This window comes from Embiotoca jacksoni, unplaced genomic scaffold (genome assembly GCF_022577435.1).
Source record: "Embiotoca jacksoni isolate LCO1_2020_lvr unplaced genomic scaffold, fEmbJac1.0.p SCAF_25, whole genome shotgun sequence".
NCBI lineage: Eukaryota > Metazoa > Chordata > Actinopteri > Embiotocidae > Embiotoca > Embiotoca jacksoni.
Window position 1 is genome coordinate 6,908,817 of NW_027185376.1, and position 123,917 is coordinate 7,032,733.

The window sequence follows — 123,917 nt, forward strand, 5'->3', positions numbered from 1 at the left end:
TCCTGGGGAGAGGAGATACATCAGACACCCAACTGTAATGGGCTGTAATTAGAGGAGCTGATTAGCAGAACTAATGACCCAAGAAAATGATCCCTCTCTCAATATCTCGGCGTTGTCTGGAACGACGCTGGAGCCGGACAATGACGACGGTGGGGGGGAGGGGGGGTGGGGTGGGGCGCCCCGCCCCGCTCTCGTTAACCTAATTAACACGTATACAGGTGGATTCGTGAAGACGGATGGATGACGAGGGAGTCCAAACAGGAGATTATTTTTTGGGGAGGTGGGGGGGGGGGGGGGGTTGACAGCTGTTGTTTTTTTTTCCTTATTATGGTATTTTGTGCAGAAGGACCGTCTTTCTTCTCTGAGCTGAGCGAGGATGAGGAGGAGAGCTGCCTCTCTCTCTCTCTCTGTATTCAGCGGAGAGTGCTGCAGGCCACGGGGTAATAGGTGGCTTGGGGCACATCAAGATGGGGAATAACAGTGGTGATTATCTTCTCTACCTCCTTGAAGTAATAGATGAAAGCCTCGCCATCATGTAATAGGCTACTTAAGTCTGTCAAGGCGGGAGAAATTTGTACCCTGTCCTTATTTGCCTGGCTCCTCTCTCCAGTCTTTTTTTTTTTTGGTGGTTAAATACGCTTTGTCTGAATGCCCCTGATGAATAGCGCCGGGGCTGCTGCTTCTTCTCCTCCATCCTCCCTCTTTCCCTCTGACATGATAATAAAAAACCACAGAGGCGATGTGCTTTTAGTTCCCTTCAGGCTAAATCCCCGCAATCAAGAGTCATTTAAGATGTGGCACATCCAGGCGCTAAAGAGCAGTCTGGCCGGGGCGGGAATAATCACACTGTTATCCATACTTTGACATCATTAATGAGGCGGAAGAGAGGGCCAGACCCCGAGGTGAGCAGAGGAGCAGGAACCAGGCGGATAAATGGGCTTGTTTTGCAGGGAAATCATATAGCTGATGTTTCCGTGCGATCGTATCCTTTAGTGCGGCGCGGCCCGCCTTGGGGGGAGCCCTTGTTTTGGCTGTTTTGGGGGACGCGGGGGGGCATCTCAGGCAGCAACGAGCTGAGAGAGCCGGCTATCTTGTTAAAAAGCTGCCGGGTGGCGACGAGTCGGGTGTTAATTCGACGCAACTCACGTGGTAATCCCACAGCGCCCGATACACCTTTGCATAAAGCTGCATAACATTTTTTTTTTTTTTTAAATCTTTATCTGACTCTTTCCCGAGATGTGGAAATGTCCTTTAACACTCTTAATGGGAGGGGGGGGGGGGGTCAGAATCAACTTCACAGAGCAGATAAAACCATCTAAATGCAAATAAACTGCATAATCGCATCGCAATCGATTCCAAAGGCTCGTGTTTTTATAAAGCATACATCTGTCTTCGCTTGTATGATCTCATCCTCTTCCTCCACCGCTGGTATTACCAAATACCAAAAAACCAAAGGCCGCTCAGCCACACACTACTTGTTATCGCTTTATTTACTCAGGCAGCGCTGCGGGCGGCGGACATTTTAAAGTGAGGTAAAATGTCAACAGCAGCGGTTTGACTGTCAGTTACACTGCTTCCGTACAACCGCGGTCAAATATGAGCTAAAAGCAACGGTAAAATGGGATTAAGGACAATAGAGTAAATTCTACTCCATATTTTAAAGCCTACTTCATATACTTTGAAAATCATATAAAAGCAGAAGAGCAATATTATTATATTAGATTTGGTCTGCTTATCAACATAACATAACATAACCCTAATGCTGTTATTTACAGCTACTGACATCTGGAAACTTTTCAAGGAACTAAAATGTTCCTTCACCTCCTTTATTATGTTTTGTTTTTCCACCTAAAGTCCCACGAAGAAACTGCAAATGAATCGGCTAACATGGTTGTATTACATCATTTTAGCAGCGTAACACCACAAAACAGGGACGGACTTCAACTTTTAAAGTAGAACTTCTCATTGCAAATCACCGCCTCGGCGTCTGTGAAGAGAGTCTCCGGAAACACACAAGAAGAACTCAGTACCTCAAAAGGTTCCCGTTCCTTTGTGGAAAGTTCCTGCAGTGGCAACGCAGCAACGTCCAGCAGGTTCGGCATTAAAAACCATGTCACACCTCAGATGTGAACACACGGACGTGTTCCAAATATTTGTGGATTCAGTTTCACTTTTGCGAGGACATCATTATCTCCGCTACGCATTGTGAATGAAATGTCTATAAATCCCAGGAAGAAAATAAAAAAAAGAAATAAAAAAAAGAACTCGGCAGAGAATAAGTTCAGTGATAAGTCGTCTGTGCAACACGAAAACTCCTGGAAACTGTTTCAGAAAAGTGGTAATGGTGCCGCCAATTGTTAACCCCCCCCCCCTCCCCCCCCCCACCCCTCCCACCCCCCCACTCCGGCATAAAGCTGCATTTGATGCAGTCCAACCTCCTGGAAGAGGGCACGATGGAAAACGACTCTCGCAGTCCAAGTTCATTTCTGTAGAAAGAGAGACAGAGACGGCAGCGCTGAAGATCTTCTCACGCATCGCCTGATTCGGTCAGTGTTGCCTATTCGATAAACAATATTCATCCACATATTTATTTATTCAGAGCACATTTTCTGCGCCGCACATTCAGGCAACAGGAAGAGAAAAAGTAAAGGATGTGAAATGGGAAAGAAAACTAATGAAACTGGCAGCTCGTTTTGTTTTTGTGCACGGAGAGCTTTTTTTTTTTTCTTCTCCACAATGGCCTCCCGCTTGTGACCGAGGGAGCTCATCAGCTAAAAGTGAAAGCATTAATTACCTGAATAAAGGCAGCTGGCACAGCACTTAAAAAAAAAAAAAAAAAAAATTCACCCTCTTTCAACCTACGTGAGAGAAGAGAGGAGATTTCAAAGCTCGTCGGGGAGGGAGCAATTTTATGTAGCCTATAAAAAACATTATTTCCTACGTAGCTGACAGAATTGCGAGATGATATGATTGAAGGGAGTTAATGGTGCCTCTTTCAACAATAACGCTTCCCAGTTTATTTCACCTAAATTAGAAACAAAGAAAACGTCCCTCGTTGCGCTGCTAAGCTGCAATTTTCAGTTCATATTTCCGCATTCGGACTTCATCTCTTTGTTCATAAGAGTTTTATGATTGCCGCGTCCTGTTTTCTCCAGCTTATGAAAACTACCTCAATTGGTTTTCTAACGTTGCATGCAATTTGTCTTCCACAATATAAAAGCTTTCAGGGAAAACTACGGCAAATTCCTCAATAAGAAAATCTGTCTGTAGAAGATCTAAGAGTGATCGACAACGGGGAGGAGGAGGGGGGGGGGGGGGTTTTCTCCAAAAATGAGTCCTTCCAGATCAGGAACTAAAAAATGTCATCGTGTTTTCCCAAAAACCAGAGAAAGAAAAGACAAAAAGCCCGACAACCTCCCACCACAAAGTCCCGACGGCGTGCCCCGTCCCTCTGCGTTGTGTAACCGCTCATTACGTGTCTCGGGTTTCAACAGGCACCTGCTGCTGCTGCAGGTACACGGCTTCAGCGGGGAAGAAGTCGTGGGCTTGTGACGGTGGCAGACCTCAAAGTGTGCTTACACATATGTATGAAAATGGTATTTCTGTTTTTAACAAAAGGAAAAGAAAATACACACTATAGTGTCTCTGCCTCGTTTTTTATTTTTTTATTTACACCAGCTTTTTGTGTCGTATGAAATATTAACAGCTGCAGTTTTGAGCTGTTTTCTAACGTTACACGTTTTTACATTCAGAGCCGAGCGTCAGGACTTTTGTACAAAATAAATAGCCAGCGATCCTTGAAGATCCCTTTGCGGTCTTTTACCTCACTTAACATTCCCTGAGTCCTTCAAGTCTCATCAGAATAAGAGCAGTTTGTACACCGCTTCATGATTTAAAAAAAAAATAATAACAAAGTATTTTTAGTTTGTTTTCTAAAAACTTGTGCTTTATTTTTCAACGAATTGGAAACCAAGACGGAAACCAAGAAGTGATACATCTTCGCTCTTTTTGTGCAACATAAAATACAATAATAAAATAATAAATGGTTTATTCAAGGTTATGTTGGTATAAAGTTTTGTTTCTTTGCAGAATGTTTCTTAGAATAATACAGCTGTCTAGACGACGAGGTACAATTGCAACTTCTTTTTTTTTTTTATCTTCTTTTACTATGTGAATGATGCTGCCGTTAAATGCGATCGTCTTCATCGTGTTCACGAGAAACATCAGTCAGAACTTCTTGAGAATGTTTTACATGAAAAGCTAGACATGTATAGTTTAATCTTTGAGAGCTCAATAAGACTGATACTGCTCTCATGTCTGAGGCCAGCAGCTGGTCGGGTTTTTAACACCATGCAAGTGGCAATTAGCATTTTTTACATGCGGTAAGCTACAGGTCTCAGCCAAGAAATTGTCTGTTTTTAGCTCTTTGGTGGCAGCTCTGTATTTAGCAGATAAGATAAGAGATAAGAGTGGTCTGTTGAATGTCAGCCTTTTAGGCAAGTTATTACTGAATTCAAAAGATTATCAGAGGTCTGGGTCTCCAAGAGCAACAACAACGGAGTCTATTTACCACCCCTGTTGAAGCTCATCAGTTATGCAGGCTGGAAAGAGCACAAGAGAACCTGCTATTATAATCTCATTGTTGTTTTGTTTTTTAGATATTCCATAATCAAAGGGCACCAAAATACAGCATAAAAAAAGCAGCACTGAGAGCGTAAATCACTCCAACTTATTGTCACAAGCTGGCATTAAAGCCTTGTTAGCGTGTACTCTGTGCCAGCGCCCATTAAAGCTGCATTATTGTGTGCTTACAATTAGGTGTTAAATCCAGTTAGCGCAGGGGTTGTAATTTTAGACGATGTCTGTTATATCCCACTGCCTCGTCGTGTTCGAGATCACGCCGAGCATTTTAAAGAGCGGACGAAAGTGTTTCGCTCAGAGAGGAACTGGAGGCTGAAAACACAACAGTGTGACGGACCTGTGTCATTGTGTGTCTCTGGGCAGGTATCAGTGTGGGTATTTTCTTTTTGGGGGGAGGTGTGTGTGTGGGGAGGTGTGTGTGTGTGGGGGGGTCTCAACATGGCTGACAGGAGGTAATGAAACAGGCAGAGCAAGCGGAGCGTGGACATGACAACCGGTGGGCAGGCGGTGAGGACGAGTTAAAAACAGATGAATCTGGTGGCCGGCTGAGAATCAAGATACTGAAAAAGATACCCAAGTGGAATTATCTGAGTGTTTAATGTCTGTTTTGCCATGTAGGAGATTTTTTTTCATTTATTTTAAGATTAAGATTAATTATACGTTAGATATTTTTCTCTTAATTTACCTGTTTTTGTATCTTTCTAATCTTTTCAGTGTTCTTTTCAGGACACTCATGCTTTGTGTAAGCTGTAGGTGCTCATCAGCATGTTCTCTCTCTGCGGTCGTCTGATTGGATGATTGTGCCGCGAGGAGCAAAACATTGTAATAAATATTCCAGCAGGACGAGACAGTTAAAAAGGAGTTTGAATGATTAAATTCCCAAATAAAAGGCCAGAGTTTAAAAAAATCTTTCAGTCGCTTGTAACGGTGGTGAGGGAGGCCGACATGTCAGCGCATTGTACTTTACATCCAGTTTGTCTTTTTAAACCTGCAGTGCTGAGAAAAGACACAGAACTACCTTCATAGAGATAAACATGGCGGCCACATTTCAAACTAGTCTGTTGCCCTTTACATCAACAAAGAGAGATAACTGCTGCTCTGATGGAGACCAATTCTCGGCCTGTATTTTTCCCTCAGTCCGCCCGCTGCTTCCAGACAACCCCATAAAACGTGTGCAGCTACAGTGCAACAGCGACACGAATAGAAAGCAGCAGTGTGACTAAATTTAAAGACTAAATTGATGCTAATTAAGTTCCTCCCTCGAAGCCGGAGACTCCCTGATGAGCCAGTCACCTTCGGTTCAGGCTGCCGCTGTGAAGAAAGCAGGAGTCGCATGAGCGTGCACTGCAGGTGAAAAGTCTAACTCGGTCTTGAGTGAGTTTCGGGGCAGAAATCAAGCTTCAGTGGCAGCCTGTGTCCTCCCAATTGCAGTAATCAAAGCTCTGTAAATTACAACGGCTCGGGAGATAAGGTGTTTTGAAACCTCGCCATGGATCAAACGGGCAATCTTGATTCAAGCCAGCAACAAAATTAGCCAACCAGTTTCACTTGTTGTTTTTTCATCTCCTTCAAGAGAGAAGCTCAATTTAACTTCACCCCACGAGTGCAGAGAGGTTGCTCAGACAGTGTGATCAATTGATAATAGGAACATGGGCCAAGCAGGATAGACGTTTCATTATTCTAATTCCTCTGCTGCCCTCCAGCATAAAGTCACATGAATGTATTTGCAGCCAGATGAGAGGATCAGTGTATTGATTACATCCATGATTGAATGTAACAACACTTATAATGAAGGCTTCTGGGATTAAAAAAAAAAAAAAAAAAACTGGAAATATGCTTCATGACATCATCGGAGTCTTAAATGAGATCGATGAAAAACACACAAACATACTGTTTGATAAAAAAACATGTCAGGTAAAGACGATGTCGATGATAACAAAGCAGCAGTAAACCCTTTATCCTCTCATATGAGCTCCGAGGATGAAAGCATAGTTTTAATATTTGCTGTAAACTGCGGCTGCTCTCTGCAGGCTAATCAGTGTAAATTTATTTAAAGTGGTATAATATACTGCCGCGCTGCATTATTCCCTTTTATTTCCTCAAAAATCTCATCAGTGATGTGATGAACGGCAAGTAAAAGAAAAAACAATCCCGCCGACTGAGGCCGTTGTTTGTTTGTTTTTTACACCCATTTATGTCTGAAATGAAAAGTTAACAGTGGCAAAATGATGCATCAAAGAAAATTCTGCTCCACTCAGGTTAGATTGTATTTTCTTGTTTAGTTCGGGGCACTGTCGGGTTTAAAAGTCAACACGGACGCATATCAGTGCTGCGCTGCTCTTTTTCACGTTAAACCGTTTTAACTTTTAGATTTTTTTTTTATGTTGTCCAGCTGAAAAACAAAAACGCAGCTCTTCTTCTGGCTGTTGGAAGGTCGGCATCGTGTTTTCTAGTAAGGATGGGTCACGATTCTCATATTTTCAAATAGTCGTTAGAAAGTTGTTTAAAAATGTTATGTTTCATGCAATTATCCTCCCTGGTTTTGAATGGCGCCTGGTAGTAATGCGTCACTACTGCCAGAAGGTGGCGGTAATGCACCTACAGGTGAAGCTGGCAGATCATCAGTCTACCACAGCTACACACAGTCACACTCACATATAGATACTAAAAACCACGAGGTTGTGTTTCAGAAAAGATCAAAGTTTGGGGTAAATGGGACGCGGACGCCATTTGGATTACATTAAGTAATAAAACTACTTGGTGAGGGTCAATAAAAGATTAAAGTTTGGGATATTTTAAAGAAACCTACGCTGACTTTTGCTTGTTCTTAGGAAGAGTCATGGGTTTGCTCTTTCCAACCATCGCCAACCTCCTCCCTACATGTAATCGACCTCTCTTTGACCTTCTTCCAACAGCCTTGTCACGGCGCATAAGACTTAAAGTACCAATACGTCATCACTTCACGCTCTGGGATGAGAGCGGGCAGCTTGTTCTTCTTCAAATCACGTCTTCTAGTAATAGACTAATAGCTCTCAGCATGTGTGAAACGTATCCCTCCGACTGCAGAGTGTATAAAAGTTAAAACAAGTGTTTAAGTCCACGGAGACCAAGAATCGGCCTCGCCTTCGTCTTTGAGCTGAGCGTTCACGAACACCGGACAGAATCTGCAGCTGCCATTTCAAGGGCATTTAGTGATTTTCATAATCCTACAACGAGGCTGCGGAGCTGTTTTAAGGGTTTTTTGTGAGACGGCCCCAAGTGTCTCTATACTATTACATAACATAAAGCCCTGATGACAAAAATAGAACCACAGCAAATGAATCCTTGAAGCACTCGCAGGATATTCTCATATATTTATATAATAGTTTATAAATCGCCATTCGTTTTTCGTTTTTTTGATAAACACGATACAAGGGACGAAGTAAGACCACGAATAAGTTCTTAAGTCAGCCGACATTACTCTCACTTCGCAAAAATGACTTTGACACCCTATTTCACCCTGTTGGAAAACAGCCGGGGAGCCCAGTGAGGAGGAGTAGATGGCAAACAATCGACGGAAGACAGTTGTCATTTTCTGACAAATGTCACGACGAAAAACACTTCACAAGAGACAAATGAATTCAGCACTCAGACAAGGAGCGACTTTATGTCTACACGTCCAAAAAAATTATGGATGGAAATGAATACCTAGCAGAATATTTTCCTATGAAAGTAAATCCTGCAGCCTTCAAGCGCAAGATTCAAATTATCATGTCAAAAAGCCAGGAACTCTATTTTGTATGAAATTGTCCTAAAATGACAGTCTTTCAGATATCGAGTGCAGTTCATCTTACAGCAAAATAGGACTCAAACTCAGAGCTGGAGGGGGTGACAGCAAGGTACAACACTTTGGGGATGCTCCTTCTACCCAGTTTTGGATTGATTTGGGCTTTACATCAGACTCTCAACGTATAAAAAAAAAGAAAAATGCTTTTAGGATGACATATTTCTATCCAACAACCTCTTAACTGCGTTGGCGGTAGAGCCGCCCTCTACGGGCTTCTGGTGGGAAGTTCAGAGAGGCTGCGTAGCTCCGGGCTGTATGTCAGTATGACATCATACTTCAAACTTTACCTATACAGCACTTTTTAATACAAAGAGCTTTACATTTAGTAGAACCAAAGCATTTCAGGACTGAGGCAAATCAGCCAGTTAAAATAATACAAACAAGATAATAATCAAATTCTACATTAATTAATTATACAGGGTAGATATCAAACTACAGAAATAATACATAATATATCAAATAATTTGGTATGAAAAGCTGCATCCCTGATAAATATCTGGCATTTGTAACAAAGCAAACAGATAGAAACGCACTGAGTTGTGATTATTTTAATTGTGGACAGACCTTCTGTTTTCTTCTACATGCGTTAGGAGGCGTGGCTTCACGTCAGCCAATGAGGTGTCTACGTATTCACAAATATGGTAGTGGAGCATTTAGCAGCTAAAGAGCAAGCGGCAACTCTCGGGTCCCAAAAAAAAATATGAACGCTAAAGAGCTAAAAACAGCAGTTCCTCGAATGGCCACTTGAGGCAGTCTCCTAAAGAAGGTCATAGTTACAGCAGAAATAAACATAGTTACCGCCTGGTACAAAAAAACAGGTTTAGGTCCCAATTCGTGACCACTGTATGTATAAATTTGGCAAAGTTGGCGAGCTGCCTGCAGAATTCAGGCTTCGTAATATGTACAACTCGACAACTCGACAACTGTCGAGTGTGTAAAGTAAACATTTTCAAAGTGCTTTTTTGCAGTTATGTATTTTTCCTCCGCGCACAAATGAAAACTATCAACACCGAGTAAAACCCTGAGAGCTCAGACATCTTTTCACAGGATCGATCTGGAGGGTAGAAATCCTCCAGATGCTGATGAGTACTTTTCCATCGCAGCAGTGACCCTCTTCACTCCAATTACATGCACAGCCCCGTTCTGAGAATCAACACCCCGACTCACCTAAGACGTTTGTACTTAACGATCTTGGGTATGCAAGTGGTCTTTGTCCCCAGAGAGCCTCCACCATCTTTGTTAATTACCCCCCCTTGTCTTAATTTTACATTCATCCCCTCAAGTGAAGATGAAGAGGGGAAAAGTCGGCAGCTTGGAGTGGGCAATTATTCCTCACATTGTTCAAGATTCAGCTGCAGTCAACTCGGAGACAAAGCAGTGAACTTCAAACTGACTGCAGTGGTTTGCTTTAACTCTGGTTGGTCTTAAGACTCTTGAACACTACGGGACGCAGCGAGTGTTTGCTTCAAGGCAGCAGCTTTAAAAACAAATAAAGAGATCCTGTTTTCAGATTAAGTACGTAATCTTGTGTAAACTTAAGTATTTTAGTGCGTCGTTGTAACTACACATTGAACAACACTAGTTTTGTGAAGCAATAGTGTATGAAGTACCTCAAATTGTATAAACATACAGATCTCGTCAGAAAATAACTGTTAAAAGTCAGTCATCTTTTAGAAAATGACTTGAGTAAAGGTCTTCGAGTGTTTACTATACTTAAGTATGAAAACTATCTTTTTATTTCAAATCTACTGAAATATTTACATTAAATTCTGTTATTAAAAAAAAAAACAAGCAGTCTGAATTTTGAGAAGTTTTATTCTTTTAACAGCTGCTGAACTGGAGCCACAAATTAGAATGAATGTTATTCAGTTATCATGATGTAGTCACGGCTCGGTAGCATCTGCCCGGGCTGGAGTGGAAATAGGAATTAAACGGGGGCTTTGAGAGCTCTTGTTTGCACTTATACATTAAGGTGATTTAACAATGACGTAAGCTTGAACCACTGATTCTAATAGAAGGCTTTTATTCTGAAACATTTGCATTCGTTGCAACTGAAATCAGACAGGAACGCTTTAAACGAGTAACCCCGAGCAACCGTCGAAAATAGTAGGACTTTATCAAAGCGGTGGAAATACACATTATTTATTATTGTCTGTAAACTTGTAAAATGTTCACCGTATTAGCCGAACACGTGCTAACGTCAGAATTAGATTTGCGTAACGTTTCCTAATCAGCGCCGAACAAAAAGAACCGCTGAGGTCGATGCGAGCGACCTTCGTCTGGAAGCCATTTTCTTACATGCAGCGTTGAACTAATTAAAACGTTGACCTGCTGATGGTGCTAAATGAAATATCAGAGAAACACTAAAGATATTACAGTAGTAGCGAACATGGATTTTTGTTCAATAAGAGATCCTGCCATAAATGTCGCCGTGACCCTCAAATTAAATAAATTAAACTGTTTCTCAACTTCAGACTGTGTCCAGACATTCTTTATTCATTCATTCAGCCTATTGAAACAAGGAAATATGGTGGATAATTAATTGATAATTGATATAGTTTTTGCATTAGTCCATGTAGGAAATGTGACTTTAAACTCCTCAGGGCTACTATTCTGATTATTCTCTCACATTTGGTCTCCGTCATGTCTTTGTCGACCGCCAACAGCCAACCGTAATTATTGTGTTATTACATTATGTACTTTTCTTTTAAATACATGGTTTTTTTGTTTTATTTCTGCAACAACCATAGTTCATTTATTTAAAATATGACCATTCAGTCATTTTGGTTTAGCGTTTTGACTCGATGTAATTTTTTTTGCTGTTAATTAAAGTAGGAAAGCAGCAAAAGATTAAATACATACAAGAACATTGCTGTAATGTACCAAGAACATCAAAAGTCCAAGAGAATAGTTTTGACATTTCGGTAAATTTGTGACATGAAAACCTACACGACAATATCAGCTTACTTTAAAGATGTTTTTGCACTTTCTTCTGTGTACAGATTCAACAAATGTCATATAAACAAGCCGCCAAGATGCAAGAGAAAGAAAAGTAATAATAATTCCTTGAAAAACAATCGGAGCCTCGCACCACAAATATTTAGTTTGAAAAGTGCCATGAACTGCAATACCCCCGAGGGCCACTAGAGGTTGCAAACTAATTCAAATACTCAGATTAGCCCAAAAAATGCTCTTCTGCTGCAGTCAAGGCAAATGTCAGATAAAAACACAGAGAAGATTGTTATTAATCTGGGGAATTAAATATTTTCTTCAGGAGAAATAAACCTTCCAAAAAACATCAAATATTTTTGAGCCCGTAGGTGTGCTCTAATAATAAACACAAAGACCAGAGAAATTGACCAGCAGATATTTAAAAGACTATTATCAGGTGCCACGTCTACTTTAGTGGTTATTTTATTTTGGCGGGGTGTGGGAGACGTTTAACAGATTGTGTCTTTAAACTTTAACAAAAGTAAAATTGTATTTTGGACCTTGAGCTTCTCTTTTCTGTCTGGTGAATGAACACATTCGGATTTCACAGTGAAAAGCTGAGTTGATTGGGTGGTTTTTTAATTTTTTTTCGCTGCTTCTTTGAGATATTCAACAGATTCTCATGTTCTCAGCCTTTGAACTGAATCGGAGACCGTGCATGTGTGCAAATTTGCAATTCGTGCGCGCGAATGTTTTCACTATCACCGAGCACGTCGTCGGACGGATGGCGCGCCGCTAAACCACGTTCGATGAGCTGCGGTGTTTAAAACATCATGGTTGTATTATGAAAATGTCCTTTCATCTCTGTTAAGAGAAGTAATTTCACTAATGAGCCTCTGCATCATAATTGACAGCCGCCAAAGACCAGGTGTTTTCCTGCATTTGAATTTCAAAAATCACGCTTGGATGCATGTTTGCTTAAAGCGCCTATTCAAATGCTGAGTGTGTCGAGATCAAGAACCAGCTTTGGCACCAGCTGCCTGGCACTGCGGAGCCCTTGATTACAGCACTGGGGGCGACATGTCAGCTTGAAATACTTTTGCCCTGGGTTAGCATGTTTTGAGTCCAACAGCTCCAGTAAAAAAAAAACCCAGCTGGATCACGACTTTTATTTACCCGACGACGGAGAGGAGACGAGAGAGGGCTGCAAAAGAAGCAATCCCAGGCAAGGCCATCTGCAACGCCGACAAATAATGGGTTGTGCAAAGAGCCGGGCCGATGGCTAGCTGTATTTACTCTCTCCTCTTCTTGACAGCTCTGTGAATGTGGTGTTTTTCTTCTTATTTTTAAACTCTCTCGCCTGCAGAGGGACAATTAAAGAAGCCCACGCTCGGTGCTAGACTCTGTGAATGATTATGGAATACTGATGAGAGGTGATGCCCGGCCAATCCTAACACAGTTTCACTGCCGAGGCCTGCATTGATTTGTTTCTGTTCTGCTTCTGGGGTTGTTGTTTTTTTTTTTTTTTCTCTACGACTGGATGAAAAAGGCTCCAGCCAGTTGACAGACGGATAGAAAGAAATAATACATTTGGTTCAGTCTGATGAGGTGGTGGGGTAAGAAATGTGCAGATAAAGTGGTCGGCTGAGGAAATAGAATATGTGAAGAAGACATTGAGGTATTTCTGACTTCGGTTTGTCTGGTGTTTACTAAAGCTGGGAATAGACATTAAAACTAACCCTACAAATAAACCCCAGCAGCATGTAATTATGTAATTCAGTGTTGGTGGACCCATCTTGTCTCATCGTGACGTCGAAGACTCCATCTGGGACTATCGTCTCAAACAACAAAGGATCGCGAGGAAGAGGAGGAGCTTAGAGATGAAGCACTGTAGGCGAACGTCTGGGCGACCGCGCCCGTCCGACCGGTGAAAAAACGATCTGAGATTCACGCCGACTTCACGACGTTGTCGACCAGCTGTGCAGAGGTGAAAAAGAAGGCGGGAAACGTCGTCTTCCCAACGTTGCCAACCGAACATTATCAGTGACGCTCGCCTTCTACAGAAACATTTAAAGGATAATTTGTAGAAATTTAAGCACAAGTTCCCCGTAACTTTCTAAACAAACCTTATTTTTTTTACACTAATCTCTTTAAAAGTTGGTTCTCGACTGACTTGAAAGGCGTTTTGATCCACAGGATTCACAGAAGTCTTTCCTTTTTGAAACAGTCACTTCATACACAATCACCTGCCGGGGTGGATTTCCTTTAAACTTGTATTCGGGTCAGCTTGAAAAGCAAATAGCAATGAAGACCTCACAGCGTCTTGTAGGTTCTGGCACTATGAAAAATTACCAACACGAAACATTAGATCTTGTTTTCTACGACCTCATCAGCAAAATCACACCCCAAAACAGAAAGTTGTCCAAAGTCTGAACAAACATCACCAAACTGGATTGCAATGATTGAAAAGAATAAATGAATAACATAGATTAAGCAAAAACCAGGTGGCTAATTACTGTGTTTACTTTTGGTCACACTCAAAAACCAACATTTAAAACCATTCACCTGATTGGTTTTTTTTTTATTCCTCACATGGAGGTGTTAGCTGTCATGTAAGCCTGACCCATCGCTCCAAAATTAACACATTAATAGGAAATACAGCATGGTTGAACAGCATGTGTTAAAAACAAGTTCTGAGAGATGATAATCTGTCCGTTAGCCCACCAACACCACAACACAGACTTAAAAAAACGGATGGATTATTGGATTAATCCAACTTTGAATTTACTTCATCAATCAGACTCCTTATGAATCCACTGTTGGTTTTAACCAATGCTGGTTTATGATAATATAAAAACAAAATACTGCGACTCAGATAACTAGGTTTTACTACATTTCATTATTTTTAGTTGGAAAAATGAGAGTCTGAATGTTGTTTTCAAGATTTGTCAGTAAAAAATTAAATAAATAAAAAGAACTCAGGAGGTAAGAGATTAGTTTTTTGAAAAACTCTGAGCTTTTTCAAATAGAGGTACTCTACCAACTGGACCAAAGCTGGATCCAAAATGGAACCAACCCAACCATATCAACACGCCACACAAATGATTTTTACCAGCACGGACAGGCATGCAGTGACAAACGGGCACCGACTCAACAAACACGAGGGGAAGCCGACAGGTAACAAACACAGTTCTGGGTGGCAGGCGACACTTCCCATCCTGCAACAACACAAACTCTCACATCCTAAAAATTAAACTTTACATAAGACGATAACTCAGACTGTAAACATGTGGAGGTCGGGGTGGTGGATGGGCATATATTGCACCCCATTCAACTGCATTATAAAATAACACCTTCCTACGCACGGCACACTCCTACCGTATGTATTTTTGTTTGCCCTGAGTTACTTCTAGCGTGCACACCTGTATTGTCAATGGTTGTGATTTCAGGCGTAAAAAAAAAGTTGTTTTCTTCTTTAATTTGAAAGGAAAATAACTGCAGCGAACAGATCTGGCAGAAAACGATCAGAACCGTTAAACACGCCGATTTTTTTTATCTGGACTGTCGACAACAAACTGGACTCGGGACAGCTGGATTCGATCGTTGCAACGCTGAGTTACACCTTCAGGATCAGCTGACATGAAGACTTTCCATTGAAGGCAACAGAAAAAATAAAATCGTTCAGGCTGGTTTCAGGCGAGCCGCCTCGCGCTTCACCCGCAGCAGGAAGAATGCTGAGCTGCAGACTTTACCTGGGATCAAACAATAGGAGATCCTAAATCCTTCCTGCAAAGGGCAGTGCAGGCTGTGAACCAAGCTGTTCGCAGCACACCGTAGGGCAGCGATGCTCGTCACACATACGAAGGATCGCACACCGAACGCCTCCGTCGCACTCACAAGATACGGTCATTTTAGATGAATCAATTAAACTCAATCGTGTTTTTATTTCTCCCACTGAAACGCCTGCAAAAACAGTTTTTATAAATAACAACAGAAACTCCATCAGATTTGATGCAACACAACAATACTACATAAAATGATGGTACCTGAACACAACGTGCTCAATGGCCCTGTATAAACACCATCAGGGTGTAAAAGGGTCAAAGGTTAAGTGGAAATAAAAAAATGTAAAAAAAAGAGCCGAGAGAGGTCAACGTCTTCGTGATACAAAACCAATTCTGGACGCATCAACAAGTTTGCTATTTTCTCCTATTTAAAAGATGAATTAATCATCTTTGGGAGTCGAGTAATGAATTTGAAGTAAGTTAGGAAACAGGTTTATTTTGCTTTCTTGCCTAGCAACCACGGGGAGACTCCCAGGAAAGAAAGAGCCTCTCGTTGTTCGAACACAAAATAAACTGAAGGTTACAGCAAACACTTCTTTTTGTGCAGGTTCAACTAACAGGATCATCTGTGAGCTTCGGTTTTTGCAGGAAGGATGTATGTTGGTTGCCTTCATAAGGATCCGGGCTGACTCTCTTCCAGTCTCGTCCTGAGCTAAGGCAACCGGCTACCGGCTCCCTGCTCGCGCTTCTAACTGCAAGAAATTGATTAAAAATAGCAAACTATTTCCTTTCCTTCAGCCACATCCCAGATACGAGCAGATTTCTTATCTGTGAGGGGATAAACTGTAAAGACGGGCTGAGGTGAGAAACCATCCTGATAGCAGACGTGACTTCTCTTCCAGTTCACTTCCTGCCAACTTGGTGAGCGTTTGGACCGCTTCGCTCTGCATGAGCCCGGACAGACTGGGCTTGTCAAAATCAAACAAAAGTTGTCGACGGATTTCAGTGTTTCTGGATTTATAATAAACCGATCTCCAGCTATGAAGCGGTTAATGCCGCTGGAAGAAAAAACTTGACAGCAGACACGATGGGCTGCAGTGAGCTCAGAAAAACTTTCCCTAAGTTTAATAAAACCAATCCACGGAGAGAGTTGTCCTTATTTGGTGATTCGGCCGACCTCTCTATTGTTGTATTTAATGATATGCTTCTCATTTAATCTACACAATAGCACAAGAGTGTTGCGCTGATTACGATTGACCCTAAAAATAATTGGCAGGCTGCTTGCCAAAGCAGGGAATTAATCTACTGTTTTGGTGCAATGATGAATCAAAAAGCATTCAGAGGCGATAAATCACAAGAGGCCCAACAAACAAATGACAGTGACTGTAATTATCAAGAGGACTTTGTTTTGCAGCTTCACCTAAAGAACTCGGTGTACTGAGAGAAAGACAATAAACCTCTTTGAGAACGAGGACGCAGTCTCAGCGGAGCGCCGAGCTTTTGCGCGAGTCGATGGCCAGCAATTACTTTCACCGCGTCGACCGCAATCGACACGACGCTGCAGGCGAGGCTGCAGATTACAGGCGTCTGTCGAGAGACGCCGAGGTTGCCAGTTCAGCGAGGGACAGTTAATCTGAAACGCTCTCTCTGTCTCTGGAAACCAACAGAAGAATCGGAGGCTTCTTGAGCAAGGCAGCAAACACACGGTGGAGCTGCTCAAAGCTGGAGCTGGAAACCACTGATCGATCCCAAACTTAAAATACATATAAAAATGCAAAATATTCACAGATCTTGGGACCGTCAAGGTTCTTCAAGTAAAAAGATATTTTCAAAAAGTCGAAGCCTTATGGTTTGAACCCCCGATGGTCTTTTTTTAACCGTCAAAATCTGTAGTCCTGACTAGCTATTGTTTGAAAAGAACGTATAACTGAACAATTCGTCCTCATCGACAAGGCCGTCAAACATGAGCGTTGGCCACGCACCCATCTCTCCACGTTTTTTTAGCTTTTAACTATGTTGTTTTCCTCCTTTCTGAATTACACAACCCAGATTACTTCATTGATGTGTTTATTTTTCTGCCAGCCAGAGAAACAACGAACCAATTGACAGCATTGAGCTTTTCTAGCTCCTTCCATGAAAACTACAGAGAAAATAGCCTCAACGGTGAGACTGAGATCGAAGCAGCTTTACTGGTTGTTGGAAGTCAACTACAAACAACAACTTTTAATTCCTAGAATTTATTCTATTATCCTGAAAAATGTAAAATGACCAGCTCCCAGCAGCGGTTACCTAAATATTTAGCTAATTATCTCTTTTAAGAACTTTATTTTTAATCCATAGTGATCGTATGGAGGCAAAAATTTTGGATTTAATAGCTGCTAAAAAAAACAAAAAAACAACACACTGTTGAGTAAAGTAATAATGGCTTATTATCATTTTAAATGAGGTTGTCAGAGACCAGATGTTCCAGTTTCACGCTGGCCTTTTAGCTATACGAGGTCAATGTACGTTGTGGTAAAGTAGCAGAAAAGAAATAACCAAGTTTATCATATTCAGTTCTCGGTGTAAATCATTAAAAATTAATCACATCCGAATTTACAGAGAGGAAAAATGTTTAGGGAATCAGCATCTTCTCCGTCTTCGGTTTCTCTGAAAGGTTAACAAGGACACACGGAGTGATTTTCTTCTTTATAATCAGTGTCTATTCTTTTGGTATTTTATTATCACCGAGTGTCATCAATCGGAGAATGCAAATCAGACTTAAATGTGTGGTCGTAAAAAAAAAAAAAAAAACTGATTCGTTTCCAAATCTAACAAATAAAAATAATTTTGAATCCAATTACCAATCATGACTGATGAATTATGAAAATATGTCAGCAGGCAAAAGCCAAAAATGGGAGTCTGTTAGTCAGCATGCGGTGACGTTTTGTTTGATGTGGAGCAGGATTGTTTTTTTGGGCTTTTGAGACGCTGCGGCCGCCAACAAGACGACTTCTTCCCCCGCAGACTAAAGGTGCTGCTGGTGGATCTTTTGAAACAGCGTGAACACGGTTATTCTGGAGGAGCTGCCAGCCCCCCCACCCCCGCCCTCGCCCCCACCCACCCACACCTCACAGCCCGCATCACGGCCCGAAAACACCTCAAATTAAGGGATGTCGGGCAAACACTGAGTCGGGAAAAGAGGGGAGGAGGTGGCAGATAGAAAAAGGGCGAGAAGGAGGATGTAAGCCAGTGCTTTCATGTCCTTCCAGTCCTCTCCACCCACATAAGGGTTTACTTGGAGAAATCTGCTGCCTGTGGTTCTTCGTAGAGTTCAGAATTGGCCCTATCGGTGGGATTTGTTTGCACAAAAGGGAGACATTTGGACCGGGATTATCACCGGGCCAGACCTCCGTGTCTCAGCTCAGTGCAGCCGCCTGCCAAAGATGCTCCTGCTGCCAAAAAAAAACTCCTGCAATTCTGAACCGAATCGGTGTACATGCCCTTTAGTGATAACGTCTAAAGAGTTTTGCATGAGAGAGTCTTTGTCTGTCGCCGCTCCAAAGCAACAAAATATCATGCACTAAAAAGGATTTTTTTTTTTTAATGCTATGTTAAATACTATTTTACTACTAGATTAGATTAAAAAAAAAAAAAAAAAAAAAAAAAAGAATCCCCATGACTAGTAGGTCACATGACTCAGGACGCAGGGAGTTGAGTTAATGCGATGCACTCCAGTCGCTTGGAGAAATCTGGTCGTTTCCTGCGAGACGAGATGAAGTCCATCTGACTGTCCAGGTGAGCCAAAGCAATTAAAGATTCCTCCTGGCGTCTTTGGTGGTTGATCTCAGGATAGCAACAAGTCCTCCAACCTGTATGATCACGCCAGGCCGTTCGTTCGTCAGCTCAAATACGACCCTGTGAAGCGGTTCCTTCACGGTCGAGCTGAAATTTCTTTGGCCGTACCCGACTAACGTCAGCTGGAAGCCTCGCAGTTCGGCCGTTTCCCCGAACGGTCACGTGCGTCGTCCGGTGTATAAAAAAAAACAACAACAACAAAAACAACCTGCGTCTGGAGGAAGTCCGCCTCGTGTAGTTCCTGTAGTTCCTGTAGATCCTGTGCGACGCTAACGAGGCCTTCGACCCCTCCACGCTCGTTATCTGCTCGGTATTCGCTGCAGCAGGATGTTCCTCCGCTGAAGAATCACTACTTCTCTCATTACGCTTCACTGTGCAAACACCTTTTTCTTTTGTGTTTCTCAACATCTCTTTTACTTCCAGCCTTTGTGCTCTTTTTTTTAATCCTGCATGCCCACTCGACGTGGTCCTTTTTTTCCTTCCCTACATGTCCGTATCTTTACAGACGCTCGGTATCCAGAGTCCCCACGGTGAGGACACGAGGCCTTGAGCGTTTTGGTGTTCGTGCTCTCTTCACTGTTGCATTTAGCTGCTGGGCTTTTTCTCTCTTGATCCCATTTGCATTGTTACACTAATATCAATATTTTTAAAAGACAACTTGCTTCCTGTGTGTGATTTCTTCACTCCCTTTTGTCTGCACACAAGAGCCGGTCTCTCAATGTTTCAGTTGAAGCGTCCTTAAAAACCACAGCAGTCAGCCAACCGGCTGCAACGACCACAGCGACAGAATCTTTCTTCAGATCACGCAGTAGGTTTTAAAGTCTCTGGGTCTATTACGCTCAGAAGAATTGGACCCCATCTTCTCATCTTGTACTCCATTAGCGGCGACTGCATAATCAAAGAGCTCGTTATGAGAGGTCCAGCTCGTCGACGGGGTTTGAGGCTCCTGGTTGAATGCTGCTCACTCTTCTTATCAAATTTCCGTAGCGTGACTCAAAGCATCTTATTAATAATGATTATTGACGGTCGTCCACGGCTTAAGCTCCTCCCCACTTAGCCAGCTACGCCGCCACATCCACCTTCAGCAGACACGGCGTACACGGGTAAAAAGCTGCTTCTCCACCGAACAGTTACCCATAATGCCCTTCTTCTTCACTGTACACGCAAATACATGTCATCATCTGGTGAGGACAAATTACTGTTAGCTTCAGTTTTCAAGCATTAAGATTGTCAGTTTAATATTTGCCGATAAAATCTGTCAGTTAGTTTATTTGCCAGTAAGACTTAAAAACATTTTCAAGCAAGTCACGACGAAAACTTTATCTTAATTAGCTCGCCAACTACGGCTGATAAAATCTGTCAGTTGCAGTTGATTTTCGGTCTGTTTTTCTGTGTCTGTGTGAAATCAATGATTTTTACTTTTGGGTTTTATTCCATGAGTCTTATGAGGAAAAACCTCCTCACACTCACAGCAACAGAAGCAAAAGGGCCGACCTCAGCAAATGGCCAAATGAACCAGTTCCTCGATTCACGAATGTGTAATTATGTTCGGTCTGAGGTCAATAACAACGCTGTAATAATAGTGTTTTTTTAATATGTTTCTAAAGATGAAGCCTGATGTAGCTGCAGCTCAGGGACCAAATATGGAAATTTTTAATCTGCTGCAGATCATTTATTGTTCTCTGTTCCCTGTTGAAGAGAATAAATAAATAAAAGTATAAGGATGGGCCGGGGAGCCCCTTTGAATGTCCATTTCCACTCGTTCATTCCCATCTTTTTTCTCGAGGTTTTTTTCCCGCACTTGAATTAATTCGCAGGTCTAAATCATTTCTTTATTGCTAACTGGAGAGAAGAATGGATATTCAAAAGGGAAGTTAAAAACATCAGTGTTTTCATTAGATAACTGCTCGCAAGATTACAGTGTCAACATCTTTTTGCGGTTGCGTCTCAACCATCTGTGTGTGAATTCGTGAAGCGCGTTGCGTTCAAGGAAACAAGCAAGGAAAGACGCTGATTAAAGGAAATTTGGGAGAAAGAGGCTCTCATTAATTTGAATAAGTAGCAAGAAGCCCTCTATGTTTCTCCATTGAACATGAAGATGGTGCAGCTGCTGATCCGGCTCCAAAAATATATGCATATATATATATATACATATATATATAGTATATATATATGTATGTATGTAAAAAGAAAGATTAGACTCATGAGATCGTTTCAATCAGATTTCCCCTCAAAGAGATAAACTGGCATTGCATCACATCTCTTTGAGGAGCATGAAAATGTTCATGCTCCTCTCCGTTGGTGTGTACTGTGGTCCAAAACGCCGCGGCATCGGGGTAAAAGATCTCCCACACGAGAGCCACGACAACAAACATAAATAACAAAACGGATGAAGAGCTGGGAGGCTGATGGGGAGACGAAGAAAGGGAAGATTATAGCTGTTTTTTTGAGGCACAGCTGCATTTCATCTGCAGACCTTTTTTCACTGCCCCCCCTCCCCTCCCCTTTTCCCTCCTCCCAAACTGCCCCCTTCATCTCCTCTTCCTCTTCATCACCCTCTTACCCGGCGCTGCTCCGCTTCTGAGCAGCGCTATTGTGAGCATAATGGCCTCAGACGCACACAAACAGAGATTTAAAAACACATAAGAGGCGGAGGAGAGGCAGCGCTGGTGATGGTGGCATGTTTTCTGTTAAGCTTCTTTTAGTGCATGCCCCACAGATGTATGAGAGGAGATGCAGCTACCACGGAGCAAAGACCTGGAAGAATATCATGTTTGCCTCATTAAAAAAACGACACTGAGCGAGGTGGGCGCCAACAAACAGACAATGGGGATAATAGGAAGCCCTGCAGCCCCTCACATATTCAAATTAGCAGGATACATGCAGATTTGCACTTCATTATTTTTGAAAAAAAAATGTTCGTCCGTGCTGACTGAATACAACCAGCCATCAGGATAAAACAAGCAATGAGGAAAATATAATAAAAAAAAATAAAAAATCATAGCTGTGAAACCCATTAGTCTTCCGACAATTAGGCCGCATGTATCCGGCATTATGTTCCATTCGGTACGAGGCAGAAAGCCCCGAATACAGCAGCTAAAAAAGGTGAATTAATCAGTTAATTAATCAGAGGCTTTTCATCAAGTTTACACGCACAAGTTTCAACAACTCAGAGAAGAAAAAAAAAAAGATGAGAGAAAGAGTGGAGTCCCTTGATATCATTGAATATGCATGTTCATCTACATAAGAAGTAGTTCATTGTTCAGATGCACCAGAAATACTTTCATTAAAAGTTTACTGGCAGAGACGGAGGATTTTAAAATTCACCCCTTGTTCAAGTGGCGAGTCAAAATGCGTTTATCATCACACAGATGATTTTCACTCAATTAAAATTAAATCAACACTAAAGAAATAACAAGTTCATTAAGCTGAGCTGATATGAAAATAAATTTGAAACTAATTCCAGTGGGCTCATATCAACAAAATTTAAATATCAACTATTCAGAAGAAAAGAACAGTCAAAAATAAGGCTGAATATTATCAATGGACATTTATAATATACAATATTTACAACGTTTTTGAGAAAATACAAAATTGCAGTTTTTTGGCCACTTGTGGGCAGCGTGAACAAGCAGTAAAAAGAAAACACGGACAAATATATAGATGTAACAGTTGCTTATTTACATATTTAGCAGATACAGGATAACATAATTAATATGCGCCTCTCTTTTAGCTCTACTTTGGTCTCCACACACTCCTACCTGCCTCTTTTCGCTGCTAATTGCTCCACTAACTAACAAAAACAATGAGCTGAAAGGTGCTAAAATCCATCACATCTTTATGGACAGGTTACGTTGACTTAAAAATATGGATAATGAAATTAAAAAAATTAAAAAATTCAGGGTGGTGAGGGGCAGTAAAGTTTCTATGAGGCGTTCGTTCCTTTTCCAGAAAGACAGTAATCTCACATATATATGAATCAAATCCTAGACAAATAAATTCAAAATTATACCACAAACATAAATAGAAGGGGAAAAGATTGGATGTCTTTAAATATGCAAATGTGAGAGCGTGTACAGTGGGTGTTAAATCAAAAGCCTCCAGCATCGCAGAGTGACAATATGTGAATGTATATAGCTCATAATGTGGATTATTACTTGAACTCTTCTGCTGTGTGGCTTGAAAAAGGCAGACAGAACTTAATTACAGTCCTCAGGTTCATTTACTTCAGGAGAGAATTATGCTGAGAGGCGGCGCTGGTTTTTATGTCCCGTCGCCGGGACACATGGTATGCAGTAATGGCAGCGTCTGTCTGAGCGCCCATTTTTTTGTAAACACTATAACTTGGTAACGATTCACAGGAGGAAAAATCTCCCTCACGGACTCGTCCTCGACAGAATGAAAATCTACACGCGGCGTCAGTAGAAGCAACTACTGCTATTAAATGTGGCTCAGACATTCATGGTCGTCAGAGGACGGACCCCTGAGGCTTTCTTGACCCTTTAGCGCCACCGTGAGGTGGACATTTGTGGTTTTTGAATGTGACGTGTCTCGAGAGCTACTTACTCCACAGATTGTCATAAACTTTGGTGAAGACGTTCGTGTTCGTCTTTAACAATCCGAGTTAGCATTATGAATGTCAGCAGCTAGCATTTAGCCTCTCAAAGCTGCGAGCTTGTGTACATATAAATTGGGACGTGATTGGTCAAATGTCTAAATCAAACAACAACAAAGATACACAACCGCAAAAAGATTCAACACGATTACTAAGAGAAAGGAAATGGATATAAAAGAAGAAAAGAAAAAAAAGATACCACAAAGAAATGCAAATAGGATTATAAGAGACATAAAAAAACCAGAAGGAGCTGCAAAATTGCCAGTGATTAAGTTCTGAAGGTAGCTGTGACTGATTGATGTTTTTAACTAACATGTCACACAAGCATGACGCAGAACGTGTCCGTAAACCTGATATGAATGTTTTGTCCGCCCTCCATCCGCCCCGACCTCCTCCTCCTCCATAAATACAGGGCTGTATCCTTCACTCAGACACCTGATTTCCACCAGACTAAGAGTCTGACACGATAAGCAGTCGCTACAACTCCTCCTAAATTCAGAACAAACCTGACCTGATTGTTCTCATCTGCAAAGAGACGTTCAGTTTCAAGTTCAAACCGCAGCATGAAGACACTTTTATAGTTTTTGGGGCTTTTCTTGTCAAATTCTGCCATTCAAAAAAAAAAAAAAAGTCACGTATGTTTGAATTACAGATATGAGAGAAGAGCTCCGAGTACAAAAACATAAAACAAAATAAAACATGCTGGATTTTATAATAGAATTCCACTCAATATGCAAATGTTCTGCACGTTTTCAAGCCAATTACAGGTGAGCTTAGCTGACGCTCTTTGCTTTTTTTGGACATGGTCTATTTTTTGTATTGAATGGAAATGTGTTTATTCTGTGAATTATCTTTTTCTGCTCACATGAGTTTGTAGTATCCAGCCCTAGGAGGTTTTCTTTTTTCTTTTTTCTGGCACAGACAAACACGAACGGGGATTTAAGGAAATAAAAGTTGTCACGTCATAAATTGATTATGTCTCTGCTAAATTTCACCCTAACCCAGTTTTCCCTTCCTTCCTGTCTTGCATGTTTTGTCGATTGAGGAGTTGCAGGCCTCACGCACTGACGGCACGACCACAAATCAAAACAGACGGCGAACTTTTACTCGGTAATATCCAAAACACGAGGAGCAACATGAGCGTTTATCAAATCCATGTTTTGATCCGGCAGCTCTCCGGACTCCTCAGTCCTCCGAACACCCCCGGTGGGAACGGAGAAGACTCACCGAAGGGTGCTATTAGGCCGACGAGAGAAATGAACGGTCGGATTCAAAGCTTCCTTTGTGTGTAATTAAGGGAAATTATCCTTCAGCGTTTTGGCAGGGCAGCGGGCTGATGAAAATGTGTCTCGGCTGCGGTCAAAGAGGATGTTAAATAGCCCTGCCGCTGAACGATGTGTCAAAACGACTTCTCAGACCACCTAATGTCTTAAATTGAGGCTTTCCTTTCAGCCGAGGTGACATTACAGTCCTACTCACTCATGTGGCGCAAATGGAGTCTGTCTCCTGCCAACATTTACTCCAAAACCTTCTACAAAGGGCAGCTGTTTACTTTGACAAATACTTTTTACGGCTGAAAACACTGAGGTGATTATTTGATGGAGAAACATATAAAAACAGATTGTTTTTCTTTGGATTAAAAATTTAAAAAAAGGGAAATTAACCAAATATTATTGGAGCCTAATTTAATGAGTTGTTAAGCTCGGTGCTTTCCACAGTGTAGCCATCTGTCCAATGTAAGGCTAACTTAATCAACTCCCAGTAAAAAGCAGGTGGGAGTAGCGTTACTGGGTGTTAAATACCGACATGTTACGTGTTGTCTGACTGGAACGCGTCGCAGTCGTGTCGGTCGGCCGGCCGGCCATCCCGCCCGCCCGGGTGTTTTCATGCCAACGGGAGTGAGATCAGAGGTGCAGTGGTGCGTGGAAACAGGTGTGCAGCATCTGCCGACCTGTAAACACGCAGATTTGCATACGTGTCGGTGTACATCTTGTTCTGCTGCCAATCACGCTCCAATCCGATCAGCGACCGCGGACGCCTACTTTCCTACTTCTAAAGGTTCTGGGTCTGGAGCTGGTTTCTGTACTGCGTCACCATAACAACGGGACCTCCTAACTGATTACCTGCAAGCTTTTCCCCGTCTAATCCAACATCTACTTCAGCTTTTATGAGAAAATTACAGATATGGCGTAAGTAAAACTGTTTTTCTTCTCTTTCAAAATAAGAGAAAATAAAATAATTGATGACACGGCAATTTTTTTTGGTCCCCAAAATGAATCAGCAGTTCAGTTTCAATATCTGCAAATTGCACAACGTCCTCCAGTTTGTATGTTAGATAAAGAAACTACACTGCTGTTCAAACGAGCGTTTCAGAACTTAACCGTGTATTCAGGAGCCGTTTGGAGAAGTCAGAAAGTGTTGATAGACGGCTTGTTTCATGGGATTTCTCGACATGTACACGGTAAACGCAGCCTCTACTGTCGTTCCTACACCTTCTCAGCCTCCTTTAAACTTTTCCTAAACTCAACCAAACAACAGATGTAAAACTCCTAATTATGCTAAGTGTAAAAAAAAAGTTCATAAGAGATGAGCCCGAGCTTTCACCTCGCTTTGAAGTTCCTCATCACGTTCTCTCCGTGGAGGGGAAAAAAAAAAGGGTTTTTTTGCTGTTTTTTAAAAATGTTATTATCAGCTGGCAACACATGAAATAATAGCAGCCGGAACCGTCAGGAGAAGCTTTTCATACTTCACGCTCTCTCGCTGGAAATCAAACTGAAAAGATCCCGCGAAGGAGAAACACAACCGCTATTGTTGTATCACGTTTAATTCGGAGCCTTTTCTCACTCTGAGGCTTTACGAAGGTATTTTTTAATGAACACGGAGGTCTGTCGGATCTCCCACACCTCCTTCACCTCCTCCTCCTCCACCACCTCCTCCACCACCTCCTCCACCACCTCCTTCACCTCCTCCTCCACCGCTTCACTTCCTGATTCCTTTTGTCTCCTGAACAATACAACTTCTGGAATTTTGATCACAGCTTCGAGATGCCTGAGCTGAAGTTAAAAGCAGCGAGAGAAAGGACCCCCCCCCCCCTCATACTTTATTTTCAATCAACCAAACAAAAGAATTGTAGAGTCTTTATATATCTATATATATATAGATATATAGATATATCTATATATATAGATATAGATATATCTATATATATATGCACACATAAAACTAAAAAAAAGGGACAACATCAGGTATGGTAGGTGATCTGACATGACCATGCCCATTTCCTACCACAACAGATCGTTGTTACAGCAGCTCTATGTTGTCATCCCCCTCCCTCCCCCTCTCTCCCCCCCTGCTATTAGTTGTGATTCATAATTTACCAGCCGACTGTTCAGCAGGGGGACGCAGGATTCCCAAACTGAACCAAATTACAGTAAAGCGCTGATTTATTCTGGCTAACGCTTTTAATTGTAGGAATCTGGGCCTGAGAAGACGTTTTCCCCCGAGCTCGGCTCAAACCCAATTTTAATAACAAAAAACACAGTTGTGAGATTGCAGAGTCATTTCAGGGGAAATGCATCGACAGTATATCGTTATATCTGTAAAAAAAAAAAAAGTGTTTAGAAGTGCCTGGAAACGAGCGGCTTCAGCTGTCCTCAGACCTGCATTATTCATGGGATTTTTTTAGACACTGTTTATTATAGAGCGAAAAATCAGATGCATCAAACTTGGATGTTGACAAGAACGGCATTTACAAGTTGGAAACAACTTCTCGGTAGTGAGCGAATAACATTCATATTTTATAATCTACTGGCTAGTTTACATCGGTGAAGTAATCATCGTGTGAATCAGTCCTTCCCGGAGTTTGAGTTTTTTGTGATTGTTGCGATGAAAAATGTTTGAATGGACAGCAGCTTTTCTAAAATATATTGCAAATGATTTGCAAAGTTTTGAGGGATTTTATTGCAATTAAATTGTGGGAATTAGCACCTTTTTTTTTTTTTTTAGCAAATACCTAATAATGAGTCAAATGAAATAACTCCCCGTCATAATGAGCGTGCTGCACAGCTATGATAAACCAGCTGTATGTAAGCTGCCAGACACCGGACGACAATACAAGTTAACAAATAATAATACCGCGTTGCATATTATGGATCCAGCACCTAGTGGCCAATAGAGGAACTGCATCTGAGGGCACTTCAACATTTGGATTCATGTGTTTTTACTGTTTTCTTTTTTATTTATTTCTGCATAACAGGATTGTACTTGATGTTCATTTTCACCTCCTCACGGTAGTAAAGCACCTTCTTCTTCTGCACTTACCGCCGCATTTCACAGCACTTTCTTCTATTTACCGTATAATAAACCTCATCCTCTCCAATTTCTCATCCCTCCGCCTCACAATTGCTCTCAAAGTGTATTTCCCCCCACGACGCTCGGAGACGGCAGAAAGATAGCAGGCTGAAACGTCGGATCCAATCAAAGTTACTCGGCACCTCGCGAGGATGTTCACTACGAGGTAGCTGACAGAGCCAATCAGCACCAGAAGAAGACCACGCGTTGCCGCCAGAAGCCCCCCCCCCCCCCACCCCCCGGACCCCCTACCCCCGCCCATGCAGGAAGCTCGTCACCTTGCATTAACCCCCCCTGCGAGGCGCGGAGATGTGCATGCATCCCACCAACCCGGAGTCATCTGGCTTCATCCGAGGAGAGCTTTCATCAACGAGAGTCGACGGCGCTGCAGCTCTTCACCCCCCCACCTCCCACCTCCCGCCCCCCTCCCCCGAGGCAAAAGCACCGCACCTCCTCTGAATTACTTTGTCAGACACTCACGCTCGCTTCAAGAAGCGGTAACGTCACGCCTGGGATCAGCTAACAAGTCTGTCATGCTCGCGCTTTATTTACAGTTCGGAATAAACAGAATTCATGGACGCAATGAGGATAATTCAGCCTCAAAATAGGAGAGTAGGAAATTCAGAAATGTTTGTTTACATTTGCCTCTAAAAAGTGCAGCAGTCAATATTTTATTCTGCGAAGAGAGCGGGGGAAACGGTTTGGGTGATCTTCACGGGTCGGTCAGTCCCGCGCCTCTCGATGCTCGACGCTGCGTTCCTGACAACTCTGAACTCCAACATTTACAACTTCCTGCTTCGAGAAAACTAAACGTATTCTCAAAGTCCGAATGCAAGAAACGTGATGCCGGCTCAAAAGAAAGAGACTTTCTATCTAGAATTTTTAACAGTTCAGAAGTTGCCTGAGAATCATCTGGTTGTTATTATTTCTTCATTGTCAAAACGATAGTGTCAATACATCCGATGGCATCGTTCCAAAATGTTCTGATACTGGTGCCGATCTCTTGACTTTAAAACCGGTACTTCAAAAAAATAATCATTTTACGAAAATGAGACATTTGCAGTACAAATCTTTAGTTTCCATGCGCTTTAGAGGGGGAGAGTGTAACCCAGGTTGTTTTCTGTAGCTGTGCCATCAACTCCAACAGGTGAGGTCCAAAAATCAGTTCGTAAAGAGCGTGACGAGGTGGTTTAATGTGAAATTTAAGCTACATGAGTTGAAACTGAGGGATTTTTATCTACGTGGACGAGCCGCCCGGCCAGAGAAAAACGGTTTGTTCATTTCTAAGATGAAAAGATGTCAGCGAGGAAACAGCATAACGAAATTTGGTACTAAATGAAATGACGTGAATGGATGCTAGAAACTACCAGAACAGTTTAATAACTCCAAATCCTTTTGAGAACCACTCCTGTAAAAAAAACAACACAAAAAAAAAGATCTCCTGTCTCAAGTTCACGTCATCAACCTTCAACAAATGCAACTGATGCTACGTGTTATTTACAGACACTAAAAAGCCTGAAGTGCCGGCAGTTAAACGGCAGTAAAGAGTTCTCCGGCCCGACTGGTTCACAGGCCAATTAAAGAAAAGCCACACTTCTCACTTGTTGGTTGCCATGGTTCCAGTTTATGAAGTTTTCTTTGTTTGTTAGAAGAAAATCTTTTGCCTGTTTATAATTCGAGGGACATGACCACACCTTTACTTTACTTTATTTCTTCAGTCACAACTCTTCTTTCCTCACAGAACACGAAGCCGTTTTATTCCGGCTCTGTGAAGCAGCTAAAACAAATACAGCGCTTGTTGTTTCTGGGGAGACTTGAAGAACGTGTTAACAAGTACGACGAGCGACGGTTCCTTCTTTTGTTAGTTTTAGAGGAACATTGTTATTATGATGCGTCTCCACTGAATAGTGAACGTAGGCCGCCGACGGGTCGCAGCTTCGCCTCTATGTATTTGCACATAAATTTTTTTAAAAATAAACCTTGCAGTTTCCTTCTCATTATTCTTCTTCTTTTTTCTTTTCTTCCCTTTACAACAGTGAAAAAGGTCCTCGCAGATGTTTCCTTTGGCTTTTATGTCAAAAGTTATCTGACTGATACGAGGAAATGTCAGTGAAAAAAACCAGCTGATTATTCCTTTTGCGTGAAAGGTCACTTGTGACACGGTTATCTCGGGAACGGGAGATAAATGTGTGCAACGTTGAGGTGTAGCCAGGCGTACCCAAGCCGGTCGTATCTATCTCCGCTCCAAGAAAGAAACCAAACCATCGGCTGGAACCACTGAAGCTCCCGAGTTTTTTCATTTTGTTTGTGAAATGATAAACTCGTGTCGGAGCGGCGGCGGCTCGCCTCTGGACTTCTGTTGTGAACACAGCTGACACGATCTGACGTCTCCATCGGGCCGATTGTTTGCATGTGGTCTTTTGTTGTTGTTGTTGATGTTGCTGTTGTTGTTCCACAGTTGAGCAGTTTGCTCACTCATACAAGCAACGGAAGATGACAGAAGATTGCTTTTTATGGATTGCATTCACAGAGGTTCTCCTCCGACGGACACGGTAATTTCCAGTTGCATACACATCCAACGGCGTGTTGTACATGTTTAAAAGGTTTACCGCGATAGAAATCACACAACGTTTTCTACAGCGAGCCTTTCCTCTCGCCTAATGATGCAAATTATAAAAAAAAAAATTTAAAAAACGCCCTCCCCACCCCTCCCCATCACCCCTCCACCGAGGTGTTTCATGTATTTCCTTCCAGAAAATAATTGAGGAATCTTTTTATGTTTTCAATTAGCCGCTCTTCCCCCTCCTCCCCCGGTTGACATTCATTCTAATTGCAAAAGATTTCAGGCTTTGCTCAGGAAATATTGCGGGGCATCGCAATAACAGCGGCTTTATTTTTCTTCCCCGTCAATCTTCTACGACGGGAAGGAGAAGTGAGAGGGAGTATACAAATAATTACTGGAAGAAAAAAGTTAATTCCCCCCCCCTCTCTGCCGTATTCCTCTCGGGGAGTAATTACAGGGAATCTTGACACAGTGCCGTTGTAGACTTTATTTTTTGGGTTGTTTTCAGGAAATTTGCTGCGCTCGTACCTGATGCATCTCTAATCACACCAGGACTGTCATCTGCTAAAATAATCCGTACTTAACGTAGAAGTTCGACAGCTAAAATTAAAAAAGTACCCTTCATAGAAAACAGCAGATGGAGTTTGAATTCTTGTCGGGTTGCAGTGGAAAAGAAATGTCTCTAAAATGTCTTTTATCTAACTAATTCTTAAAGTATTTAAAGATATCAAATATTGCCGAGGTATCAAAGAGCGACGAGCACAAAGTCGTATTATAGAAGCTGAAACTGAATGTTTGACTGAAAGGATAAATCTGGTGTATTTCAACCTGCCGTATGGGACATTATTTTGTGGCTTTGTGGTTGACGTCAGCTTTGCAGGAGTCGAACTACAACAAAGTACAATGAAGCTAAGAGTCAGAACAACCTGCAGCCTGTAAGAGAAAAAAAACACCCAGAAATTTGACCCAATAGCGCTGCATATTCATCCGCCGGTTTGTTTACATGTTACCTTGTTCTGTTTTGTTTTTATCAGATTTGATTTCTTCATAATGTTTTAATAACAAAAATAAAGCAGTCAAATTACCTAAATTTGTTTCCGTGAAGTCCTTCTACCGATGAATACAGTTTGAATCCTGTGCATAGAAGACCGGTTTTCACGGTAATAAAGAAAACTCAAATCCAAAATTCAGTAAATAGTAAAAGAACAAAGCTGTTGATCTGAAAAAGGTTTTATATAAAAAAGGTTTTTGAAAAGCATTATGTAGTCAGAAAGTCCTTCGCTTTCTGTGAAGACAAATTGAAACTAGTTCAGTCTTCTTCTGCTGTTGCAGACTTGGATAATTGAACGTTCTCCCTGATGCCAATAACAGAATTATCCACTCTAGATGAACAGCGGACGCACGTCACCTAGAAATTCATTTTAAAAAGGCTGTCTTTATGGCCTTCAATTATTTTTGTGACTATAACATCTTTTGTATTTTTTTCTGTCTGCAGAAAAATGAGGCAATCCCGGTGACAGCTGATGTTTTTTTTATGCGATTTCTCGCTATAATATCTGATTATTTAAAAAAAAAAAAACATTATAACCTTGTACATCAGATTTTCAAGGCTGCAACTGTTTGGAAAGCTGAACCCAATGTTGACATATTATCAACTTTAAAATGTTATACAGATACACACCGATATTATCACAGATCACTTGTTTTCTTTAAGCTCCATTTTTGGTCTCCACCACCTCCTGAGGGAAATATGTGACTCTATAGCAGCTAAAAGCTCCACTATGTTTACCAGCTAGTCTCTAACTGTCTGCTGTTTGTATAGATGCTTATATTTTATATTTAAGCTGTGAAATAAAGCACTGTGTTTGAGAGGTGTAATTAATAAGGGGGGGGACACGTGGGAATGAAAACCGCTGAGCAACGCATGCAATATAAAAATCCAGAAATCCATTACATGTGAATGGGACCCGCTTTACTGTAACGTGGTCGTCCGCAGTCCCGGTTGGTGAGACTGAACTCGCCCTCCCGACTCCTGCAGAGTCCTGACGGAGGTGAAAACTAGGTTAACCTTCCTGGCTGTTTCCCCCTTGGGAAGAAGTGGCAGATGTACAGGACCATAGTCGCCCTCCCCGGCACATATACAAAACACACACACACAAAGAGTCATAGCCCAAAAGCTCTCCAGGGTTCTGTCTCAAGCCGAGCCAAAAATCCAAGCTGGGTAATCCCAAGGGAGCTCAACTCTACCACCGGCTCTCCCTCCTCAAATCCTGTTGGGTCAGAAAATCCAGAGAGCAACTGCTGAACCACTGGAGGAGGAGGAGGAGGAGGAGGAAGAGGAGGAGGGGGGTGCTTGTTTTGTTCACCGTCCTGCAGCAGCGTCACAGCTGAGCCGGCCAGCTGTGAGTGTGCTTGGACACCTTTTTTTTATTTATTTTTTTTAAAACACATATGAGCTGCTAAATCTCTCTCGGGGGGGTTTAAGAAGCAAATCACAAATCAACAGAGACATCGAAAGCAAATCAGCGGAGACACTTTCTTTCACCACTCAAAAAAAAAGCATCCTGGAAATATAACAATCAATTAGCGACTAATCCCACAAAAGACCGGCTGTCGTCTCATCAGGAGCGACGGCGCCGCCAGGGTCGCCTAGAAACGTGGCACGGCAACGGGCACGGCAACGGGCACGCCGGATGTTTGGCGCTGACGCGGGAAAACAAATCAGGACACACACCAATGAGCCGTCGTGTGCCGAAGGAGGAAAACTAAATAAAAATCATCATCAGCTGAGGTACAAAGTGCAAATCAGTGAGAGCTGTGAGTGAAACACTGACAGGAAGTTTAGGCCGCGTGAAGGAATTTAAAATGGACGTTTTCTGGTAAATTGTGAAATCATTTACCGGTGATTCATTTTTAAAGCACTTAATTCTCTCACGATCAATTATTTGCTGGTACAACTACATGTAGACTAATAAAGGATTATCTTATGTTGGTTGATATATTTTATGTCCGTGTGTGTATAAAAGTAAAGACAGCAGCGTTTATTAAAATGACCAACTAATGCAGCGCTGATGATTCAAATTCACCAGACGAGGAAATAAATGACGTGCCGGCATAAAAAAATTAAAAAAACACAGATGATTTAATCAACTTCGGGGGAAGGAAATTTTTACAGCTAATAATCTACATGCAATCTGTGAGCTGATGGAGTGGCCTAATAACACCTCATTTCCGCCCCCCCGCCCCCACCGCACCCTGCGTGCCATGCAACCAAAAGGTCAACATCTGCTCTCGCCAGTTTGGAAAACACCAGGAGGCTGGCTGGGGGGGAGGGGGGGGCTCATTAATTGACAATCAGAATCATAATCGCCTTATTTGCCCCGTTTGGAAAATGAATGGAAATTTGTGGCGGTGATAATGATGCGGCAATAAATGAGCGGGGTGCAACAGGAGCTCCAAACATGTCGGCTCAAATACGAAGAGACATTAAAATCAGGATGAACTGTCAGCGAGGTTCATATTTCAACATTTTAAAACAAAAGAGCTTTTTATATCAGTCGTGGAGCGAATCCGTCGTTAAATATGATGAACTGCACCGCATGTGTTTACAACCTCTGTAAATCACCTTTGGAGCTGGTTAGTTGGAAAAGCAAATGAAAGAAAAAAACATTGCTCAGAGAAAAAGGTCACGGATTGTTTATTTACACGAGAGCCAGATCAGAAAAAATAAATTAATAAAACTCAATCTTCCATCTTCTACAGCTCAAGAAGACCCAGAAAGGAGGAAAGCATGGCTTCAGATATCAACAAGAATCACTGGATACGAGTCCCATTCAAAATGTAATAAACACACGAGGCAGAGCGATCCGATGGAAACCGTCCAGGAGCTCCAAGAAAAGGACGAGTGGGACGGAAAAAAAGAGCAGCAGCTTTCAGACGAGTCCAAATTCAACCTGCAGAGAAAAAGAGCTGCAGAAGTGACCACACTTGGACGAGAGGACACTAAGCCCCGCCCACCTATAACGGAAACCTCACTGCACCAGAGGCCTGTTAGTCAAGCAGACAGAGGACCGTTTTTAGAGGTCTGATATCTAATTAATGACCGATTATTTCCAGATGGAACACCAGAAAACGAAGAAGAAGGAACGACTTTAGTGAACGACAATGAGTCATAGAGAAAATGTATTATCTCTATTTCATGAGAAGTTGAATGAGAGTTCATGGAGCTGGAGGTTCGACCTCTAGTGGCCATCGGTGGTATTGCACTTGTCAGACTGAAGTTTGTGGATCCCTAATTTCTGTGTTTACTTCAGGTCCTAAATTGCAAAAAGGTTTTTTTATTTGGTCACGTATGATGTCAGCTAACATGTTAAATATATATATATAATATATATTATACGTGTTAAACTCGACCCGTCTGCGAAGCCTCGTACGAAAAGGAAACAAGGAGGCGAACAGATGTGCAGCCTTCGGCGGCCCACGTGACTCAGACTGATCAGATTACAGTTCGTCTTCGCAGGAAAATCTTTTCTTCATTTTTTATTTCTTCCCTCATTTCCATCCGTTAGGATTGTTTTTCATATCCAGCATGTCTGATCCACCATGCAACATTTATTCCAATAAAAAAAAATAAAAAAACAACTCCAGATATTAGATTTAGATTTTGCATCCTCATGTGCACAGCATGTACGTCTCGCATTTCACAAGTCTCGTCTCGGAGGAGGAGAGAGACGGTCCCCGCGGCGAAGACGCCGCCAGGGGTCTGCACGATATAAATAAACACAAACACAGGCGGACGCACACTCGCTCGGTCCTGCTGAGACGCTGCGAGCAGACTGACAGTGTTTGGCTTGAAAGAAAGAAAGAAAGAAAGAAAGAAAGAAAGAAAGAAAGAAAGAAAGAAAGAAAGAAAGAAAGAAAGAAGAAAAAATGCCAATCCAGTATATTTGCTTGTTGATTGACAGGTTATTGCGTTGCAGGTTTGTGGGGCCGACAGCTGAACGTTCAGGACCGGAGGATTGGCGGGTGGTGATCAAACTTTGGGTCTCGCATCACGTCGAGTTTCCGAGTCTCCGATCCCCCCCCGCCCCGGCCCACGGGGTCGTCCTAGCCATCACCTCCGGGACCGAGCCGAGGAGGAGGAGGAGGAGGAGGAAGAAAAGTCCTCCTCTGTTTTCTCGGAGCGGCTCTCCGTCCAAATTATTCATCACAGCAGACAATCCGCTGGAAAATGGGACCCGAGAGAAGAGTAACTAACTGTCAAGAAAGAAATTGGCTGAGCCCTTTTTTTTGTTTTTTCTTTCTTTCTAGTTTTTTCTCCTCTGCTGGTTAAAGATGCTGCAAACAAATAAAAAAAACACATCAATCTTGCATGTGTTGTTGACAGATTTCGGACACCTTCTCGGGGAGATTTGGTTTGTCATTTGAATAATTTATGCCGTTGTTGTTTTACAGCCGGACCTTATCAACAATTTACAGCAGCTGTGTGGTCTCTCTCTCTCTCTCTCTCTCTCTCTCTCTCTCTCTCTGTGTGTGTGTGTGTGCGTGTGTGTGTGTGTGTGTGTGTGTGTATCTTGTTTGGCATTTCAAACGATGAAAAACTTCATGTGACAGTTGTGTTTGCGGCGTAACTCTGATCCAATACAGAAAGCATGCGAGGCCCCTCAAACCTAATTTTCCGTGCGCCGGCCTGCTGGTGGCGCCGCAGCGCCTTCACAGCAGGTTTACGTTTTAAAATAGTAGAAAAAAATGGCAGTTCGAAGGGAATATTTGCACTTTTAAAACTACTGTTGCTCTCATCAACTTTTCAGGGGCATAACAATTATATTACAATTGAAATGTGCTTTTTTTATTTTCTATTCTTTATAAAAATGCACTTCAAAACTTGTTATGGTGTGTATCGTGTGCCGGTGAAGAAGACCTTGGCCTGACGGGTCCTTCGTACAGTAACAAGGAGCTGAATCGTGAATCGGACCACCGGGACCGAGCGGCCCGCTGCACACGTCCATCACGAGGGGGAAAGTGACAGCTGGCGCGACTCCGGTTCAAACCGCGGGGCGAGTCGCAAAGCAGGCGACCGTCCCGGGGAAAAAGAGATACGGCTGACAATTAGGGAGCTGTCGCTGTCATTCACTCGTGAATCATTCACATATGGAACTGAGCAACGGTCAAGCAGAAGCAGAGGACAGACTTCGGACCAGGAGTGTTTCCTCTCATTATCTCCCCGCTGATGCTTCACAGATACTTTAACCGCCCGCCAATTCTCCAGATTCGGCCATCGACCGCGACACGCAGGGGGCATCTGGCCGCATCCCGGCGTCTTCCAGGAAGAACTGCTGTGCACCAACGGAACAACCGATAATGAAATGGGAGCGAACATGCATGATGTCATTCAATAAGACTCCCATCTTTTGCGCGGCTGCGTTGACTCGCAGCAGGAGAGCGAATTTAAACCGACAGTTCGGAAGATTTCTGCATCCGCCGCTCTGAAATATGATACGAGGTGGAAACTACAAAAAAAATTAAACTCCTCAAAGAAAAATACGACCATAAGAACGAATTCCTGACACGAATCTTTACAGAGGAGTCGACCAACGACGAGATCAGGCCATTTAATGCTGCTTTTATTTACTGAAAATATCATTACACAATTCAGAATCTATGATAACCGAGCAGCATCTCCAGTGCAGAAAAACAAAGCCGACGCAAAATTAGAGAAAACTGCAGTTCCTCAAATCACCACTCGAGGCAACAAAAGCGTTATCTAAGTTACGAAGACAAACTCTACGTGATTAAAACTACAATACATCAGCTGAACATCCAAACAAACGTGGACTTCCACAACCTCTTGACCTTTCTGTAAACATCAGCAGACACCTCACAACTCAAACTCGAAGCTTGTAGAAAATTCAGAGTGCCGACGTCGTGCATACCACAAGAGGGCGCCGTTCATACAGACTCTCCTCGTGTACGCAGTAAATACGACCCCATGATTTAAAATGTCTGTGAACAAGTCTGACTGTAAGTAAACTCATAAATTAGCCGCTAGGAACGAACATTTTTGCTCACGAGTCAGCTCCATCTGGAGATGCTCTCCTGCAGACCTTTTTTTCCCCGATATTTTAGCTGTTCCACCGAAGAGATGCTCCCGATAAACATCCATTTCAGACTTTGAATTCTTTCGTGTTTCACAAAAAAGCAAAGATTTGAGAAAAGTCAGAAAAAATTAACCCAAATTTGTGCAGCAGAACTTTTGTTTTTATGATTTTATTTGTATCCTTGAAGTAAATTTGACCTAAGCGGGGTTTTTAATTCATCACTTCTGCTCGTTTCACACCGTTGTCCTGCTACTTTTCCTCAGGTGAAGGATTAAAGTATGTCCTCCACCTGTGGAATTAACTGCTGGTATCCGTGTCCACCTCTTCCCCGCCAATCTCCCCTTCGGATCGTCTCCGACAGGACGACGACGTCCCCCCTTTTTCTTCAAACCCACAAAGCTGTGATTGGCAAGAGAGGAAATGGTGGACACTCAGTCTGCTCAAGTCTCTGAGGCTATTCAGAAGTCTGGAGGATGAACAAGACCAATTTATGGAAACCAATCTACGGACGGTTCAGGGAGAAATAAAAGTTGTATTTTCTGTGGTTTAGGATGGTGCCCTTGAGTACGTTAGAGAGGGGGAGCACAGCAGTGACCATCACCAAGGAAATGAAGAAGGTCCTGACCTTGATGAAGTGGCGACCGACGACGGATAACTTCAGAGATGTTTCAGGACGGGAACCGAGCTGCAAGACAAGAAGAAGAAAACACCGGACTGAGATGAGCGAAGAGGTCATATCGGTGGTCCGTACCTCAGGAGGGGTAAAACTGAATTAAATCAAAATGATTGTCTTTTAACCTCTGAAGCCCGAAGCTGTTTTTCTTTTAGAAAATTTCTGCCCGAAAAATCATCAAAATGTAATCAGTGAAAGCTCCACGACTGCAAGGTCAGCCTTGTGCTTGATGGACCAGAAAACACCTGGGAGGATTTTAAAATACAATAAATGTCCCTGACCTCTTCACCAGACCAGAGAGAGACATGAAATCACATCAAAACTCTCAATCAGAGAGCAAATAACAGCCCAACAACCAGGAGGCACCAAATTTAACATAACAAAAGTCTGTTTTGGGGTTTTAATACCAGATGCGGCCTCGTCCAGGAGCCGGGACCTCCGGAGAGGGAAGCTTTGGATCGGTATGAAGCTTTAAAAGGAGATGGAGTCACGGGTTCACGTCAGGAGAGGAGAGAGGACGAGAACCCGAACACACAAACAAACCAGGCAGGAAAGTGTTTTAAAGTGTTTTACTGAAAAATGTGAAAACCAGAAGCTCACAGGCAGAACGGCAGGAAATCAGCAGGCAGGAAAACCAGGCTGGAGAGTTGAGAGAAACACCGAGACGATCCGGAGCAGGAGCAGCCGCCAACAGCCTGCTGGTACTTATACAGCTGATTGGGGAAGTGGAAACAGGTGATGTGGGCGGGCAGACAGGTGACTCCTGGTTGGTGGACGGGGTGATGCAGGAGGAATGTGTATCTACACGCAAAACTCTTGTTAAAAGGATGCTTTCATTGTTGTTTGTGGTCTTTTCATGGGATTTTTTAAATAAATGAGATAAATAAATCAAACCTTATCCTTTAACGGAGATGACCTTTGACCTGCAAATCATCAGATCAGCGTATACTAAGCAAAGTCATGCTTAGATCTCAATAAATAAGGCAGTGACCGACTAAAACTGGAAAACTAAAATTGATCTCACTCCAAAGTAATGATTAATCAGATAAAATAAAAGAAGAACTTTCTACGTTATAAAATTATAATTATATGGAGCGTGTCTTTCTACCACATCATATCTCAACTACAGCAGGTTGAGACTCCGCAGGAAAAAAATGTCTATCTATCTATTTATCTATATCTATCTATCTATCTATCTATCTATCTATCTATTTATCTATCTATCTATCTATCTATCTATCTATCTATCTATCTATCTATCTATTTATCTATCTATCTATTTATCTATCTATCTATCTATCTATCTATCTATCTATCTATCTATTTATCTATCTATCTATCTATCTATCTATCTATCTATCTATCTATCTATCTATTTATCTATCTATCTATCTATCTATCTATCTATCTATCTATCTATTTATCTATCTATCTATCTATCTATCTATCTATCTATCTATTTATCTATCTATCTATCTATCTATCTATCTATCTATCTATCTATCTATCTATTTATCTATCTATCTATCTATCTATCTATCTATCTATCTATCTATCTATCTATCTATTTATCTATCTATCTATCTATCTATCTATCTATCTATCTATCTATTTATCTATCTATCTATCTATCTATCTATCTATCTATCTATCTATCTATCTATCTATCTATCTATCTATCTATTTATCTATCTATCTATCTATCTATCTATCTATCTATCTATCTATCTATCTATCTATCTATCTATCTATCTATCTATCTATCTATCTATCTATCTATCTGGGTCTGATTTAGTTTCTTCTGTGTCTGTGACGCTCTAATTGTTTTTCATCTCTCTCTCCAGGATGTCAGCATCGTCTTATTATTGCAGCTGATCGATGTGATTTATAGGTTTTAGGGCGCGAGACATGCAAACTTTCTCATCTCCTGGATAAACCGGAGAAATCAATCACACACACACTCGCTTTCTCTGTGTGTGTGTGTGTGTGTGTGTGTGTGTGTGTGTGTGTGTGTGTGTGTGTGTGTGTGTGTGTGTGTGTGTGTGTGTGTGTGTGTGTGTGCGCTCCAATCCAGACCTGAAAACTACTTTCTCCAAAGACCATCATGGGAGCTCTTCAAATCGAGCCACTGCGCCAGAGTTGGGTTTATTTAATTTTTTATTTTTCCCCTCCTTCAAACACTCAACTTAATCTTTCTAACTGAGGAATATTTGAATATTTCATGCCAAAAATAAACTTCTGCTCCGTAAAGGGGTCTGAAACACCTTCTCGTCGTGCCTCTCTTCCAGCGGTTCCAGTTTGTCGTTGCCGTGGTGCAGATGGCCTCCTCGTTAGCGTAATCACGCCGGCTCTTGTGAGGACGGCGTGATATCATAAAGCTGCAGAAAGAATTCCCATCAAGTTTTGACGGTAATTGCTGTAATTTTTTGTGTGTGTGTACAAAGATTCATGTTTTTATAATAGAATTCGGTTTCAACAGAGAACAAAGTGGAGCTCAGATTGACTGTCGACTTGTTGTTTTGTATTGATCTCATGCACGACTAAAAGCTTTTCACACACTGTAATGGATTAACGCTGCTTTTTGTTGTTTCTTTTAAACGTCTCTCGTCCCTGACGTTGCGTCAGGTGTGTGACGTCGAGCCTGTGGGCTCTTCGGAGGAAGTGGGATGAGGAACGCATGTAAAAGACACTAAATCGTCGCCGTCAAGCTCAGCAAAGACTTGAAAGTAAAAAAGATGAATTCCGACTTTTCAGATTCCTGTAGCCCACAACGTTAAAAGATCATTCTGGTTTATTTAAACCTGGTTTCTTTCCCATTCACTCTGTCAAATAGTGCTGTTTTAGTCAAAGCTGGGGAGGCCGCACTAACATTTATGCTTCAATGATTTAACTGATGGAGACTTTAAATCTGAGACTTGAGACTTTGATTTTGCGGCGTACGAACGGCTCAGGAATCGATGAGCTCATCGGAAACGCTCCTCAGCCTGCGGGAACAGAGGCAGTTTGATTTTTATTTGTTTTCCAATGACTCAATACTCAGTTAACTCCAATTAGACTTCTTTAGAGACGGTTAAACTCTTCGAGCACAACTCTGACAAACAGTCGTCATATGAAGGAAAAAAAAACCCACTCTTAAACAGACGTTCCACCTCCGTGTCCAGATGATTCTTTCATACGACACCCTGAACGTCTGACACCACAGAGTTATATTATGTTGAGTTCTATTTTACATTTTAAAACATCAAAATTGTTGTATTTGCCGGACTTTAAAAAGTTTTCAACACGCCTGCTTACGGCCAAGTGTTCCTGAGCCCATGCAGTGATTTCCACTGATTCCTCTTCTCTACTGTGAGCGGGCATGTTGTCGTGTTGGAGAAGTAGGAATTAATGTGTGTTTTAATGTTCTGCAGCATAATAACTGAAAATATTTCAGTTCATTTTCAGATTTTGTTTGTTTTTGGGGTCAGCCGTGTCAACGGAGTCGGTTAAAATTAAAAATGAATCACTTCATCATGTTAGCTGGGGCTCTGCTGAGTGGAGAGATGATATAAAACATTTGGATTTTAACACATTCTTAAGAATTTAATATATTAGACAAACAAAGTGATTGAAAAACGGGAAAAATACTCGGAGGGATCTGAAGGGTTCATTATTAATCATCTGAGGGAGGAGGGTGGTAAATATTTACTTATTCATCATACTATTCCTTGTTTTGCTCGTGATTATTTCATGAGCCAATTTTTCTTATAATGCGTGCAGCATTTTAAGACATGACAGGACGGCCTCAGACGGTCTGTTGATAAAATCCAGTAAAAGAGCAGGTGACCACGAAGTTAATAGACTATCACTCCTCTTCAAAAGGTGAGAGGAGAGAAAGAAAGAAGGAAAAACTGGGAAAAGTGAGTGCAGCGAAAGAGTGTTTTTTTTTTTTCTTTCTGAGTCCTGCGGGTTAATTCAGTGGCTTTCAGCTACAATTGCCGTGTCTAAACATTCATGAGCTCCGCAGAGAGGGGGGGAGGGGGGGGGGTGGAGGGAAGGAGGAGGTGGGGGGGGGGTGGATGGATGGAGCAACAGCGCAGCGCTCACACAAGAGTTGCCGTGTGAGCTCGTCCGCGGCGCTGCCAGCAGGTAGAGCGAGCACAGGAGGAGGAAGGAGGAGGAGGAGGAGGAGGAGGAGAAAGAGAGAGAGACAGAGAGAGAGAGAGAGAGAGAGAGAGCAGGAGGGGGAGGAAGGAAGGAGTCCGTCTTTTCACCTGAAGATTACTTTGTCTCACACTTCGCTTCACCTCGTCCTGGAAGGAGGACGGAGCCCGGTGGATCGGGAGGTGTCAGCTCTGCTTCTCTGGTGCTTTTTTTTTTTTTTTTTTTTTTTTGCTTCTTCTTCTTCTATCGATCTATCGATATATCTACCGATATATCTACCTATCGATCTATCTATCGATCTGTCCTGCACGTGGAGGGTCAAGCTGGACTTTTTCTCTGCAAACCCCCCCCCCCCCACAAAAAAAACAAAAAACAAACCCCGAGCGGTGATCAGAAGAGACTGAGACCCGGAGAGAGCGACGCGTTCAGGGAGGAAAAAAAGTGAGAAAAACTGCAACGGAGTGGCTGCAAGTTCTCAGCGTTTTCACAGGTTTTTAAAAAAAGGTAGGATTTATTTTTATTTATTTTTTTTTTATCATGACTTATTTATGCATCTTGGTAAGAGCACGTAATGATGAGGAAACCACCTGCGACAAAGGTAAGTCAGATGCTGCGTTTTGAAGATCTTGCATTGATCTCCGGTCCAATCGGTGTGTGTGTTTTAAAAAAAAAAAATTGCAAGCACCGTTTAAGGACTTAGAGGAGGAGGAGGAGGAGGAGGAGGAGGGGGAGGGGGGGCTCTTAACTGAACCACATCTGGTTGAGCGACCTGTGTTAAAGATGGAGATTTTATAAAGAGGAGATTGGAGAGAACCAGAAGGAGTGTGAAGGAGAGATGGACGATAGGAGGAGGAGGAGGAGGAGGAGGAGGAGGGATGAAGGACTGGAGTGATGGTGGTGGTGGTGATGGTGGTGGCCGGGGGGGGGGGGGGGCCTTCGCTGGCAGCCAACTCAGTAACCAAGGCAGCTGACATGAGGGAGAGCCAACAGGAGGACAGTGGGATTTCTATTTTTCCCCCTCTCCGGGGCTCTGCCAGGTCCCCGGCCTCATCCCCCCCACGGATAAAGATTTCATTGTGCGTCGCTGTGACCGAATTCATGAAGCATCCACATGTACTCTTCTGCTCCGGCCGCACTTCTCTCTTACGCTCCCGCTCCTCCCTCCCCGGCTAAATGCTCGCTCTGCTCCTCCCGTCGCCTCCATTAGAGTCCCCGTCGTAATCAGCTCCGCTCGTGTTGCATCAACAGTTGTGTTTCTTTCAAAGCTCTGCGGTGCATAATAAACACACTCAGCGCTTCTCCGGGGGGCCAAAGTTTATGGAGCTTGGGTTCCAGGGCTCCCACATGGGGTCGCTCCACGAGCAGGTTGGGGGAGGGGGGGGGGGTTGGAGAGGCCAGCTTGGCGACTTCGCTGGACAATCTGGGAAAAATCCTGTCGGCTGAAACGAATGCAGCTGAAAACGTTTCCTAGAAGCTCGTCAGCTCTAGAAAGACGTGAAGTCGAGCTGATGGTCAGCGATATTTAACTCTGGATCACTTAGTTACCGCTGCCGTGTTTTTTAGCTTTGTGTTTTGGTTTTACATCCAACAAAATGAGGAGGGGGGGGGGGGACGGCGGTAAAACGTCCCTTTCTGCTACTTGTTGAGGAACGTCTGGTGAACACGGCGGAGCATTCAGCAGCCAGAGTCCCGTAGAGTTAGTGAAGTCGGTGGTGACCAAACCAGAGCAAAAAACAAAAAGCTTCTCGGTGTAAAACAATGCTTCCTTGTTTCTTCTGCATGTTATTTTTTGGGGGCATTTCATTCTCTCTGTTTTGCTGTTTTCGTTTTGTGTCTTTGAGCTCCGGCAAAAAAATGCTGCTTTTGTAAACGCTGAAATTGTCTGTATTTCACCTCATCATGTGACAACCCGGTAAAAACAAACCTGAAAACGTTGTTCTGTTGTCAGGTCTTTTTTTTTTGTCGTGACACATCAACGCAGCAACTGCATTTTTTTTTTTCCCATTTTTGAACTCTGGACAAAATGCTACGTTGCTAAAGCACCAAAACTAATCAAAGATGCTTTACGATGTTAATCTTGTTACAAACGGTAAAAAAAAAAAAAAAAAAATCATGCTAACAATATACGTGTAAATGATTATATTTGCGGAAATCAAAACATAATTTCGGTTTCCAAGTTTCAGTTGCTGCTTGACGAATTGTTCATTTCTGTCCAAAATCTTTTGTATTTTAGTTTTTTTATGAAGTCTTCGGTCAGTCCTCGGGGGTTTACATTAATTTCACAAACTTTTACGATACTGCTTTGGAAAAAAAAACACAAAAAATGACTGCTGACAAAGTCTTCCAGAGGTCAGACTGGATGTGAAGGAACCGTTACATGGGAAGCCAGAAAAAGCTCAGATTAGTTGTTTTGTGTGTCCATTCGTCTTTTCAAGCCTTTCTCCACATTGAAGCCGAGTCACCGCCTTCGAGGTGAAAGGCTGATACGGGCTTTATGGGCTCCTTATTGTTTCCAAGATGTGAGACACTTCGCTCGTGGTGAAATCAATCGGCCAGTAAATTCCTCATTGGATGACTGCCGGGCCTGAAGGTGCTTTTATGGGCGACCGGGAGGCGCGCGGAATAACAAGGACCCTGCTGGCTTTGTTGTGGTCTGGAGGAAACGCCGTGGCGTCAATCAGCCGGGCCTGGCAGGCCACGGCGGCGGTTGGGACGGCGTCAGCGCTCGTACACCTGCCCCGTTACGCTTCGGGATGAAGTTGGTGTCGCGTTACCGCCAATTAGCTTTTCTTCCCCTTGAAAGACTCTTTTGTTTTTGGGCTCATTTGATCAGCACGTCTTTTGTGTTTTCTGCCCCGGAGTTACCCGACACCGGGGAGATGTGTCGAAGGTGTCATCGAAGTGATTGAAGATGGGGAAGAAAAAAAAAAACACCCACCTTCAGGCTGCCGGAGTAGAAACATGGTTGTCGGGGGAAACGGACACCGGGTGTCGGAAACGAGAAGTGTGTTTTTCGAACAGGAAACGCCGGCGTGGTGTCGGCGCAGCAGAGAGAATCCTTTTGTTGGAGCTGGAAGTCATCTGTCCCGGCTGCTGATGGATCTGCTGACCTCGGGGCTTTTTGCTGCCACTTCACCAGAGGCGTCCGACTACAACGCATACTTTAGGTCCATTTGCTTGGATGTCACGCATCACTTTGTTCACCCGGTTCGTCCACAATGAAAAGCACGTCCGTAATGAGTTGTTCGGTTCTGTGTGGGGTTTCAGGGATTCTCCAAAATCTGCCCGAGGCTGAATCTTTGTCAAATAATTGAATCCGTGGTGAACAGCTTTTTTTCAATTCTCTAATTTTACTCAACCAACAATCCAACATTGAGTCTCACTTTAAGCGACGATTGGCCGGCCGGACGGTAAATGTGTGAAAATTTGCCTTTTGGTGTTGTTGTTTTTTTTGTTGCATCTCACTTATTGGCAGCTGTTTGGTAGAAAAATGATCAAAAGCTGCAAACTTCAGAGATAGTGGAGGCAGCGGACTCTCCCGGCTCAATTCTGCTCAGTTTTGAATGGCACAACTCCGTTTAACACCAGCTAAGACGTGAAGGTGTTATCCTTGAACCTCAATGTTTCCTCTTCTCCTGAGCCGAGGATTACTTCCTTTATTGTCGTAAATCAAGTTTTCCATTCAGATTTAGTTCCAAGGTTCAACTGAGTTTCCACAAAATCAGCAAAAGAAAAAGGCGCTAACGTGAATGTGCTTTCCGTCCGCTGTTGTGTGAATATTAGGAGTCGCCTGTCAAGCACCAAAAAAAGCCGTCTGGAACATGGAAGGATGGCATTTCTGTTTGTTTCATGCATTAACTGGAGAAAAGTTTTAGTCCTCATAAATCCACTCAGATCTGAGGATTCATCTGTTGCGAGGAACATCGGAGGGACTGATTTGCCAATTTTCTCTCCATTGTACTTTTTCAACTTGTTCTCAAACTTCCACTCAAGTTTTGTTGATGCAAAACTGAAAATCTGCCTAAAAAAACCAAGTGAGATGGAAACAATCTCACGACTGGCCGCTTTAAAAAAACAAAACAACAACAACCTGTTCAACTTGCCTTTTCTGAACGGCTGAAGGCATCTCGTCCTTCCTTCTTCTAAAAGAGCATATTTCATTACAAACTGGGCAAGAAGTAGAAATATTGACAGTTTAGAAGAAAGATGTCTGAGCTTTCAACACATTTGCGGAAGCGAAGGAACCTTTGTGTCTTTATCATGCAGGCAAAAAGAACGAGTTTGGAGAAAAAATGTCTTGCAAAATCAAATTTGAGTAAAAATATATGAACTGAGAAAAAGATGATTTGATTCGCAAGTCGAGTTTCATAAAAAAAGAATTTGAATTCTTGGACCAAAACTTTAACAGCAAACCGATAATCTTCTTCTCAGTTCATGTATTTTTACTCACAAACTTGATTTTTGATTGCAGTGCGAGAAATTTGCACTTTTTTTTTTGCTTGTATGATAAAAGACACAAAAATACCTCCATAGAAAATGCAAAAACAGTCGAGCGGCTCTGCTGGAAGTTCAAGAAGAGACGCTCGTTATATTTGACATTTCCTGGTTCCCACACTGGTCAGGTTACAGGTCAATATTAAGTCGTAATTAAAACAAAACACAGGTTTGGAGGACTTTTTTTTTAATGAATTACAATAAAATAAAAAATACAGTCTAACAACCAGATTGTCGTAGTTTATAATTCGCTAAAAGTTTCGTCACCTGCATTTATTTCGCTGACTCCAGCGTTTTCGTTAGCTACGATGCAGCTAATTACGCAACTATACACGCTGTCGTCGGCCCATACTTTCAAAACTAGCGACGTAAGCTACAGAAGAAGTGGGACGTCCGCCCCGAAGCGTCCGTTTAGCCGTTAAAAGACGAGGCGGCAGACAAACGAGCCGAGGCAGCAATTTAAACTGTCAGTACCAACAGCGCTACCACGGCGCCGCATCCTTAAAGAACACCTGCGGCAGGTAATAAGATGCTTCCCGAGACATTCGCAGCTTTTAAATACAGCGAACAACACCCCCCCCTCCCCCCCCCCCACACACACACACACACACACTCCCCCCCCCCCCTCGGTGTTCAACCACCGCTGTAATATTCATCAGCGTGTAAGTCGGAAACAAATTCCTCGACGGCGGATCCCGATCACGAACCAGAAGGTTTTCATTTCATTAAGCAGCTCCTGCAACTCTCTCAACTCAGGACGGGGAATTATTCCACCCCCTCCTGGGTTAAAGAAAGCAATCACGTTTTTTGTATTTGTTGTTGTTTTCCCAGGTTTGACTCTCAGGCTGTTTAAAGAATGAGAATCGCTTACAGTAACAGAAACACCTCATCTCTAGAAATTCATTTGAATTGATTTCTCCCTCGTACTCGAGCTCTCGGCTCCGACGAGGGTTTGTTTTTTTTTGAGAAGGAAATTTTCAAACGTTCAAGGACGTACGTAAAAATCAATTCTGTAAATGAAGCTGATCCCAGAGACGAGCTGTTCCACTCTGAAGTCCACCGCTGTGGTCGGCGGTCCAACAAACGTCCTTAACTGTTGCACCCAAACACAAAGTAGAGACTCATTCGTTTTCTCTTCTGGTGGCCAGCCTCATTATTGATTTCAGCATTAGTGAAGAAAGTATAAAGTCCATCATTTTGTATGTACATATATCATATGTACATACATCATATGTACCCGTCACAGTCTGCACTACTGACAGCTTTGAAAATAAAGAGGTCGTTGGTGTTTATTTGGTCGGCGGTTTGAACTATTTATGATTAGCCGGCTTTCTCGTTTATTGACATGACTAAATATTCCTCTAATTTTACAAACAACATCGTTATTAGCGGTTTCCATGTGGCCAAAATGAAAAGCACAAGACTGCTTTCTTTTTTATCGAATATATTTACTACGTGACTAATAAACGCAACACGTTGATACGTGAAAAGATTTAAGACACTTTTCTCAAAGCTTTTGGTTTGTTTGCCGCGAACCGAACTAAAACACGAATTATAACTTCTATGAATTATATTTTCTGGTTCTCAGGTACCAAATATCTACAAGAAATACTTGATTGAGACGCACGAATGGATGAAATTTTAAATAAACACTTGTATGCTGGCTAACATTGTATGCTAAACAAGTGGCAGTCGTACATCTACCAATAATTACCAACTTTTTACTCGAACACTGGAACAAACCAACTTTTATAAACTGAATGAAACCAATGAATAAAGTGTTGTCTCTCTTTATTCAGGGGCAACCGATGCAACGCAGGTCTGACAGTCAACAGCATGATGTCAAACTGTTTCTCTTGTGCCAACAGAGGAATGAGATTGAAATGTCACAAGCTTCATCCATGCAGCAGCAAATGTGTTCACTGTCCCCCTGTTCAAACATCCTACCGACTGAGTTATTACACTCTGGGTTAGAGCGTCGGGGGGAGAACGGCTGAAATATAAGTGCAAACTATGATCTGCAATTACATCGAAAGCAAACACACCCTGATTGAATATTTTAACAATCCGTCTCCCCGGCGTGAGCGAAAAAGAGACAGCTAATCGACCTTCAGCGAAGGCCAGAACGATCATCACATTGCATCAGGAATCCAGCTCGACCTTGGTCCTGGCAGACAGTGATTACGTTTTATTGGCCCAAAAAAAAAGAAAAGAGGAACCCAAATACTCTCCGATGTGCTCGGGCTGAATAAAACGAGAGCGAGATGGGGAGTGAATTATAGTCTCCACTCAACTTTTTCTCCTGTAGAGCAGCGGAGGTGGAGACGAGCTGCCGTAGACCTGACCTACACATCCGTCAGGTTTCTGCAGCTCACCGCCGCCATGCCGCCGTCCGGCCTTTCTTTCCATAAAAGCAGCATGTAGTGGTTGGGTTTTTTTTTTGGACTGTTTGCCGGTTTTTCTATTTAATTAGTGGAATTGTTCCTTGGGGACCCATTTTTTTAAATTTTATTTTCGATTCGTGCGGTAAAGTACTTTCAAAGAACAATGACCCGATCTGAAAAGGAATCCAAGGACAGTCAGAGTTCGTCCAAAACACACCGGCGGACAATTCAAATGGAAGATTTTGAAGTGACCCAATTAAGAGAGAGCTCCCTCAAAATTGGCGGCAGCGTGACGCGTCTGATCGAAGTCCAGAAAATAACCTTGTTTCACCAAAAGTGCAACCGGAGATATTTCACTTGTGTCTTTTTAACAAAGCGTCAACCAGCGGTGACGTCACCAGCTGGTTTGGGAACGGCCGCGAGTTCGGACGTTGAAACGGTTTGTGACCTTTTACCTGCTAAAATCCTCGTCTACATTCACATGAATTCAACTTCAATGTGTGGTTTAGTAAAGTTTGACAGGAGTGGATGAGCCTGAACTGTTGCACTTCCAGTAATGTCACGGCAAAAATAAAATAAAGTGGAGCCAGAGATTTATTGTTTGACCTCAAACAACGAGCAGCTCTCGCCCGTCTCAGCAAACAGCAGGAAAGAAATAGACGTGAGACTTAACTTTTCGGACTGTTTTTTTTGTGTTTGTTTTTCCTCTATTGATCAGAGGCTTCAGGATATGAACGAAAAATGACATTTAAGGAAAGCTCGGATGAAAGCTTTTTTTTTTTTTTTTTTCCGCCAATGAGAGAGAAACGAAACTGTATCTTAAAAATGAAATAAGTCACATCTCCCCCCCCCCCCAAAAAAAAACCGCCGCTCTGCACTTCCAGACGCAGCTGCAGATGAAGCCGAGGAATAACTGCGAGGTGAAACGTGTAAAGTATGCTGCAAGCAGCCAGCAGCCGACACCCGATCTCCTCTTTCATCCCGGCATCTGTGGCCGGCTGCCACCAGCATCGTTCACCACGCTACACCTGTTGGGAGGAATCTGATACCTGAAGATAATGGATCGCAGTTCAAAGAGGAGAATGCAGACAGGAAACTTTTCCAGAGGTCATATTTCACGAGCAATCTGCGCTGATGCAAGCGCACGCACACACACACACACACACACACACACACACACACACACACGTGTACACACAGGTTACGGACAAAGAAATATACACAAATAAAATCAGGACTGCACGTCGCGGGTTTCATGTCAAAGCCCGGACATGAAAAGAAGCAGCAACCGGCTTCAGTTACACCGCAGACGACCTCAGAAAATACATATTTCATGTCGTCTTGTTTTCGATGGAAAGTTTGGCTCTGAACCGAAGAAGAAGAAGAAGAAGAAGAAGAAGAAGAAGGGTGGTTTTTGTACGTCACAACAAAGAGGGCACTTTTGAGAAGAGCATTTTTTTGTCGGCTGAATTGCTGCAGGAAAAACAAAAACCCAACCCCCAAATCTTTGAGGCGATGTTTACCTAATTATATATTTAGATTCAAGATTTAAAAATCTTGAAGACATGGAGGATGGCGTCTCTGCACACAAACTCTGAAAAAGTTAGTTTAATGTGAAGAATTTGAAGGGCGGTAACTTTGTGCTCAAAAAGTTTGTGCAAGTCTCAAATTTTACTCGAGGCCAGTGGAGATGAAAAACGGAGTAAAAAGGAGGGTGAATGTCGGACAGGAAGCCAGAAGTACAACAAATGTGTTATTTAGCACATTAAATTTTATTAGCTGCAAAAAATGTCGGTGTTTTGTTCAACAGCTTGTTGCACTGCCCCCTAGTGGACAGAGAAGATGTCAGCTTTTCCCTTCGAGCGGTTTTATATCTGCAAAGGAAATTGTGCACATATTATATTGCTATTAATTTAATCCTGATGATTCCAGTCTATTTCAACCTATTGAAGATGAATAACCATCCTTTTTTGGGGGGAAAAAGAAGCTCCAAAAGCTTCTTTTTTTTTCTTTTTGTTAAATGAAATGACTTGTAAGAAGACGTATTTTCTTGCAGATGAATGATGCATGATGCTGAGCCGCTTTGAAAACATTCATTTGCTCACGTGGAGTCCCTTTGGGCCGACTTCACCGACCCCTTCTTGCAGTGGGGGGGCGGAGCATCCCCCCCCCAATACGCACCCAACACGGATGAGCTCGTTTGATCTCGCTCTACCTCGGTTCAAAAGAGATCTACCTTCAACCTGCAGTCACAAACCCTCGTCTGAAAACACACTTCAACAGCCGTCCTCCCTCCCTCCCTCCCTCCCTCACTCCCTCCCTCACTCCTCCTCCTGCTATCATTATTCTCTCCTTTGAAATCACATTACCTGTGTCCTCTTTCTGAGCCGAGGAGTGTATATAGTAGTAGATGAGACAGAATGGGAAATGTAGAGGAGGAGTGAGGTGGGGAAATAACCGCGGCGAGAGTTCGTTATCGCCCGACTACAGGAATTCCCCGTCAGGTGGGAGGATCGCTTTCTCTTTCTCTTTCTGCATTCAGGGTCTCGCATGTCTGCCGAGGAGATTCATGCGTCTCATGTGGCAACCATAAAATCCAACTTGAAGGAGAACCACTTAATATTTCCCAGTGAGCATGGTTTTGATGACTCACAAGTTAAAAAAAGAAAAGAAAGAAAACATCTCGATGTCTACGTGACAACTGGAGCGAATTTAGTTCAAAAGTGGATGTTATTTAGGTTTCAACAGCCATTATGGCTTCTATCTGGGCTTCATTTAATTTAATTCAACATAAATAGATTATTTAGAGACTTTGGAGCAGTAAACATGTCTTACATATTTGATAGTGAACATGCTCGCGAACACAAGGAAACTTAAGTTCATTGTTTGTTGGCATAAGATGAATGCTATTGCAATGTTTTACTCTTACAGCTCCTGAAGTGCTTCATATAGTTGAATGCAGGTATTACTTGATTGTTTTGGCCACTTGGGGCAGTGCAACAAGCCGTAAACACTATTATCATCTTAAATATAAAGTTCCACAGATAAATACATAAAGCAACATCAGCATTACTTTTGAGTCGAGTTTCTGCCCACTTTTATCTTCTTCATCCTTTTTGCTCTGCGTTGGGTCTCCACCAGCTTCTGGGAGAAATATCTTCCTCTTTAACAGATGCATACATTTTTTTTTTTTTTAAAAGCACTTTTGTGAGTCGTAAAACCAAAACAACGAGCTGAAAGACACTTAAAGCAAGCAAAAAACCCGTTTCACATCCATTTGACCCATTTTTACTAATAATTATAGGCGATACTTTCATGTGTAGTTTTGATTTCCACTGAAACATGTCTGAAAAGACACGTTTTGGGTCATAACAACATAAAGTGGACAATATAGTCTCTGAAATATGTCATAATAACACCAAAAAAATCACGTACTTTGTTATAATGGGTAAATGAGCTTGTTGAAAAAAAAGAGAAAGGTTTTATGTTCCAACAAGTAACTGAGCTTTTTCTTTTTGTCGCGGTGCCATCTGGATCTCGTCCTTTGGGTCGCAAAAAGACAAAGTCGGCGTTACCGTGGTTGCGTTCCCCACTTGTACGTCTCCTCCCCAAAAACAAATTGCAGGAATAGTGCACGGCGTCGCTCCGTGACGTCGGCCGAGGACAGACGCACGAGGCTTCTTCTTCACTTCAGAGGCGAAAGCTCTGGTTCGGCCATATGTTTGAGTAAGTGCCTGTCGTGTACGACAACGTTCCTCTGGATCCGCGGGATCCGTGTTTGTAGTCACTTCAATTCTTAAGTCGTACCTTTAAATATTTGAAGAGCCAGACGCGAATTAGGAGGAAGGAGACGAGAGGCGGCACATGCAAGAATAGGAGAGTATTCATAATGAATGCGCCGCAGTTTCCTCTCTTGATTTATTTCAAGGCAAATGAGCAGAGCGAGCAGCGGCGGAATGAACTTGTTTTTTACACACACATATATATATATATATATATATATATGTGATGTGAATGGAAATTCTTTTTTTCGTCCTCCGCTGGGAGAGGAAGCCCTGATGGTTATTTAAAGTTTAAGTCCATGAAAAGTCCAGTCGACTATTTTCTGAAGTCCATCTTCCTGCAACGTTGACATCAAATCCAGTTTGTCATTTCTGACATTTCCTCAGTGTTTGTTTTTTTTTGTTGTTGTTTTTTTTTTTTAAAAGCGCCAGACGACGTGCTGTAAGGAAGCGGCGGGTTTCATGTGAGCTATCGTCAGGAACAGAAATGGAAGTCGTGTTCGGCGCGTCGGCGTCCCGTCGCTGTCTGGCACCGCGGTCCACCGAGCCCACCGTCGTTTCACAAAATTGCTCTCTGTGTTGCGACGGATTTCTTCCCCGTATGATGCTTCAAAATGTTGTCTGTGGCTTCTTCATACGCCGCCGGGGGGGCGGTGGGAGATAGGGGGGGGGGGGGTGTTTTCACGGATCACGTCACAGTCGTCTCGGAGAAAAGTAAAAAGCCCGGCACACAATAGCAGATGTGTGCACAAGCCAGCGGAGCTCTAAGTGTTTTAGGATGTCGGGTTTTGCTTGGGTTTTTTTTTTCTGCAGACGACAACATATCATTTCAAAGATTAGATATAATCAGAGAGTTTTTGTCTGCAGGCGGTTAAAGATTCTGAAAACACTGAATTCCTTCCTGTTCATTCAAGAAAAAAAGACTAAACAAATGATAATAATTTCCTTCTTTGGTGGGTTTGTTTTGTGATGGGAGTTGGACGCGTATATATAATCACAAGAGTAAAAAAAAAGATATATCTATTTTTATTATTTGGATATTTTGGAAACGCGAGAAGGAAGAAGAGAGCGAGCGTCTCGTGGAGAAAGTGTGAAGAAGAAAAAGAGACGGGAGTATGTAAACAAAGCAGAAAGAGAGAAAGAGAGCGAGGTGGAAGCCTGCTGAGAGTTGGACTGTGGATTTGTCTCCTCAGCTGCTGGCTAAGTCTGTCGTCTGTTCACCGGTTGAATCAACATCTGGTGAAACTTGTATAAACACAGCTCGGGCGAGCTACCGAGGGGGAGGCGGGGGGAGGAGGGCGGGGGAGAGGGGGGGGGGGGGCGTTACGCACTGGAGTGGGTGTCACAGTTGTAATGCACCTATGGAGAACAATACAGAAGCTTTCTCAGCACTCCATCGTCTCTTCCGGTGGAAGTAATGCATTATAGAGCAGGCTGTAATCACATCACCGCTTCCTGTAATGGAGCAACGCTGGATATTAAAGCTCTAATTCTGGTCATCTTGTTACATGTACCGATGCTATCAACAGGTCGGGACTCGTATTACGCATGCGGCATTGTAAATAATAGTGAAATATCATACCCGTTCAAGTCTTATTGGTTTAAGGTCGCAGAGGTGGAAGGAAGCACGCGAGGAAGACGAGAGGCCGGTCGCAACGGGAGAGCAGATTCGGCTCCGCTTATTGGCTGAGTCGGCGTTTTCAGTTCTCTCTGCGGGGGTTGAAGGGTGCGGTGAGTGGACTTGAATTAGTTTTTCGGGCACTCGGTTCAGCCTCGATGAAACCAAAACTGGAGTCTGTTTTTCAAAGTTGAAGCCGTACCGAGCTCGGCTCAGAGCGGAGACTCACCACCAGACTAAAAAAGTGCTTTCAGGAAAAGTTGCAGCAGCGCGAGCTGAACCGTCTCGGCTGGGTGTCGACGAGTCGGCAGTTTTGGATGTTAAGGTGCGTCGCCTCTTTAAACGGCCAATCGGCTCGTAGAAAACTCAGTTCAGAATCACCTCGTGAAATAAGTGAAAGAAAGATAAACCACTAAAAAGACTGAAGGGGACAGAGAAGTTATTCCACCAAATATCAGCTGGTAAAAAGTAACGGGCCGCTGAAGATGGCGCCGAAGTTGAACGGAAAGCCGTCGGCAGATTAGCAGCTCTGAATGAGCGTGCGGACGGTGCTCCGGTCGGCCATCGCGGGCCATCTTCAATGCATCAAGCTGTCGTTCTATTTCTGGGCAGAGCGAGAGAGACGTCCTACATCAGCGCCCGTTCGGGCCGGCTTTGTGGGAGACCTCCTCCTCCTGCAGTTCAAGTCAATTGTCAACATGATTTATGGAGATGTGAGCTATCTCTAGACCGGCTCCTCAATCTTCCCCCTGACGAATTGGTACCATCGGCCCATGTAACCGTCGTTTGTTTTCCTCACTGGCCGATTTTCATCCACGCTGACAAATTAAATCTGCCATGTTTTTGAGGAAGCTATTTTGTCTGCCTCCTTTCTTTCTCCTCGTCTCCACACGCGACCCGCTCGACGATTACCGCCGATGTGAGATTGACGCCAGCGAATGGACTTTCCGGAGCGGTTTAGGAGTCTGATATGAGTCGTCTCCAGAGTTTTAATGGAGGTGGTGCTGGTGTCGTAACGTTTAATGGGTGGGAATGGATGACGCGCATCTCTCTCAGAGACACGCACCACTTATTGTCCCAATCATCTCATTTAGCTCACCAACACCAACACAACTTTGATTGATGCGACCGGCTTTCATGAGCGGGATAATAAAAAATAAAAAATTAAAATTAAAAAAAAGGCTCTGCATATTACACAGGCAATTATAATGCACCGGGGAAAGTCTTCCAAAAAACAATGGAAAGCTCATGCAATCAACGTAAGTGGCGGTAACTTTTTAAAGTTTGGCTATTTGAGTTTATAATTGACTCGTCTCCACCACCACTAAAAAGGAAATGAGAGTCCAGTGAGCAATCAGCCGTATCTTCATCCTGGAACTTTGTTGCCCGGCGCTTCCCTGACCTGCCTGCAGATTAACGGAAATGAACCGCCGGTGGCAAGGTGGCTTAAAGGTTGGAGGAAATCTGAAAAGGCAGCAGATGTGAGCTGCAGGTCCGGGAGAGTCGACAAATGTCGTCAAATCCTTAAAATAAGGGTTTTTAATGCAAACAACCGGCTGCCAGGCTGAACTACTCGGTATGGGGTAAAGGCTGTGTACTCTATGTACTGCAAACATGAGACATAAAGCCGAGGCTAATGAGAATTTCAGTTAAATTCTGAGATGATGATGGCGCTAAATTTAAAATTTACCCGATTTGATGTGAAAAAGTTCGAAGGCTCAAAGTGCTGCAAAGAGGACAAGTCAAGAAAATGCCAACAAGCCAAAACGTTCACTTAAAACCAAGAACTAAAACAGCTGAGCAGGATTATCAGGACAGACGTGACTTCTGGAAATGAAGTCACGTCAAGTTGTTCATGACCACCAGCGAATATTCAGAACGAACCAAAAACAAGATGGTAATTGTACCAGAGTTCATGATCTCTTTTAAGGTTTCTGCCGACGCCCACAACAGCAGAAAACACATGTTAGAAACGCACACTCAGCATCGCCGCCTCCGGCGCCGGCCGAGGGAGATGGATGGGGCGGCGGCGGTTTCTGATTTAGTCCGCACAATGTTGTGCCGGAGTGATTTTCTCTGTGGAGCACGTCTCACTTTTCTTAACCCCCCCCCCCCTCCCCCTCCCCTCGACCAACCCTCGGCCCTCCGCCCCTCCGCCCCTCCACCCCTCCACCCGACTCCGCTCGCTGCTCAGAAGATTGCCTCCCTTTTTCCCCGGTGTGATTGGGGTGATAACCGCTAATGGATTCGGAGCCCCCGGGTGCATTTAGGAGGAAACGCGTTGGTGCATCTCGCTTTAAACTCTGTAATCAGCAGGAAATGCTCAACATTTTAATCCGGAGCTATAGGGTCTAAGACTTCAAAATATATATATAATATATATATATATATATAGCTATCATATGTTTTCTTCCATTCATTCTATTGAAAATAATAGAAATTCTGTGCCATTCGTGGCAAATCCCTTGAATCAATGCGAGAAACAACAGCTCAGCAGAAAAGAAAACATAAAGATATATGCTCATCGTGTAAATATACATGCAGGCACAAACAAAAACAAATGTGTGCAAACATTCACAGCGTGATCTGCCTGGGGTTGTGTTTGCGGGTGGGGAGGGGAGGTGTGGGGGAGGAGGGGGGGACCTCATTGTCATGCTGCAACAAATGTGCTGTCAAAGCTGCACTTTAAAGATGGGAGGTGTCACGGGAGGAGTGAGTGTGTGTGGGGAGGGAGGGGTGGGGGGAGGGTGGGGGGGGGGGGTGATGTGAGGCGCTGGCACGCCTGAAGGCAATAAGGACGAACGGTGTGGAACAGACGGACGGGAGGAGGAAGTAAACACAACAGGCGGCAGCGACAATCCTTGACATTTCGCTGCGAGCACTCGTCTTAACTGCTGCAGAATAAAATCATCGGAGCGGGCGGAGGGACGATAAACATCCCGGCAGGTGAGGCGAGGGAACAACTTCCAGCCCCACAACCTCCACGGGCAGCGGTTATTAGGTTTTCAGGGGTTTGACTTTGGTCCAAACGGAGTCAAATCTGATGATTGCTTTGTGTCTCTGGGGGGTTTTCAGCTCTGTAGAAATCCTCGGCTCCAAAAAAAAAAAAAAAAAATAGCCATCTGAGGACGGGAACATCTTCTTCTTCTTGGAGGGGCAGTAAAACCATCACGGGCTCGTTTTCATCTAGGTTTATTTGTGTCATAAATCCAGGGACTTCACAGCTGAAGCCAAATGTCAAAGTAGTCGGGGGGGGGGGGGGGGGGGGGGTTACGCAACAACCTGACCCGACCTCCACCCCGACCTCCACCCCGACCTCCTCCCAGAAGCTTTCTTTGGATGAGTTTGTGTCATTCGTGTGAGCGCGGACTGTTTGTTCATCATTAACTGAAGTTATATTTCTCAAGCTTCGCTCCTTCTCTTCACATCTTCACATGTTTGTGAAGTGGGTTGGTGAAGCCGTGGAATAAAACCTTTTATCGCCTCAACTCACAACACCTACAGAGGATTTCAGAGATTCGATTTCACGAATTTAGTCTGTTAACGACGTCTTAGTTGTGAGAAAGCCTCCAATTTACAGTCAGCAGACTTTTTGCTGAGCAGGCGCTCTTTTAAATAACTACTGTCGAAGGGCTCTGCTGGATATTCGGCGGAAATCTTGTAATTTTCTCCCAATTAATCTCTTCACTCAGAGGTTTTTCACAAAAAGGTGTTTTTCAGCTGACATTTGGGTATTTTTGGGTGGATACCTCTAAAAGGATCCTCATAACTTCCATTTCCCTTTCTTTGTGACCAGATACTTTTCCACTACTTTGATAGATGAATGTAGTAAGTCTATAATTAAAACAGGGACGCTATGGCGTTAGATTATCTGTATTATCTGGGTGCAGCCGTGAAGTAAGACGGCGTTCATCTTGTTTGTTTGTTGGCTTGCAAAAAAAATAAATAAATAAAATGTGGGTGACATCTGCTGCAGCACAAAACACCTTCCCTCCGCCGTCATAACACTTGAGGATCGGAGCGGGCCGGCGGGGAGTCTCCAAGCTCGGCACCTGGCGGAGTACCTGTTGGTTCACACCAAATCAGACAGCAACGCCTGCATCTCCGGAGAACAACCTGTCGAGGGCGCCGAGAGACGTTTTAAAATGCAGCCTCGACACAACGTGACACTGTCTCGCCGCGGCGTCCATTTTGCATCGCTCGGTTCTCCTCGAACCATAAAGCGGCGACACGATCTCATCCGGGCGGCCGATTAGGTTTTTAGGCGTGGCCAATTATTTATTTCCTCCGAGTCCGTTTTTCTTCTTCACGTGTACGAACACTCCCGACGAGTCCTGCGTCGGAAGTAGAAAAAGTACGTTTCTCTTGTTAAAGGATTTTGAAAACGTGTTACGGGGGAGAAAGAGTGAGGGGGGGGCGGGGCGGGGACGGGGTGGGGAGGGTGGACAGCTTCGCCGTGTCTTCGTGTCACTTTTAACCGTTCTGACAAGTTTCCTAGCTCTTCTGTCAAACGCCCCGACATCAGCTGAGGAGAGCAGCCGCGGCGTGGAAATCAATGGCGTTCGGATAAGCTCTGATATCGCTGCTCACATCTGCTCGGCCTCCTCTTCATCTTTTTTTTTTTCTCCTCTACGTAGCACAACAAGAAAAAAAAAACGTGTGCGTTCACGTCGGGTGGCGGGGTCGTTGGAGCGCCCGGGGGAGGTTTGCAGGCTGCGATGCGATCACTCTGAATTATGATCACTTCAGTCCCGACCCGGAGCCTCGACCGGGCAGCGGTGCCGAGAGGAGGTCCGGATCGGAGGAACGCTGCAGGTCAGGCCGGGGACGTTTGCAGGTCTCTCAGTGTGGGCGATGTGGGTGGAAATATATTCGTTCACACACATACGCTGACTCGGGGTGAACGCGGGAGGCATTTGGGAGGGTCCTGCATAAAAACTTAAAAAGATCATATGCAAAATGCACCGATGCCATTTTTTGTTTTTCTATTTATTTAACTGTTATATTTTTACTCATTTATTCTCATTAATTTTATTCTTGAGTTATTTGGATTTTAATACTGGAGAGGTGATGTTCTGTTTCATATTGATTTTATCGTGATTTTTGGTTGCTTATTGATTTTTCCTAAGTTTATTGAAATAGATTATTTATATTATTTTTTGTATTTTGTCGTTTATTTATGTTTTCATTAAATTGTTTCCTCTACCGTTGTCTTGTCCTGAAAGAAACAGAATACAAACGTACTCGTAGAACTGGAGTTACGTCCAGTAACTCCCATTTATTCCCGCAGATCCTGTTTATTTAATGTTAATATATTTCATTTTTCATCATTTTTTTTTAAAGACATGACAACTGTACAAATATTTTAGCAGCATTCAGAGGTTTCTATGCTCGTTATTTTCTCATAGCGACCATCTCAAAACGATCGGGTCTCATCTGCCTCACTGCTGACGAGGATCAGAACTTATCGCCGCGTTTTAGGTCCTGATCTTTCTTTTATTCATTCGTTCTCCCTTCAGACGTACTCAATTTCAGACGCGCTGAGAGGGGATTGAGACTCAATATTCTCTCGGCCCTTCCTCCCCCTTCCTCCCCCTTCCTCCCTCTACCTCCCTCCCCCTCGCAGGAGCAAACGAGACACGGCAGCAGATGGAAACTTCAGCTCCTGTGCAGCACGGGAGGCCTCAAATTACCAGCTAGATTAGAAGCAGCGTCCGGAGGACACAACGGGCCTCTTAGGGATCGGAAATAGGTGGCGAGGAGCGGTTCAGGTCGACGTCGGAGTGTTTCCAAGAGCGCCGACTACACTCCCCTGGGAGCTCCTCGTCCATCATTACACGCAATACCGCCGACGGGGGTCGGAGGGGTCGGGGGGGTCGGGGTGGAGGGGTGGAGGGTCGCCCACCGCGGAGGCAAAGCAGCGTTTCTCAGGTGCGATTCAGAGCAAAAACAGACGAGTTTGAGGATGAGAGACGGCGAGCGGTCCTTTTGGAGAGCGAGGCGGCTCCATGGGTGGGTGGAGACGGAGATGGACGGAGATGGACGGAGGACTAAATCAGGACTGAAGATGTAATCACGGTTTGGACGGCTGCGAGGGATCTGAAGAGGAGGCATGACTACCGCCGAACCTGTTACTGTACTTCAGCTTCGGCCGTTCGGGTGTTTCGTTACAGGTTGTTAGTTTTAACAGCCGACTCAGAGTGAAGAAGCTCACTAAAGTTTAGGGTGACAGCAGAAAAATGTTCAACAGTCGTTTTGTGTCATGGAGAAATGCTGCAGCATCGACCGTGTGGAAAAGTGGACGTAGCTTCCAAGAGGTGCCAAAAAGTGCAATACAACCGAGGGCCACTAGGGGTCGGCTCCTAAAAGCCTTCAGCTCCATTGACTCCCATTCAACTTCTCATGAAATACACTTCTTGTGGTGTTGTTAGCTAAAGTTGCTCTTTCTTTTTAGTTTTCCCATTATTAATTAGAAAATAAGCCTTTAAAATAAAGCTGTGTTTTTATTGGGGGCGGGGGAGTCTGTTTGATTGACAGGCCTGTGGGTGACGTTCATAGACATAAACAGACTTCTGACGGTAATTGTTTGGATCACGGGGCGTACCTTAACCGTCCCAAATCAAACTGGACGAATCGTGTGCAGTTCGAAGTACGTTTCTGCTGCTCGTCGCTCTGAATCGGTCTCCAGCAGGTCTGAAGGGAAGTTGTCTTAAAAACAATGAGCTGAAAGTTGCTGAAAAATGAGGTTCGGCTTTAAATTGTTGAACCTTCCACTTTCAGGGAATATTTACCGAAAGGATTTAATCCTTTGACATTTCAAAAAGTAGAAAACAGCGAGGAGAAAGAGCGCGGCGTCCTCTGAGCCTCTTGCTTGTCATTGTGCTCGGTGCCAGTCCTCCTTCTGCCCGGCCAGACCCCGAAAAACCTAATCCCTCTGTGGCACGGCGGAGCCAGGAGCTCGGGGCGGGGAGCATGTTCAACATCTCGATTCTTCTTATTCCACTGGGGGGAGGGAGGGGGAGGCCGGAGGGGGAGGGGGAGGGGGGGTTTGGCAAGATCACGCTCCAAGATCAACACGAGGTTGACGGCCATCTGGTCTACAGCGCTGAAAAACACTCAAATGGCCAAAATGCCACCCACAGCCTGGCCTCCGTCTCCCCGACCAACACAGCAGCAATCAGGCAGCAGACGTCCAGAACCGAACCGGGAACATCGGATCAAACAAACACCGCCGCGTGTGGGAAGGTGGCACGTCTCTTTAAACAGAGAGGTGATTGGGCTTCGTGTTCTTTTTATTTATAGCGGCGTTTATCTGAGGGAAGATGGAGTCGGCGAAGGCCGGGAGGCCCGGTCGTCCGAGGTGGGAAGAGGGGGGGGGAGAGGGAGGAGGGGGGTGGTTGTGAGCCAGTCAAGGCCCTCCACGCCGGCTCGGAGAGGAGCCGTGCACACGCATCAAGTGCCATTACCCCTCCTTCACTAACACGCCCTCTCTCCCGGATCATCACTTCCATGAGAGCTGCTATAAATCCTCTTTACTGCGATGGAAACATCTATTGTGATTGCCTGCCCTTCTATTGGCAAATGTCACCGTGGTAATAATACCTGGGAGGGCTCGCCTCGCTGTGATTATGAGTGCCGACGCTGAAGGTGCGGCGGCAAATAATCCGAGCGGAGAACATCCTCGGGGGGGCGGGTGACTTTTACGCAGCGGTGACAAGCGTGTGTGAAAAACTTCAGTGAACAGTTGAGCAGAAAACAGGAGCATCTCCGCGGTAACCGCCTGAAGCCGATGTTTTCCTCCGGCAGGAAGACGTCTGTCGTTGGCAATTTTATGTTTTGTTTTTTTTTCCTCCCTGAGAGAAATGTCGGTCGCCCGCTTCAGGATTTTGCAAAATGTGAATCAAACATATGACAGTTGTGATTTCTTTTTTCGGGTTCCAGATGGAATCCGTCCAAACGAGGAAAGCAGATTCACTTAAGAGTTGAAATGAATAATATCCTGAATTTTAAATCTTGATTACTGCTTATTTAGTAGCTACAAGTGAGTAAAGTGTTGCTTGGTGATTTTGCACGCGTTCAGTTCGGCACTTTTTTCTGTTTCCGGGAAGCTGAATTGTTTTTCAAAAGGGGCACGTATACTTTCAGCTGCATCTCGTGACCTTTCAGCGGCGCACGGCGGCTGCTTCCTCTCATGCAGATTAACTCAGCTGTCATCAAATGCTCGTATCACTTCAGAGATGTTGTTTGGTTTTTTTCTTCTCTGGCTTCAGATGTGACTTCAACGACTTTGACCCGACGCTCGTCTGTTAAATGGTTCAGAACCAGCGCGACGCATAAAAGCTGCTATTTGCTTAAGTGCAGCGAGCCGCATCAAACGGGGCAAACCTTACGAGCTGCATGCAAAAGACGGAGATGATCTCCAAATGTTTGCACGAACCGGCTCGGGGAGATTCTTTTTTTTTTTTTTTTTTTGTCTTTTTGTAAACAATATCTTCCAGGAACCAATATGTCAAACATTAGCATGCAGAGCAGCTGACAAGGCGCACGGAGGAAATCAGTTGTTTGGGAGCTGGGATGCGTCATCCTGAGTTAAGGATATGTCAGCTACGAGGGTGCCCCCCCACCCCACCCCACCCCACCCCCTCCATCACCCTCCACTGCACCCGATACATCTACTAACTTCCTCTCTCTCCGTCTCCCTCATCACATTTTCTTTCTCCTCCTTCTCCTCTTCCTCCTCCTCCTCCTCCTCCTCCTCTTCCTCCTCCATCTCCCGGCAGGTTGTTATTTTAGATCAGCCGCCTGCCTGTTTTTAGCTAATTGTCCACAATCGTGCGCCACGTGTAATCCCTCCCCGGGCGTGATGATCCGTCAGCGGATCGATGGCATCGACGCGTCCGAGCGTCTCCCGCCGTCTCGACACGTGTTCATCGCTGGCCGCGTGCGGAGAAGACCGACGGAGGCTCGTCACGTTGATGAATGTGGAAAGGAAGCGAAGCAGGAGACCACCGGATGGTGATTTACGCTCCAGATGATGAAGATTTGATTGATATATTGTTCCTCGTATTATTTCTAACCTCGAGGAGGCCGTCACAATGAGGTTAAATAAAAATGTAAAATATATATATATATATATATAGCTGACATGACCTCATTCAAAGTCCCTCTTACCAGCGTTATATTTTTTAGGCGGAGTTTTCAAAAGGCTTAGAAAAGGTGAAGGAAGGTCAAGATCGAACCTTCATGCAACGGGAAAATATTCCAGTTCTAGTTTTTTTTCTATGAAACCGTAGGAACTGAATGTTTCGGTACATTCTGTAGCTGTTGGGCGATAAATAATGTGGGACGGTGGCGGCGAGTACAGCAAAGAAAAAAAACATTCGCCGCGAGGTGTGTGTGAAGATATTTAGTTTTCCAATGAGATCGTCAAGAGATGTAGATGAATTCTAAAACTTCTCTCAGCAGCTCAGAGACCAGACCTGAAGTCACGGAGAAGAAGTTTCCACTCTTCATATTTAACATTTTTCACTTCCTGTTAGCTCCCTGCGCTCATGAATAGGATTTTCCAATTATCAAAAAATGATATAAAGAGTCATTTTGCAGGTTGCTCAGAAAAATTGATCGACGGTTTTACAAGATGCTTCTTTTTCCAATAATTGTGAGCAGGAAAAATATACTTTCAGGGCCGATGAGCATCTCTGTGGTGAACGTGGAAAGTTGCAGTACCAAAGTTTGGCCACCAGAACAAAACAGAAAATGCTCCTGGCTGCTCATAACTTTTTAAATAAAAATAATTTATGTTAAAATATATTAATCTATCTTTTGATGTTGAACTCGGTATCGACCACCACATTTCCAGTGTTGTGACATACCCTAGCATTTTCTGAAAATGTATAGGAGAAAAAAATGAATAAATAAATCAGAAAAGGTATTTGTTAGATAAAGTGTTGGTTCGCTACAGTATTTCTGGGTAATGACAGACATTAAATTCTGTTGACAATACCAGCTCACCTGACAGACACATGGCGCTTTAGAAAACCTGAAATTGTTCCCACAAATCATCGCATGAGTAATGAACAGCAGGGACTCTTTTTTTTTTTTTTCTTTTTTTTTTTTGATGCAGATGAATTACTGAGAAAGAAAAAAAAGAAAAGAACGGGAGACCAAAAAAAAAACACAAAAAAAACAACACAAAAGCAGCAGAGACACCAAACTGACATCAGCTTCGGAGCTCCGATCTGAAAGTCCAAGTCTCCGACAGCATCTGCATCGGGCGACAGGCCCTCCATCCATTTGGCACGGCGGGCGAAGACACAAACACAAGCTGTCTGAAGGCAGTAAGGTAGACTTCAATCAGCTAAAAGGTGATAAAACATAATTAATTCAATCACCCACTCAGTCCACCCCCCCCCCCCCCCCCCACCCCTCCACATCCTCAGAGAGTAAAGCTTCCCCTGCTGCGGGGAAGCATTCACACAGCAAGTTAATGGGAAACTGCACTCAGTTTCTTTCAAAGGCCCCCCCCCCCACTCCGTCTTTTATTTTTTATTTTTTATTTTTTTTTATCCAGCACTCCAATAACAAGCTTGCATCTGATTTTCTGTGCGGTTTAAACAATGCAGCCCCTCGCCATTAAACACACACACACACACACACACACACACACACACACACACACACACACACACACACACACACACACACACACACACAAAGAAAAAAGAGGGATCTCTATTTGAAACGCTGCCGAGACACCTTCACGTCATTAAACACGTACGACCTGCAGAAATGATGAATGAGCAGGAGGTGAGATATAAAAAAGGAATGAGTGTATACACACAGCGCCATCGTCTGTCTGAGAGGCCATTAACTCCACCACCCCCACCCCCCTCCACCCATCCCCTCCGCCCACCTCACCCTCTCGCTCCTTAGGGTCAAGTAGGCCGCGATGACTCCACCGCGCCACATCTCCTCCAAACAAAACAACAACAACAACAACAAAAAAAAGAGAGACAGAAGAAAACCGGGCTGGGAGGGAGAGCGGTGCGTACGAGGCATCAGATTTCGTTTCTTGTCAGACTTCGGTGTGAAATATGAGGCGGGTAAATTAGTTGTTTGTCTGTGAAGATCCCGACGGGCCTGGAGGGTAGACGAGATGTGTGGAGAGATCAGAGGAGAGTGATGAAGTGAGCGAGCAGGTATAAAGTCTTGTGAGTGGGGTAGAGTAGATGGTAGCTGTTCATTTTCAGGAAGTGTATCCCTGAGAACCGACACCCCCCACCCCACCCCTCTCCGCCTCACCTCCTCTCCACCCCCCCCCTTCCCCGAAGGCGATCGCCTCCCGCCGGAGCAAGGTGTGATGAGGAACGAGAACAATAGCCCGCCGAAGGCAAGAGTCATGTTTCAACACAATCGCCGCCTGCTGTAATACAAGGCCGCTTACATCCTGTCTCCCATGACAACCGAGCCCCCACTACGCTACCGGGGGGATTCGGCTGGTAACACAGTCCTCTGCGGTGTTACCTGACCACGTCGGAGGAGATGTTACCTCTGGAGACAAAAAAAACAACAACAACAACAACAGGCTGCTGTTAACGAGACCTAAAAAACAAACAAAAAAAACTCTGGCGAACCAAAACAAGTCAGTCGGCTGGTTTGCTTTATAAAAAACTACATAAATGGCTCGTAGCTTTCATTAGACCGTACGTCAGCTGGAAACTCGGTCGATGAGGCTTTTTAAAGTCCCGCCGTCTCTGTGATGGAGCAGCTGTAAATCTCAGCGTCCTTTTGATCTCAGCTCCACGAATCGATATTAATGTAATTAGGGCATATTTCTTGTGAACAATAGAATCAAATGACCACACAAAGTTTGAAAGGTTTGCCGGCAGCCTGTGAACTCAGATAATTCAGGCTTTCAGCAGCAGAGCTTCCTTTTGTTGTTGTTGTTCCTTCCTGCGGCGTCGTAGCTGCCGAACGACGGACGACCGCCGACTTTCTGCTTCAAAAAAAAAAAAAAAGAGGAGCAGCTACCGAGTGACGTTTTCTTTTCTCAGAAGGCAGAACAGAACAAAACAGGATATATGCAGAAAGAAACCGAGCAGACACACGTCTGCTAGGTGAGCGTGCTAACACATTAGCTACAATGATTTAAAGACATTTTAATAACAATTGCAAACAGATTATTTTCCTGCCGCATATTGTCTCAAACGAGAGAGCAGCTTTAAGATAACGCTGCGTTTTTATATCAGCGATGTGCTCGTGAAGGGGCGTCCCTCGTAGCGGTAAATATTCATATTTAAATATTTAATATTTATAATTATTTAATTTATATTCATCTTTGTTGTAATGAGCTGATAAAAATAAAGCTGTAAAATGTTGCAGTTACTGACCGAAAACAATATTATGGGAGTATTGGATTTATATCATCACATGGACACAAAAGCTAAATTGATGTCTTGTCACTGCTTTTTTTTTAACAGGCAACTTGTGGTTCGCTGAAACAAGCTTGCAAAGCAAAAAATACTAAATTGCCACATTTGAAAAATACAGTCTGGATAATCAAGAATTTTCTTTCAGAAACGTTTCATTCCTGGTTTTATTGCTGTCGGGCTTCTGTTTGTTTGTTCAGTTGAAGGAAACTCTGGAGTGTTTTACTTTGATTTAAGAGCCGAGTATCAAAACAAAACATGACTGAACGATCGGATGAAAAAGGAAAAATCTCATACAAATTTAACTGCGTCTTTTATGAATTGATTTAACGTCACAAATGATTAAAACGTAAATCAGCCAACTCGTATACGATTCTAAAACTTGTGCAAACTAAAATATGCGACCTGATTGTCGACGGCTTTGCTCTCCACTCCACTCGACTGCACGTGATAATCCCATTACAAGCAAGTCATTTAGTCTGTGTTCAGTTTTATAATCTTGTTTTCCAAAAACAGGGGTTTTAATATCTGCCACTGGGGGTGATATCATAATGAATAGTTGCAATCAAAACTGTATTAGGTCTGAAGCTGTGTTTTTTTAGCGTATTATGAAAACAAATGGACTCGAGGCGGGGTCGCACCACCTTTAAATGTGCTGTAGAAGTCATTTAAATTATGATATGGATGTGTTGTTTTTCTAAAGTGGAAACACAGGCTCTTGTTCCCCTTATTTTCGCGCACCAGGGAGTGAAATTTGCTCATCAAGAAAAACACTTGCAAGAAGGAGGAGGAAGAGGAGGAGGGGGGAGGAGGGGGAGGAGGATAATAGTTAAAAAAGAGACACATACAATGAGACGGGGAGCAGAAAGGAAACACAGAGGTTTCTGTCTCAATGTGGATAATTACATTTCTACCTTTCTCTGGCAGTTGCATAGTCCCTTAATGCTCATAATTAATTTCATTATTTTTGGCCCTGGCTGTTGAGCGCAGATTAGTTCTCTCTGAGTTGTGGGGATAAACACGCGGTAATTGCTTATTACTCTCAGAGCCCACATTAGATTAGACTAAAACCAGCGAATTAAAAAAATATCCAATCACCTTTAAGCTGAAAATTCAAAAGCTGCGGGTGTTATTGTCGTCTCTTGTTTTTCATTTATCCGTTACATCCTTTGACGCTGGATCGAATCTGTGCCGACGCTCTCCGGCCCTCCTCTGCTACTCTGCCGGGTTTCTTTCTGCGTTTGTGGCTTTTCGATGATGTCATCATTTAGTTTGCGTTTTTCCTTCACATATGATGAGACCGTTGGCTTTGAAGACCTTGTAAGTTAAATTTCTACGAGCAGCAATAAATGTAAAAGGGAGACATTTTGATGACATGTATTCTCTGAAACCCCAAACACAGCGGTTAAAGTGCTGAAGTGGTTGTTGTTGTTGTTGTTTGTCAGCGGCTCCCGACTGAGAATTAACCAGCTGGACTCAAAATCGGCAGCCTTCTGGCTATAACAGAGGCTCCCCGGCATCTGTTTAATATTCAACTGGTTTGTGAAATCGGTGACTACGACCGGTTTGACCTGGAGACCGTCACTCTCTCTCTGACTCTCTGAAGTTCACTTTTTTTAGGTACTTATTGGGTATTAATAGTGAAAATTGACTTGTGAGTTTTGTTGTGCTTTTGAAGGTGGGGCGACGGACAAACAGAACCACTATCTGAGACTGAAACTAACACCAGTAAACACCAACCGGGCCACCATTAGCAACTTTAGCTACACTGTGCTAGACGGCAACGTATCGCAGTTACAAACTTAACGAAATACTACATAACCATCCGGTGAGGCTTTTTATTAGTGTAATTTCTGAACAACAAACACAGAAGAACAGTGTGGGAGAAAAATTACTATTAAATCCCCCAAAAAAGTATAAATAAAAAAGGCTCCAACAGATATATTACAGTTTATTTCAATGGGAGTCAATGGAGCCACTATCTAGTGGCCACTGGTGGTATTGCACTTTAGCTTCCATCCGTGAAAGTTTCGGCTGAATCTTTTCGCAGCTTTTTTAGAGTTATGTCAGAGACACTGCGATGCCTTCTTTTGTTTTTCATTTAGAGTTGAAAAGTCCCGTGAAATACCAAAGTTTGTTCTGTTTCCGATGCCGTCGATGTTCTCAAACTTTCGAACGATGGTGCGCCGAATCATCTAACCAAGAGAAAGCTCCTCGGAAACCAACACGTACTTTACTCAGAAACCTTTCGTACCTCTGATGTATCGTAGAACCACGTTACACAGACAGTACGACGTAGACGTACGATAACAATACACACAGGAAGCGTGAGCAGCTACAGCGGCGGAGTTTGAAACCAGCAGAGGAACAACATTTAAAATCCGTCCACACGGAGTATATTAGTGATAATCCGTTGCAACCTTCTCCCTTCTTGTAAGAATTATCCTGAAAAAAACAACTTCAACCTTCTCTTGTGGTGAAACCAGAGCGCATCGCCGACTCGAGGCTCAATATGTGGTTCCCCACGCTCAAAGGCAGAAACGCACTTATCTGTCGCCGCCAGCAGGAGATCGACCTGAGAAGCACATGAGGAGCGCAGGGCCGTTATGAATGGGTCATAACTCCTGGAATAAGATCTCCACACAGACACCTCGTCGCTCCGTCAGGAGGGTGAGAGCCTGACGGAGGACGAGAGGCTGACGGAGGGCGAGAGCCTGACGGAGGACGAGAGCCTGACGGAGGGTGAGAGCCTGACGGAGGGTGAGAGCCTGACGGAGGACGAGAGCCTGACGGAGGGCGAGAGCCTGACGGAGGGTGAGAGCCTGACGGAGGAGAGAGTCTGACGGAGGGCGAGAGCCTGACGGAGGGCGAGAGCCTGACGGAGGAGAGTCTGACGGAGGGCGAGAGCCTGACGGAGGGCGAGAGCCTGACGGAGGGCGAGAGCCTGACGGAGGGCGAGAGGCTGACGGAGGGCGAGAGGCTGACGGAGGAGAGAGTCTGACGGAGGGCGAGAGCCTGACGGAGGATGAGAGTCTGACGGAGGGCGAGAGGCTGACGGAGGGTGAGGGTGAGAGTCTGACGGAGGGTGAGAGTCTGACGGAGGGTGAGAGGCTGACGGAGGGTGAGGGTGAGAGTCTGACGGAGGGTGAGAGCCTGACGGAGGGTGAGAGGCTGACGGAGGGTGAGAGCCTGACGGAGGAGAGAGTCTGACGGAGGGTGAGAGCCTGACGGAGGATGAGAGCCTGACGGAGGATGAGAGCCTGACGGAGGGTGAGAGGCTGACGGAGGGTGAGAGCCTGACGGAGGGTGAGAGCCTGACGGAGGATGAGAGCCTGACGGAGGGTGAGAGTCTGACGGAGGATGAGAGCCTGACGGAGGATGAGAGCCTGACGGAGGTCGAGAGGCTGACGGAGGGCGAGAGGCTGACGGAGGATGAGAGCCTGACGGAGGGTTACGACGTCCCACCGAGCTCCTTTTGTACGTGGCCGGTTTCCAATGCGGGCTCGGTGAAAAGGCGACGTAACGGGATCCGGCGGTCGGGAGGGTGAGGCGGAAAAGAAAAAACGAGGAAAGAAAAGAGGTGGATTAACGTGGTGACGGGGAAAAGAAGCAGACACTTCCAAGAGTTTTCACTCCTGCGTCCTCCTGCTTTGTTTGAACATGTTGATTGCAATCGTTTGGAAGCTAACGAAGCTAAACGAATCTGGACGGAGAGTTTTTGCAGCATTTAAAAGGGGATGTGGGGAAACTTTCTTCCTTCTCATATTTAATTAAAAACACTTCATTTGTCCCCCGAGGGGCAAGAGGCACGTAGGGTAGTAAAATAAAACACAATAATCCAGATGTGGTTCATTTAAATCTATTCTATTTCTGATTAATGAGGCTACCGGCGCTCGATGGCTCACGCTAACGTTGACCTGAGTTTTTAACATAAATTCTTATAAAAGCCTGACACAGAGTTAACGTCAAAATTAGCCACTTCGAACGTCCATTTTGGACTCTAATAGGAAAAAAAACAACCTTAAGGCTATTTTTTTAATTTGTAATATTGGGCTACAGAAATGTAATTGACATTCCAGCCACCAGCGCCCCGATACCATACAATACTGCAGCAGACATGCAGCAGCAGCAGACATGCAGCAGCAGCAGACATGCAGCAGCAGCAGACATGCAGCAGCAGCAGACATGCAGCAGCAGCAGACATGCAGCAGCAGCAGACATGCAGCAGCAGCAGACATGCAGCAGCAGCAGACATGCAGCAGCAGCAGACATGCAGCAGCAGCAGACATGCAGCAGCAGCAGACATGCAGCAGCAGCAGACATGCAGCAGCAGCAGACATGCAGCTGAAGCTCCCCCGCTGCAGGTAATACGGTCGGACAGCTGCGTATTATCTGTGGATCATTTCCTTTGACAGCCTCTGATCCTACTGGCGGCGGCGCGCGGTTCACACACCTGTACCTGCCAGGCGTGTATCTGTGCTCACTACGGTGGAGGAGGAGGGTGGAGGAGGGGGAGAGAGAGGGAGAGAGGGGGGACAGGGGGGGCGCCTCACTTCCCAGGTTTTCATGCAGGTGCGGACGCGCTCGCTTAGATCACGAGCTGCAGAATACGCGCTGTAACAACCAGCAACTCGCCCTCCATCCCGCCATCTTGTTTCCGGGGAGACGGGAGGTCAGGCCTTTTCACTTCAGCAGCGACGAGAGCGGATCAGACGGAGAGCGCCGCCGCTCCCCGAGGTCGCTCGTCTGAACACGACAAACACAAGGCCCGTAATTAAAGATGCAACAAAAGCTCTGTCGATTGTTTCTGCTCTCGTCTCCGCCGGCACGTCGACTCGCATCACGTCACGAAGCTTAGACCGCCGCGCCGCCGCGCCGCCGCGCCGCCGGACCGAAGCCCGCCAGCTGAGGTTCGGCTGTCCTCACATCCACTCGGCTCAAAGAAGAAAAGAAAACTCCTCCTCTGCCACTTTGACGGCGCCGCGGCTTCGGTGTTGTTCTTTTGTATTAAGCTTCATATTATCGGGGATGAAGATAATGAAATCCTTCGCAGCTCACGGTGATTTATATCGCATGACTGTGCAGGTCGGGATTTGGCGTCTCGTTCAAGGACGCTTTGACAGCGCACGTGGCTGTTGATGGACGCGAGGCCGGCCGGAGAGGGAATTGAACCTGCGAGCGTGATTCGAGAGTGTTCGCAACAAATATTTCTAAAGGACGGCGCTGCTCAGGAGGCAGAAATAATCTCATTGATTTAGTTAAAGCTCGGTGGGCAGAGCGCGGCGAGGTAACTCACAAAAGGCTCGGCTCGCAATCGCATTTTTTTGGGGGGGGAATAACTTGCATTTTTATCATTTTGGTACCAGACAACTTGGCTTCAACAGTAGTTTTCATTGTCTCTTATCATCGTTGTCCAGGAGTTCATTTGAGATTTGTAAAAATTAATTGAATGTTACTGAACGACCGCATCCTTCACAGCAGTTATTAAACAACAGGATATTTTCTGACAGGTTACAAACTCTTCAGTGAAAAGATTTACCTTCGTGCACGTCACATCATTTTTAAAATATCACAGTAATAATTTTATCAGCAACGTTAAGAATTCAACGTCATGCGAGGATAAAAAAAACAGTTTTTAATGACCTCCCGTGTTGAACATGCATATTTCAGGTGATGTGTTACATATTAAAGAACATTTTTTTAGTTGATAACGTGAACCTTCATCTTTTTTTCAATTAGGATGCAATTGCCAACATGAAGGAACCCGCTGACATTGATGAGAGCGGTTTCAGGGTACTTACAGTTTAAAATAATCTCATCATCCTTGTTTGTATACTCAGTAAAAAATGTTTTAAGTGCTAAAGTGCCCTTAAACAAACCGCCAACGTTTTTCATTTATAGTCGGAATAATCTCAAGTTTTTAGAGTTGACAGATCAACAAATTTAATTGTATTTTTCTGTTCATTTTATGCCACAACTAATCTTAAAAATAATAATGAAGAAGTAGAGCCATTTATTCACCGTGTTGCAACTTAAATCCACGATGTGAAGTCAATAGAAGCTCATTAAAATGCAGTCAGTCAAATGGAAAACAGTTGGTGGCGCCAATTCTCCACTCGTGTGCAGAGGAAAGTGGGTTGCAACAGGATTTTGTCATTAAAAGAACCTTAAATGGTGGAAAATAACAAATATGCCACTAAATAGGACGTTTCTATTAGTTTCATCCATCTGGTTTTGGAGACAGATGAATGGAAACTATTCTAATGATTATGAATAATGATCGCAGTCGGCACAAGTAATCAAAATCAAGCAAAAAAAAAAAAGATAATCAAAGCCACAAAAATTGGACCAAAGTTGTGATGAACTGGGACGAATCTCGAGGTCAAACTGTAACATTAGTCTTTCTGTGATGACATCTAACTGTTGTGAAGTCGGTTTATGAAAGTTTGCTGGTTCACATCCTGCACTCGGTCACTTTTTCCTTCTATGAACTTTAAAATAGTCTGGCACTAAATCATACTCTGCTGCTAATATTCCATGTCACACTGACTTTCTGGATACGGCAGCTCTACTAAATTTGTAGATGTCAATTCAATGTGGAGGTGTCACATTATCCCCATTTTTCTGCATAGGGGGGAAGAAATGTGAACTAATTTTCGAGCGGATAACGGCCAGATCAGTCCCAGAAGTGTCACATCTTCAGAAGCTCATTCAGGAGCAGAGGCGATGGCGATTAATCCAGACTCGCCCCGCTTTCTTTTTACGTTCGTCAACAGCAAATGTTTCCACGTTCCTGGGATGGTTTTTGTCAGCTCTATCGGTGGGGTATCAAAATTCTCCTTGGTTTTTTTTCTACGACTGTCTATCCAGCAGGAAAGAAAACGACTCTCCTTTAAGAAATAACTGATGGTGACGTTTCCGCGACGCCTCCGGATGCGGCGGCCCGACGAGCGTCTTCGCCGAGCTCGGCGGTGGAGTCATTAGAGCAGTCGGAGAGAGATGATTTCAGATCAGTCTGTCACCAACCCCTGGGTTGCCACCCCAGCGTTAATAGGAACATTATTAAATCAGCGAGAGGAACAGGTGCCAGCTTTTTACTGGGAATCAAGCAGCCACTAAAACCTTTCGTTTCATCCTGTTCTCCCGCTTTTCCTGTTTTCTCTACTCCGTGGAACACGACAGTAAACTCCTCATTCGTTAAGATACGAGATCAAATGTTCATACTTCAATATGCTTCTTTGAGCGTTGGAATAAAAACGACCTGCAATTGCATAAAATTCTTATTTATTCATCTTTAGGCGTAAATCCTAATACAAAAGTTTCACCATGGTGACTTTTTATTTATTTATATTTTTTTTAAAGGTAAAACTGAAATAGCAGAATCATTTGAATTGAAAGAATACAGCAGCTTTTGTAGCAGCAGATTTACAAACCTAAAAACTCAAATGAATTAGGGAAAAGGTCTCGGCGAATGTGCCCTTGTAAAAACAGATTTGATTTTTTTGACACACTAGCAGCTCTTGAAATGAAAATATTACGCTTTCAGACGGATTGAGTGCAACTTTGGAGACATTCATGTTCTTCAGAGAATGGATCATGAAGAGCTGCGTGATCCCCTGAATTCTTGTCAAACAGCAGCGCGAGGTTGACGTTTGTAGCTTAAAGTAAAACGTCTCCAAAACTCTCGAATGGCTTACCATTAAATTTGGTGCAGACATTCATGCTCCCCAGAGGATAGAGCCGCATGACTTTGGTGAGCCCGTGAATTCTCTTGAAACACCAGCACAAGAATGAAAGTGATGGTTTGAAGTAAATTTTCTCAACTTTTTAATGGATTACCATGAAATTTAGTGCAGACGTTCATGCTCCCCACAGGATAGATCATAATGACTTTGGTTATCCTTCGACTTTTCCCTCAAGCACCACTGTAAAGTTGGCATGGACAGTTTGAAGTGATGCATTTGGGTGAAACCTGATGACTCTGGGATTTAAATCTCATGATATAATAACATGAATGCCGGTACAGCAATTCATGTCTCCCAGAAGATAGATCCTAATGACTTTGATGATCCCCTGAACTCTCCTCAAACGCTAGCATGAGGTTGACATTTATGTTTTTAAGTTGAAATGTCAAAAAAACAAACTTTGGGAGGATAACCGTGAAATACGGTACAGACATTCATGTTCCCTAGAGGATAGATCCAAATGACTTCATGTCATCTTCAGATTTTTCCATCTAGCACCACTATAGGGTTCATATATACGGTTTGAAGTGATTCATTTGGGTGAATCTTTATGACTAAAATGTCTCAAATACCTTTGAATGGATTACCATTAAAGCAGGTAAAGACATTCATGTTCCCCAGATGATGGATCCTTGCTACTTCAGTGATCCCTTGAATTTCCCCTCTAGCACCACCAACAGGTTAAAATTTGAATTGTCCAATACGGTAATTTGGTTTATGCCCAAATATCTGCGGAACGGCTGAAATCAGCCGAAGCCGTGCTTCGTGCTTTGTTTAGGACCAATTAGCAAAAGTTAGCACGCTACCAGAGATCAATGTAAAATGCTGCCAATACGTTAGCATCGTCAGAATTTAGCTCAAAACACCGAACATGACTGTACACACTGAGTCTCGTTTAAAGTAAAAGTAAAGTAGCACGATTTTGCACGAAGCACTTTGTCTGCATCGAGCCAAACTAAAGAAAGCAAAAATGTGAAATTATAAAACAGCAATTTCAAAAATTTGGACACAATAGCAAAAATAACAAAAATAGCAACTTATTGAATGTAATTTCTCCAACTGAAACGACTGGGCTTTGAGTCAGAAGTGATTACTGATGCTTTCTTGGCGTTCTCTCGTGTCGGGACGCCTGCTGCTCTCTAAATTCTACCCAGCAGCACCGACGCGGTCCGTCCTCAACGTAATTGTTAAGTGCGCTGAAGAAAAAGTCCTGTTCTCTGGTAAAAGGGTCCACGGCCGCGGTCCACGACCTCGGACCTCCGCATGGCGTGTTTACAAGAATACAGCAAAGCTTTCTGTGAAACCAAAAGCTTTGGAGATGAATTGGCCCCTTGAAGCTTTTAGTTGCCAGGTGACAGAGAAAATGATACCCTCCCCCCTCCCCCCTCTATCATACCCTCCACCCACCTCACAATTTGACTGAATATTCTATTACAGACTTCGGGGATTGGACTCCAGGCGGACTTCAGAACAATCCTAATTGGGTTTTTTTCGCGCGCCGGTCATTAACGAGGAGTCGAGCACAGACTTGGACTGTTTAGGTGATGACGACGGAACAAATACAGCGACCTTGTTTTTATCTTGTTTATTTAGCTGAAAGAAGAAGAAGAAAAAAAGAAAAAAAAAACTTGCGTAGCTTTGAAAAGAACCGCTGTTTTTTGTTTTGTTTTTTCTTTCGCTGTGATTCGTTTGGAGGTGGGAAGCGGAGAGAAGAGGTGGAGGGGGGTCGGGGGGTGGGAGGGGGAGGGGGGTGGCCGGAGGTGTTCAAATCCCTGGTTGAACTATTTCTTCCTCTGATCACTGAATCAGTGTGGAACTACAAACACACAGAGACCAACAAAGGAGACATTTATCCCGTGTGTGTTTGTTTGTGGTTGGCGGCGGCGGCCTGCGCCTACACCCCCCGCATACCAAACATGTAATGGAGCGCAACACACTCTCCCTAATTCTTATTCTATTGACTCCGGGATGTGACTTCGACTCAGTCAAACCTGCTGATATGAGCCGACTCACCTCCTAGCATGAGCCCTGCTGAACTGCAGATATTTATACATTTAAGGGGAGAAAAATAATTTCCTACGCTTACAAAAAAAAAAAAAAAAAAAAGTTCCAAAATGCTGTCACGGCGTTTGAGTTAAAATACTGTGGAACGGGATGTTGTTTTTCATTTGGAGAAACATGATTTTTCTTTATTCTTTCTCCCATTTCTTTTTCTTTTTTTTGGCTGCGTGTAAATAATTAAGCGGGGATAACATTGCAGACGGCGTACATTCATAATTTAGACTTTTCATGTTCTGCGTGCATTTTTGTGTTTGTCGCTTGCATCAGCCTCGACGTTTGGGCGCTCGTCCTTAAATTTTGTACTTCAAACGGGTTACTCTGGTCTTTCACCCCCCCCTCCTCCCCTGTCGCCCAATCAGATCGGGTCACAGGGATGCAGCGGGGAGAGTTTAGAGGTTATGAGGAATGACAGAGCATGGGGGGAGGAGGGGGGGGTAAATATTAAGAGCGAGACACGGCGTTCCTGAGGTTTTCTTGGTCCCCGCTGCTTCGAGGCCCCCCCGACGTCTCCTCGGCTTCCTGTCAGCTCATCAAGGCCGAGTCGCTGCCGATCCCCGCCGGAGCGCCGCATCAAACGGCCCGGGGAGCCTTTTATCCCAAACAGAACGCCGCCTCGCGTCGCAGCGGCGGCCCGGCAACAAGCTGCACGCCGGTTGGCAAAGTTTAACACTCCGGAGTGAAAGTCGATACCCTGCCGAGGCGGCGCAACGGCGACGCAAAGACACAACAACAGAAGGGGAAAACGGTGAAAAGGTCATCCGGGAAAGATGCTGGAAGACGCGGCTCGTCTTGAGACGAGAGCTGGAAGCCAGAGATGAAGCCAGGCGGGCACTTAATGTCACGGTTCACTCTTCTGACCCCCCGTGACAATTCTGATGTCTCACAATTAAGGCCAAAACCTCTTCTTCTTTTTCTTTTTTTTATCTTCCCCGCCAATTACTGTAAAGGTCATCGCAACTTGGCTTTGAGTATACAAAAAAAGTAAATCCTCCTTCACGTGTGTGTCTCCCCTCAACAAAGACACGACGACTTCCCCCCCGTCTAATTTTCCCTTTGTTTCGACCCCCGTAGCCAAACATCAGACATGAAAAGGCTTGACTGCGCACCCCCAAAGACACAGAAGAGCTCTTTGTACTCGGGCTTGTTCTGCTCCATGCCATTTTTAATCTCGGGCAGAAGGGAAGAGAGCTGCTCCTCTTATCTTAGATGACATGGAGGCTTTGCTCCCTCTCTCCGGAGCTCTCTCATCTTGCTCTTCTGAAACCTAACCCTCTTTCATGCTTTCCCCTAGTGGTGGTTGTGGTGGCAAAGTGATACGCCGCCCGAGACCGGCTGACTTCTGTTTAGGTTATTCCGTCTGAAGGCTTCTACATGATAAGCGAGGGTAAAGAAGCGGTGGGTATTACCTTCCCCCGGTCGGCTGTTTTTCATCAAGTCGTCTGGACCCTATAAGTGTTGTCGTTATTTTTAATTGCCTATTGGATGCGCAGCATTATCAGGCAGCTTATTTAACTTTCCATCTTGTGGGAGCAGGTCAGGAGTGTTTATGAAGTGAAAGCCTCGCTGCTTTCTCTGGTGCCAGACCTTTGAAATGTCTTCAAGTCAGTCCGAGGCTTTTCTTTTTTTTTTTTTTTTTAGTCGAGCTGAATTTGGTGCCATGGATTTCCAGTGTATCTTCAGTAGGGGGCGCTGTGCTCTTGAAACCAACAGGAACACTAAACCCACTAAAAGTATTTTACTGGGATAAACATGGTTGTATTAGGAGAGTTACATGCGGAGCCAAATATCTCTTTATTTAGTGGCCCAGTGGTCACTCGAGGTATTGCAACCCAAAAACTTCCCACGGAGCCTAAAAGCAGCTTCACGACAGACCACCATTAAAAAAAAGATATCGACAAAACTGTTGTCGGATCGTAAAGTTTGCGGGTGAAGCAGGAAGTGTGGGCGGGGAAACACTAATGTGAAGTCGGACGTAAGTCACTGGAGCATAGCAGGAAGCTAATAGACTTTTTTTTTTTTTTTAGCCCTTTCACTATGTGAGCAGTAAACATCAATGTATGACTTTGTTTTAAATCATTATGAACTGAATCTTTGGGTTTTCTAGTGTTTGTCGGACTAAATTGTTGGTTTTATGAACTAAACTGACCAAGTAAAGCAATAATCATCAATAAAAAGAGAATAAAAATACTCATGTTCGCGGTTTGAGTTTTTGCTTACATTGTGGAAAATTTGACTTCCTGTTGACTCTTATTTTCCTACATCAGGACGCCTTATTGAGCTGGGTGGTGTATACTTGCTAATTGCCTACATGTACGACATTAAAGCAGGTGGACACCAAAGATGAAAGTTCAAGACGGATTAACGGAGCGATAATAAAGAACCTCTAACAACCGTCCAACAGCCGTGAAATCTGCTTTCCTGGCGACAAAGCTCGACAGTTTGTTGCACGTCGTGCTCAAAGGTACAAGTCACGGTCTTTACAAACCCACAACCTCAAGAAAAACAAAAAGGAGGCGTACTCGATCCGATGTTACCGTGTCCCGATAACATCCCACATATTACGACCGAACCAAAGTCCAGAACACGGCTGTATCCAATCTATTTCTACGGTGCATCGGGGGCCTTTTGTGAGGGGCCCCGAGGGGACATCCGCCACCAATAACAGCTTTAACAGACAGAAGCTCCTTCCATAAGTCCTGTAGGTTCAATTTGTTCTGCCAATTATTGTCCCCTGCTCTGCCACAGTGATGGAAGGTGCCGTTCAACGGGCCTGAATGGCACCGGGTCCCCGGCCCGCCCCGACAAAGAGGGACCCCCACCTTCTTTTTCTTTTTTATCCTCGGGAGATCCAGTCAAGCATTCGCTAACAGATTGGCCGAGGCGCTAACCAGTCAGGTCTTCAGAAAGGACAAAGACGACGGGGAGGGCGGCAGGGAGGGGAGGTGGGCGGGAGGGAGGGGTGAAGAAGAATGACCTGCCAAATGAGAAAGAAGACATATTGAAAGGGACGGAGTGGGAGAAGGAAAGGGGGAAAAAAAAAGAAAACATATTGAGCCGATGGAGGAGTACAACCTTTTGACCATCTGGCTCGCCGGGTGACAACAGCCTTCATCTGTATTTTTGGAGCTGTACAACACACCAAATTACTCTGTCAGGAAGATTAAGGAGAGCCAAAGGGCTGTCGAGTGGAAGAGGAAAAAAAAAAAAAGAGCAAAGTCGTCCCAGCGAGGCCACAAACTGTGCAGAAACTTGTGATTTTGTCTGAAGCTCCGTCACTTTGTTTTGAGCGTAAATATAAAACAGAAAAGAGTTCAGACTGCGTAACGGGACGGAAAAAAAGAACCCAGGCAGCAGCTTTCAACGCTCTCTGTAATATATTATCATTTCTGTTTAAACATGCTTGAGTACTTCTCCAATATGATTTTCACTTTCTCCTGAGGAGACAATATGAAAAACCCTCTTTTTTTTGTTGCTGCATTAATTCCACGATTGCTTAAATGAAACGCTGCTGTTTCTGCTCGCTCGGCGCTAAACGGGGATCGGATGTCCGTGACCGCGACCGATCTCCCGCCGCGCTCCTCGTGTGTGCGTGCGGCACATTTTTCGGGATCTTTTTTTTTGTTTTTGCCAATTTGGAAAACTAATTGCTTTTGACTCTGACCGGGCGAGCGGCGGAATATAATGCAGTTTAAAGCTTCATCCATAAATCCCTCCGCAGATCCGGCCGTGTACGACACCAGCTCGTTAAAATGCATCAGCGGCAGGTTCGCCTTCACTTTATCCTTTTTCTACTTCGCTGGCTGGTGATCCTGCACTTCCTGGAAAGCCGTCACACACTCCTGAGTCCCCCCCATCCTCCTCCCTCCCTCCCCCAACACCACCACCACCACTGGTCACTTTATTCACTTGCAAATACCCCGGGATGAAATGGGGTTGCCCTCCACTCCTCACCATCCACTGCCTCGTGTCTCTTCTCATTCCTTCACACTCGGCTTTCCTGATTTCTTGCTGTAATTTCAACCCCCCTCCCCCCTTCACACACACACACACACACACACACACACACACACACACACACACACACACACACACACACACACACACACACACACTCCTCCACTGCTCCTTCCCCATGCCGGAGGTTGCAGATTGCTGGAATCCAGCCGGAGCCAGAGGGAGGTGGTCCCAGTGATTGTAAAGAGAGGGACAATTGGTCCTTTAGTCTGATTGGGTCCCCCCAGGGAGGCAGCACCCGGGACCGGAGTGTGCCGACAGCCCCCCGAGAGGCGGAGAGCTGCACCAGGAAGAGGATTTCTATCCAGATGAAGAGAGTGAGGGGAAACTTTACAAAGAGGCCGGTGAGCGTGGACTCAAGGTGACTTTAAGGAAAGTGATGCACTGCAGGCAGCAGCCGCTCTCAACTTTTTTTTTTTTTTTTTTTTACAAGGGAAAATTTAGCAAGCGTGCAGGGAGAAGAAGAACAAAGAAATAAGAGAAGAATAAAAAAACAGCGGTTTTCTTTTCCCCCCAGAAGAAGAGCTGAGAAGGAGGAATAAAGTTGAAAAAAAAAGGTAAGGCATGGATTTTTTATTTTTTGGTGACTTTCACCGGTCACGTTTTGAACAGCGGCAGTAAGAAATGGCAATAATACTTTGAAGCTGTAAACAGGGAACAGAGAGCGGATGATTTCAGGCCGTCTGGGGAGGAACTGAGCAGCTGATGAATAAGACACGAGGTGGGAGCGGCGTCGCTGCACGCGATCGATCCTGCTTCCTTTTCTCTTTTTTTTGCATTAATTGATAAGCAATGTTTACAGGAACAAACGCATCTGGTTGTCAAAAGTAGGTCACGGTGAATATTTGGAGGGAGGGAGGGAGGGAGGAAGGGAGGGAGCACATTGGAAAACTTTGTGTGACTCAAAGCGAGGCTCTGATTCTCGGCACGTCTGCACTGTCACTACTTCAAACGCAGCGTGCTGGAGGAGAGGAATGCTTCTCTGCTCTTTACGGACCTCCGTTTGGCATTCAGACCTCATTCGGCAGCCCGAGCCAAAGTTCTGGTTTCTCCAGATGAGGACTTTCTGTCTCGAAGCATAGCGCCTATGAAGACGTCACCGTCTCCGTAGGGCCGACGGACCTTTCTTGTCATGATCAGTCTGCGGGCGGCGAAGGATTGTCGGAGCGTTATTCGCCGGCCTCCGTGTTAACAACACCTTTCAGGGGTTTTGTTTTTCCTTCTGTGATGGCGTCCGCGGTTCAGACATCTTTAATGACATTTCCAGTGCAGGGATCGGTCTATAACATGGGGGGGGCGGGGGGCAGTGGGGGAGGGGGGCAGTCACTCTCCTCCCAGACTGAATTCAAAGGAGATTACAGGCACGATATTAATTTGAAAGGATCCGTCCCCGAGACGCCGCCGCTTAATTTGTGACACTGATTGCAAACTTTTCCAGATGACGCTCATGCACGGTGACATCACCTCCATGCACCAGCGGCTGGGATGAATGCCAGTTTGTGTGATTTAATTTCTCCATAAATGACAAGGCTCCTTTTTTTTCTTTTTTCTTTTTTTTTTTATGGCCTCCGCCGACTGATGAATGAGCTAAATGTGCGTCGGGGGGAGGAGAAAAGGGGGAGGAGAAGGGGGGGGGGGGGGGGGAGACGAAGGAGTCGGTGAGAAAAAAAGTGAAAAATAAGTTTGAGTGATGTGCAGATGTTGAAGAAGAAGACACGAGCAGAAAACGGGATGAAAGGAGGAAGGAGTGAATTATTTTGGTTGTAAAGTGCAGAAACAGGAGGAGCAGAGCAGAACTTCAGAAGCTCACAGGCGAGATAGAGAGCGGGAGGGAGGAGAGGGAGGGAGGGAGGGGAGGGGGAATTAAAAACACCTTACAGTAAATGAGCCGCGGGGAGGGGGGGGAGGAGGGGGGGGGGTGCCCATCGAGGCGCCCGTCAAGGCGGCTGCACGGGGCCGAGGCTCCCCACAATTAGAGAGGCAGGTTCAAAGCCGGCCCGGTGCACAGCATCTCTGTCCTGGGGGGGGGGGGGGGCGCCGGGGTTAGAGGAACGAGGACGAGTAGAGGGTAGCAACCACACACACACACACACACACACACACACACACACACACACACTCTGCTCTGAGCTCACACACAAACAACCGTGTGATCTTGAGAGAGTTGGTCCAGAACAGACACCTCCCCGAGCCGCCGCGCTGCCTTTGAACGCTGCCATCTCGCCCTGTGAGCCAGCTGAGGCGCTCGAAGCTACAACCCCCCCCTTTACTTAAAAAAAAAAAACAACCACCATGAGACCTGGTCATTTCATCCACACACATACAACACAACACCCCAGAGGCCATACCGCCAGAGAGGCCCGCTTATTAAAAGTTAGCACAGTGGCAGAGTCTCAATTTAATTACGTGTAAATAAGTAAGTAAACATTAGCATTCAGAAATAGAGGTGAAAAAAAACACGGCGCTCGGTTGGAGGAATGTGGCCTCGTCACGCTCGGCTCTCAACCCGGGGAAGCGAAAATTTCAGATTCGGAAAGCCCTTCTGCATTTCACAACCGGCAGCCGCTCGGCTTATTGTGCTCGGCTTATTCAGAGACACTTTTCTCATGCCGGGGCTTCTGCACCCCCCCCCCCCCCCCCCCCCCCCCCAAAAAAAAGTGCATGGCTGCGGCCTCTCGCCCGCCTGGGTCAGAGATACGCAGAGAGCCTCACCGCCACCGTGCAGAATCAATCGTGGTTAACAAATTGGCCGTGACGTTTGGCCCCGCCGGGGTGGGAGGAGCCTGTTTTCATGGATCCACCCAGTTCTTAAAGGAGCTTTTCTTCACAGTCCGGGAGGCTCCTTTCAGAGCCGAGGTGAGTGCAGCGCCGACATGGACACTGTGAAATCAACACTTAATACTGCACCCCACACACACACACACACACACACACACACACACACACAGCCGGCCCTTCGTCACCTCGCTCGATGAAGAGGAGAAAATGTTTCTGAGGTTTTCTGTCCTCATTTATGTCTATTAAACACTTTGGCTGTAAAATAATGATGAAAAATGACCAAAAAAAAAAACCTTAAATATCTTCAAAGTGGTTTGTTTCGTCCGACCGACGGTGAAAACTCCAAACAGGGAAAAGAAAAGCTGCAAATCTTTGCACCCGAGAAGCGAAAGCAAAACGCAAATTTGTGCATTTGCAGTCGAAAAATTTGTTGGTTTGCAAAACAATTGCAGTTCAAACTTTGATCGTACTTTTCTGCAGTTTCTGGGTTGTTGGTTTTTTTTTGCTTAAATATTTGGTTGGAAACGTATTTTTTTGGTACCGACACAACCACAGTACTTCTGTTGAACAAGCGAAGGATCAGTTTGAGGTTTTCTGAATTTGAAGTCCAGATTGAGGGCGCAGCGAGGAAGCTGACGGACGGGTCGAGCGGACGCTCGTTTCGTGTATTTAATGGTGTTTTTTTTTCCCTTTCACACGTTTTCCTGTGAAAGCAGCTCTTCTCCCGACATCAGTACAAACACGTCTGCAGACCCTGAAGTGACCTCGCGCCAACTTCTCTCGTCTTTCCATTTCACTCTCAAAACACTTGAGGTTTCTGTCATACTGGAATAAAGCTGGTTTCTGAGGGTTGTGGTTGTTTTCCGAGCGGCGGCGGCGGCGCTTTAATCTGAACGGTCGGTCAGATTTTTTTGCCGTCGGTCGCCACTTCCTGTTTGTTTTTGCTCTCGTCTCCACTGGAAGGAAAACACTCGGTTTGATACAGTCTTGTTGTTGTCACGCCGCAGTTAATGGAGCAGCAGGTGGACAATGATACAACAATATGGTCCATCATTTTCGATTCCCCCCCCCCCCCCCCCTCCCGACTATCACCATCTCCTCCGCTGCCACTCACTTTCCACCTCCCTTTTCAGACAGAGAGCTTTTTTCCCTTTCAGGGGTGTTTCTCGCATTTCAAAACAAACATCGGACAAATTGGATGTTTCCGCACCACTTTAGCCATTTTTCAGAGCTAACAACTGTGAATTGTTATTATTTTTATTTTCGAACACAAAAAAGGAAGATTTGTTTTCCAACTAGGAGGAATGTTTTCAAGCCCGGTGGGAAAATACCTCGATGCCTTAAGTCTGGGCAAAGCTTTTTCATATGATTTGCTCCTCCGCCCTCCTCATCCCCTTCATCCCTTCATCATCACCCCCCCCCCCACCCCACCCCCCCTCTAGCCCCGTGTGGCAGCTGCTGCTTCCTTAAACAAGCGAAATGCCCTCAGATTAGCAGAAGAAAGATGTGTGAAAGTGTTTTGCCAGCACAATTACGTAGCGTGTCACCTCATTAGGCACGACAAAATGGAGCAAAAAAAAACGCCCGGGTGACCTCTGAGGGAGGGGGTGGGGGTGGGGGGGCGTAGCCGAGAGCAGGGGGAGCTAATTTGACTTCATAATGGCTTGAATGGGCAGAAAAGAGGGGAGCAGCGAGGTCAAGTGTCAGCCATGCTGCCAAAGCGGCCCTCACACACACACACACACACACACACACACACACACACACACACACACGGCCCCGCCTCCCGTTGACAATGCGGCCACGCCCCCCCACCCTTCGCCTGCCTTTTGTGCCTCTTCAACAATGATTAACTGAGTTTAGTGATTCAGAGAGTCTGCGGCAGCACAATGTACTCTCTCTTACAGAAACATAATGGAGTCAAACCCGCGAGTCAAACAGTCTCTCTTTCTTCCACTGGAAACCCCCCCCCCCCACCACCACCACCACCACCACCACCACCACCACCCCCACTCACCCTCCCTCCCCCCGCCCCCTGCTAACAGCCTCTTTGCGTTTCTTTTCCTCTTTCTGACCATAAATCCATCCATTTTAACCGAAAGCTCATTAATGCAGCGAGAGCCGGCGGATGCATCCGTCCTACTAATACATTAAAAAAAAAACAAGATGCAGATGGAGAGAGTGAAAGTGAAAGTGGGAGGCAGCGTAGGTGCACCGCATGTGAAGAGATATCGATCAGCTCCGATCGATACCCTAAAAAGCATCTCCTGCACAAACATCTCAGAATTGACCTCGCTGATCTTAAAGATTCCCGGTTTTTTGGTTGTTTTTTTTTAAATAAGAAGGGGAGATGGTATTTAGAGGCATGAAATCCAACATCCAGGCGGCACTGTGGCAACCTGAAAAAAACAAACCATAAAACCACATAGTGCACTTGTAATGAGCGGTGTGCAGCGCTGAAGGGAGCCTGGAGAACTCGGTGAGTAAAGCTGAGTCAGGGTGTTCACAGAAACACTGCAATCTCAGAACATCACACCCTCTGGGCCTTTTACAGGAGGTGTGAAGAAGCTCACCTCTCCTCATGACAGGAAGATGAGGAAGGAAGGAAGGAAGGAAGGAAGGAAGGAAGGAAGGAAGGAAGGAAAACATGGCCCGGGTTGGCTTTTCTTTTGCTTTGGTGATGTGAAGTGCCCCGATCGGCCCGAGCTGGACGGGGAAAAGGAGCTCGTTGTCGTTTTATTATTTCGGTTTTCTCTTCCAAAAAATACGGCGCATGTACTTTCCGTTTCACTTAAATTTCTGGTGCAAGCTTTTATCAACTTCCAAAGTATCGATAATAATCACCCCATAATAAGACATATCACCGGCAGCCTTACGAGTATTTTTTCCACCACATTTTTTACAGTGTGGAAACCGAGCTGCTTATTAAACAGCCGGACGAGGACGTGCACATTGTCCCCACATGTTCTTCTCTTTTCACGTTACGTCTTCGTGACCTTAATCTACAGTACAAGAGGAACCCTGTCATTCAGCTCACACCGGCTCATTATAGCTCAGTAGTCGAGGGCTAATCTGGAGGCGGGAGACGAGAGACGGGAGCGTGTCCTCCAGACGTCTCCAATGGAGCCATGGTGGACAAAAAAAAAGACGACGGCTGAGACTCATCTGTTCTCTTTTCTTTCTCTTCTTCCAGGTCGCAGACAGAAGACACACGGAAACCGGGAAATAAGCCGCAAAGTCTTTTCAGATCTGCGCTTTCGCGATGGGAGGCCGACCGCACCTCCCGGCAGTCGCCGGCGTCCTGCTCCCCGTGGCCGTCGCCATGTTGACCCTTCTGCCTCACGGCCTCGCCGGTCAGCCGGCGGAGGAGGAGAACGCGAGGAGCTCGGCGGCGCCGCCGCGGCGGGTGAAACGAGGCTGGGTGTGGAACCAGTTCTTCGTCCTGGAGGAGTACACCGGGCTGGAACCGCTGTACATCGGGAAGGTCAGTACGGTTACCGGCACACAGGTGGAGGTGTCACCCGGAGAAACGCAGAGAGGTCGCAGGTGTCCTGCCCGGTCGGGTGAGCGAGGTTCTCCTCGTGACCTTTTTCCACTTTGGTGCGAGCTGATGTGAAAAGGTGCGTCGGCGTTGAACTCCCAACTTTCAAACAGCGCAGACTAAAAAGGCCCGAATGCAGAAGAGAAGATCACGGGTGGGAGGAGGCGAGCTTCAATGACTGGGAAAGAAAAAAAGAAATCCCAATTTATATCCACACTGAGACGGACGCTCTTCAATCCACTTTGAACCAGAGCCAGACGGCAGCGATGGACTTAATCGACTTCACTCGGTCTGCCGCTCCACAGAAGTGGACGGCACATCTGCATCGCACAAAGGAGCGCTACGATCGCTCGGCCGCTAAAGCCAATTGAACATTTGATCAATAGTTGTAATTTCAGTCATCATCGGCAGACAAGACAACAATCTTGCAAAAAAAAAAAAAAAAAAAAAAACCCAGATCAAAATTGCCATTATGTGACTTTTTGTTAAAGCTGAAAGAGATTGAGATTGAAAAAAAAAAAAAAAAAAAAAAAAAAAAACCTGCCAAAACGCTGACCTCCATGAATTGATTGGAAAAGCGAGCAGGCTCCTTTTTGACATTTAATCAGCTGCATTCGCTGACGTGACGTTGTTACCAGGTTACCATGGAAACATGCATCGCAAGCAGAGCTGCACGATTGTGGAAAAAATTAATCTCACGATTTTTTGTTGGAACCGAGATCAGGATTCTTTCACGATTTGTTTTCCATATAAATCTTTATTGCTTTAATTTAACTGATACAGAACTGATACCTCAATTGGCTTAGAGAGAGTTGGTGACACTGAAGCTCCGCCCCCTTGCAATTTGCAAAAAGGAAAATAGAAGAAGAGGCATTAAACGTCAACATTACTAACAACACTCTTAATAATACTTTTGTTCTGTCAGTATGGCTGATTGTCACCTTTCTGTTCATCACCTTTAATCCTTCCTCCCAAAAGAGCCTGAATTTAAATACTACGTGCTGCATATGTAGGTTGTGAATTCAAATCAAGTCTGTTTTATCTCCTGATAAAAAGAAAACTGCATACAGCCTGAACTTTAATGTGAGATCTCTTCAGCACTGCCGTTCACGTTCCTGAAGATACTCAGGCCCTGATCTTACAGCTGTGATCCCAGACCTGCCCGCCGCCTCTATAGTCCTCATCAACTATTCAAAACACTGCAGCAAGTAACCGCTCATCCTCGGAAAACGTCCCCTTTGGGAATGACCCAAACCTTCCTTCATTAGTGTTCTGGAATCATGTTCGCCGTCACCGCACGGGAATACCGAGGAAAACTGTCCGATTCCTGAAGAGTTGTTTTTTTCCCCCCCGAGAGTCCTGGGAGAGCTTCGGGGAAACAGATCTGCTCGTGTGGTATTGAGGAGTTCCCTCTCAGACGCTCACTTACACCGATCGCACCTCTTCTTCGTTCCCATCCAGCGTTTCTCCATGAATTCCTTTCAGCCTAATGTCTCTGAGCTGAAGGGAGTAAGTGATGCTGACGGGCCGGGCTGCTTCCCAGAGAGCCACTCAAGGACGAGAGGCATTGTAAGATATGAGAAAGCAGGACAGACATGTACTGAGATCCTCCTCCTCCCCTCCTCCTCCCCCCATCTACTTCCCCCTTTAGGCTCAACCAGGAACTTAGTATTCAGAGGTGTCGGAGGTGTGGGCTTTGGGCCCGAGCAAGAAGATGGAGCAGGTAATTGATCTGCCGAGTGTCAAACTCCGTCCTTTCATAGGCGTCGGAGAAAAAAAAGAAGGGGATCAGCGCAGGGAAGGGAAGGAAAAGCCTCGGTCGGGAGATATGTCACCACGAAGCCCACAATCGGGAGGTTGATTAAATAAAATCTATTCCGAGTCGAGCCGGGGTTGTTGTTGTTGTTGTTGTTGTTTTGTTTTTTTTTGCCGGAGAGAGTGCAGGTGGGCACGTTGTCCGGAGAGATAAGACGAGCGGCATTGTCTGCTGCTGGGGAATGATGTCGGGTATTTGTGTGGAAACGCAGCTAAACTATCGCCGGCACAACAACAACACCAACAACAACGAGGAGGAGGAGGAGGAGGAGGAGGAGGAGGAGCGGCATAGCCGCAAAACTTTTTAACATTTTCGACAAACCACTTCACCTCAGAGGCCCCCAGACGACGAGAAGAGGCCGAAGCAAGTAGCTCCAAATCTGCTGCACCTGTTGATTATACACGGCGGCGGGCGTCTACGGGGGCATTTAATTTCAGCTCTGATGGCGGTGAGTTGAGTCGTCGTCGTACGCGGGGACCCTCGAAAGCACAAAGTACAGACTGATTGCCACATCAACAGGCTGGCGTTTTGCACTTACGGGGCCACAAAGGGCCTCTGATTGCTCCGCGGGATCCCCGGCAACAAACAGTCTGGAGGCTGTGATTACGTGTCTGCTTTCAGCTACAGTAGACGTACACATGTGGCCACCCCCCCCCCCCCCAACACCGATTTACATGCGTCAGATCAACAGTGCAGGATGTGTTCATTTTTATATTAATTCATTAATATTATTATTTAGTCTGGAAAGTCTTGCTGTAAGTCTTAAAATTCCAGACTTTTTATTTAATTAAGTCTTAATTAGTCTCGAAGAGAAAGTCTAGAAATTTCCCCCTGAAACCTTTTTTGGTAGCGTTAGCAGGGTGGTGTTCATCAGCTGTAGAGTTAGCAGGGTGGTGTTCATCAGCTGTAGAGTTAGCAGGGTGGTGTTTTATTTTCCATCATTAACAATATGCAAAAGTTATGCAAAACTTTTGCTCCAATACTTTACTGTTGTTGATGAATTTCCTGTTTGCATCCACAGACCCTGAACACCACGCTGTGCTAAATCCTTGTTCTTTTTTGTCTGCTCTGTCTGCTCTTCGGCGAGAGGAACACATGTTTATTTGGACTGAGATCATGTGGCTGACTTGGACTTTCCACTGTTGTTTGGCAACCCCTGAAAAAATCTGTTTGGTTGTGTCGTCTGTTTGTTTGGGACCGTTGCTCTGCTGCATTGTTCTAAAACTGGGAGCTGTGACCTCATTAAAAACCTCTAAAACATGTCACTGTCCTGATACCATATGTCCCGTTCACGGTTTGAAATCATTGCTTTTCGTAGTCTAAAGTTGTTGTTTTTTTTAAAACGCCGTATATCCTCTCACTTGATTGACACTTACGCCTCTCTGTGACCGTCAGCTGCACTCGGACATGGACAAAGGCGACGGCTCCATCAAGTACATCCTGACGGGCGAGGGCGCCGGCACCACCTTCACCATCGACGACAGCACGGGGGACATCCACGCCATCCAGCGGCTGGACCGGGAGGTGAAGGCCCAGTACGCGCTCCGCGCTCAGGCCCGCAACCGCCTGACCGACCGGCCTCTGGAACCCGAGTCCGAGTTCATCGTCAAGATCCAGGACATCAACGACAACGAGCCCAAGTTCCTGGACGGGCCGTACCAGGCGACCGTGCCAGAGATGTCCAACATAGGTGAGCGGGACGAGATAGAAACAACAAAAACAAAGAGTTTTCATGTGCGTGTCTGCGGCGTGTTATTTTCTGCCCTGCAGAGTTGTCGCTCGTCTCCATCTGCTTCATTCACTATTCATGAAGCCACGTTTGAAGGGAAGAAGCGGAGTTCATTTCTGCCCACAGATGGGAAAAAGAAAAGTCAACAAAATGATGCTTTCTGGTTTATGTGATGATAACTCCCCCCCCTCCCCCCCCTCCCTCCCTCCCTCCCTCCACCAAGGAACATCTGTGATCCAGCTGACCGCCACGGACGCCGACGACCCGACGTACGGCAACAGCGCCCGCGTGGTCTACAGCATCCTGGAGGGTCAGCCGTACTTCTCCGTGGACGCCAAGACCGGTACGCAGCCGCACACAACTCTCAACACTCAATCTGTAACCAACGGCAACCGACGTTTTTTTTTTTTTTTTTATATATATATTCCATTACATGTCGTGGCTGGAGATTTCAAACTTCACCAGCCACATTTAACTATTTTATGAGCTCCGAATGAATTTTTAATGGAGCACAAATGATGTTAGATGACCTGATAAAGTCGACGAACGTGCCGACCGTCGGCTACCGTCGACCCCCCTCCTCCCCCCGCCTCCTTTTCTAACGCCTGTGTCACGCTGTAATTGCGCCTCTGAGTCCGAGTCCTCCACACTTTGTTCCCCTTCGTGTACGCCGGCCGGCTCTGAATGTGGGAAAGCTCAGCGTGGCTCCCGCGGTTGCTACGAGACCACCGAACACTTGTCTGAAAACACGGCGTCTCTTTTTCTTGCAAATTGCAAATGTCTCCAACTCCTGGGACTCGACACAAAAGAGGTGCCGAAGCTCAGAGTGCGAGTTCCCCGCTGAGAGTGAGGACAGAACAGCACAGGCGGCGCCTTCCCTTTAATCACTTCCATCATTTGGCATCAAGTTAAACCCAACAATGCCGCTTTATAGTCAGATTTTCTTTTTTTTTTTGTCTTTCCGGGGACGGACTCCGAATCAAATCGATAAAAGGAAGAGTTGAACATTTTGGGGAGTTAGCTCAGCTTAGCATAAAGACTGGAAGCCATTTGATTTGCCGAAAAACCGCGTTGCTGCAGAGTCACATACTACACTGACAAAAGTACGTGGACAAAACTACGGTGGCCCTGACAGTTCAAACGCACTGCACCACCGAGAAACAAAAAGCCAAGTTGCCAAGTAATAAAACAAAATATGGAGCGTGAATTAAATTAAACGTACAGGATGTATGAGAGTTCAGGACTTCGACGACCATCCAGAGTTTCACCGGCGTTTGTTTAACAGAGCTGCCTGGTTTCACTTCACGCTGTAGGTCGGCCCCGCAGCCATCAATCAACCTCCCTAAATTAGACTGCGAGCGCCGCCTCGAGGCTTTTCTTTATTGACGCCGGCGCGATGTAAAACTTCCACACGTACAGCCGAGCGCCTCGGAGCTGCCGTGTGCTCACGAGAAGAAAAAACAACAACTCCAGACCTTGATTGAACTCTGCTGCGCGTCTACGTGAGGTTTCTATCTGTTTTTATCTGAGCGGTTAGAAAAGTGAAACAGCCGAGTCGCCGGGGGTCGAGGTCGGTTACAAACACTTCCAGAGTCGTTGTTGGTTTCTCCTCCTCCTCAAACCAAGGCTGCGCCGTTGATCTCGGCTCTGTTCGGTGACAACAGATGCTCTTCTCCCGGGTTTTATCAGTTACTGTTTCTAAGAAAGAGTACAGGTTGTTAGGGTTGTTTTTACAGCACAAATATGTCTGAATATTATAAATCCGAGTAAAATAAATGATTCTAGAAGCTGTAGTCTGTTAATTTGGTCTCAAACATCTCGTCAAGAACTGAAAAATTCCAAAGCGGGCCAGAACGGTGTTCGTAAGGTGATGAAGCGAGTGTAGGACTTGTTTTTATGTAAAGAACAGGATGAGGAATCGTCTGAGACGCCGTCGACTGCACGCGTGACCTTAATCTACCTCCGCTGACCTTCCCTTCACCTCTGGTCTCTTCAACTGTCTCTCTCCTCCCCAGGCATGGTGCGCGTGTCCCTGGCAGACATGGACCGGGAGACCCGGGAAAACTACACCGTGGTCATCCAGGCCAAGGACATGGGCGGGCAGCTGGGGGGGCTCGCCGGCACCACCACCATCAACATCACGCTGGGCGACGTCAACGACAACCCGCCCATGTTCGACCAGAGTAAGGGTTTTGTTTTCGACCGCAGCTCCGAACTACGATGCAAAAAGGTTTGCGAGGGGTGCAGCAAAGCATTAAATCCATTATTGTTTCATCTCGTCTTTGAAATATGTCTTGATTCGTCAAACCCAACAGTCCGAAAGCTCAAAATATCTTGACAGTTTGCAAAGATATATATATATATAAAGCAAAGAAAGACGGCGAACGCTCACATCAGTGAAGCTGAGAAGAAACGATGAGTCATCAAATTTTGACGACATAAAAATGTTTTTTTTTTAGTTTTTAGATTTGGTTTGGAGTGATTGGAATAAGATCAGACGCTGCTCTTTAGGAGGATATTTTTTGGGCAGTTTAGCTGTTAAAAATCGTAGGAACTTATCTTTAAACGATGAAAAGTTGAAGCTGAACTCTATGTTGTGTATCATAACGAGGCCCTGAGCTCACTCGGCTGTCAGATCTCCGGCCGTACGTGGAGATGTTTGAAGTTGAAACGCCCCACGGACCCGAACTCAGAGGCCTCGAACGACCCTGAAGGTCAGCTGACTTTCCCAAACGACGTCTTGCTCGTTTGAGGGTCGACTTGCGGTTTCTCCGTGTTTCAGCAGCAGCAGGAGGCAACGTGTGGGAGCTTGTTTTTAACTCCTCGTCTGTCCACTTGATTTTTCTCCGGAGCCTCCGAGCAGTTCGCCCACTTCTGGCCACCAGTCGCTCACCCGCTGGCCTCTTCATCCCTCCTCCTCCTCAGCCACCAGCCGCCCCTTGCTGTCTCTTTGATTATCCCCGTTTCTGCTCCTCTCATTATCCCTATTTCTGCCCCCCTCTTCCCCTCCTCCCCCCCTGAGGGAGGTGGAGGACCTCCCTCAGGGGTCAGGGGTTGCCCTCGCTGCCTGTGGTCATCTGAACTCGGCCGACTGGTGGCTTCGCTCGCTAGACAAAGAAAACACCCGCCGCCCTCCTCCTCCTCCTCCTCCTCCTCCTCCGTCGCCAGTCCCCCACCAATTAGCACCATCACTCCGATGGAACTTTGATCGGTTGTGAAGAGCTTCGGGGACTCTCCCTCTGTCGAGCACAAATGTGCAGGCATTTCACTTTGGACGGCGGGGAGCGCCACAAATTGGGCAGCTGTCACCTCTTCTTTGAGGTTAAACGGTAGATGAAATTCAAGCCGACCCCACGAGACGGCGCGTAACCCAATTGCGAGGTGTTTATGGAGCCCGTTTATTCCATCCTGGCAGAGAGGAGGTTTTCAGAGGAGACGAGCGGCGGCGCAGGAAGAGCTTTGGCTCCCTCTACAGGACGGAAGAGTGAATCGGCTCCAAGTGATATCTCTGTTCACTCGTCTCCTCAGGGCTGTACCAGATGAGCATCCCCGAGTCGGCGCCGGTGGGTTCGGTGGTGGGTCGCATCTGGGCGAAGGACAGGGACATCGGGCTCAACGCCGAGATGAAGTACAGCATCATAGATGGAGACGGGAGGGACACCTTCGACATCAGCACCGACCCCACCAACCTCTTCGGCATCATCACGGTGAAAAGGGTACGAAAGCAAACCGACACGGACTATTCACCTCGGATGTAAATATAGATTATAGGTGTTATCTCATCTAATTTACTTTAAGATGCAGAAACGTCTCTTATTTGTGCATTTTTATCCATTTACAACCCTGAAAGGCTCCTTCCTCGTACAGGAAGAATACCACAAAACTCCCTTCAAAAATCTGGCAATTTTAATTTGATCTTGAAAGCAGCAAACATCACAAACCTGTTAAAGTGCCATCGACCACACTTTATTCAGTCTGTTGGGGAATTCTGCACTAAAATAAAATACTTTACATTTTGTTCTTTTATGATGAAACAGACATTTGAACTCTGACACTTTCCCACATTTTGTCCTGAAAACTGGTGTCTTTTTTTAATGGACATTTTTGACCGAGAGTTTCAGAAAAATATGATTTTTTTTCTTTTAGCGATTTAAACATCGAAAAGCGTCTGTTGAAAGACCACGAACGCTTTTGTAACGCCCGTATTCGCGTCCGTCCACCAGCCGCTGAACTTTGAGAAGAAGCCCAGCTACACTCTGAAGGTGGAGGGAGCCAACACTCACCTGGACCCGAGCTTCCGGCAACGCGGGCCCTTCAAGGACGTCACCATCGTGCACGTGAGCGTGGAGGACGTGGACGAGCCTCCGCTGTTCGACTCGCCGGCGTACTACGTGGAGCTGCCGGAGGACGCCGAGATCGGGACGGTGTTGAAGACGGTGTCGGCGAGGGATCCGGACGCTGCCAACAACACCGTGAGGTGAGGAGAAACAAAATGAAACACACAAACACACTCAGGTGCTTCACTGTGAACATATTTACTGGACATGTTTGAATCTGCAGCCCTTTATGGCTTTTTTTTTTTTTATTGCTTTCTTTTGTATTATTTGTGTTCAAATATCTGTTCCAGTTATTTAGCTTTTTCCCGGCCAAGTTTCAAAGTGTCGTCGAGCAAGACATTGATGACAAAAGAAACCTAACTTGCTTTACCAGAAAGAGTGCTTAAAAAGGAACTCGTTAGCACACTTATGGCGCGTTCAAGTGGAGCCGAGAGGCTTGGAAATCCCAGACATGACAGCCGGTTACCAGCAAATCAAAGCAAACAGATGGATTTGACAAATGAAGACGCCAAAAACAAGCAAGAAAACTGAAATAATTTGGCTGCCGTCATTGATTTCTATTATGAAAAAGGATAATAGCAGAATGTGTCTCATTAAATCCAAATCAAATGATTTACATAAAAATAAATAAATTCAAAAATGTCCTAAATTCAAAATGCACACTATAAAGCTAATAAACTGTATTTGAAGGCTCATATTTAGTTCAAAGTTGAAAGTTCAAATCAAACCAGATGTGATGTTACCTGGTAACCAGCAGGTGGCAGCATCACAACACGACTTCCTCACAGCTGGCCTACATCTGCAGGCTGACTGGAGCGTCCCATTCATCCAGTCATCCATTCCTCAGACACTGACAGGGACACAGAAAGAGGAGGACGGACGTTATATCAAGACGCCGGAGGACTTCCTTCAAATACTCGTGTATTTGTTTTTGTGCGGCGGCAGAGCAGATGTTGCGTGGTGGGGTTGACTGTCCAGACTGCACCGCTCATAAATTAATTAGACATAAAACCTTTTAATTAGGCCATTAATCATCGGGAGGAATCGGCGACTGCGGCGGTGAATGAGCGTTTTCTTCACCTCGTCCCAGCTGTCGCTTCTACAACCTCCAATCCAGCAAGTTCATCTCTTCCTCATTCACTCACAGAGATGAACTCCGCTGCTCCTCCCCCTCCTCCCCTCCTCCTCCTCTAGTTATAGATAGTTCATCCCATCCTTAGTAGTTTGTGTTTGTTTTTTTGGAGCATATCTGGCTCTGAGGCAGCAGTTATGAAGTTTTCAACACTTTAATCATCACTGACTTGTACAGTGGGATAAAAAAAGACCAACAAACAAGTATGTCAACAACGTACACAGCGGCCAAAAAAACTAAAACAACCGGAACGCCCGACTCTCCCGATCCACACAACAACAAAAAGCTGCCACCTCCCGCAGAAAAAAGGCCGTTTACAGTCGTTTTTATGAAAATAAAATGAAATATTAGCGGCTGGTTCACTCAAAGTTCACTCAACAGGCAAGAGGTCAAAATAGGAAAGCAAAAAAAAAAACAAGGCAGTAACGCTCAAAGACAAACACAGGATGGTGGACCGCTGACACACTACTGAGGGGTGAGTCAGGTGAGCAGAGGGGCGGGGCATCAGGGCAGGTGGGCGTGGCTTATATGTGAATACGTCAGTGGTGGACAGAAACTAGAGCGAATGAAATAAATGAACCCTGTACAGGCAGGATGAAAGTATCGAACCGCACCGGTCCGGAGCGGGAGGAGAGTTTTGTGGCTGCAGAGAGCCGGAAGGAATCAGAAATCAGGATTCAGTCGCTGAAGCAGCGACATCAGATGACAGATAACAACAAGCAGCAGGTGACCTTCAGTCCCTCCGTCGGCGGCATTTCCATTTTACATCTTTCTGCTCTTTTACCGACTGCAGCATGACTGGCAGCTATAGCTGAACCCACACACACACACACACTTTTTCACCTGCTATTTCACACACACACACACACACACACACACACACACACACACACACACGCACACACACACACAACAGCCTCCCCCCCCCCCTCCCCCCCCCCATGACTGTGGACGAATGATATTAATAGAGTTCCTTCAGGGGGATCCTTGCCAGCAGTGGATGTGCCAGTCACGACTGTTCCCTGTCAGCACGAAGGCCAAAACAGCCAAAACACACACACACACACACACACACACACACACACACACACACACACACACACAGCCTTTTGTTAAACATCTGATATCTGCAGCCTAATATTACCATTTATGTATTAATTAGTCATTTAAAGTCAGAAGTTTGTTCCCCGTCCATGAAAGCTCCTCTCACTCACTAAAAGGACATAATAGGACATATAATGTTTCATCTCAGAGGTCAGAGGTCGGATCTTTTTTCTTTTCTTTTTTTAAAGCTGATAAACATAAAACAGCTGAGAGAGGAGAGACGAGGCTGCAGGTGAGCTCTGACACCTCGTGGGTACGTAAACCCGGTTTCTGCTCCACAGCCTGGAAGAGGATGTGCTGTATATCATCATCATCATCATCATCATCATCATCATCATCATCATCCTCCTCCTCCCCCCTTACCCCCTACTCCCCCTCCTCCCTGTGTGAGTGTGGCTGGTTGTTTGCTGCATGTCACTCTCAGAGGAGTGTTTTGGAAAGCGGCCCTCGGTGTCGGCAGACGAGCCAAGACGGCACGCTGCAGGTTCTATGTGTCCCCGGCGTCGGCTTGGCAACGGAGGCAGATACTCTGATTAAGTCTCCTTCTTCTTCTTCTTCTTCTTCTTCTTCTTCTTCTTCTTCTTCTTCTTCTTGTGATGCCTTCAGGAGCTGCCAGCCTGACGCCTTATCACATACAGACACACACACCCGCTGGATTGTGTCTGCGTCGTCGCCTTCAGATGGGATTACAACCCCCCTCCCCCCACCACCACTCCCACCCAATAACAAAAATGCAGAAAGGTTCACTTCATTCAGAGCTGATGTCCACACGCCTCGTGTCGTCCCGTGTCCCCAGGTACTCCATCGAGAGGTCCAGCGACCCCGAGAAATACTTCTACATCGAGATCACTTCCGGGTCGCTGATGACGGTGCGCTCGCTGGACCGAGAGGAGATCGGCTGGCACAACATCACCGTCCTCGCAATGGAGATGAGTACGTCACGCACACACAAATCTGCTCACTTCTGTCTGTAAATGGAGCCTCGGGAGTTTTTTTCTCCAGATTTCCAAAAAGAAATCATTTAATTTCTGTACTAAAACATAGAAGAAGGCAGGTAGCTGCACTAGAATCAAGGAAACAAAGTTGTTGCACCTGTTTTTAAGAAATATATATAAAAAAAATATTTTAGCCATTTATAGTATAAGAAGAGACATGTATTGCATATATGGTGCATATTTTCCCATATGTCAAGAGGATAAAGCTGATTTTGAACCACAGCGCTGGTTATGTACCATTTAAATCAGACTTAAACTTAATAATGTCACGTGTCCTCAACCCAAATATTCAGTTTACAACGATATAAAACAGAGAAAACCAAAAAGAAGCAAGAAAAATGGATCATGAATTGATGAATTAACTGACTGGTTTCAGCTCTTAATACAAACACTTGATATCTTTACGAACGACCGTAGATGTTAGTGGAGTCGAGGGCCTTTCAGGACTTGATGAGAGGGAGATTCATGCAGATGTATTCTCATAAAGTACTCTCATAAATGCAGAAGCGGTGATTTTTTGGGAAAACAACAACTCCTGCAGAGAGTTACGCAACGACGCCCGCAGATCTGCTCGCAGCCGGCGGCACGGAAAGTCACCTTCATCCCCCCCCCCCCCCCCCCACTCCCCCCCCTCCGCTCGTCTGTGTGTGTCTTTGTTTTTGGTAGACACCTTAAAAGAGATGCTAATTGAGTTAATGACTAATTAAATAACTTCCTGCGTGGCGGCTAATTAAAGGTGTGACGGAGACGGAGAGGGCAGAGGTAGGAAGCCAGAACAAACTGCCGCAGAAGCAGCATGGAAGAGGAAAAATGAGCCGGAACAAAGCAAAGCTGATTGATTTGAAGAAGTAAATAAACAGTAAATAAACAACAGTAAAAAAAAAAAAACTTCACGGATAGTCAATGTTTTCTTTTTACTTTTTCACTACGGTTGACTTGATTTTTCGGTTTTATTTACAGTCTTATTACAACCACGTCGTTATTTTGGGGGAATGAAGTCACAATTTTACAAGAAAACTTGTAGCAGAGTCGGATAAAACTACGCTACAAACGCAAAGCTATGAGGACGAGGTCAGCTTGATAAGAAAAGTTTATAATAATTCTACAACAAAGGTCAAAGGATTTTAATAATCAAATGGTTATTTCATGCAAAAATGTCATTAAAGCGCGACCTGATAGCAGAGCTTTACTGGAGGTCATTCTGCTCAACTGCAGCCTCACATTTCCTCTTTATAATAAGTCTTTAAAACTTGAAAATTCAACATAAATGTCATGATATTATCAGAAAATCTGTGATTTTTTTTTTTTTTTATATAAAGCTGCAATTAAATCATTGATTTATGAGGAAATGTCAATTTAGGACAGTAAAGTTGTTCTTTTAAAAGGAAAAGGTCATATTATGGTACAAATTTTAAAATAATTTAATTACAAAAGTCCTGCTGTTATGAGGATTATGTTACGATTTCACATTAAAGCCATTTCATCCCAAGAATCAGGTCATATTTGTTTCAAGAATAACTACTTTAAAAAAAGTTTACAAATCATTTAATAACTTGCCGCTATATTATATCATATTTTTATTTTAGCTCTGGCGCTCCCATAACATTAACATAACAGAAAATATCTGTTCGATAAGCAACTAAAGGGAATTCAATCAACACTATGTTGTAGATACACTTTTGCTTTTCTCACGGCGACAGAGCAAAAATATCTTCTGTAAAAAAAAAAAAGAAAAGAAAAGACTATTAAAACCGAATTTTGTATTTTCCTTTTTATTCAAATTATTCAGATTGAACGTTTCTCGTCCGTTTCGGTTTTTCTTTTCGAGGAAGGTCATTTGGAACAAAAACTCCCATCAGTTAAAGGAACTCGGTGAATAATCACGTTTTTTAAATTGAGCCGTTTTTAAACCGTACTTAAGTACAGGAGCACGAGGTCGCGTGGCGCGTCGACCTCCAGAGCCAAAGTCACGGATTGATCGATCACGTGATGAAACCTCAGAAAGTAGTTACTGCCCACTAATTGCGTTTCTGCAGCTTATTACACAGCTGGTTAAGGAATGCTAATTACAGAGTGTAATGGAAATTAATAGAATTGTAATCTGAGCGGGAGAAGACTTAATGTGCTGCAGGCCGGCTGTAAACGAGGGGAGGATTTAGATGGTGTGTGTGTGTGTGTGTGTGTGTGTGTGTGTGTGTGTGTGTGTGTTCCTGCAGACAACCCCTCGCAGATCGCCAGTGTGTCGGTGTCCGTGAAGGTCCTGGACGTCAACGACAACCCGCCCTCGCTGACGCACTACTTGGAGGCGTACGTGTGCGAAAACGCCAAAGCGGGTCAGGTACGGAAACATCAGCAACAACTAAATATGTACCTGGAGTTCATCAGCAGTGGGAAGTTCTTCTTTTTTTTTTTTTTTAAAGATTTCTTCGATCCTTCTACTCCACCAAAGTCCAGAGGAAAATCTGAGCGATTTACTCCATTTACCTGTTCAGCTACCTGACAGATGGACACTATCGTGCTGCAGTAGATGAAACTCTTCTTCAGGATATTAAGTAGATAAAAAAATCAACTGATATGCATCTTCTACATTAAAGAATCTGTAATAATGATCATTTTTATGATGTTTTAAACTCCTCTGGACGACCACTTACCGACATCAAAGCACTTTTGAATAATTCAACTCCAACTTAACTCGATGAACGTGTTGATTGCAGCACTTTTAATCTTATTTATTAATGTTTTGCTTTGCTAAACATTTAATATATCAACGTGCAGCTCTCAGAGACTTAAAAGAGACTGAAGTGGACAGTTTTCAACACTAAACACTAATTTTGGGGAGTTTTTTTTTTTTTTTTTTTTTTTTTTTTTATAGTTTACTTTCACAATTTTATCTGCACCATGATTAGCTCCAGATGAAGTTTTATACGTATGTGTGTAAATGTGATGCAGCTGATCCAGACCGTGACGGCGGTGGACCCGGATGAGCCGCCGGGCGGACAACACTTCTACTACAGTTTGGCTCCAGAGGCCGCCAATAACCCCAACTTCACCCTGAGGGACAACCAAGGTAAGAAATCCAGACCGGACCGGACCGAACCAGACCAGACCGAACCAAACTGAACCAGACCGAACCAGACCAGACCGGACTGAAACAGACCGAACCAGACCGAACCAGACCAGACCGAACCAAACTGAACCAGACCAGACTGGACTGAAACAGACCGAACCAGACCGAACCAGACCAGACGCTGCAGTATTTCTAACTACCAACCAGACATAACTGACACCTACAAACAACACACAAGGCCGTTAAAGTCTCCTCATCTGGCGTCTTGCGTGTTGTCAGTAAAAAATGTCTCAGAATCTCCGTCGGTGACGAACCGCTGTTAAATTAAGTCGCTCCGATCGTCACTTCCTGTTCACGGCAAACCTTCAATTGTCACCCGTCGCCCCGAACAACGCCTCGTCTCTAACATCTCCGTTGGCCGCCCTCCGTTTCCCAGACAACACGGCGTGGATCCTGACGCGGCGCGGCGGCTGGTCGCAGCAGGACCAGACCGTCTTCTACCTGCCCATCTTCATCTCCGACGGCGAGCGTCCGGTCCAGACCAGCACCGGCACGCTGACCGTCCGCGTGTGCAGCTGCGACCGCGACGGCAACGTGATGTCGTGCAACGCCGAGGCCTACAGCCTGCCCGCCAGCCTCAGCCGAGGGGCGCTCATCGCCATCCTGGCCTGCATCTTCGTCCTGCTGGGTGAGTTTCACAGACTCTTATATCATAATAAAGTTGTAGTTTTAAAAGAAAACGTGGGAAGCCACCAGGGGGCAGAATTTACAACCAAGTGGCGAACAAAACGTGTAATTTAGCCGGAAAAGTCGATGAGAAGTTGGCGAGAAAAGAGATTTTAGTGATAAAACCTTTTAAAACTGTTCACATGCAGAAAAGGAAAAGTTGCTGTTTTGTGTCTTTGGTTTTTTTTGTCCTACGTCAAACATGCAAAGAGATATCTCAGAGCACATCAGTTATTCCCGATTTGGCGCTTTGAGTCTAAAAGATTAAATAAATCCCATCATGTCCGGCACGGCTTCTTCTCTCCGCTGACGTTCACGGTCTCGTCGACAGGTCAAACGTGAAGATGCGCGAATGCAGAACGACATCGTTGCGTTTCTCCATCGGCCGCTAGAAACGAAAACTACGTTTTAAAAACCGCCTGTTGTACGACGAGATTTAAAAAACACAGCGGCGCTTTGTTTTTTTTAACGCCCCGACCTTCCCGCGGTGAAACCGTGAAGCCTGAATCTAAAGAACCCAAAATATGAGATATTAAAAAATACATTACCACCTTAGGAAGCGACTCAACAGGAGAAGAAACGAGGTCTCGGTTGAAAAAAAATAAAATAAAAATAAGAAGCACCACGGGAGCATTAGCGAAGGAGTGACATCATCACTGCAGGATCAAAATATGGGTTTCTTTTCTCATCCTGGAAAAAAAGAGTCGAGCATTCATTAGCAGCAGCTCCACCCCCCCCCCCCCCTCCCCACCACCACCACCACCACCACCAGAGGCTGATATGGACCCACTTTATCTCTCCCTGCAGACCTGTAACTGGGCAGGTTGACTCACTCGGCTCCTCGGGGAGGCTGCAATAAATTTTGTTTAAACATCTTTGCTCGCTTCGAGTGTGTGAAGTCATCCTCTGGAATCGGTGCAGTAATTCTGCTTTTAATGGTGATTTATTTCCCTCACAAATGCTGTTTTTTTTGTTTATTATTGTTTGTTAAAAAATATCTTTAAATTTGAACCTCTCGTCGGCTGATAGTAAAACAAATCGCTACCGTCTTGCTCACAGATTTGTTTTAATTACTTGTCGTTGATCCTACGAGGGAAATATGGGTCGATAAGAATGATAAGCGAGTTGCATGTTTATTGCATCACCCACTAAAGTGTTTAACGTCACAGGAAGTTATATTTAAAACTCATCTGAGGGTCAAAGACGTCCTTTAAATTCTACAACTTTTGGTCTTAAGAATTAAACGTATTAAATGTATAAAAAGCACAATTTTATGAAGCGAAAAGTCTAAATAATTGTGTTTAAAGCTCTGGTTCATAAGCAGAAGTGAAACATAATTTAAAAATGCAAAACACTGAGCCAAGAAGACATTTGGATGTTTGATTGCTCTTTGAAGCCTCGCAGCCTTTTTAACTTGCTGAATTTCATTCAATCCTAAAAAACGTCTCTCTTGATTTGCTGTGTCCGTCAGTGATGATCCTGCTGATGCTCTCCCTGAGGACTCATCGTAAGAAGCCCTACCTGTGCGACGAGGAGGAGAACGTGCACGAGAACATCGTGCGCTACGACGACGAGGGCGGCGGCGAGGAGGACACCGAGGCCTTCGACATCGCCGCCATGTGGAACCCCCGCGAGGCGCACCGCCACCCGGGCAAGATGAGGCAGGACATGCTGCCGGAGATCGAGAGCCTGTCGCGCTACGTCCCGCAGGCGTGCGTGGTGGGCGGCGGCGGCGGCGACAGCAACGTCCACGGATACGTGCTGGCCAAGCTGCTGGAGGCCGACATGGACCCGTGCGCGCCGCCGTACGACTCCCTGCAGACGTACGCCTACGAGGGCGAGGGCTCGGTCGCCGAGTCGCTCAGCTCGCTGCAGTCGGGCGCCTCGAACGCCGACCACGAGTACGACTACCTGAACGACTGGGGGCCTCGCTTTAAAAAACTGGCCGAGATGTACGGCGTGCTCGAGACGAACAGTCCCACGATGTGGTAGGACGCGACGGGAAGCTTCTTTCTTTTTTTGTGACTTTTTTTGACTTTTTTTTTTTTTTTTTTTAATCTGAGACATTAATAAATAAAAAAAAGAAAAAGAGGAAGAAAGACAAAAAACAAAACAGTCGTTGCACGAGGACGCGACGAAGCCGTGATGTGCTCACGCTCACATCCACGACTGTTACAAATCCAATTCATGCCCGAAACCTTCGATTCTTCACAACAGCCTTGAAGGCCTTGAGGTGCCCGTTGCAGCAGTGTGAGCTGGTTTTGAATCACCCCGCCCCCTCCCTCCCTCCTTCCCTCCCCCCCATCCCTCCCCTGAGAGACGGGCTTCAGAGAAAGGCTGGATTTGGCAGCCTCACGGGGGCCGTGCAGAGGAACGGCTTCAAAGCACACGTTAGCTCCCCTGCCTGACCCCGCCACGGGCAGAAACCCCCGTCTGGTTCAAAGTACCGAGCGCTTTATGCCAGAGATGAAAAACGAGAGCGAGCGGGACGACGTTACTCACCGCGACACGGTAGACCAACCCCCCCCCCCCCCCCCCCCCCAAAAAAAAAACCGCCGATCCGACGGCTCCGAGTTTGTGTTTTTATACGTGTACGCACGACTCGAGCCACAACACTGAGGGCGTAAAAATAACAAAAAAAAGAAAAGAAAAGAAAAGCGAGGAACCGTTGCTGCCGTCGGTGGTTTGTTTGTTTCATCTGTGGCGAGTCTTAACTTATTTCTTTGTTTCACGTGCTGTATTTATACGTTCTGCTAAGTTATTTGGGTTCTTCGATCCCGACACTGTACTTAAAAACTGCCGAAGACAAATCTTCAAAAGACCACGTATATGTTGTAACATACATGATGTAAGCGCCCTCGGGGGTTTTTCAGTCTGCGTGAGAAGAGTTCTCCCGATTGTCACGTGACGTGCGCAGGAGATGGCGATGATGTAATCCCATGTGGGAACTCTTTTTTTATTTTTTTCCCCTCGGTTGTTTTATTGTATTATTGTTTTTGTATTATTGTTTGAAGCTCTTTTGTATCGTAACTCTTTCTTCTTTTTTTTTTTTTATACCCAAAAACATAAAGCAGTTATCCATTCGTGAGGATACGAAGGAAGCCAATTTCAAAAAGATCTTTTCATGCAGCGTGATATATCTCAAATCTGCGAGCACACGTCCTGCACGCCTTTCATCTGGGACGCACCGCCGTGCCGACCGGAGTCCGACGCCGACGAGGCTTGATCTGTCCCGTTAGAGATACCGTGTTGCTTTTGTTGCCGCCACACACGAATGTGGCTTAATCCTCCAATCCTGTGTGACTACAGAGACGTCGATAATCTGCATTAAGTGCCAAATGTAAAAAGGACGACAGCAGCAACAACAACAACAAAAAAGACGTTTTGGAAGAAGAAAACAAAAAAAAAGAAGAAGAAGCAAAACACACAAACACCAAAAGACAAAAAAACAAAAAAATGCATTTTTGCAAAGTAGGAAGGAAGCGGAGGAAGATTTTGATAAATGAATTGGGTGGAGTTTACTTGAAATCTATGTGGTCAGTCATGCTGCATAAGTGGTATGTGAATGTAGATATTTTTTGTATTCTTGGTAATAAAAAACTAAACAAAAAAAACCACGTGTTGCATCTCTTTTGTCTTTAAAGGTTCATTCCTGTTCATTTCAACTCGGAGTATTTTCCATTATATTGGGTTTATGTCAAGTCAAGTGTATTCAAAGAAAGGCTGAGAAATGACATCACGATTCTCACTTTTTTTTTCAATATAAATGTCATTTAAATGATACAGAAAAAAAACCCTGAAAATAATCTAATAGCGTTTCCTCAGTGATGGTCACATGGTGAAACGCCACGTTATTATTGGTTGTTTGTGTTGATGGCATTTAGAAATAAGATTGCATAGCGGCATGAATCAAAATTGTAATTTGAATACGATTAAAAGTGCAACTTTAAAAAAAAAAAAAAAAAAAAATGATGATGGAGATTTGTAAAGGCAGCAGACAAGATGGCCACTCAAGGCGGCTAATTTGGACTGATAAACCAGTATTTTGTGGTAAAATCAGCCGCAGGGAACCCAAATGAATTGCAGCGATATATTTCATTTGCAATTTTTTTGTTTCCCCAAATCTCTTCAACCAACAAAACATTAGGCATTTACGGGAAACATGCCAGGTTTGAAATATCCTTTGAAAGCACCTGGTGTGGGCGACGCGTGAAAACAAAAATCAGAGCCGTTCGGAGTAATAAACCGCGGCTTCGGGCGGCGAGGAGCATTACGCCGTCTCTCCCGGAGCGTGACAGAAATGGAAGTCCTTTCAAAGATAAAGTAACGATTTAAAATTGCAATCATGTGCTAAATTGTCCTCCAAAGTGTTCCCGCAGATGATTCAGTTTTCATTACGGTTTCCCTCAAAGTACTTAATTTGCTAGACTTATTTTGTTTTGCAGCGATAATGTTCAGCAGTGATTAAAAGCTCTTCCTGCTGTACCTGAGCCTCCAGCCTCGGCAGCAACTCGCTAAATCGCTCCGTCTGATTGCCTTCGACCCAACATTTACATGAGCGACTGCAATATTTGCCAATGGGAATCAATCAATTACAAAAGAATCTCCACTTAATTGCTTGTGTCCATCAAAATGATACCAACAGAAAAAAAAAAAAAAAAAAGATAAGAGGGGAAACTGATGAAAGGAAATTAAGAAGTGGGCAGCGAAGGAAAAGAGAAAGAGATAATCTACACCATCGGTGATTTTCGACTACTTCAAATTTTTTCATTTTCCATTGTCAAAACAAATAACAAAGGAATAACTCGGTAAAGTCGGTGGCTCCGAGTTACCTGCTGGGTGGCATTCAACGGTGAAATTGCTCAGCAGATGAGCCTGCAATATTTGCCGGGATTTAAATTTTCACTTAAAAGCATTCATGTCCTCCGCATGCTGAGCACAATACTTCAATTACACACCGGGGGACCTTTCTCTAATGTGTCTCTTTGTCTCGGCGCCCCATAAACTCTTCGTAGTCTTTTCTGTTTGTCCGTCTTACATCGATCACTTCAAAGAAATATTTTAAATTCAACTCCAACTTTAGGTCATCTGTGATGGTTTGTGTTTGGTTTTTTTCTGCCCTTTGGAAGTCAAAAAATAAATAATGCGGCTTGAAATTTTATTGTTCGAAGCACGTGTAATATTTGTTAATATATTCAACTTAAATTGCTTCGTCCAATAACGTACAGGGTGGATTTCTGTGGTGGTTGCTATGTGCTAAGACCAGCAGAAATAACAAGAGTAGTCGACTCTCATTACAGCCAACAACAGCAAAACATTTTTAAATTTATACAGCACGAAGGCATACTTTTGGGGAATATAATTATTTTCTCGCTGAAAGTTAGATGAGAAAGTTGACAACCAGATCTGGAGCTGAGAAATCGTGACGTAACGCCATGTCCGACGCTCAAAACTACGTATTTTCTTCGTAATTCGCAGACATTTAAAAACAAGAAGTCATGTTGTTTGGTTTTTTTTTCAAGTGAACTTATGATAACGGCTGTATTTCTTAACAGGCTGTGCTGGTTCTTCGAGATGCAACAACAACTACTTAAAAATAACAAGCAAGCGCCACAAAAACCACAGCAAAAAAAAAAAAAAAAAAATAATCGATTATATTATACAGTTTGAGGGCAAAGTTCAACATATATTTTCTCGTTGAAAGTTAGATGCTAAAAATTAATACGCTGTTAATCGCTAATCGCTGTTTAAACTTCTAAATATCTTCAGATTTACCTTCTTTTTTTAAAGTGATTGACAGCTGCCAACCTACAACAGACCTTGACAGATGGATTGATGGACCCAGTAGTCCGTTAGAAGGACAATTAAGTCCCTTAATTTTGAATTTATGAATTTTAAATTTCACTCTTCAAGGAGCCATGGACACCTTGCGTAAACAAACAGCTCTGCCAACTATATGGTGTCACTTCCTGCATCTTTTTGTTTCAAGCGTCCACTTCTATCCAGTAAAGAGCAGATGGACAAAAACACAGATATCTGTCACATGAAACAACCAAAAAAAAGTTCTGACTGGTTAAAACATGTTTTAAGCACCTTTATAAAGTCAAAATAGATACAAAAACCAAATAGCAGCAAGTAGTTCCTTTAAATTTATACCAAAATACAAGTTAAGTTAATCAACAGTTTTTTTAATTAACAGATTAGTTGTTTCATCCGTTTGTCTTCTGCTTTCTTTCCAGACTTCCACCTTTTTAGATTTGTTGTATTTGTCTCTTTTCTTTTCTCCAGTTTCTGCTTTGAGTTCATAACAATGGAGGAAAAAGTAAAAGCTACAATTCCTCACGTCGAGCCACAAAAAAACCAAAAGATGAATGAATGAGTGGTTTCAGCTCAATCTCAGAATAAGTCTTTGTCCAAAAGAAAAAACCTTCATGTTTGCAGAGACTATTTTGAGAGCGGAGGTTTTTATTATTCTGAGAATGTCCTTCTGTAAGTTACCAAACTCCCTCCTCACAAAGACAAGAAGGATCTGACTTCACTCCCATCGCTTCTCGCCATAAATCTCTTGTCGAGAGTATTTGTCAGGACAGAGAGCTCCGGGTCTGTCTCTCCTCCTCGCTGCCCTCCCTCTGCACTTTGCCACCATCCTGCTGCATTAATTAAAAACCCCTAACAAACCCTCCGACCTCCTCACATTCACCACAGACGCTCCATCGCAGCCTCCTCCTCTTCCTCCTCCTCCCTGAGAGCGTTGCCATCCCAAAAAGCCACTGAGGGGGTAATTTGTCTTAAGCTCCGCTGCTCTTCCTAACAGAGGACGGAGCTCAAACGGTAGAAGATGATAAGAAAGGCTTCCAGCTCTAATCCTGCTGAGGGTAACGGACCCACTGAATCATCCCCTAACGTGGAGTGGAAGAAAAAAAAAAAAAAAACACCCGCTGTGCTGGAAAAGAAAAGAGAAACTGCAGGCGGAGAGGAGAGCAGGTCCGAACCCGTCTGAGGAAAGGTTTATCTGGGCCTCCTCCCCCTGCATGTCTTTCACTCCTCCTCTTCTTCTTCTCTCCGTCTCCATCTTCGTCTTCCTCGACCCGGCTCACGAGTGCAGTCGACGGGTTCATTTCCACTTCGTCTCTTTAAGCTGCAGCAGAACAGCTTTTTGCCGTCAGGGTGTTTTGCTCCTGAGCGGCGCATCGTCGACGTCTCGGAGGTTTAGAGTAACTTCACACTCAGCTGAGGACGGCTGTGCATTAGCTTTGCTTTCAAGGAACTACGTGATGCTGTGCGGCCATTATTGCACACAACTGACAGCCACATTAAACCCGAGTTAGGAGAAGCCAATTAAAAGAACTAAAAGTCCAGACGTGCCACAACACGGTGTCTTTGTGGAAATTAATGACGTGTATTTGAATGCCATTTCTCATTTGGGTTAAAAAAGTCAGGAGGTTGACATCAGAGATGCTCCTCTAGTTCGAGCAGCTCCAGAAAAGAAAAAAACAACAACAGCGGGTGGCGTTGAGCGACAGCCAATTAGAGCGCGAGAGCTCTGCTTCTGCTGCGAGGAAGTCGCCACCAAACGTCGGAAATGAGCCTTTAATCGTTTGCGGTGATTCATTAACGCGTCACATTTCGTACCTTCGGATTTACGATCGATGACTTCTCGTGGCGGCGGCTCACGCCAGCTATTCTTATGACTCCAAACATACCTGTAACGCACCACGCATCATTTCCAGACCACATTGAGATGCTGAAGATGGTGTATTAGATCCCACAACTACACATCTAATTGGAACACTACAAAACAGAAGACACCCAAAACTTTAAAAAAATAAAATAAAATAAAAAGCTGCATCAAAGCATCCCTCCCACTTCCTGAATAAAATAAGAGACACGGCGAAGCGGCGTCCTCGCACACAGGAAATATATAGGAGGCGCTGCGATGATGGAAAGTATTCTCCAGGTAGAGATGACAGAAACATGACAGAGGAACACGTCGTATGTTCTCTTCTTCCATCTTTTTTTTTTTTGACAAACTGTAAAAAATTCAAGACAGAAACAGACTTTTTCTTTTTTTTTGTCCTCATTTGATCCGGTGAGATTTTGTCTCTGCGTTCACTTGTTTGCACATTTTTGACTATTAATGTTGGGGTGTGAAGGTGGAGGGGGGGGGGGGGGTGGGGGCTGTTAGCTACAGTTGTCAGATGCAATTATTACAAGGAGCTACTTCCTCTTTCATCCACCTCGCAGTGACCAATTTGCTTTGCTGGTTTGCAGCGTCTCCCCAAGAGAAGAGAAACCTTCTTTCTGCTTTGACGGGATAATAAAAACAAAAAGGAGAAAAAGAAGAAGAGAAACGTGGCAGCACAAACTGGATCTGACAAATGGGACGTGGCACATCAGTGCATTCGGTATCACGATGACTTTATACAAACAGCAGAGGGGGACTGAAGGGAAGAGGGTTGTTAAGCGGTGTTTGTCCAACTGGGACGTGGTGCCGGTCGTCCTCGTCTTAGTGTCCCTCCCCGAGCTGCCGGTCCAGGAAATCCCAGCAGGACGGTCTGTTTGTCAGCCGTCTTCTGTACAGATTGATTATTATGAGGCGGCGACACTGCCGGGGTTAAATAAAGTCCGACTCATGTTTGCCGTCTTTGAAATATTTTGTTCACTTCACTTGAACTTCTGGAGGAACCGGAGTGTAAAACAGGTGTGAGGCGGTCGCTGCAGCTCTGGATGTCGCTGATCAACTACATGCGAGTACAGTATTTAAAAAAAAAAAAAAAAAAAAAAAAAAAAAATCGACCTAATTTAAAATCTGTAATTGCAAAACAAATGTAGTTTTTGTTCACTGTGCTTCAGCACAACGTGGAGCAGAAATCCAGTTACAGAGGGAAACAACGATAAAAGTTCAGGCTTTGTTTCGCATTTATGCAAAAGGGACAGGTGGTAATCTACAATAAAATTTAAAAAAAGAGTCTACTTTAAAGTAAGATTTTCATTCAAATGAATATTTGTTTGTTCACTACGCATCGCTGAATGAGAGAACATCATGCTGGCCGACTAATAAAAGCCGTGGCGATCGCTCTTCAACAGCCGACAGACTGACGTCAAAAAGGCAACGCTGTTTGAATCTCAGCTGCGATGACAGTTTATTCAGGTTTTAAGATTGTAACTTTATCAATTAACTTTATCAGCTTCCTGATTGGTCTAATCTTCGATACCACGATGGGAACATCATAAAGGGCTGAAGGACCTAAACGTTGGACTTTTGAGGGTCCTGCATGGCTCAAAGCTGATAATTAACTTTAATGTAAAGGTTGAGGCTTGTGTGCAGGCAGAAAACTGAATTATTATAATCTGCTTTAAAGCAATCAAACCACCGGGGGAGGGCAGCCGATGTCCCACGCTGGCCGCGAGCCAAAACTCTGCAGGTTTTCATTTCAAGCAGCAGGTGATTCCACGGAGACGATTTCTACTTGAGGTTGTGCTAATCAGTCAAATCAGCAGGTGGAGTCTTTGGCTTAAATTATACCCTGCAGACTTCTCAGCACATATATATATATTTATATATATATTTATATATATTCAGCACATTTCTGGTTGCAAGGGAGAGCAAAAGCACCCGAAAACCAAACTCCGAACCACAACCGATTCAAACAGCTGAATGTTTGACTCTAAATCTGGTTTCTCCATTTTCTCCGCCTGTAGTTTAAAGTGTTTCAACTGCCTGTCGACTCACATTTTCTACATGGAAAGTTAAAAGATGTTATTTGTAACTCATTTTGAAGGCATGCTGTCATTTACAGTCGACTAAATTTCAGAACGAAGCAAAGACCACGCGAGCAAAAACCTCATCCCGAAGCACTCGTCTAAAGCGGACGTACAAAAATTGTGGGAAATACCAGAAAAAAACAGAGCGAGGGAAGTTATGACCATTAAATATTTAGACCCCAAACATGGTCCATGCAAAAATAAAATACCTGTCACGAACATGAAAGTAAGGTAATGCATGATAGAAATAAAATATGAACACACTCACAGAACTCGTTACGTCCAGTAACTACTATTTATCACTAGAAGTCACGCTAATATAAAAACACAGTAAAAACCTACAATTAAGCTTTCAGTGCACAAAATAAAGCGTAAAAGCCTTTAATGGATCTTAAAATGTGGAGGTAAAACCCCCCCAGCAAGTCTTCAAATCAACTCCACTGCAACGACATATCGTTGCATCAAAACGTGTCCATACAGTTGACATTTATTTACAGCTGTTGGTCCAATTAGTGCTCAGACGCCCTAAGAGAGTGTGTGAGTGTGTGTGTCACTTTGAACAATCAATATTTATATATATATATAAATATATATATATAAATATATATATATAAACTTCATTAGTTTTATTGAGACTCATCTGAATGCCGGGAGACGTTTGCCAAGTCTTGAGGGCGAAAAGTTGAGAATCCATTTCCCCCTTTGACGCGATAAGCTTCAGAGGTCAGTCGTGATGACCGCCGACATCCGCATCCTCAGGTGGAGGTGGAGGCGGGGGGGGAGGTGGAGGTGGTGGAGGTGGTGGAGAGGGGGGGGGCCTGTCATCATCAGTCCAGCGTTGCTCGATACATCACGGTGAGCTGCCAGCGTACATCACTCATCGACACGCTCGGCGGAGACGCAGCCATGTGAGTGAAGAGCAGCTGCCTCCGTCTGCGTCGACCTGCCGGCGAGTTTCTCCACCGAAAGCCGTCTGGTTGCGTTGAAGTTGTGGACTTCATACACAACGATGCAGCGCAGGCTCGGAGGAGAACGTACATACAAACAACATCTCAAAGGATTTACTGGGACTTTCACATACCAGCAGAAGAATTTGTAGTTTTAATTTCCTGGCTTTTTTTAATTTTATTATTTATTTCATTTATGTCTACATGTTTAATTTGTAGATTTTTAACTGTGTTTCCAACATTTTCTTCAATAATTCAGTTATTCAACGTTGCTGTTCCAGCAAGTCGCCGGTTTAAGTCCCAGCTGGAACGACCATTTTGCCTGCATGTCGTTTCCCAGGTCTCTCCCTGTGTTTTTCTGTCTTTACTTCCCCGTCTCGAACCAATAAAGGCAAAAACAAATGTCCACAAATTCCCTCCTCGGGCTTAAACCTGCTCAGTCTGGCTACGAGGACTCAACAGCCTGTTTGACGCCCACCAACAGTTTGACATATTTATTTTCATTATCTGAACAGACCTTACACATCCAGCCCACGCTGCCAAACCCTCTGATATATATTCCCACTGGTTTGTGCCCTCATTCCTTCTCAGAGTATCCTCAGTTCCTGCAGGCAGACTCTCGACCTCACGCTGACCTTCTGAGACTCGTGTCTCCCGGCGAGAAGTGAAGAGGAGCATCTCTGTTCACCTCTGACTTCCACATCTATCTGACCAGCGAGGGAGCAGCCGGTGTCGAGTCTCCGGTGACAAACGGGAGGACGGAGGAGCCGGTGCCGAGTCCTCCGCAGATACGAGCGGAAGTTCCCGCTTTTTAAAAAAAAAAATTTACAAGGAAGCAATTTGTGATCTTTTAATTTTTTTTATATTTTCTTATCTTTTACAACACAGACTGAACTTTCCAGCCATTAAAGATCTCACTCAAGGGCACCGCACAAGTTAGATAACCTTGAAAGTCAAGTGCACAGCGTGTCTCTATGTGATGTGCATCAAAGCTTGATGTCAGGACGAAGGTGGATTTTGGGGCGGACAGGAAATCTGCAGCGTGAGAAAGCGTCTCGTCGGGGCGGCGGCGTACGCAGAGAGTTGGTGATGCATACTGCCGGGATTACACACAATTTGTTTTCAGTTGAGTATGACCTCCTTCAATCCGTCATGCCGCCGCTCCAGCCTCCTCGGTGCATTCATTAACGGGCCCAAGCGAGGCGTAAACAGATCGATGGCTTCAGAGCAGATGGAGCCTCAAACGGGGTCAAACGCAGCCGCCGCCGCTTTCACGTAGAAACCAAAATATGAGCCGGACGACACGGACGCCAAATCATCCACATAAAACCAGCTGCAGCAGAAAGGAGGAATAATTACTGTAATTACGGCACATTTGAGCAGGGTCTTAAGTGGAAACAGAACATCTCCAGCGAGAACAGGATGCCTCTTAAAGGGGCATTCAACACGAAGTTACCGACGCTGGATAATATAAAGATGAACGTCTCCTTGTTCTCGGTTGACCACTCACTCCTTGTTCTGGTCATTTTAAAGCCGGTCCAGACTGAAACATCTCAACAACCTTTGTACGGGACATTTATCAACACCCTGAGGTCCTTTCAGGGTTTTTCTACCATTGTGAGGTCATTCTGGGCGCCACCATCAAATTACCTAAAAGACTTTCCACTTTTTTGTCTTTATTTGGGAAGATTTTCACTCAGAAATGGTAATAATAACCATCAAAAACTGTCTTCCACAAACTTAGGGGAAAAACACAGCTTTTTTTTTTGGGTACCATTTGTATGCTATGACATCACAGCCTCACCTGTACTTTAAGCTTTGTGCTAGTTAGCGAATGTTAGCTTCGTAAACAATAGACCGGTTAAATAGGAGTGTCAAAAAAGTTCAGAAACAAGTCGAGTTGTGCACAAATGGAGGGCGAGTGAGTTACACGTGGTTTTTTTGTGACCACTTGTACGATTTTACGGTAATTACAGACACTTTCTCCAAGGACATTCATAGTAAACACTTTTCTGATTGTGTGTTTTGGTTGGCAGCGAGCTAAAGCCTGTGTTTTTCAATGATTTGCAGAGATCATCCTCCTCCTCTCTCGTTCTTTATCTACAAAGGAATCCATGCAGGCTATTAGCTGCATGTGTTCTCTCCCATTGTGCCATCAGATCAAAGGATAACTGCAGGCTCAGTTGGCAGTCCTGAAATAGCAGTCGTGGTCTGATGTGTCTTTTTAAAAAAAAAAAAAGGAAAGAAAAAAAAAAAAAAAAAAAAAGGAGGAAACTCATAAATGTACATTTCCTGCTGCATTGCACCATTTTATGGAACTAAATTGCTTGCCAGATACGGAGTATAAAATTAAAACGTAATAAAGACAGAGGAGCGTTTTAAATTCTATCATTAACTGCACAACAATAGGCATTTAAAAACATAACTTCACATTTTGTTGCTAATCAGTAAATATAGACACGGGTTGTGTGGAATAGTCCTTCTTTCTGGTTGACTTGTTTGAGATGTAATCGGACAGAAGAGGCCGGTGGTCTCTGCAGAAAGAGGTTAACTTCTGGGTCCATATTCATAATTTAAAACCGTATTTGATTCAATATACAGAAACGTGTTGGATTATTTTCAGACCTGCTTTAAGGTGTGCGATTCCCACCGAGCCTTCTTACCTGTGACAGGAAGCCTCTTCAAATAAAAAGCTTCCAGCAAATGCCATATTTCCAATACATGAATATATAACTTCTCCGTCCGCATTTTAACACACACGCACACGCTGAGAGCCGGTACCGACGTGGTCAGGTGGTGTAAATGTCAGAGTGGCCCGTTCTCAGGCAGTCGAGTCTGATTCGATCGGGGTTGACAGGTCTGGCTGACTGAGGGAGCAGGTGTGTGTCTTTATGAAAAAAAATAAAAATAAATAAATATATATATACATGTATATGATTATTATGTGGCTCGTTTAAATTGTATGACTGTGTCCACGCTGAAACATCGTGGGGGAAGCTTCCTGGTCCCCACAAAGTATCTGGTGTTTTGAAATGCATTAAATTGATCAAATGTGGAGTTAAAGAAAACAACAGCACTATGAGGGAAAGTGATCTGTATTTGTGTAACCATGGTAACACAGCGGTGCATCAGCAACATAACAACGAGAGCAAAAAAAAAAAAAGTCAGTTACGAGTTGAAAACTTGAAGAAATCTGAGGCATTCAAGAGGGTGATTAATTAAAAAGCCTTTTAATCAGTAATGGCTGTTCAATCATAAGAAAAACGTGTTTCGGCCTCTAAAGGCCTTCATCAGGGCAGCTACACATAATATATGCGTTTGTCAGTGGTCACATGACCCGTATGGACCAATGAACTGTCACCCAGTACATGAGGGAGCAGGTCAAAGACACATGATAGGAAACATAACGTCACGGACTAGAAACCAAATGCAGATATTAATCAAAAATCTTAAAATCTCTTAATAGTTTAGTGGCAAGTAACATTTTAATGAATCACCCTCTCAAACGGTTCGATCCCCAAACTGAAGAGCCCCAGAGGGACAACAGCTCACACCCGACAAAGCAGTTATGAGTGTTGTGTTTTAGCACAGAATTATTTTCTTCCCTAGAGAATCACAACTTGCACGTAATGCATGCACACTGGAAAAGAGCTCTCCTGCCCATAATACTATTTAAACCAAATACAGGTTAACTGGAAGAGGAGCAGAACCACCGACCTGCTGGACGCCGTGTCCCCGTCCCCGTCCCCTCCGGTGCAGGTGGCGTCTCAGTCTCCTTCCTCGCCGTCTCAGCTACGTCCAATCCCAGACTTCGGCTGCTTCCTGTCAGAGGACACATTTATGTTAGACTTTTAAATACAGGACGGATACTGCATCACTTTAATGTCTGTTTGTTTTAAATACCTGCAACATAAAGTCCCTTTGGAGCTCTGCAATCATTGTCTCGTCTTCATTTGACAGACTAAACCATATTTTACATTATAGGGAGGGAAAGTAAGATATACACACACACACATAGAAAACAACAGCAGAAATGATGGTATGTTGTTGTCTGTCATCCTGACCTCCTTCTGCAGCCTTAATATAAATGCACATGTATATATATAAACTCTCCATCACTCACACTATCCAGCTCAGCATTAAGGCTGAAAGACTGCCACAGAAAATACAGACCGAGTTCAATAAAGTGGACATACATTTGAAATAATTCAATTCATCAGCCTTCATCACGGATGGATTTTAACACCCAAACAATTTCACACTTCTGAATTCCTAACCCACACAAACCACTTTTAAAAATGTCATAATGAACTCTGTCAAAACGTCTTTGTGCAACCACGAAGACACGTGACACGACCTGATTCAGAAACCCTGAACGTAAGAAAATGTTTTACATTTTTAATCCACTGACCTTGTTTTAATTTGTTTGGCGCCGCACGCGGAGACGACGTGACCAGGTGCACTGACCGGAGTGACGTAAACAGACCAGACGTTCAACGAACGTAGAAATGGTACGGTCCACTACGGGGGTGGCTGAAATTGTGTCGCATTAAGTTTCCCCACGCTTGAAGATAAAAAAAAATTAAAAAAAAATACATTATGATATTATAATTACACGTAAGAAGTATACATAAATGTTTAGACGTCCCCAATAACAGTTATTCTTAATGTCTTCTTTGGAGATGGGGTGTAGTGCTATTTGTTGACGTACTGCACCGCCCCTGTAACGTGGCTCACATGGGCACGCGCACAGGTAATATGGGTGTCATCCATTGACTGTATATAAAATGGGGGCTCATCTGAGGTTGTGTCACCACTGTTAAAGTCAATAATGTAGCCTGGAAATGTTTATTTTAATTTTAATTTAATAAAGTCAATAGTGTAATCATGCTGTTGTCCCATCTCAATCAAAACACAGATGCTGACTAACCTGATTAATGATAATTATGGATTCAGTAATTGCTACTATTTGAAGGAAATTCAGAGTTATCTCTTTACATTAGAGCGCTACTTAGAGAAGCAGAAGACCCTGTCTTTCCCTCTCCATGTCACCAAACATAAGACCTCTGGTTTATTAGATGGGCTTCTTTTATGCTTTTATTTTGAAAAACAAAAAAAAGGGGAGTTTGGTGCAAAAGTCAATGAGAAAAACCAAAGTATATCAGGGTTAAAATCTTTCCAGGAACCTGAGGTGGGGACAGACAGACAGACAGACCGACCGGCTGATGACTTTGACGGTGGGGGATTTAGTGAAAACGGCTGGCCCAGCGTTTTTCCCCACAACTGATGGAATCGACAAGCCGGAGTGGGGCGGCAAAAAAAAAAAAAAAAAAAGCGTCCCCGTCTCTGACTGAGCAAGCCTCACTTCCATGCTTCATTTCAACAGGGAATGAAAGAAACAAGTGTGCTGGGGTTGGAGGGAGGCAGGTGATTGCCCGAGTGTGTGTGTGTATATGTGTGTGTGTGTGTGTGTGTGTGTGTGTGTGTGTGTGTGTGTGTGTGTGTGTGTTTGTGCGTGTGCATAATTTTGCTTGTCTGCTTTTATGATTGTGTGCATAAAAAAATGCACCGCTTGCAGAAATTGGCTCGCAGGCCTACGTGATGATGGCACAATAAAGGTTTTCTGCAGTCAATACTCCCAGTGTAGTCCAATGATTTGCACAGGGCCATGCATCGCTGGGAACTATCTGAATCAATAAGCGCGTAAATAAATTAAACTGGTGGCGACGGCACGGTCGGAAGAAAATACATCGCCAAACGGCAAAAACGTCAGTGAAATGGAGAGAGTAAGCGCTTCGCTCCTCCGCTGGCACCGACAGAATTAATTTCAGTTTATGCCTCTTTGAACTATCTAAACACATGAGGCTGTTAAGAGTGGGTGTGGAGGGGGGGGGGCAAACTAAATCCAGAAGCACATTCCTGATGTAAAAATATGCTAATGTGGGATTCGCCGCCACCCGCAGCAAAGGTCGTCTCCCAGCGGCATCGATCCTGCCGGCTCGTTTCACAGCTCGTCTCCGCTGACGGCAAAATAATCTGGGCCACAGATCTAATTAAGAAATAACCTAATTGAGCATTAAGTGTTGGGAAAAAAACAGCTCTTCCTCTCGGGACCGGTGAGGATCAATAGTGTCTTCATCGGGGTGGTTTTTTTGTGGGTTTTTTTGCTGAATTTAGGAGAGTCTGGACAACTGGTGGATATAAGTGGTGAAGACAGTGGAAAGATATTGGTCACGTAACCGTGGTTTTAAACGTGTAACATCAACATGCAGGAGAAATGAATCCGCAATGAACAGCAGCCTTTTAAATGGGAGGAAATGAATTATCAATGTGGTTTTTTTTCCCATCGTTCGTCTGTTGGGTTTCATTTTCTGACGAGGAATCTGGTGAAAACAACCGTCGTTGGAAGCTAAGAGGATTTTTAAAATGGTCCTCGCTGCTGGTTGTGTAACAATAACAGTAAAAGAAAAGAAAGAAAGGAAAAGAAAGAGTGATGGATTACACACGTCAAGATAGCTTCAATTTTCTGCTCTTCAGTTTTGCTCTTTCTCTGCCTTTAATGTTTCGTCCTCTTCATCAAACATCAATAAACATCAGTGGATGAATTCGGCGAACCACTTTATGACGACGCAACAAAGAGCCCTCGAGTCCGTTCCCTCCGAAGTGCTTCCTGTTTGTTTACTGTCAGACGAAGGGATGAAGGACGAGCGACGCCAGCCGACGGTTTCGTCTCCAGAACCGCACGAGCTCAGACTGAAAACGAGACACTCAGCTCTTCATCAAAGAGTTTAAAATGTGTGACGATTGTTCACGTTTACGTTATTTTTTATTCTGCTTCAGAAAGTCGAGGTCGTTTCTGAGCGACGTTCGCGTTTCAAGAAGGGGGCGGAGCTTCACTGTTCCGAGACCTGAAGATGGCGCGTCGGGTCAGGAGACACCAGGTGGGTTTCTCTTTGGCGTTGGCCGGGAGTTGTGTCACCTTGAATTCATCCCCCAGAGTCAGACTGTCAACACCGAGTTCCATCGGGACCTTCTGAGGCGTCGGAGGGTTGTTAGCGTCGTTATCTGTTGGTTCATTGGAGTTCAGCTGTTTGACAGCTGGTTGACTCTCGGCCTGGTTGTGTTACTTTAGCTTAAACGAGCTTCTTGTGTTTTATTAACAGATCTACATGACGTCGCCCATCTTTCATGTTCTTGTTTTGTACCTGCAGTGAAGATCCTGAAGAACTTTGAGGATATTAGATCGCAAAAATTGGTAAATGTTTTGTATGTTTTGTTAAAGTTCGAAGGAAGTCATTGATTACTAAAGCTGCTGTTGAACATTTTCTGCACAACTTTACTCCTAACACCCATAAATCCTGTGGATAGACTGATTGATTTCCATCAATCCACTGAATGCCCCCCTAACCCCCCATCTCACCAACAAACCCCTTTTGATTGACAGAAGAAGCCTTCAGCTGAAGGGGGCCACTCCTTAGACAAGCAACGCTCTCGAATGTCTAAACACCCAATTAAGCCTTCTCTTAACGAGCGTCCCTGCGATCTTTGACATCCCTCCTCCACGATAAGAAGACACTGATGTGTACAGAGAGACAAGACGTGGAGGGAAATTGAAAAAAGTACATGTATTAAATCAGTAATTGAAGTCAAGAGTCGGGGGAGTCGATGGGGAGAGGTAAAAATCGAGGAGACAAAAAAAAGGAAAAAAAAAAGGCAGCAAGTGTAAACCGGTGTGATTAAGTCCTTGCGGTGTAATTGCACGAGGGACTGGAAGGTATTGTCGGTGTCAGAGGAAGATTTCCAGGAGCGACGGGAGGAAGAAAAGCCCGTCTGGGCTCTCCAATTGAAGTGAACAATACTCGCGCTGAAAGAAAAGCACGAGGGCTGAGTGCTCACCGCAGATAAAACCAAACCATCTGTTGTTGCGCCCCGCCGTTACCTCGCGGGCCTCCTCTGTGAAGAGGAACGAGATGAACACACGGGAGCCTGGCGGACGCATTCAAATTAAAAGCCCCTATTTTTCTTCTTTTACTGCACCGCGGTGAGCTCTCGGTTTATATCTCCAACTTTGTGGATTCTGTTGTCGGAAGCCGCAAACAAACAGCTCGACCTTTTTTTTTTTTATTGTCACACCGGATGTGCAGAGATGCTGAGATGTATAGACTTGTAGGACGTCTCTTGGAAGAAGAAGAAGGAAAAAAATAATAACTGGAAACTGTTCAGGATCCGTTTTGGCCATCTGCCCTGATCGTGGCAAAAAGGTCACAGCGAGAGCGTCGTCTGGGCGAAAAGGTCCGCCGGCTGCAGCGCGTCGTGCCTCGAATGTGTTTACCGCAACGCACGAGCTGACGAAGGAGATGACGATGCAGGAAGGGCGGGCTGATTACTGTTTCCTGTAAATTAAACTGGGTAAACGTCAGCGTGTTCAGACTCCTGGTTGGTTTTTTTTAAACGAGTAACTCAGTTACAGTCCGACGCACAAAATATGAATACGCCAGAATAACCTGGATAATAAAAGACTTAAAGGACTTCAGTTTACTTAACGAGAGAGAAAATAACCCTGAAACTAGTCATTTTTGGGACTTGACCCAAACCGGTTGCTAGGCAACAGGCAACGTGGACAGCGTCTAGAAGCTACAGAGGCTAACAATTTAGCAAACTAACGTAAAGCAGGAAGTGCAAAGACACAGACAGAGAAGATGAATACCACAAGAGGACAAGAGTTCTCGTGAATTTTAAAAAGTCTCGGTGTCGTGGGTCAATATATATATAAAACATTAAAATCATCAAGACATTATGCAGGCAAAGGGCCTTAAGCTGACTAATTTATTTGCTGGCATCAAACTCAAAACATTTTCTTGGTCGGTGTTCAATCATTTCCTGAGCGTGGGAGTAATTTGTAATTCAATTTGGAAGGAAACGTCTTCATTAATTTTTCCTCTGACCATTTAAATGAACACGTAACGAAGCTCCGGTCTGATGGTGGGAGTTAAAATCAGCGGGATGAAGTGACCTCGAGGTCCGCCACTTTAAAAATGACCAAAAAAAAAAGATTCCATTCAAAGAGCTTCAGAGTCCAGAGCTTAACAGCCCTCCATTTGTGGATGCTTTCAAAATGCAAATGTGGGCCGTCGAACGCTGCAAAGCAAACCAGCCATCACTTACTGTGGGAGGGGGTTGAGGGGGGGGGAGGGGAGGGTTGCACGTGTGCAGGTGAAACCGACCCACACATGCAGACTAATTAACCTGTCGTTATCCACACCTGCGCTCCGAAGCGACGATCGCACCAGAGACAGAATTGATTTTCTCTACTCGTCTGTGTTTTGCCGGTTAAGTGAGGCTCGTTTCTCCGAGGCTGTCATTTTTCAATTTGTTTGATCGTCCCGGGTCGGGCCGACCTACCGCCGCCTCTCCCTCGCTGCAGCGGGAACCAGAGCTCAGACGTCAACGTGTAAATTGTCAAAGATGATTTTGTGGCTGGATTAGTAATTGAGATAAAAACAGTAAAGCTAACGTGAGCTTAAAATATGAGGCTGTGCTAGGAACGATGGAGGAGGAACTGCTGGTGAATAGCGGTTTCCTGCTATAAGTGGGCGGGGCGTAGTGTCCTCTGGTTCCCGATCAGATGGAGTCAGATCCACCGCTAAGCTCCTCCCCTGCTCGTCCAAATATGGTCATTTCTGGATCTCGACGGCCAAACTGCCGAACTCGAGGCTTCACGTGGCTCCAGCTCAGCTTCACCCACAGAAACCGCCGAAAAAAACCCGCTAACAAAATCAAATTGGGCAAATACACTAATCCAAGTAAAATAAGTGAAATCAGTAAATTCAGTAAGAGATTAAAAAGGGCAAAACATTGTTGTTGGATGGCTAAAATTGGTGAAGAAATTGAATAATAAAAGATATTTATCTGTTGAATCCACGATAGATGCATTTACATTTCTTAGGTGTTGACCAGTACAGTTTTAGAGTGTCTGCTGTTTATAATGATATAATACTGTATTTTACACATGAATAGTAGCTCTATAAACACTTGTTTCTCTTGTGACTGTGACTTCAGTGACTTGTGGTTCCCGCCTACCGAAAACTCCTCACTTCATCCTCGGCATGTCTTATTAAACGAGCCTCCACGCTTAAAACACAGAACTTTGTCCTCTAATCCTCTCAAATATTTAAGTTTTCAGTTGTGTGACATACCATAGGAGTGTTCTCTGAAAAATTGATATTGCTTTTATTCACTCTGTTGCACACTGTCACCCAACACTGACTACTACAAATGGGAAACATAACTTTTTTTTTTTTCTTTTTTTTTAAGCCTCATCCGCTTGCCAGACTTAAACGGATGACGATGTCTCGGACTCACGCCAAGAATCAATGATACATCCTCGAGAGCGCTCGCATAATGCGGTGATACGAGAAAGTAGTTGCCGGGATGAAACATTTAATGCTGCGCGCCGGAGATAAAAACAAAAATGCAAATGAGAAGCCATCCGGGTGAAGATGAGGAAACTTTAGTGAGTTACTTTTGACTTTTAGCACGAGTTCAAATCTTTGAAGTTTGGTGGGCAGATAAATCAAGACATTTTCAAGGTTCAGATTTTACATCAGACTTTGGGTAAAATTTTTGGGGAATGAATTCTTCAACACACCTGCTTTCAACCAAGTGTTCCTGAGCCCATGCATTGATTTCCGCTGATTCCTCTTCTCCACTGTGAGCGGGTGTGGTGTCATGTTGGGGAACCCTGTTGCCATGGCGCCACAGTTCAGGCGGAATGTTTCCCCTGAGACTCCTCAGAAGGTCCCGGTGGAACTCGGTGTTGACAGTCTGACTCAGGGGGATGAATTCACGGTGACACAACCCCATCAATGTCAAAGAAAACCCGTAGACGTAGACTTTCTGCAGCATTTCAAGGGTCTTTGTTGACGATTTCCAGAGTTTGACATCAAATTCTGATATTTCTCTGCTCCAGTTTCAGTTCCGTGGTGAACATCAT

At 44.5% G+C, this 123,917-nt stretch overlaps 1 protein-coding gene across 2 annotated transcripts; it reads left to right on the forward strand.

Moving 5' to 3' along the window:
- Window positions 1–42,506: 42,506 nt before the first annotated feature.
- Window positions 42,507–104,750, forward strand: LOC138204233 (cadherin-20-like). 2 transcript variants are annotated; one of them, XM_069159353.1, is made up of 12 exons: window positions 42,507–42,965; window positions 86,959–87,249; window positions 90,518–90,812; window positions 91,075–91,194; window positions 92,867–93,034; window positions 94,380–94,567; window positions 95,075–95,328; window positions 98,221–98,357; window positions 100,636–100,757; window positions 101,369–101,486; window positions 101,923–102,174; window positions 103,684–104,750. In XM_069159353.1, exons 2-12 carry the CDS (start codon window positions 87,028–87,030, stop codon window positions 104,202–104,204), a joined length of 2,397 nt encoding a protein of 798 aa, XP_069015454.1. In that variant the 5' UTR covers window positions 42,507–42,965; window positions 86,959–87,027; the 3' UTR covers window positions 104,205–104,750. The 2 variants fall into 2 exon arrangements, with proteins under 2 accessions (XP_069015454.1, XP_069015455.1); XM_069159354.1 differs by lacking the exon at window positions 42,507–42,965 and adding an exon at window positions 80,541–81,544.
- The last annotated feature ends 19,167 nt before the right edge of the window (window positions 104,751–123,917 follow it).

Excerpts from the sequence above, each read along its gene's own strand:
- LOC138204233 (XM_069159353.1), top strand. The coding sequence starts at position 87,028 with ATGGGAGGCCGACCGCACCTCCCGGCAGTCGCCGGCGTCCTGCTCCCC. Across the intron at positions 93,035-94,379 it reads CCCGCCCATGTTCGACCAGA|GGCTGTACCAGATGAGCATC; the intron begins GTAAGGGTTTTG and ends TCGTCTCCTCAG. Across the intron at positions 100,758-101,368 it reads AAAACGCCAAAGCGGGTCAG|CTGATCCAGACCGTGACGGC; the intron begins GTACGGAAACAT and ends AATGTGATGCAG.